The sequence below is a fragment of the Canis lupus genome, chromosome 18 (genome assembly GCF_003254725.2).
Source record: "Canis lupus dingo isolate Sandy chromosome 18, ASM325472v2, whole genome shotgun sequence".
NCBI classification, from domain to species: domain Eukaryota; kingdom Metazoa; phylum Chordata; class Mammalia; order Carnivora; family Canidae; genus Canis; species Canis lupus.
Window position 1 is genome coordinate 39,916,809 of NC_064260.1, and position 144,179 is coordinate 40,060,987.

General features: G+C 36.4%; 10 protein-coding genes across 17 annotated transcripts in view; 8 read left to right on the top strand and 2 right to left on the bottom strand.

Annotated features, from left to right (window-relative positions):
• Positions 1-6,102: 6,102 nt before the first annotated feature.
• Positions 6,103-7,077, bottom strand: LOC112663654 (olfactory receptor 10AG1-like). Its single transcript, XM_049096629.1, has one exon. It carries the CDS (start codon positions 7,075-7,077, stop codon positions 6,103-6,105), a length of 975 nt encoding a protein of 324 aa, XP_048952586.1.
• Positions 7,078-11,108: 4,031 nt separating this feature from the next.
• LOC112663656 (olfactory receptor 10AG1-like) lies at positions 11,109-21,130 on the top strand. Its single transcript, XM_025452727.3, has 2 exons — positions 11,109-11,127; positions 20,181-21,130. The coding sequence occupies exons 1-2, from the start codon at positions 11,109-11,111 to the stop codon at positions 21,128-21,130; spliced, it is 969 nt and encodes a 322-aa protein (XP_025308512.3).
• Positions 21,131-43,348: 22,218 nt separating this feature from the next.
• On the top strand, positions 43,349-48,452 carry LOC112663657 (olfactory receptor-like protein OLF1). The gene is given in 3 exon segments (XM_025452728.2): positions 43,349-43,481; positions 47,258-48,103; positions 48,106-48,452. Coding segments are annotated over 2 exon segments (942 nt in total). The 5' UTR covers positions 43,349-43,481; positions 47,258-47,295; the 3' UTR covers positions 48,240-48,452.
• On the top strand, positions 43,461-98,180 carry LOC112663350 (olfactory receptor-like protein OLF2). Of its 8 annotated transcripts, none has more exons than XR_007403589.1 (9): positions 51,841-52,009; positions 55,224-55,342; positions 56,974-57,127; positions 57,354-57,379; positions 65,986-66,095; positions 69,426-69,539; positions 74,233-74,340; positions 78,934-79,056; positions 79,161-79,293. XR_007403589.1 is itself a non-coding variant. In XM_049096628.1 (9 exons), the coding sequence occupies exon 9, from the start codon at positions 96,092-96,094 to the stop codon at positions 97,025-97,027; it is 936 nt and encodes a 311-aa protein (XP_048952585.1). In that variant the 5' UTR covers positions 51,937-52,009; positions 55,224-55,342; positions 56,974-57,127; positions 57,354-57,379; positions 65,986-66,095; positions 69,426-69,539; positions 74,233-74,366; positions 94,975-95,020; positions 96,003-96,091; the 3' UTR covers positions 97,028-98,180. The 8 variants fall into 8 exon arrangements, 6 of the variants coding, with proteins under 6 accessions (XP_048952584.1, XP_048952585.1, XP_048952580.1 ...); XR_007403588.1 differs by having other exon boundaries at positions 51,854-52,009; positions 79,214-79,351; XM_049096628.1 differs by lacking the exons at positions 78,934-79,056; positions 79,161-79,293 and adding exons at positions 94,975-95,020; positions 96,003-98,180 and having other exon boundaries at positions 51,937-52,009; positions 74,233-74,366.
• LOC112663652 (olfactory receptor 10AG1-like) lies at positions 58,812-59,852 on the top strand. The gene has a single exon (XM_025452724.3). The coding sequence runs from the start codon at positions 58,875-58,877 to the stop codon at positions 59,808-59,810; it is 936 nt and encodes a 311-aa protein (XP_025308509.3). The 5' UTR covers positions 58,812-58,874; the 3' UTR covers positions 59,811-59,852.
• LOC112663351 (olfactory receptor 5W2-like) lies at positions 86,351-87,502 on the top strand. The gene has a single exon (XM_025452205.3). The coding sequence runs from the start codon at positions 86,431-86,433 to the stop codon at positions 87,361-87,363; it is 933 nt and encodes a 310-aa protein (XP_025307990.3). The 5' UTR covers positions 86,351-86,430; the 3' UTR covers positions 87,364-87,502.
• Positions 98,181-107,740: 9,560 nt separating the features above from the next.
• Positions 107,741-108,676, top strand: LOC112663651 (olfactory receptor 5W2). The gene has a single exon (XM_025452721.3). The coding sequence runs from the start codon at positions 107,744-107,746 to the stop codon at positions 108,674-108,676; it is 933 nt and encodes a 310-aa protein (XP_025308506.3). The 5' UTR covers positions 107,741-107,743.
• Positions 108,677-116,896: 8,220 nt separating this feature from the next.
• Positions 116,897-117,904, top strand: LOC112663650 (olfactory receptor-like protein OLF2; the record flags this gene model as incomplete). The annotated part of the gene is made up of 1 exon (XM_025452720.2): positions 116,897-117,904. A coding segment is annotated over exon 1 (927 nt), but the record flags the coding sequence as incomplete, so codon positions are not given.
• Positions 117,905-138,233: 20,329 nt separating this feature from the next.
• On the top strand, positions 138,234-141,781 carry LOC112663649 (olfactory receptor 5W2-like). The gene is made up of 2 exons (XM_035701322.2): positions 138,234-139,183; positions 141,699-141,781. The coding sequence occupies exons 1-2, from the start codon at positions 138,268-138,270 to the stop codon at positions 141,779-141,781; spliced, it is 999 nt and encodes a 332-aa protein (XP_035557215.1). The 5' UTR covers positions 138,234-138,267.
• Positions 141,782-144,142: 2,361 nt separating this feature from the next.
• The window catches only part of LOC112663128 (olfactory receptor 5I1-like), a 933-nt gene continuing 896 nt past the window's right edge, over positions 144,143-144,179 (bottom strand). The window contains exon 1 of the mRNA XM_025451708.1: positions 144,143-144,179. This exon is cut by the window's right edge and continues 896 nt beyond it. Within this exon, the coding sequence (XP_025307493.1) occupies positions 144,143-144,179 (37 nt within the window).

Sequence of the window (144,179 nt, forward strand, 5' to 3'; positions counted from 1 at the left end):
CAGAATATTTGGCAAAATAGTGAGTCCATTAATTAATCAACAGTCTTCTCCATACATTTTGTTTACATACTGAAAATATACGTAAACATTAAGAAATTATTTCATATCCTAAGTCAAATAAAAGGAAATGAGATTTCAGGAAATCTGTGCTCTTTTTTTTTCAAGCGGGGCCACGTTTAGAATTCAAGTAAAATAATTTAACAACTGCCTGCTTTCTTTCAGAATGATAAGGAAAAATAATACATGACAATGGGAAACACATTAGACAAAAAAGAAATTAATTAATAGGAAAACATTTCTAGAAGTCTATACTCTGAAAATCAATTGACTGGAAGCAACAAGAGACATGACAAGAAAATAACATGATATGAAGAATTGATATAAATCTAAATGACATTCCATGTTTGCAAACAATTATAGATCATTGATGCCCAGGAACCCAAATCCTTTTTGTGTATAACTCGAGAAGCCAAATCAAACTAGATTTTTGTTTGTTTAAAAAGATACGGGAATTTTTTTAAATAAATTTATTTTTATTGGTGTTCAATTTGCCAACATACAGAATAACACCCAGTGCTTACCCTGTCAAGTGCTCCCCTCAGTGCCCGTCACCCATTCACCCCCACCCCCCACCCTCCTCCCCTTCCACCACCCCTAGTTCGTTTCCCAGAGTTAGGAGTCTTCATGTTCTGTCTCCCTTTCTGATATTTCCTACCAATTTCTTCTCCCTTCCCTTCCCTGAAAGGGAAATACCCTTTCACTATTATTTATATTCCCCAAATGAATGATAGAGGAAATTTGGAAGCTGTTGTAGAAGGATTTGCATTAACATTCTGGAAGTTAAAATAATTTCCATGTTTAAACTTTTAGCCTTTAAAAATACAATGTGTAGGGGTGCCTGGGTATCTGTTGGTTGAGAATCAGACTCTTGATTTCAGTTCAACCCTGTGTCAGGTTCTGTGCTGAGCATGGAACCTGCTTAAGATTCTCTCTCTCCTTCTCCCTCTACCTCTCCCCCCTTGCTCTCTCTTTCTCTCTCTCTCTCTCTCTCTCTATATATATATATATACCCTCCTCAGTGCCCGTCACCCAGTCCCCCCAACCCCCTGCCCACCTCCCCTTCCACCAACCCTTCCACCGCCCCTTGTTTGTTTCCCAAAGTTAGGTGTCTCTCATGTTTTGTCTCTCTCACTGATATTTTCACTCATTTTCTCTCCTTTCCCCTTTATTCCCTTTCACTATTTTTTATCTTCCCCAAATGAATGAGAACATATGTTTGTCCTTCTCCGATTGACTTATTTCATTCAGCATAATACCCTCCAGGTCCATCCACGTTAAAGCAAATAGTGGGTATTTGTCATTTCTAATGGCTGAAAATATTCCATTGTACACATAGACCACATCCTCTTTATCCATTCATCCCTCGATGGGCACCGAGGCTCCTTCCACAGTTTGGCTATTTTGAACATTACTGCTATAAACATCAGGGTGCAGGTGTCCCAGCGTTTCACTGCATCTGTATCTTTGGGGTAAATCCCCAACAGTGCAATTGCTGGGTCATAGGGTAGGTCTATTTTTAACTCTTTGAGGAACCTCCACACAGTTTTCCGGAGTCGCTGTACCAGTTCACATTCCCACCAACAATGCAGGAGGGTTCCCCTTTCTCCATATCCTCTCCAACATTTGTTGTTTCCTGTCTTGTTAATTTTCACCATTCTCACTGGTATGAGGTGGTATCTCATTGTGGTTTTGATTTGTATTTCCCTGATGGCCAGTGTTGCAGAGCATTTTCTCATATGCTTGTTGGCCATGTCTATGTCTTCCTCTGTGAAATTTCTATTCATGTCTTTTGCACATTTCATGATTGGGTTGTTTGTTTCTTGGGTGCTGAGTTTAATAAGTTCTTATAGATCTTGGAAACTAGCCCATTATCCGATACGTCATTTGCAAATATCTTCTCCCATTCTGTAGGTTGTCTTTGAGTTTTGTTGACTGTTTCTCTTGGTGTGCAGAAGCTTTTTATCTTGATTAAGTCCCAATAATTCATTTTTTGCTTTTGTTTCCCTTGCCTTCATGAATTTATCTTGCAAGAAGTTGCTGTGGCTGAGTTCAAAAAGGGTGTTGCCTGTGTTCTCCTCTAGGATTTTGATGGAATCTTGTCTCACATTTAGATCTTTCATCCAGTTTGAGTTTATCTTTGGTATGGTGTAAGACAGTGGTCTAGTTTCATTCTTCTGCCTGTGGATGTCCATTTGTCCCAGCACCATTTATTGAAGACTGTCTTTTTTCCAGTGGATAGTCTTTCCTGTTTTGTTGAATATTAGTTGACCATAGAGTTGAGGGTCCACTTCTGGAATCTCTGTTCTGTTCCATTGATCTATGTGTCTGTTTTTGTGCCAGTATCACACTGTCTTGATGACCACAGCTTTGTAGTACAACCTGAAATCTGGCATTGTGATGCCCCCAGCTATGGTTTTCTTTTTTAAAATTCCCCTGGCTATTGGGGGTCTTTTCTGATTCCACACAAATCTTAAGATGATTTGTTCTAACTCTCTGAAGAAAGTCTATGTTATTTTGATACGGATTGCATTAAATGTGTAAATTGCCCTGGGTAACATTGACATTTTCACAATATTAATTTTTCCAATCCATGAGCATGGAATATTTTTCCATCTCTTTGTGTCTTCCTCAATTTCTCTCATACGTGTTTTGTAGTTTTTTGGCTATATATCCTTTACCTCTTTGGTTAGGTTTATTCCTAGGTATCTTATGGTTTTGGGTGCAATTGTAAATAGGATTGACTCCTTAATTTCTCTTTCTTAAGTCTCATTGTTAGTGTATAGAACTGCCATTGATTTCTGGGCATTGATTTTGTATCCTGCCACACTGCCAAAGTGCTGTATGAGTTCTGGCAATCTTGGAGTGGAGGCTTTTGGGTTTTCTACATACATTATCATATCATCTGCGAAGAGTGATAGTTTGACTTCTTCTCTGCCAATTTGAATGCCTTTTATTTCTTTTTGTTGTCTGATTGCTGAGGCTAGGACACCTAGCACTATGTTGAATAACAGTGGTGAGAATAGACATCCCTGTCGTATTCCTGATCTTAGGTGTAGGGCTCCCAGTGTTTCCCCATTGAGAATTATATTTGCTGTGGGCTTTTCATAGATGGCTTTTAAGATGCTGAGGAATGTTCCCTCTATCCCTACACCCTGAAGAGTTTTGATCAGGAATGGATGCTGTATTTTGTCAAATTCTTTCTCTGCATCTGTTGAAAGTATCATATGGTTCTTGTTTTTTCTCTTGTTGATATGATATATCATATTGATTGCTTTATGAGTGTTGAACCAGTCTTGCATTCCAGGGATAAATCCTACTTGGTCATGGTGAATAATCTTCTTAATGTACTGTTGGATCCTATTGGCTAGTATCTTGTAGAGAATTTTTGCATCCATGTTCATCAGGGATATTGGTCTATAATTCTCCCTTCTGGTGGGGTCTTTCTCTGGTTTTGGAATTAAGGTGATGCTGGCCTCATAGAACGAATTTGGAAGTACTCCATCTCTTTCTATCTTTCTGAACAGCTTTAGGAGAATAGGTATGGTTTCTTCTTTAAACGTTTGATATAATTCCTCTGGGAAGCCATCTGGCCCTGGAATTCTGTGTCTTGGGAGGTTTTTGATGACTGCTTCAATTTCCTCCCTGGTTATCAGCCTGTTCAGGTTTTCTGTTTCTTCCTGTTCTAGTTTTGTTGGTTTGTGGTGTTCCAGAAATGCATCCATTTCTTCTAGATTGCCTAATTTATTGGCATATACCTGCTCATAATAAGTTTTTAAAATCGTTTGTATTTTTGTATTTCCTTGGTATTGGTTTTTCATTTTTTTTTTCATTTTTTCTTTTTTTTTCATTCATGATTTTATTTTATTAATTTGAGTCTTTTTTCTCTTCCTTTTAATTAGGCTGGCTAATAGTTTATCTATCTTTTTTAAAGGTTTTGTTTATTTATGAGAGAGAGAGAGAGAGAGAGAGAGAGAGACCAGCAGAGGGAGAAGCAGGCTCCATGCAGGGAGCCTGACATGGGATTTGATTCTGGGTCTCCAGGATCATACCCCGGGCTGAAGGCGGCACCACACCCCTGGGCCATTGGGGATGCCCTCTCTCTCTCTATCTCAAAAAAAAAAAAAAGTGTACCCTTAATTCTCTGGAAAACTAGATTTTGCCTTCTTCTCCAAAATTTTTGAATTTTTAACAAGACTTTTTGGATTCAAATATCATGTTTATATTTTCATAATATTGCTGTGAGATAGCAATATTAGACATTATCACTATTGTATAGACAGAATTTTACAAATAACAGTTGAGTTGCTCAAGAATGAACATTTAAGGTAATTTAGAAATAAAAATCAGCTATCTTGATTCCTGAACTAATGCTATTTCCATTATACTATAGCATGTGCTTAACAAAGAATAGATCAAAACAGCATTCTCACAAATATTGTCATTATCTTCAACACCCTATCATTATCACCATGGTGAATATATGCAATTCTTCATATGTGTAAGAAAATATATGAGGTAGGTTAAGATATTTACATCCATCCATACTTATAAAAACAAAGATGACATAGGGCATCATGTTGAGGTGGAAGGTTAAAATGCTAGTCCTTAGAAATGAAAATTCAAACTTATACATCCAATATTATAATTAAAATGCAGGCCTTTCAAGTAAGGTGATGAACACTGATGTTATAGCAACTGATAAATTATTGAACACTACATCTGAAACTAATGATGTACTATATATTGGCTAATTGAATTTAAATTAAGAAATAATTTTTTAAAAATGCAAGCCTTTATAAAGAGAAACTAATCCAAAGGGACAAATATCTACAAGGATAAGCAAACTTATAAAGTGACATAGTTGTTGGATAAATAATACAGTCTTCAAACATTAACAAAAAATGTTTAGAAATAATGACAGTATCCTCTGAGTTGCACACTCAACAGAGAAGTGGATTTTAAGTGCAATGTTGATAAATACCTTAAGTCTTCTTATCTGTAGGATACTTATGATTGATTAGTTCTTGATTTTATCTGTACTCTCTAGTAAAAAGAATCTTATCTTACATAAATGAAACAAGGATAAAAGGGGAAATAATAGTCACGTTACACTAATTTAAATATAACTTATAAGCAGACAGTGTTGGGCATTCAATGTGTATATATTACTATTTGTGATATTGAGTAATCGTATGTAAATGTTTTTTTCTTGCTTTCTCCCCTTTAAAGTTTCAAATGGGTTCTTTAAGTGTGAGAAAAGTTATACTTGAAATATATATTTTTTATTTTATTTAAAAGCAATTAATTAACATATAGTGTATCATTAGTTTCAGAGGTAGAATTTAGTGATTTATCAGTTGCATATAACACCCAGTGCTCATTCTATCAAGTGCCCTTCTTAATGCCCATCACCCTCTTTACCCCATTTCCTCATCCAATCATGAACTATATTTAAAACAGAATGACAGAGCCAAATCAGGTGTTTGACTTCCTCTGGTTACACATGGAAACATTTTCTGAATTCATACTGAGAAAGTGGATACAATTAAATAATTTCATTTTGTTTTTAATTTCTGTTTACAATTTCAGTATGATTTATAACTTGTCTTGTGTTCACTCCCTTAACACATATCTAGGTGTAAACCTATCAGGAAGAAATGAATGTGTCATAAATACCAGCATAGTATTAGTAAATATTTGACAAATGGGTAAGTCCAGGCCTACTTCTACACATTTTAAAAAATAGTTCTAGCAGTTAAAATCATCTGAAAATTTTTAAGGTAGGTAAATTTATAATATTCTGTGAAAAAAAATTAACTGTCTTAAAGAATAGAGGATTTTAAAATTAATTAATTGGCTTGTTAAAGATGCAGCTACAAGTGACTTTAGGCCAGAACTCTAAAACACACAATAATCGCCAATGATTACATAATAAATATGAGTGATTGATTGTGCCATCAGTAAACATAAGTAGAATGGAATTTAATTTTATTTTTGTGATAGCTATGAAACAAATGTATTAAAAAGTGATCTGTATGATGCTCACACTGTTTTCTTGAGTAATAATTTTTTCAGTGCTGTGATCACATCCTTGTTCCTAAGACTGTATATCAGAGGGTTAAACATAGGAGTCACAATGGTGTAGAAAAGAGAGAGCATCTTGTCAGTTCTTGCAGAATGATTGGATTTGGGCCTTAAGTAGGTGATGGTAGCCGATCCAAAGAATAAAAGCACAACAATGATATGGGAAGAACAGGTGGAGAAGGCTTTAGACCGGCCCCTGGCTGAGGATAACTTTAGGATGGTGGAAATGATTTTCACATAAGAGCCAAGTATAAATAGAAAAGGAATCATGACAAATAATATAGCAACTACAAAGACACACATCTCATTAAGTGAAGTGTCCCCACAAGCCAGCTTGATCAATGGGGGGATGTCACAGAAGAAGTGGTTAATTTGATTAGAACCACAGAAAGGCAGCGAGAACACCTGACATGTTTGTCCTATCTGGACTGGAATTCCACTAAGCCAGGCACCAACAGCCAGTTGGACGCACATCTTGTGGTTCACGATGAGAGGGTAGTGCAGAGGGTTACAAATGGCCACGTAGCGGTCATAGGCCATCACTGCCAAGAGGAAACATTCAGTGGCTCCCAGCATGAGGAAGAAGCACATTTGAGTGGCACAGCCCAACCAAGAAATGCTTCTGTCCTGAGTCCAAAGGTTCACCAGAATCCTGGGGAGGGTGACAGACACATAACAGATTTCCAAGGTGGAAAAATTTGCCAGGAAAAAATACATGGGTGTCTGGAGAACAGAGTCTACCCTTGTAATTATTATGATAAGACCATTTCCTATTAAGATGGACATGTAGATGAGAAAGAAAATTCCAAATAGAAATCCCTGGATGTTAGGAAGGTCAGAAAATCCCATGAGAACAAATGCCACAACTGAAGACAAATTGCCTTCTATAGTTTGGTCTCTGGGTAGCATCTGTGAAAATAAAGAATTCAACATGTGAGATCACTTTATCTGCCTGAGTTGTAGTTTGTTAGCCTATAAAATAAGTGTACTGCACTTTTAAAATGATAAAGTCACTAACAATGAGTCTTAGAGAAGCATCTGCATTTAATGTTAAGCCATAAGTTTTTAAAATGTCCATTCTGTCACTAAATATTATTGATCAGAAAATATTCCTTTCAGGAATTAGGTCTGCTGAAAACTGATATATTTTCTTGTTACTAATAATGAGATGATTGGGCAGCCTCGGTGGCCCAGTGGTTTGGCGCTGCCTTCGGCCCAGGATGTGATCCTGGAGACCCAGGATCAAGTCCCACATCAGGCTCCCTGCATGGAGTCTGCTTCTCCCTCTGCCTGTGTCTCTGCCTCTCTTTCTCTCTGTCATCAATAAATAAATAAAATCTTTAAAAATATAATGAGATGAGTAAGGCTGTGTTTTGTTATCAGCTTTGAGGATAGGAATATCAATGTCTAATTGGTTTCACATTAATAAAATTAATAAAAATATTCATTTTAGAGAAGCCATTTGACAATTTTGTTTAGAAGGGCACTTGATGGGATGAGGACTGGGTACTATACTATATGTTGGCAAACCGAACTTCCTCTTCATGTTATTCTTGTAAAATATTTATATACATTCACATTTGGATTTAAGCTGTCTCAAATATTTTTGTGTCATCATGCCATTATATATTAAGAAATAAGCTGAAGAAAGTGATTTTCCTGAGTGGTCTCTGTGATTTTTTTTTTTGTCTTGTAATGAATGGTTGTTATAGCCAGTTTATTTCAACTGAAAGTCATTCAAAACTGGCTATCAATGGGGAAAGAGATATTTATCAAATTGCAAATATCGCATTTGAGATTTAATTCCTGATATGAATAGCCATGTTTTCAATCAAGACTTAAGTCAAGGGATCCCTGGGTGGCACAGCGGTTTGGCGCCTGCCTTTGGCCCAGGGCGCGATCCTGGAGACCCGGGATCGAATCCCACGTCGGGCTCCCGGTGCATGGAGCCTGCTTCTCCCTCTGCCTGTGTCTTTGCCTCTCTCTCTCTCTCTCTCTGTGTGACTATCATAAATTTAAAAAAAAAAAAGAAAAAAAAGACTTAAGTCAAAGGGAGAAAAATCCCTTTTTAAAAGGATCCAAGAGGAAGGTTGCCCTTCCTACTCTGATCGTATGTTTACCTATTTTACTAAAATATTCTATAAGTAACACAAAACTCCCAGTTCATTTATCAGGCTCTCCTTTCTGAGCTCTATTGTCTCCCTACACATGTTCTTTCTTCCAACGAGCTCCTAAAGTACATCCTACAAATCTTTCTGTAGTGCCAACATCACCTTGTTAAGTTCTGTGTTTGATTCACCTAGTACTTGGAAAATGGAAAGTTCTGGTATGATGGTATCATTCCTATAGTACCGAGTAGAGGACATGCACATATTCCAGTATCTAAAGGAAGATTGCATTTAAGCATGTAACTTCCAAAGCAGGGATTCTACATTGTGGTAGGTATATTCACAGATGTTGTCTTAGTCAATCCTCATAATGGTGCTGGGAGGTAATTCTGTTACCATTCTATTTGTAAGATAACTTCAACATGAAAATGTTATATGAATCAACCAAGATCACAACAAATAAATGGCATTATTAAAGTTTGAATTCAGGCTTGTACAATTCAAAAGTCCAACTTACTTTTACTACAACAAGTAAAACGAAGAGAACATAAAATATCATATTTATATACTACATCCTTCCTGGGTATTTAATGTACATAAACCATTCAATATGCATTTGATTCATAAATGTATAATAATTCCCATTATTAACTGTCATGCACTATACTCTCCATCAGAGGTTGGTGTAGGATATGCTATTCTCATGCTGTGTTTGTATTTACTTCTTTCTCCTCTCACATGGTGGTCCTGTCTTTAGTCTTCTCTAGTATTCTAATAGGTGAGCATTTTGGAAAAACAGAACAAAGTAGAATTAATAAATAATTGGAAAATAAATTGGAAACTAACAATCTACAAGTTACTGAGTAACTAATTTGCTCAAATGGGGTTTGATGCAAGTTCTGAATAAGAAGTAATGATGAGTTTTTTTTTAATTTCACAAACATTATAAATATTATAAACATTATAAATATTAAATGAGCCATTGCACAATAAAGGCTCTAGAAATGAAGGAATTAGAATAATCAGTTTCTATCTAATTTCTAATTCCCTTCTTAGATATTATAATACCATAAAGATCTTTCCTTAATAATATGTACATTTTCTCTGTGAATTTGATAATTTTTCAGTCTATTCCAATAATGAGGATTTACTGTAATATTGGAAGTTATCATATATTGATCAGATATATGCAGGATTCACAAGTTAATCTTCAATTTTTTAATGACCCAGAAAATTGGAGAGAACTGAGTTATAAAGAATCAGTGCAGAGATCCAACAGTCTCTGACTGCAAACCTTATTCTAATTCCACTATATATTTCAGACTCTGTTTGACAGCTTCTACTTCCATGGTTTTATATTTAATATACATTTATATGAATGATTTTATACATTTAAGTGATTTTGTGTCTAATTTCCAAAAATTTCCAATGAAATTATAATGTTCTGCAATGCAAAGAGATTACCTACATCTCCCATAAAGCTGTGTACAATTTATTTTCTCAAATGACTCTTAAAGAATAAATGAATCAGGAACCAGATGAAACTCAAGCAACAGGAAGGAAGGAAGAAAGGAAGGCAGGCAGGAAGGGAGGAGGGATGGAGGAAGGTAGGAAGGAGGGGATGGAAATGACAACCTGAGATTTCTTCTAAGTATTTTCACAACTAAAATTTCACCTTAATAATTAGTAAAACATTAAAATATATAATAGTTTCTAATGTTTTAAATCCACTAAAACCATGCCTAGCATTGGAGATGAGATTGTATTATAAGCATAATTTGATTGCATGTATGTGTTCCTGCATTATGTATAGAGCAAAGAAGGTCATGCCACTACTCTGAAATTAACGCTATTCATTGTCAAAAGCCCTTCAAGCTGAAAGGTAAACAGAGAGTTTATTCTTTTGTACATTTAATAGACAGAACTTCATTGCAGTTGGACTTTTTTTTTCTCAGGGACACAGGAAAATTTCTCTGTTTTATCCAGCTAATTACCTCAGAGCACTAAATCCCCTTAGATAAGGACAACAAACAGGCAGTTATGTTTGCAGGGTCTGTAGTATCTCCTTAATCAAAAATCTAATATCAATAATTTTTCAATGCCCTAAAAGTTTCAGATTTCTTTTCAAGACAGCATTTCTTTAGAAATAATTATTTACTTCATTGATGGCAGGGTACAAACTTATGTTTAAAATATCCAGTTCCCACTTTACTAAGTTTTGCTACATTAGAATTTTTTGTCAAAACTGCCCCAAATATTTGAATGTTTTGTTTCATTATGACAAATGTTACCTTTCAAAGTAGGAAATTTCCAATGTTTTTATTGCTTAGCTCACTGATCTGCTCATAGAAAAACAAATAAAAGGATAGATGTGTCCTGAAATATAGTTTTAAGTTCATTAGATTATTCCCTTAATATTCTATAAATATTTAGACTTTCTGAATTTTGATACTGAAGATAATATCTCAGAAAGCCAACCTAAAATGTAAATAAGACCTTTGATGTAAAAGTTTACACTTACCTTTATGGATTCGAGTGAAACTATTTCTTTCTTTGATACAGAGTGTTTTAAATATCATTCTTCTTTTTTTTTCAATTAAATATCATTCTTCTGAAAATGTGGATCTAGTTAAATTCTATTGAAATTAAATTTTAAACTATTTAAATATTAGGAGTTGCAGATACCTTTCTAATCAATATTTTTCTTTCAAAGCAAATAGTGCTCTTTAAAAAATGTCTTTCTGTCTTGTGGGAATGTGTCCTTTCCCAAATCACCGTTTAATTGAATGAACTCATTATGTTTGCCATTCAAATATTTTGGGAAACAACCAAATATCTCTGGCCATAACATTTTTTATGTATGTCTTACTCTTCTGTTCTCTCAAGCATTTTGTCTTTCTTGTGCTTTGTTCTTTTTTTAAAAAATCTGTCTCTAGCAAATAATCAAACTTCTTTAACTAGTTAGGTATTCTTTAGAGCTTTTAAGAAATGTCTTTATTATACCATGGATACTCAGAGATTCTCCTGACCTTTGCAGTTTACTTTACCAGTGTTCTTCTGACCTCTATAATGATCCCTACTTTGTTATTTATACATGAAGTACTCATGTAGAGAGATTAAAGGTAGATCATAAGTGAAAGAATTGATAAAATCAGAAGTATTTGTGAAAGAAAATATCATAACTAAGATTTAAGGAATTTGTGTATCACATATGATACAAATAAAATATATACTGCATATATAATAGATATGCATATATAATAGATATATAGATATAGATAATGTACCCTGCTATTAACTTCAAAGGAAAGTATTAAATCCAATGGAAAACTGCAACAGGTGCATTGAAACAGAGCTACAGACCATTCAAGAATGAAGTTTTGGATCACCTCACCAAAGAAATAACCACCACCAACTGAAATGCTTTCTGAGGGCTAAGGGAATACGAATTTGGTGTTGAAAGAAGATGGTTATAAATAGTAGCGATGACCTATGATTAGTTTCAGAAACAAGGAATATAATTGTTATGAGTATCTCTTCCTCTTTTTGTTATGAATGTGTCAAAATATCAAGAACCAGAGTGAACATCACCCAAGGACTTTGCATCTTCTCTTTTCTGTCTGGCAAAAGAGTAAGCATGTTCGCGGTTGCAGGTTGAATACTTGTATCAGGTTAAGTGGAATTATGTATTTGTATTGCCTTTATTTGGAGACTAAATCTGGCTTAAGGAAATTTGTGCAGTTGCCAAGTTGACCAGCAATGACTGTGATGGGTAGTTCTTTATGTCAGCATCTCTAGGCTATAGTGCCTAGGGTTCAGTCAAACCATAATCTAGGCATTGTTCTAAAAGTATTTTGCAGATGTGGTTAACATTTAAAATAAACTTTTAAGTAAGATCGTACAGTTATGTATCATGCTTTTACACACCATGAATATTTATCATGTTAAAGTCTCCAAACTATGAGTATTTTGATAACCAAGAATACAATAGCCAAACTGTGGAAGGAGCCTCGGTGTCCATCCAAAGATGAATGGATAAAGAAGATGTGGTTTATGTATACAATGGAATACTATGCAGCCATTAGAAACGACAAATACCCACCATTTGCTTTGACGTGGATGGAACTGGAGGGTATTATGCTGAGTGAAGTAAGTCAACGTAGGACAAACATTATATGGTCTCATTCATTTGGGGAATATAAATAATAGTGAAAGGGAATAGGAGGGAAGGGAGAAGAAATGGGTAGGAAATATCAGAAAGGGAGATAGAACATGGAAGACTCCTAACTCTGGGAAATGAACTAGGGGTGGTGGAAGGGGAGGAGGGTGGGGGGGGTGGGGGTGACTGGGTGGCGTTCACTGAGGGGGGCACTTGACGGATGAGCACTGGGTGTTATTCTGTATGTTGGCAAATTGAACACCAATAAAAAATAAATTTATTATTTAAAAAATTTAAATAAACTGATTTGGGAGACACCTGGGTGGCTCAGTGGTGCAGAATCTGCTTTCAACTCGGGATGTGATCCTGGGGTCCTGGGTGAATAAATAAATGAAATAATAAATAAAAATTTAAAAAATGAAATAAACTGATTTTAAGAAGATCATGCTTGATAATGTAGGCTTCATCCAATCAGTTGGAAGGCCTCAAAAGCAAGACGAGGTTCCCCTGAGAAAGAAGAAATTCTTCCTCAAGACAGCTTCTTTCTGAGATTTTCAGGAGGCTACCTTGCCTTACACATTTTAGCTTTTCCAGCCCCAATAGTCTCATACCCAATTTCCTGAAATAAGTCTGTGTGTGTGTGTGTGTGTGTGTGTGGTGTGCACGCGCACATCCATGTGTCTAAGAGTGTCAGTGCTGGTCTCTGCCACTGACATTTGAACATAAAGTGGTGGCTCTAATCAGGTCATGCTTGGTGTGTGGAAATTCATGTTGCTGAGCATATGTATAACCTTCTCCCTCCCTCAAGTCCACTCTGTTCATGAAGACATCGTGCCATGACAGGTATAGTTGGCTAAAAGGCTAAATAGTAACCACAGAAAGGGTAACCCTGTCTGCCTGATTATTAAAATTCTCCTGTCTAAAGTGATTCATTGGTAAGCATTCAATGTAACACATAGATCTTCACTTTTTTTTTTTTTTTGCATGTTCAGAGAAGTCTATCCACACATATTATCTTCAGAACTTCTTGTATTGGGATGCCTGGGTGGCTCAGGGGTTGAACATCTCCCTTTGCTCAGAACATGATCCCAGGATCCGGAATCCAGTACCACACTGGGCTCCCTGCATGGAGCTTGCTTCTCCCTCTGCCTATGTCTCCGCCTCTCCCTGTATGTGTGTGTCTCTCATGAGTAAATAAATCTTTAAAAAAATAACAAAAACCTCCTTGTCATCAATTTTCAATTATATTCCTTCCAAGTCCTTGACCATTCAGTCAAACCATTGCCTTTAATCCAAGAATCAATACGGAATTTCATGTCTAGCCATTTTTCCTTTTTAAGACTCCATCTGTCAGATTTCCAAATGACTTTCCACATGAATAGTGGGATCAACTGGTCATTTCTGCAAAAATGCCATCCAAGACTTGGATTGAGATTATATACAGTCTAAAGGTCACATAGGGGATAATTACCAACATAATGATATTAAATATTCCCAGCTTTAATATTTAAAAATTTTAAAACTTAAAAAAATAATTTTGTGTAGTTGTCAGTATATTATTGTACTTCTCTTTTGAAATTGTTCCTAAGCATTTTTTCATACATGGTATTTAAAAGGAATTGCATATTTAATTTTACTTTGTATTGTTCATCAATAATTGCATTCATTATAATTGATTTTAATGTATGTACTGAAATATAATTCTCATACAAAAAACATACATTTAAATATACAGTTCAGTTCAATAAAATAAACAGTTCAATAATTTCAGTGCATTTATAGAATTATGCAACCACTTCTCATCTTGCCTACTCATACCCCCAGCCCTAGTCAACCACTAATCTACTTTTTCTCTATAGATTTGGCTATTACAGACTTTTCACATAAAGGTGATCATAAAGTGTTACTTTTTGTAACTTTTTCCTCACTTACCATAATTTTTTGGAGGTTTATTCACTTGTAGCATATGCATATACATTTGTTTATCTATCTATTTGCTTAATGGGCATTTGAGGCCTTTCTAAACATTTAAGGCTGTTATAAATAAAAATGCTATAGATATTCATGTTCAACTGTTTATGTAGATGTATCTTTGGGGAGGGGGTGGTTGGAGTATATACCTAGAAGTGGTATTGAAATGTCATTAAATAAATTTATGTACAACATTTTAAGGAGTATGCAAACTTTCCAAAATGGCTTCTTTTTACATCCAGATAAGGAATATGTAAGAATTCTAACCAATTCACATACTCATAAGAATTTGTTATTATTTTCATTTTTGGTTATAGTAATTCTGTCAGGCATGAAATATAATTACGTTGTGATTTTGATTTGCAATTCCCTCATTGCTAATAATATTGAGAATTTTCCATGTGCTTATTGTCTATCTGTATATCTTATTTAGAGAAACATCTATCTATTTAGACCTGTGTTCCATTGTAATTGAATCGTGTGTCTATTTACAATTGATATATGAGATGGTTTTATTTATTTATTTATTTATTTTTTATTGGAGTTCAATTTGCCAACATATAGTATAACACCCAGTGCTCATCCCGCCGAGTGACCTCCTCAGTGCCCATCACCCAGTCACCCCAACCCCCCGCCCACCTCCCTTTCCACTACCCCTTGTTTGTTTCCCAGAGTTAGGTGTCTCTCATGTTTTGTCACCCTCACTGATATTTTCACTCATTTTCCGATGGTTTTATGTATCTTTATTATATATTTATATTTTCTCTATTAGGTAATATATTTATTTATATTGTATATTTATTTGATAGTAAAAGTATAAAAGATTATGTCTTCTGAAAATATGTACCTATTTCCCTTCTTTTCTTTCTTCTCTTCTTTTCTTATCTGTATGTCTTTTATTTCTTATTCTGGTCTTGCTGCACTGTGTAGAATTTCCTGTACATTGTCAAATATAAATAGTTATTGTGGATCTCCTTGTCTTATTCTTGATTTAGGGGAAATCATTCTGTTTTCTATCAGTAAGAGTGATACTCGTTGTAGATTACTTCATAAAATAGCATAAATGAAGCTCAATTTATTGAGAGTTTTTGTCATGAATAGATATTACATTTGGTCAAGAGCTTTTTCTGCATCTGTTGAGATAATCATGTATTTTTGTCCAGTTCAGGTAAAATGGTGCATTATCTTGATTTCTAGATATTAAACCAAATATGCAGTCCTGGAATCAATTTCATTTGGACAATATGTATTATCTTTTTCAGTGGAAAACAAAAAGAATGTTCATTTTAACAAACAACACTGGAACAATTGAACATCTATCTAAAATATCTAAATTCTCTTATTTTATTATTATTACACCACAAGGAGCCACAGTTAACCTGAAAATATACTTGGCGAGGAACTGGGTGCCATAACTCCTTGGTATTTTTGTTTGGTCATTTGAGAGGAGTTGATGATAGTCATAGAGTCTTAGCTGGTTTCATGGCAGTACCTAGAGAAGTATTTTATAGTTTCTCTTCCAGCTTGGAGAGGGAGGGTCTTCTGGCTAAATTTGACATAGGGGATTATGCTTGAAAATTCTGCATGCTGTTTCTTCTAGTTTCCTTTTCATTCTAGAAAGGAATAAGTGAGTGTTCCCCTTCAACCCCCTCCTCCCTTTCTATCCTGTGGGAAATGATGAGACTGTCTGACTAACATGGACATGATGATGGCAGGTTCACACTGAAGGTGACATCACTGCCCCAACAGCCCTAGATTTCTTACCTCTGAATTTTTAATGACAGAGAAATAAACTTTAAGACACTACACACTTGAATCTTTATTAGAACATCTTAGTTTCTATTATAAATAATATGTAACCATAAATTTCTGATTTTACATTGCTTATATTTCTTAATGATCATTTAAAAAAAAAGTAAGAGACATAGAGAATTTAGAGAGAGTGGTATGGCCAGATGTGTTTTTCGTTATTGTACCAAACTCCTTGATTGGCAGACAGAATGGTTTAGTTTAATTAGAAAGTGACACAGGAAAGGAGCTGATCCCAAGGGTATAAGATATTTCCTTCTTAAAGAGCACTAGGTGTGAACATATTTTAGAATGGAATTAACTTCTGTTTCAAATAAAAGTAAATTACCTGTCAAAAATACAGTTCTCATTCTGTCTTCTTCGATCAATAAAGGCAAGCCTTGTATTTAACCTTGATCCAAATAGGTAAGCATGAATTTTTGTCTAATACCAAATTTAGCTTTACTAACAATCATGTTTTTGGTGATCAGCAAAGAACTGAACAAATTTTATTTACAGAAAATTTTAAAAGGGATCTTTTGTCAATATTGTTGCTCTGGTTTAACTTCAAAACACTGATTCAGACTGCCTTTTAATTTTTCTGACTTATTATTATAACATGAAAGAAAATATAAAGTACTTTGTGACATAATAGACCAATATATCAAAGATTACTGACATCTGTATTATCATCAAGATAATCATCACTGTCAACATCTTTGGTGCTAACATGCATAACTACTATGTGTTAAGTAGTTTGCAGTACTAAATCTGAAGATCATATCTCCGGAAAATTTAATTATGTATAACTAAGGAACAAGATAGTAAGTGGACCTTTTTGAAATGAGTTTCCATCCAGCTAATACCAAAGGTAATTTTTGCTTGTTAAGAGTTAGATTTCAAAAAAAAATAATAATAAGAATAATAAAATAAAATAAATTAAAAAAAGAGGTTCCATGATAAATGAGTTTAAAGATGCTAAAGAGATCTCAGCATGTTTTCATTTTTTATCTTTAGCAACTTCTAAAGGAAAAAGCCTTCTGAATTACATCCACCAAATTCTGATTTTTTATTTCTTAACTTCAATTTGATTTTATATACCTGTTTTGAATACAAGCATGTTATACATCAGATGTTAGATCCCATTGAAATCCCAATCTCCACATCAAAAAATTATTTCAGTGGAAGACCAGAGAAAACAAACAAAATATTTGAACAAAAGCAGAATTGACATTTACCTGCATGATATAGTATTTTGTGAGTTGTATAAGTAGAACATCTAAAGGTTTCCAGAAGTCAGAAAAACTAGGGCTATGCTGCAAGATTTGAGGATGCTTTTGTTGGTGAGGTTGTGTTCAGAATATAAGCACATGATTCAGTTAATATTTTAATATTTATTTTTAATCATTATTAAATATTAATTGTTAAATCCTTTTTTACTCTATAAATGGTTTTACACTGAGAATTCCATCAAATATTCATAAAATTTTGTTCCATTTTACAAATGAAAAGTGGAGGGCAAACAGAAAAGCTTCAGTAAATATAGAACATTATATATATAATATATATTTTTAATATTTTATTTGTTTGAGAGAGAGAGAATGCACAATTGGACTGAAGGGTAAAAAGAGTGGAAAAAGAAAATCTTCAGCATACTCCACTCTGAGCCTGATGCCGGGCTCAATCCCATGACCCTAAGGTCATGACCTGAATCAAAGTCAAGAATCAGATGCCACCCAAGCACCTCTAGAACATTATATTCTTGAGTGCAAGTTTTGATGCTGCTTCTCCTTGTTAATTGTTTGTTAGTTTCTTAGTTTCGATTTGCTTTTCAAACATACTAGTCCATTTGAACACTAAGAAAAAAATGTAAAGGAAACCAAATAATGAGGGAAGAGCTTACATGAAGAGCAGATCCAATAAAGAGAATAAATAGAATGGCAGTTTCTGAGAGCAATGGTTTATTGATCAAATATGGGTGCATGAGGCATGCTAGTGTAGAAAGATGCAGTGATTAATTCAACAAATAATTTGAGTAATTGTGCATATATTGGACACTATGTCAAATTAAATAGGTGAATAAAGCATAGTAAATGTGTGTAGGATGGTATAGCGAAAAACAGCCTTGGTTGTGTAGTCTTGTATAACACCTATCAGCTGCTAATTTCTGACCATCTTACACTCACTTATAGCATTTTTACATTCTCTGTAACCAAGTTTCCATTGAAAGAATTGTTTAATAGTGGGGTAAAATTTAAATATCTTTATTACTTTAATATATAGTTTGGAATATTGTAGACTGTAAAAGAAATTAGCATTAATTTTTCCTTTTCTAAGCCACAGAAAATCATTGGATGCTCAAGGTTTGCATGGACTGTTGTTCCTGCCCCTTTTGAGCTATGTTTTTTGTTTTTTTAAGATTTTATTTATTTATTCATGAGAGACACAGAGAGAGAGAGAGAGAGAGAGAGGCAGAGACACAGGCAGAGGGAGAAGCAGGCTCCATGCAAGGAGCCCGACGTGGGACTCGACCCAGGTCTCCAGGATCATGTCCTGGGCTGAAAGCAGTGCTAAACTGCTGAGCCACCAGGGCTTACCTGAGTCTATGTTTTTAGCTTAAATTTGACCATTGTCCATATAAAACACACTTAGAATATAGTTATAGACATATCTGCTCTTTGCAGTTAGTTTCTATTGGCTTCCAAAATAGCTAACTCATAAGATGCAAGTTATCTAGACATATTGAAAAAAATGAAGCAATTTGCTACTTCCACAAGAGTGAATGAAAAGAGTATAATTCAAACACATACACAAAACCACAGAAGGCATGCTCGATCTATAAGAGGGAGAGAAGCTGGGGACGTCTGCATTTTATAGGAACTCATGTTTACACTAAGGTATAAGCATCTAAGACTGTTCCAAAGAAACTACCAATTTGGCTCATTTGTAATTTATTCAAGAAGTGAGTAAATCACATTTTGAAAAAAAATATATATAATATGAATTGCGTAGAAAGATGTAGAAAATATCAAAAGAAGTTTATAATCGACTGATAGCAATGAGAAAAGTACATTCCTCCCGATACACTCACGCGCATAAACATAGACACATATGTGTGGAAGGAAAAGAGAGAAAGGATTAATGGGATCATCAGAATGATAACAGTTATTGAGGATCTGGGTAATTTAGGAAGGTCTCAAAGATGAGTTTTGGTTGATTTTTTTTTATAAGGTAAATTTGTGAGGGGTGTACATTGTAATTGGGATTGCTTTCTTGAACATAAATGTTAGATGAGCCTGCCTTCTACTGTTGGGTATTTCAGGACACATACACCATTTTAAACTTCATTTTCTTCCTTCTGCAAAACCTTAAAAAAAATGACTGCTGATTTCAGGGATCTTACACTAAAATACACAGTTTAAAGATAAAATAACACCTCATAATATTTAGTGTTCAGCTCATCGATTTTGTTTTACAGTAAAATAGTTAAGCATGCAGAATGTCAAAGCTCAAGACACTTAGAAATACCAAAAAAAACCCCACTACTTTAAAAATGAACTGTATTCAGCCCGAAAGCCAATTTAGGTGGCTTACAAAATATTTACTTGTGCAATGAGATTCATTTTGAATTGATAATACTGGAAAACAGAGTTGAGGGGTGGGGAGAAAACATAGGAGGTGAAAGAATGGAATCCTTGTCACAAGTGAACATAAATTCAGATTTTGTACTTTTGAGTATTCCTATGGATAGCAAAATGATAATCACATATCTTCAGAAGCAAAGCAATATGATAATTCATATCAGAAAAAAACATGGATTTTTTTTCTTACAAATATATTTAATAATAATGAAAGATACACTTCAACACACTTTACAATGCTGGTAATTACAGATTTGTTTTAACAGAGGATGGGAAAAATTGGTAGGCATGCCATCCTGTTTGTGTGCAAGAAGACAAGAACCAAAGAAATCAGAGTAACTTGGACTTCTGATTCAATCATTCCCACAGATGACGTTGAAGAGATGAGAGCAGAAGACAATGGTTCCACAATAACACAATTTGTACTCTTGGGATTTTCTGACCTTCCAAACCTCCAAGGGTTTCTATTTGGGGTGTTCTCCATCGTTTATGTTATTATCTTAATTGGAAATAGCATCATAATAATAATAACCAGTCTTGATGCTGCACTCCAGAAACCCATGTATTTTTTCCTGGCAAACTTTTCCTCCTTGGAAATCTGTTATGTGTCTGTCACCCTCCCCAGGATTCTGGTGAACCTTTGGACTCAGGACAGAAGCATTTCTTGGTTGGGCTGTGCCACTCAAATGTGCTTCTTCCTCATGCTGGGAGCCACTGAATGTTTCCTCTTGGCAGTGATGGCCTATGACCGCTACGTGGCCATTTGTAACCCTCTGCACTACCCTCTCATCGTGAACCACAAGATGTGCGTCCAACTGGCTGTTGGTGCCTGGCTTAGTGGAATTCCAGTCCAGATAGGACAAACATGTCAGGTGTTCTCGCTGCCTTTCTGTGGTTCTAATCAAATTAACCACTTCTTCTGTGACATCCCCCCATTGATCAAGCTGGCTTGTGGGGACACTTCACTTAATGAGATGTGTGTCTTTGTAGTTGCTATATTATTTGCAATGATTCCCTTTCTATTTATACTTGGCTCTTATGTGAAAATCATTTCCACCATCCTAAAGTTATCCTCAGCCAGGGGCCGGTCTAAAGCCTTCTCCACCTGTTCTTCCCATATCATTGTTGTGCTTTTATTCTTTGGATCGGCTACCATCACCTACTTAAGGCCCAAATCCATTCATTCTGCTGGAACTGACAAAATGTTGTCTCTTCTCTATACCATTGTGACTCCGATGTTTAATCCTATGATATACAGTCTTAGGAACAAGGATGTGATTGCAGCACTCAGAAGACTGTTACTTAAAAAAATAGTGTGATGAGTTTAATTGTAAATGCTTTAGCTCCTTGCCACACATTGATCAGAGGAGCATTTCTAATTTCTACATTCCCTTGTAAGAAGTTAGCTACTTCCAGCTTATGATGTACTTCTACTTACTTCTAAATACCAACCTATAATTTATTGTGCTTGGTTATGTATTGGGCAATTTAATCTGTCTTCAGTGGCCCAAGCCTAAAGAATAATCCTGCCTCATGAATAAAATACTAATATGCACCACACATTTCATATGAAATTTGAATAGAAATGAAATTTATATAAACTAGGGATGCTTGTGGCTCAGTGGTTGAGCATCTGTCTTTGGCTTGGAACATGGTTCCAGGATCCTGGCATTAAGTCCCACATCAGACATCCCACAGGGAGCCCACTTCTTCTTCTGCCTATGTCTCTGCCTCTCTTTCAGTGTCTCTCATGAATAAATAAATAAAATCTTTAAAAACATCATGTAAAACAGAACTCAAACTATTAAAATTTTTGGCTTGACTATACTAAAAAAATATATAAATTATTTACCTAAATGCTTTCCTAAATCTTCACACTTGTATTTGTTAACATTCTTTGATTCCTTGATTCTATAGCCAGAGATTGGAAATAGCAGCTAAACAATAAATGTTTTGTTGAGTGAATTTAATAATTTACCAAATAAATTAATGGATAAATGAATATTGTCATGACACATCACAGACTCCTGGCAAAATCAAGAGATTTCAGAGCATCAGTAAACATTGAAAGTGCAACCTACTATGCAGCCATGTGGAATTATTCTAATCATCACACCAAAAGAAAATCTTACATTCACTTAGCTCTTTTTCTAATAACATCCTTCTGTATTTAACTTAACAATTTTGGCCCCAAAGTAATTTGCTTTGAATTACTTAACTTCTTCTTTCATGCATTCCAAACAGCTACTCCTATGCCAATTCATATTTTGAAAATAAAATATCCATGAGTTGGAAAGTGAAGGAATGTGCTAGAAGTTATTTTCAGAACTACTCAAAGTCCACATAGCTGTAACAGGGGGCCTAAACTTTCATGCCTTTAACAATTTCTAAAGAGTCTGAAATTATTAAACCTCTGAACTGGTTTTATCAGGGAAAATGAACACCTGTCAACAGAACCACTAATGCCTATCCTCCCAGTTCCAAGTTCTCACATTAGTCACTGGCATGAAGACATGATTAGTGCATCTGTGCCTGAGAACATCTATCAGCAGTTCTTTGACAATTATTGCATTCTGCAGTTTTAGCTATAATTGTACATATGCTTATATGACAATGTTAGTTCCCGTTCTTTAGATGGTTATATTTTACTTCATCAAGCCATCTACATCCTCTACCACCTAACATAATGTACCTCATTTATTTATTTCTGTATTTTATCCTTGGAACTATACATGTTTATACCCTTCTCATTCAATGTTTTACATAAGAAATTTATGTATGCCTATGATAAAGACCATGATGGTGATGATGATGATGTTGAAGATGATGATGATGATGATGATGGTGGTGGTGATGATAATGATGATAAAGATGATGATTATGATAAAGATAGTAGTGGTGGTGTTTGTTGTTTCTGAAATTTAGTAAAGCAGGAATCATGATGTCACAGATACAGGGCTATCCCAGGAGTTCAGATAACTCAATTTAAATCTCTTTATCAACATCTTAAGCAGTTCATTAAGCACTTTCTTTCAGTACATTCTGTTAAGAACAGAAATCCAACTAAGTAAATATTAAAGATCTTATTGGATTTTCTTCAGCACTTCATGAATCAGGTAGCATCCAATCCAACAGGTAGAAAGGAACTCTGAAGAGCTACACAAGGCAAAGGGTTTTATAGGCAGAAAGGAGCAGGAACAAGGAAGTTATACTAGGCAAAAATATTGGTTATTGCAAAGTTATTTTCCTGACAGGGCATGGCAGGGAGGAATCAGGTATATTACATACCTAATGTTAACCAGGCAATTCTGGATTGCATGGTTTTAGATTCCATTCTTGGGAGACCCAGAACTGGAGCTAAGTTTTGGTTTGATGATGTGAGACTTAGAATAAGTGATTCTACTTTGAGCCTGTTGTATTGTCTGTAACAATTCACAATTAATAAAATGGTGAAAACATACTATTTTCGGGGATCACTGGGTGGCTCAGAGATTTAAGCACCTGCCTTCGACCCAGGGCATGATCCTGTAGTCCTGGGATGGAGTTCCACATCAGGCTTCCTGCACGGAGCCTGCCTCTCTCTCTGCCTGTGTCTCTGCTTCTCTCTTTCTGTGCCTCTCATGCATAAATAAATAAATCTTTAAAAAAAAAAGAAAACATACTATTTTCTGTGAACTTCTAGGATTATTATAAGGGTCAATCACTATCCACCTAGCATAGAGAAGCATTTGGGAAGGCTTAAAGCACCAAAAATGAAAGTGTTGGCTGTATTTCAGTATAATTCTTAGTGAAATCACTAGCTGCATTGTGTTTATACTCAAACTATCAATATAATATAATCAATATAGTGCTATTTTTGAGAAAAATGGACATCCCTTCATATGAACTACCTAGAGAAGAAAATCTACTTAAATACATTTAAGGAATGCATTCCTTTTACTTAAAAGGAACGATATTCCTTTACTTCATTTATGGTTAGTCTTTCAAAAATGTGCTACTTAACTCTTTGCTATTCTAAACAATGATTATGGAACAGAGCTAAATATTTCTTAGTATTCAAATAAAACATTAATGCATCTTTATATCACTATGAATTCAGTGCCAATTAACATCTATAGGATTATGGTTTCCTTTATATTTTTAAAAAAATTCCTTGAGACTTTTGTGATTTCTCTTTTTGTATCCCTATCCCTTGTCTTCCCAGTCTGTCAATTCACAATGAGGCGGAAATTATTTCTTGGATTCACTTGATTATATTTGCTATCCATTATTAGCTACTGTGATTGAGGCTGATTAAAAAGAAACTGTGAGCAATGCTTGGTTGACTCAGTTAAAGATAGTGAAAGGGAATAGAAGGGAAGGGAGAAGAAATGGATAGGAAATATCAGAAAGGGAGACAGAACATGAAGACTCCTAACTCTGGGAAACAAACTAGGGGTGGTAGAAGGGGAGGAGAGTGGGGGGTGGGGGTGAATGGGTGACGGGGCACTGAGGGGGGCACTTGACAGGATGAGCACTGGGTGTTATTCTGTATGTCGGCATATTGAACACCAATAAAAAATAAATTTATTATTAAAAAAAAAGATTGGCTTTTGGCTCAGTTCAAGGTCTTACGGGTTCCTAGAATCCAGCCCTGCATAAGGCTCCCTGGTCAGCTGGGAGTCTGCTTCTCCCTCTCTCTCTCTCTCTCCCTCCCCCCTACTTGCACTCTCTCTCTCTGTTATTCTCCCTCAAATATAATATAATATAGTATAATATAATATGATAAAATAATAAAAAGAAATCATGACATAGTTCATGAAAATGGGCATCTGAATTAACATCTGAACCAACTAACTAATGGGCAACATGAACTAACTAACATACACTTTAACTAGGCCATGATTGCTAGTGAGGGCTGCACACATTTTTTGAAGGAGAGACCAAGAAATCATTCTCATGCAAATTTCCTTTTCTTTTTTTTTTTTTCTGATTTTTATATCACACCAGTCTTCTAGATAGCATCATTTACCGACTTCTGGCCACCCAATTTATGCGGAATGCAATACATGGCTTGTACCAATTGCTGAGGATTTAGATTATCCATTATTTCAAAATAGGTGAGTCAGGGAACCTGGATGGCTTAGTGGTTGAGCTTCTGCCTTTGGCTCAGGGTATGATCTCAGGGTCCTGGGATTGAGTCCTGCATCAGGCTCCCCGCAGGGAGCCAGCTTCTCCCTCTCACTTTAGCTCTCCCTCTCTCTCTGTGTCTCTTATGAATAAATAAATTAAATCTTCAAACTCTTTAAAAAATAGCCTAGGCAATAAATACGTCATTGACAATATGTATTTAATGAGAAAGGAAACATACACATTCTTGTCTAAATTCATTTTGGATGAGGGTTGTTATATGTAAAAGATTCCCTCTTCCCGAGGCTATTTATACATTCTTTCCTCAACAAAAGAACAGCTTGGATATACTGTTCCTCTGAAGAAAACACTTAAAAAATTAAGAAACACAACTACCTATAAGAATGTAGTGATTATATTTTATAAAAACTACTTTTTAAAATGTTATTTTATCAAAGAATTATATATGACATATGAAAAGCATGTGTCTTTAGACCATATATAAAAGATTTGAACATAGTGACTTTAAGTCACAATGTGGTATGTGGCCTATTTTCTCTGGTGACCTCTAGAAGCTAAGAATGACATTTGGCTGATAGCCAGCAAAGGGACAGGGTGTTCTGTTCTGCAACCTCAGAGAACTGAACTCTGCCAATAACCTAATTGAGCAAGGAAATGGAATCTGCACTAGAGCTTGTAGAAGGAAGTGCAGCACAGCCCACACTTTGATTTTTGTTCACTGAGATCCATGTAGGATCTATGACCTACGGTGCCATAAAAGTTCTAGGAATTGTCCATTAATATTTTAAAATAAAGTGTTGTATGTTTCTCTAGGTACAGCTCTTATAAATATCATATGCCAGATATTTGATAATTTGCAAGTAGTTTCTTCACAAATATTTTATATTTAAAAAAATATTTCACTCTCTCATCAGCTTTGCTGCCATTCCTGTATCATTTTGGCATTGAAAAACATTGTTAAGGAGTACCTGGGTCGCTCAGTTGGTTAAGTGTCTGCTTTCTGCTCAGGTCATGATTCTGGGGTCCTAGAATGGATCCTCACCTTTGGTTCTCTACTCAGGGGGCAGCCAGCTTCTTCCTCTGCCTCTCCCCCTGCAAGTACATGCACTCTCTTTCAAATAAATTAATAAATCTTTTTTAAAGTATTATTATTAAATCTGTGACTTTGCAGATATACTTTATCACTTGGTTTACAAAGAATGTGACTTCTTTACCATTATTTGAAACAGTGTCCTGAAGTAGGGAAAACTAGGTGAAGAGCATATGATTAACAGTGTGATTCATGGTTATGGTTCAATCTGACTTTCCTTTGAACATCCATACGACCATAACGATAAGTTCCTGTAACTAATATTTCATCCTTAAGATAAAGTCTGCTAAGTAGTTACAAATGGTCTCACAAGGAATTATGATTCATCCTCTTGTCTTGACAAGCTTCTGTTTCTTGTCTTTAAAATAAAGGACTATTTTAGCCGTAGTGTGCAAATATTTTAGTGATATTTGTCACATAAACACCACACATATTCTGTTCTATCATCCATCTTTGTCTGTGAGTCTCCCCTTCTACAGGGTCTATTGACTGAGTACATAAGAAAGTCCATAATAAAAAAAACTCACCTCTGGGGAGCAAAGCAGACCTTCTTTCAGTATCTGAGATTATTTTTATATATGCAGGCTGATCTTGGAAGAGGGTTTCTTAAGGGAGTTGCCAAGAGATGTTGTTTGTCATGGTGAATGTTCTCATTCATTTGGGGAATATAAATAATAGTGAAAGGGAATAGAAGGGAAGGGAGAAGAAATGGGTAGGAAATATCAGAAAAGGAGACAGAACATAAAGACTCCTAACTCTGGGAAACGAACTAGGGGTGGTGGAAGGGGAGGAGGGCAGGAAGTGGGGGTGAATGGGTGACGGGCACTGAGGGGGGCACCTGACGGGATGAGCACTGGGTGTTATTCTGTATGTTGGTAAATTGAACACCAATAAAAAATAAATTTATTTAAAAGAGATGCTGTTTGTTTAATACGGATAAAATATATTCTTTAGAGGGTTTCGGGGAAATGGCATATGTAAAAAAATATGTAAAGTCTTAGTGAAGACTTTGTTAATTGGTAGCATTTTAAAGTTTATTTTTAATTTACATACAGTAAATGTTAAATTTACATACAAAACAATATTCTTTTCAGTGTAAGTTCCACAAGATTTCACATATTTGTGAAGTTGTATAATCATAAACACCATTAAGGCACAATTCCAGCCCTCTCCAAAATTCTAAGCTGTTGTTCTCAATGTGGAGGCTGAGATTATTGGGATTTCTTTTTTTCTTTTCAAATGTAAGATTTATGTAATTCTTTTGCTGTAACAGATAAATTTTTATTTCTCTTGCTTCTTTAAAAGAATATTATGGTAGAATGTATATGACAGTTTTCTGGCATTGTCAGGGAATGGGACTGCAGGCATAAGAAAGAGCAGATGTCTCCATCCCCTACTAATATTTTAAATTAAGAAAACTATAGATCATAATATGTAAGAAATAATACAAAGGGCTCCCTTTTATAATCTTCCCAGTTACTCCCAATAGCAACATTTTGCAGAATTATAAGTTAATGTCATAACCAGGATACTGCCATGAATCCAACCACTGGTCTTATTCCAAGTTTCCTGGTTTCACGTGTACTCAATTGACTCTGTGCACACACACACACACATGCACGCAAACACATGTTTTTGAAGTTTCTCTCTTATGTTTTTTCCTTCTTTCTGAAGAACCGCCTTAGTATATCTTCTAGAGCAGATTACTGGTGATAGATTCTAACACTATTCCCTCAACTAAGAACAGTGAGGATGTTTACAGCATGGAAATCATCAAATGCTACAAAAAAAAAAGGGTTTCCCTTTACTTTTCTTTTTCCTTTCTATGTATGTCTTTATGTCTATCTATCATTTATATGCCTATCATCTATCATCTTTCATCATCTCTGTATCATCATTTATCATATTGATTCTGCTGTGATGGAGACCCCTGATTACTATACCTCCAAAACTCTACATTTCCAAATACCACCATATTGGTGAGGGCTTCAGCATATACACTTTTAGGGGAGCATAATGTTTGTCCTAGTACCCACACAGTTAAAATAGTTCAAATAGCCCAGTGTACTATAAAACAAAGTCGCCAAGGATTTAAGCCCTTAAACAAGACATTTTTTTGAGAACTGGTGACAATCCACACCCCTTGTCCATCTTGAAACACAATTTGACCTGTGCTTTTATTTGGAAATATGGATGTCATGAGATTACCACAACTTTAATCCCATGGTCCCACTCATTAAAGCCTCCACAGGAAACATTATTGAAATTATTGACTCAGTCAATCAACAACTGTTAAATATTTTGTAGCCATAGATTTGGCTAATATGTTCTGTTCAGTGCTTATTTCAATAGTCTCTCAGAGCAGTGTGCCTTCAACTCTAAAGGGATATAATTCACTTTGTCTTCGCCATGCCTGGGGTATCTCAACAGCCCTGCCATCCTTTTTATTTTTTAAAGATTGCATTTATTTATTCAAGAGAGAGGGAGAGAGAGAAAGAGAAAGAGAGGCAGAGATATAGGCAGAGAAAAGCAGGCTCCATGAAGGGAACCTAATGTGGGACTCAATCCTGGAACTCCAGGATCACACCATGGGGCAAAAGCAGGCACTCAACCACTGAGCCACCCAGGTGTCCCTGCCATCCTACACATTTTTTCAGGCAAGATTTTAGTTGCATTCATCTCTCTCTACAAACATAGCTATGATACTGTATTTAATGTGTCCTCTTCTAGGAGATTCATTTGACAGACTCATTTCTACCATACAAACATTTATAAGGGAGCCCATAAAAAGAGGGTGGACCATTATCTCCCAAAATGTATAAGATCTCACCTCTGAAGATTATTTAGTAAACCAGTGCTTGAATTATCCCTACCACTATAAAGAAATACCTATTGATCATCTTAGCACCCACAATATTAAAAGAAAGGTAATATCTTATAGATTTTTGGGGACTCTAGAAGCAATATATCTTTGATTTTGCTTAAGCCAACTTATACTTTGACTCATTTGTCCCATTGTTAATGGGACTTCTTAAAAAGAGTTTCTTGAATCTGCCCAATTTATAATATAACTGGCTGTCCTGTTAGTGCCTCCCAGAGAGTCCTTCATTCTAGAAGCTTTGGCAACCTCATTAGTCTTAGAATCTTAGAATCTCTGGTTCTCTAAAGGTGGCCATTATTTTCCAAGAACTTCTAGTACAAGAAACTACCCTCCTCAGTTCCAGACTACCCATCATTGAGATAATAACTGCAGTGTATACTGCAGTCTCCTGAAAACAGGGGCTCTCACAAGTCCTAATCCCATGACACCCTATTAGCTGCCTACTGTGCCTTGTGTCAGGGAAGCAAAGCAGGACCCCCACAAGATTAGGGCAGTTATTGAGGCCTCCCTGCTACAACATAAAGCTTAACTTGAACCCATTCGTATATCCCTTTTGCAGGAGTATGTGGCCTCTCCTGTCTTCAGTTCCTTGCTAGAGACCATGGTGTTCAGTGAGTTCCTTCTCTCCTGGACCCTTTGGATAATCCTGGAGCAGTTGGAGTCAAGTGTGTACAGGAAAGGGAGTGTTTACACTTTAAAGACAACATCCCTACCATTGTACATGATAGAACTCTTCATAGCAGTTGCTTTTTGTCCCTTTTCAGGACATCTCTAATCACAGATGAGATCCAGAATGGGCACAATTTCTCAGACTACAAGCAGTCGTCTTAGTACTCTGGCCAATAATTATCTCCATCTTTGCCTTTTTATAGACTCTTGGACCATTGCCAATAGTTTGACCATCTAGTCAGCATAATGGCAGCAAAAATAATTCCTTATCTAAAGTTGTCACAGCTTCTGGCAAATAACCAACAAGGAAATGAGGCCTTATTCTTACAATGGCACAGAAGTTAACTTTGTCGACAACTTGAATCCTTCCCCAACCAAGCATTCAGATGATGTCCCAGCTCCAGCCAAGGCTTGATCACAGCTTTGTGGATCACCCAACTAAACCCTGCTCACATTTCACTCACAGAGATTATGATATGATAACTACCGACTTAATCTTCTAATATTTTGGTAGTTTGTTATGCAGCAATAGATAATTAATTAGATGATCCTTATAAGCTTGGGAAAGAACTCTTTTTCTTTTTTTAAAATATTTTATTTATTTATTCATGAGAGACACAGGGAGAGAGGCAGAGACACAGGCAGAGGGAAAAGCAGGCTCCATGCAGGAAGCCCGATGTGGGACTTGATCCCAGGTTTCCAGGATCCAGCATTGGGCTAAAGGCAGACGCTCAACCACAGAGCCACCCAGGCATCCCAGGCCTCTTTTTCTAATCCATCAGGATACTTTACTTGGTATATGTATTGAATGTGTCACATTGTTGTGGGTTTTTTCCTGCATTTATTGAGATAATTTGATAAAGGAGTTTTTCTCCTTTATTTTTTTCATATGGTTAAATAAATTGATTTTAAAATGTTCATCCACACTGAATTTCTGAAATAAGTCCTTCTTTGACATGTTACATTATCTACTTTTAGTAACATTGGATTTGATTTACTAATAGTTTATTAAGGGCATTTTTGCATCTATTACCATAAGTCAGACTATAATGTTCTCATTGTTCTCAGGTTCTTCTCAGTTTTGATTTTAAGATTAACTGGGTTTCATACAAAAAGAATAACAGTATGCTATATTTGACTATTTTCTTAACAATATTGCATACTTTGAAACTGTTTCTTGCTAAAATATTTAGAGTTCACCAGACAAGCCCTTTGGGCTGCTACAATTTTTGTAAGAAAATTCTGAGTGTCATGTATTTTCTGATTATAGAATTATAGATTGACTTTTTAAACTTCATCCTTCTAATGTTGTCATTCTAATGTCTTTTGAAATCCTTTATTTCTGAGGAGAAATCAATACTCATTTTTATATCTGTTTCATTTGATGGTTGTTTGGGCTGCTTTGTCTATGTATAGCTATTTTTGTTATTGTTTTGCTTAATTTTATTTTATTTAGCTATCCTAAACCTAGATGTAATTCACTTTGCATTCATTATAAGTTCACTGAGAGTTTAGATCTGAGTGTTGGTGTAATTTCTCTGTGTTCTTATAGAATTATTATTATTATTAGATGGCAGAAGAGTAGGGTCCCCAAGTCACCTGTCCCCACCAAAGTACCTAGATAACCTTCAAGTCATCCTGAAAATCTATGAATTCGGCCTGAGATTTAAAGAGAGAACAGCTGGAATGCTACAGTGAGAAGAGTTCGCGCTTCTATCAAGGTAGGAAGACGAGGAAAAAAGAAATAAAGAAACAAAAGGCCTCCAAGGGGGGAGGGACCCCGCGAGGAGCCGGGCTGAGGCCGGGGCGAGTGTCCCCAGGACAGGAGAGCCCCGTCCCGGAGAAGCAGGAGCTGCACCGACCTTCCCGGGCGGAAAGGGGCTCGCAGGGAGTTGGAGCAGGACCCAGGAGGGCGGGGATGCCCTCGGGCTCCCGGGGACACTAACAGACACCTGCGCCCCGGGAGAGTGCGCCGAGCTCCCTAAGGGCTGCAGCGCGCACGGCGGGACCCGGAGCAGCTCGGAGGGGCTCGGGCGGCGGCTCCGCGGAGGGGGCTGCGGGGCGGGAGCAGCTGGGGGGGCTCGGGCAGAGGAAGAGGCTCCATGCGTAGGGGGCTGCGGGGCGGGAGCAGCGGGGGAGGGGCTCGGGCGGCGGCTCCTCGGAGGGGGCTGCGGGGCGGGAGCACGAATCCAACAGCGCAGGCCCCGGAGCACAGGGCGCCGGGACACAGCCCAGGATCCGGCCTCCCCCGGGACAGGCAGAGGCCGGGAGGGCCCAGGACAGCAAGGACGCTCCTGCCCCAGCTGAGCAGATCAGCGGCCCTGCCCCGGAGCCTCCAGGCCCTGCACACGGAGAGATCTGGAGTTACTGCGGAAGCTGACTCCAGGGCTCCAGAGCTGGCCGCGCCACTGGGGTTGTTCCTCCTGGGGCCTCACGGGGTAAACAACCCCTACTGAGCCCTGCACCAGGCAGGGGCAGAGCAGCTCCCCCAAGTGCTGACACCTGAAAATCAGCACAACAGGCCCCTCCCCCAGAAGACCAGCTAGATGGACAACTTCCAGGGGAAGTCAAGGGGCTTAAAGTATACAGAATCAGAAGATACTCCCCCGTGTTTTTTTTTTTTTTGTTTTGTTTTGCTTTTTTTTTTTTTCTTTTTGCTTTTTGATTTCTGTTTGCTTCTCCCATCCTTTTTTCCCCTTTCTTTTTCTTTCTCTTTTTTCTTCTCTTTTTTTTCTTTTTTCTTCATTTTTTCTTTTTCTCTTTTCTTTCCTTCTTTCTCTCCTCTCTTTTTCTCCTTTTCCCAATACAACTTGTTTTTGTCCACTCTGCACTGAGCAAAATGACTAGAAGGAAAACCTCACCTCTAAAGAAAGAATCAGAAACAGTCCTCTCTCCCACAGAGTTACAAAATCTGGATTACAATTCAATGTCAGAAAGCCAATTCAGAAGCACTATTTTACAGCTACTGGTGGCTCTAGAAAAAAGCATAAAGGACTCAAGAGACTTCATGACTGCAGAATTTAAACTAATCAGGCAGAAATTAAAAATCATTTGAATGAGGTGTAATCCAAACTAGAAGTCCTAATGACGAGGGTTAACGAGGTGGAAGAACGAGTGAGTGACATAGAAGACAAGTTGATGTCAAAGAGGGAAACTGAGGAAAAAAGAGACAAACAATTAAAAGATCATGAGGATAGATTAAAGGAAATAAATGACAGCCTGAGGAAGAAAAACCTACCTTTAATTGGAGTTCCCGAGGGCGCCAAAAGGGACAGAGGTCCAGAATATGTATTTGAACAAATACTAGCTGAAAACTTTCCTAATCTGGGAAGGGAAACAGGCATTCAGATCCAGGAAATCGAGAGATTCCGCCCCCCCCCAAATCAATAAAAACCGTTCAACACCTCGACATTTAATAGTGAGACTTGAAAATTCCAAAGATGAAGAGAAGATACTTAAGGCAGCAAGAGACAAGAAATCCCTGACTTTTATGGGGAGGAGTATTAGGGTAACAGCAGACCTCTCCACAGAGACCTGGCAGGCCAGAAAGGGCTGGCAGGATATATTCAGGGTGCTCAATGAGAAGAACATGCAACCAAGAATACTTTATCCAGCAAGGCTCTCATTCAGAATGGAAGGAGAGATAAAGATCTTCCAAGACAGGCAGGAACTGAAAGAATATGTGACCTCCAAACCAGCTCTGCAAGAAATTTTAAGGGGGACTCTTAAAATTCCCCTTTAAGAAGAAGTCCAGTGGAACAATCCACAAAAGCAAAGACTGAATAGATATCATGATGACACTAAACTCATATCTGTGAATAGTAACTCTGAACGTGAACGGGCTTAATGACCCCATCAAAAGGCGCAGGGTTTCAGACTGGATAAAAAAGCAGGACCCATCTATTTGCTGTCTACAAGAGACTCATTTTAGACAGAAGGACACCTACAGCCTGAAAATAAAAGGTTGGAGAACCATTTACCATTCAAATGGTCCTCAAAAGAAAGCAGTGGTAGCCATCCTCATATCAGATAAACTAAAATTTACCCCAAAGACTGTAGTGAGAGGTGAAGAGGGACACTATATCATACTTAAAGGATCCATCCAACAAGAGGACTTAACAATCCCCAATATATATGCCCCAAATGTGGGAGCTGGCAAATATATCAATCAATTAATAACTAAAGTGAAGAAATACTTAAATAATAATACACTTATACTTGGAGACTTCAATCTAGCGCTTTCTACACTCGATAGGTCTTCTAAATACAACATCTCCAAAGAAACGAGAGCTTTAAATGATACACTGGACCAGATGGAATTCACAGATATCTACAGAACTTTACATCCAAACTCAACTGAATACACATTCTTCTCAAGCGCACATGGAACTTTCTCCAGAATAGACCACATACTGGGTCACAAATCGGGTCTGAACTGATACCAAAAGATTGGGATCGTCCCCTGCATATTCTCAGACCATAATGCCTTGAAATTAGAACTAAATCACAATCCTTCATTTGGAAGGACCTCAAACACCTGGAGGTTAAGGACCATCCTGCTAAAAGATGAAAGGGTCAACCAGGAAATTAAGGAAGAATTAAAAAGTTTCATGGAAACTAATGAGAATGAAGATACAACCATTCAAAATCTTTGGGATGCAGCAAATGCAGGCCTAAGGGGGAAATGCATCGCAATACAAGCATCCATTCAAAAACTGGAAAGAACTCAAATACAAAAGCTAACCTTACACCTAAAGGAGCTAGAAAAAAACAGCAAATAGATCCTACACCCAGCAGAAGAAGAGAGTTAATAAAGATTCAAACAGAAGTCAATGAAATTGAGACCAGAAGAACTGTGGAACAGATCAACAGAACCAGGAGTTGGTTCTTTGAAAGAATTAATAAGATAGATAACCCATTAGCCAGCCTTATTAAAAAGAAGAGAGAGAAGACTCAAATTAATAAAATCATGAATGAGAAAGGAGAGATCACTACCAACACCAAGGAAATACAAACGATTTTAAAAACATATTATGAACAGCTATACGCCAATAAATTAGGCAATCTAGAAGAAATGGACGCATTTCTGGAAAGCTACAAACTACCAAAACTGGAACAGGAAGAAATAGAAAACCTGAAGAGGCCAATAATCAGGAGGGAAATTGAAGCCGTCATCAAAAACCTCCCAAGACACAAGAGTCCAGGGCCAGACGGCTTCCCAGGGGAATTCTATCAAACGTTTAAAGAAGAAACCATACCTATTCTACTAAAGCTGTTTGGAAAGATAGAAAGAGATGGAGTACTTCCAAATTCGTTCTATGAGGCCAGCGTCACTTAATTCCAAAACCAGACAAAGACCCCACCAAAAAGGAGAATTATAGACCAATATCCCTGATGAACATGGATGTAAAAATTCTCAACAAGATACTAGCCATTAGGATCCAACAGTACATTAAGAAAATTATTCACCATGACCAAGTAGGATTTATTCCCGGGACACAAGACTTGTTCAACACTCATAAAACAATCAATGTGAATCATCATATCAGCAAGAAAAAAACCAAGAACCATATGATCCTCTCAATAGATGCAGAGAAAGCATTTGACAAAATACAGCATCCATTCCTGATCAAAACTCTTCAGAGTGTAGGGATAGAGGGAACATTCATCAACATCTTAAAAAACATCTACGAAAAGCCCACAGCAAATATCATTCTCAATGGGGAAGCACCGGAAGCCTTTCCCCTAAGATCAGGAACAAGACAGGGATGTCCACTCTCACCACTGCTATTCAACATAGTACTGGAAGTCCTAGCCTCAGCAATCAGACAACAAAAAGACATTAAAGGCATTCAAATTGACAAAGAAGAAGTCAAACTCTCCCTCTTTGCCGATGACATGATACTCTACATAGAAAACCCAAAAGCCTCCACCTCAAGATTGCTAGAACTCATCCAGCAATTTGGCAGTGTGGCAGGATACAAAATCAATGCCCAGAAATCAATGGCATTTCTATACACTAACAATGAGACTGAAGAAAGAGAAATTAAGGAGTCAATCCCATTTACAATTGCACCCAAAAGCATAAGATACCTAGGAATAAACCTAACCAAAGAGGTAAAGGATCTATACCCTAAAAACTATAGAACACTTCTGAAAGAAATTAAAGAAGACACAAATAGATGGAAAAATATTCCATGCTCATGGATTGGCAGAATTAATATTGTGAAAATATCAGTGTTACCCAGGACAATGTACATGTTTAATGCAATCCTTTCAAAATACCATGGACTTTCTTCAGAGAGCTGGAACAAATTATTTTAAGATTTGTGTGGAATCAGAAAATACCCCGAATATCCAGGGAAATTTTAAAAAAGAAAACCATATCTGAGAGTATCACAATGCCAGATTTCAGGTTGTACTACAAAGCTGTGGTCATCCAGACAGGGTGGTACTGGCACAAAAACAGACACATAGATCAATGGAACAGAATAGAGAATCCAGAAGTGGACCCTGAACTTTCTGGTCAACTAATATTCGATAAAGGAGGAAAGACTATCCACTGGAAGAAAGACAGTCTCTTCAATAAATGGTGCTGGGAAAATTGGACATCCACATGCAGAAGAATGAAACTAGACCACTCTCTTTCACCATACACAAAGATAAACTCAAAATGGATGAAAGATCTAAATGTGAGACAAGAGTCCATCAAAATCCTAGAGAAGAATACAGGCAACACCCTTTTTGAACTCAGCCACAGTAACTTCTTGCAAGATACATCCAGGAAGGCAAAAGAAACAAAAGCAAAAATGAACCATTGGGACTCATCAAAATAAGAAGCTTTTGCACAGCAAAGGAGACAGTTAAGAAAACTAAAAGACAACCTACAGAATGGGAGAAGATATTTGCAAATGACATATCAGATAAAGGGCTAGTTTCCAAGATCTATAAAGAACTTCTTAAACTCAACACCAAAGAAACAAACAATCCAATCATAAAACGGGCAAAGACATGAAGAGAAATCTCACAGAGGAAGACATAGACATGGCCAACATGCATATGAGAAAATGCTCTGCATCACTTGCCATCAGGGAAATACAAATAAAACGACAATGAGATACCACCTCACACCAGTGAGAATGGGGAAAATTAACAAGGCAGGAAACCACAAATGTTGGAGAGGATGTGGAGAAAAGGGAACCCTCTTACACTGTGGGTGGGAATGGGAACTGGTGCAGCCACTCTGGAAAACTGTGTGGAGGTTCCTCAAACAGTTAAAAATAGACCTGCCCTACGACCCAGCAATTGCACTGTTGGGGATTTACCCCAAAGATACAGATGCAATGAAACCCCGGGACACCTGCACCCCGATGTTTCTAGCAGCAATGTCCACAATAGCCAAACTGTGGAAGGAGCCTCGGTGTCCATCGAAAGATGAATGGATAAAGAAGATGTGGTCTATGTATACAATGGAATATTACTCAGCCATTAGAAAAGATAAATACCCACCATTTGCTTCAACGTGGATGGAACTGGAAGGTTTTATGCTGAGTGAAGTAAGTCAATCGGAGAAGGACAAACATTATATGTTCTCATTCATTTGGGGAATATAAATAATAGTGAAAGGGAATATAAGAGAAGGGAGAAAAAGTGTGTGGGAAATATCAGAAAGGAAGACAGAACATAAAGGCTCCTAACTCTGGGAAATGAACTAGGGGTGGTGGAAGGGGAGGAGGGCAGGGGGTGGGGGTGACTGGGTGGTGGGCACTGAGGGGGGGCACTTGACAGGATGAGTGCTGGGTGTTATTCTGTATGTTGGCAAATTGAACACCAATAAAAAATAAATTTATTATAAAAAATATAAAAAAAGAATTATTATTATTATCATCATTATTTTTAAGGATCACATCTTCCTGCCTCTTTATATGTCTCATGATTTTTTAGTTTATTTTACACTGGATATTTTGCATAAAAGAACAGTAGAGACTTAAGTAGATAATATTTTCCTTCAAAATTATGCGTGAATCCTCTCTGTAGCTGCTAGGACAAGCAGCTGAGTCAATCAAATTGGCATTTGAGTTTGGTCTGGAATTTGCTGCTGTTTAACTAGATTCATATCCCCATTGGCTCTAAATATCTCTATTATTTATACATAGTGAGATGATGAGGATTTTCTTGCTTTCATGCTCAGTTTGGTAAAGACATCATTTATTGTTCATCCTTTGATGCTTTGTGTAGATTTAAAATAGCTTTATTTATGATTTCTTCAGTAAAAGAGCTGGTCTGAATACCTTAGGCTGTCACAGTAACAGAAGTAGAGTCTCCTTGAAAGATATTTGTTCATTCAGAAAAACTAGCTTTTCCCATTGCTTTGACAGTTTCTGTGGGATGGATATGGATAAATTACCATTAATTTGGTAATTTTTTTTTTTATGATAGTCACAGAGAGAGAGAGAGAGAGGCAGAGACATAGGCAGAGGGAGAAGCAGGCTCCATGCACCGGGAGCCCGACGTGGGATTCGATCCCGGGTCTCCAGGATCGCGCCCTGGGCCTAAGGCAGGCGCCAAACCACTGCGCCACCCAGGGATCCCCTAATTTGGTAATTTGATACTTGTTTTAGACCATGGGTTCAATTTTCAAAATATTTTTAAAATTAAATTGTTTATTTATTTATTTTAGAAAAAGACAGCACAAGCAGGATGAGGGGCAGAGAGAAAGGGGCAGCAGAGTCCTCGATGGGATAGCCCAATGCAAGGCTTGATCCCTGGACCATGAGATCACCACCTAATCTTAAAGACAGACTTTAACTAGAGTCAAGCAGATAATCCCAAACATGAGTTCCATATTGAATAAACTCTCTTTTAGGCTATATCCCATAAAATTAATTCAACTTATTGAGTTTTTCATACAAGGGGTAGGAAAGAATAGAATCAGGGTTTGCTGTTTAATGATGCTTTATTGGGACTGAAAGTCAGAATATCGTGTGCAAAGAGAAGAGATATATCTTACCCAAGTAACAGAAGTGTTTCTTAAAATAAACCAACAAAATCTGAGAAATACACTTCAGGATGAGAAATCCAATTCCGTCCAGCCTAATGAAATAATAATCACACCAAACGTTATCTAAGAACACTGGAAGATTAGGTTTGGCTTCAGGACTTACTACTTAGGTGGTGACATAGTTGTCTCTGGTGCCACCCAGTGTGTAGAAGATGTAACAACTCTGTAGATTCTGAGGCAAAAGTGCTGAGTTCATTCCTTCCCAAGCATTCCCAGGGTGAAAGAGCCCTTGCTGGGAAAATCTGATTTCTTAAGAGCAGGTTCAAAGTGAGCATTCTAGATATTTGGGTGACAGAGCATATACTTCTCTGATGGCGTTCTGTACCACATTGGTTTCAGGTTCCAAGCAAAGATCCGAATATGAGCCCTCTGGTTCATCAATGTTCATTCATCCTCCTGTTTTCTAATATTCAATGCACCATTCATTAAGTTAAATTAATTCAGTAAGTTGCTTATTATAGATAGATTTTTAAATGAATTTAATTCTTTTCTGTAGCTTTCAATTCATCGGGGAATTTCTCTGCTTTTTTGTCATTTTTCTAATTTAAAAAAAATGTTTAAACATACTTTTACAATTATTTTAAAGTCCTTACTTGCGAACTCCAGTATAGGGCTCAATCTTCATTTGCTGTTGGCCTTTTTTCTCCTTGTCCATTGCTCATAAACTTTGCTCGCCCTGAGTAGTGATTCATTTGCTTATTACATGCCTTATATGATCACAAAGAAAAATGTTCCAGATGATTTCACCTACCAAAGAGGTTTCAATCATTCCTCCACTGAAGTTAAGGCTAATAATCTCAATTCAGTCAGAAACTGATCTGAGTTGAACCTTCCTTACAGTTTTGGCAAGAATCAGTGTACCTCCAGGTCACCCACCCCTATTTCTAGGGCATGGCAATCCAGGATTTTCACTTAAGAACACGGGCTCTCTTTGTCTCTTCAGCAAGAAGAGAATAAAACAATATCCTGTATTTGAGAGGTTTCTGGTTTACATCTTTAGTCTCCCACCCAGACCAAATTTAGAATCTGGCAAATGCCATGCAGGGAAGAGCGCTAGCATTTGAGCACACAAATTTCCAGTTTTGAATTATTCCTGTGTGTGCTATTACCAACAGTTCAGCAAGTTTGTTGTTTGTTTGTTTGTTTGTTTGTTTTTGTTTTTGTTTTTGCTGGTTTCTGATTTTGTTTGTTTGATCCAGCTGAAGTCTATTCCAGGGCCCAGACCCGTATTCTCAAGTTAGACTCTCAGGGAAATGTGGTTTCTGATTGTCAGGTCAAATCCCTCCAGGATTTTACACATTTTTATTCTCAGAATCCAAATTCATGGCACTCTTTTTATCCTAAGCACAAGAAATTGGGAGGAAGTCCACTTTGCTTTTCCTAAAGTTTTGGTGCTTTTTTGTCTACTATATGCTAAAGCTTTGAATTTAGAAAATGTCTTGAAGAGAAAATCTACCATTTGTTTGAGGTTCCTTACATCCTCCGTTTTGCTATTCCAGCCCAATGTAACTGCCAAAAGTTCTAGACAAGTCCATATTCTCAGGGTCTTGCCCATACTCACACTTGATAAATTCCTACAAGGACATCAGTAAGTTTTCAGCTCACCTCTACATAGGTATAACCTTCCTTGAGGTTCTCTAGTCCATAATGATGAGTCTACATATATGATGCAAAAGGTGATTTCCTCACATATCACCAAAATAAAGTTGGTAAGACAAAGGTGAGTTTACTGCTCGCATTCATAAGGGAGAACATCACCTCACAGAGCTTTCACAGTTTCCCTGGGGAAGGGGAAGCAAGGAATGAATTTATTGAGACTTGGGAGTTTGGTTTAAGGTAGGTTGTTCAAAGCAAGGATTTGATAGGATTGGCTAGAGGTCAAGAGACAATAGATCAAGTTGGTGGAAACAAAAAGAGGATTTTGTGGCAAGAGATCCAAAGAATTTGAGGAGTAAATTGTTGATGTTTTCCATTGAAGAGTCTATGGGTTGTGTACATTGTTGTAATGGACAATCGAAATATTAGCCTGGGCAAACCCTCTTAGATAAATATAGTCATGATAATAAAAACAGAGGAAGAGCTAAGTCATCTTTTTTTTAAGACTTTTTTTTTTATTTATTCATGAGAGACACAGAGAAAGAGGCAGAGACGTAAGCAGAGGAGAAGCAGGCTTCCCTGGGAAACCCACTGTGGGACTCGATCCCAGGACCCCAGGATCACAACCTGAGCCAAAGGCAGATGCTCAACCACTGAGCTCACTCAGATGCCCCTATAGCTAAGTCATCTAAATGTAAATATTAAGTTAGTTCCTTGTTTCCAGGTTAAATGATGTTAGACAGTTTCTGTTCCATATGTTACTTTTAATTTACTTTTTTCTCCCCCCAAAAAATATCAGTGAAAGTAAAAAACTATAAATGATCACATCCTACCTCATATGGAAGGCTGTTTTTTTGAAATTTTTATGAAAATAATGAAGAATATTGAGTTATTTAAATACTATATCCCTTACTCCTCTCAGTAATTCCTACATGGGAGAGATCTGATCCATTGCTTACAAAGTCCTGTGTAATTTTCTGGTATCAAATAGTATAAAATCAGATGCAGCAAAGCAGCATCACCTGCAGTGCCTTCTTTGTAAACAAAGATCTAAAATTAACAGCCAATATCAAACTTGCTCTATACTAGCAGATCTTATATTAAAAAGTTAAATTTCAACTGTATTTATTTATCTAACAACTGTGTTTTCCTAGAGCACTTCAAAAGTGAGTACAATTAATTTACCATTATAAGATTCCCTTCATTCCACGTTGCCTTCTACTCTCCTGTATACTATGGCAGGAACATTTCAAATCATCATAAAAAATGTTGTAAAGGGATGCCTGGGTGGCTCAATGGTTGGGCGCCTGCCTTCAGCTAGGGTTGTCATCCTGGGATCTGAGTTCGAGTCTCACATTGGCCTCCCTGCAAGGAGCCTGCTTCTACTTTGGCAGGCTCTCTGTCTCTCTCCCTCTCAGTCTGTGTCTTTCATGAATAAATAAATAAATAGCTAGATTGATAGATAGATAAATAAATAAATAAATAAATAAATAAATAAATAAATATTTTTTTTAATGTTGTGAAATCCCAGGACTTACACCAAGATTCCAAATGTTTACTACAGAAGCAAGGCTGCTGGTGCATTTTACAAAACTTAAAGACTTGGACCTCTGCCTGTGGGTCAAATAGATCATTCAATTCGTGTTAGTTATTACTCTCCTCTTTGAAGAGTAAGAATAGGGAAAAGAGATAGGTATTTTTATCTTTTAATGGATAAAATTCTAAATAATTACATTTTTAAAATGTAAGTATGTATAGAAACAATTATCAATAATTAGTTTTAATAAAACTATTAAAATTTTAAAACATTTCTTAATTTTTTCTATACCATCATTATCATCATGGTAGAATTTTTTTATTTTTGTGGTTTTTTTTATTTTTTATTTATTTATTTATGATAGTCACAGAGAGAGAGAGAGAGAGGCAGAGACACAGGAAGAGGGAGAAGCAGGCTCCATGCACCGGGAGCCCGATGTGGGACTCGATCCCGGGTCTCCAGGATCGCGCCCTGGGCCAAAGGCAGGCACCAAACCACTGCGCCACCCAGGGATCCCTATTTTTGTGTTTTTATACAGTCGATTTTTTTTAATTGTAAAAATCCATAATGGCTATGTTACGCTAAAAGAACTTTAATTTTTGCTTAAATTATTAACTTACAGTTCATCAACCCAATCATTAAACAAAATGATTTCAATATGGCTTGCATATAGATGAGAAGATCACACTACAAATAAGGAAGAAAAATAAATTCAGATCAGCATTCACCATAATGGAGAATTTTTCAATGGTTAGAACACCCACAGTAAATTGAAGTTGTGAAACTCTTGCCCTTAGAAACAATTAAATTGAAACTGGCTGGCCATTTTACCATCCTGAATTAGAAGTAGACCTTTACATTGGCTATAGGTTTTAACAGGATTCCCTCTAAGATTCTTAAATATGAGTCATTAATAAACCCATGTTATGAAAAAAAAAAAAAAAAAACCCATGTTATGCTGTGAAAAAAATTTAGAGTTGCGCTAATTACCCTTAGCCCTTAAATACCGTTGTTGTAGTAAAACTGTCAGATACTGTATATATAAGACTAATTAGCTGAAGAGAGCTTGTCCTTACTAACTGGAATGGTTCTGCCATTTATGCTTTCTGGCAAAATATACTCATCTGTAAATCCTTCCATCTTCTCAGAAAGCATATGCCAGTATCAGCTTCTACAGTAAACCTCCCCTGTGCTCAGCTTTTGAGGACATGAGAATGAATTATCAATTTTCCAGATCTGATAATAAAAATAAGTAACGATTTTTGACCTTCCATGGGGTTTTTGTTTTTGTTTTTGTTTTTTTGTTTGTTTGTTTGTTTGTTTTCTCCATGGGGTTTTTGAAAAAACTTAAATGGTGATTAAATCAAAATTTCAAGTATTTGAACTATTCCAAAGAATCTCCACCAAAAAGGGGATCCTGCAGGATTCCAGGTGTCATTACAAACAACCACAACATTACTATAATGGAAACTGCCTATTCAGATTTACACTACCAGAATTTCTATTATAATTGCCAATTCTTTTTTTAGAAAAATAATTCGTAATAGCAATAACCTGTTAATTGTTCTCTAGGTGCCCCTTGGAAATGAGCATGTTTGGAATCCTTCATTTATTTGGTCCCCAAAGACATGAGAATGCATGTAAAGGCTTGTGGTTCTGCTGGTGAAATTATTCATGTGGGTAATTGGAAAACAACTCCTTCCTTGGTAAGTGGCTTCTGTGGTTACTAGATTGGCTTTCATGGTACAAAAACAGGCTTTTGTGGATTTGAGAGCAAGAACCACTGAATTGTGTCTAAATGGTTCAGAAACCACACTCATCAGTTAGTATTGCACCCATGTAATCTATCTTGGGTCATTCTTTTTTACATAGCTTCTACAAGGGTCTAAAAAATTTCTGTTTTAAATATGCTTTTTTTCCTTACAAAGAAAACTGCAGCATGACTGGCTACCTGATAGAATTAATTTGTTTTCTATATTAAGATTGTTTTGTTATAGCTTTCGGAAGAATGTAATGAATTATAGAGTCATTCAAATTTTTCATTAAATTTTAGTTAGTTAACATACAGTGCAACCCTGGTTTCATGAGTAGAATTCATGATTCATCACTTACGTACAATACCCCGTGCTCATCAAAACAAGTGCCCTCCATAAGACCCATTTCCTATTTAACCCATCCTTCCACAAACTTCCCCCTCCAGTAATCCTTAATTTGTTCTCTGTAGTTAAGAGTCTCTTACTCTTTATTTCCTCTCTCTTTTTCTCTTTCCCCCCTTCCCACATGTTCATCTGTTTTGTTTCTTAAATTCTACATATTTGTTTTTCTCTGAACAACTTATTTCACTTAACATAATACCCTCTAGCTCTACACATGCCTTTGCAAATGGCAAGATTGCATTCTTTTGGATGGCTAGTACTCCATCATGCACATGTGTATATATGTCTTCTTTATCCATTCATCAGTCATCAGTCAATAGACATCTGAGCGCTCTCCCAAGTTCGGCTATTAGGGATAATGCTGCTATACACATCAGGGTGCATGTACTCTTTCAAATCTGTGTTTTTGTATCCTTTGGGTAAATAGCTGTTATAGCAACTGTTGAATTGTAGGGGAGTACTATCTTTAACTTTTTGAGGAATCTCCATACTATTTTCCAGTTTGCATTGCCACCAAAAATTGAATTATATTATTTTGATTTAATCATTTTGTTCATTACTTTTTGAAGCAAGAATCTAAAATTCTAAGACTCTGTCTTCTACCTTGACCATCATGCCTCTCTCATCTCTCTAAATGGAAAAGGTGACCAATCAGAAATTCTCACGGACACATACCCTGCTTTTCTGTAAACATTTAAGTATTTTTTCCACCTTTCAGCACCTGTCTACACCTCAGACTGTCTCACCTTGGCCACCCCTTCTTAATATTCCAACAACTTTCATGGTAGCTCTCATGAGCTTAGTTCTAGGATACACACCTGGACTTAAATTGCATCTATCAATGAGTAGTTGAATGACATGGCATATTGCTCTCAAAGTTCATATCTAAAATGTGAAATTAATCATAGGAATGCAGCTTTAAGAGACCCAGTGTATCACAAGGTTTTGAGGTCAGGAGCTTGGGTTTCAATCTTATTTCTTTCACATCTTACCTCTCAAACTCTGTGTGTTAGTTTCCTCATCCGTAATAGAAAGAGCACAGAGAGGGTAACTGCATTGTAATTTTGTTATAGTGTGTGTGTGTGTGTGTGTGTGTGTGTGTCTGCCCGTGTGTGTGTGTGTGTGACAAATTATATAAAATGTGCTTAGAATATTGCATTGCATGTAGTAACCATTATATAAACGATAGCCGTTACTTATACAGCCTTGCCACCTAGCGCTGCTCGTAAGCTAAGGAAGGAAGAGAGCAATTGAAATTAATATTTGCTGTTTACCTCTCATGTGTCAGTCTCTGTAAAGTGTGACCACACAGAAGCATAGATACCTAGATGGATGGATGGATGGAGAGAGAGAGAGACAATCAGATAAATTTTTCTAACCCATGCAGCAACCGTATGAGATACTTGTCATTTTTACAGTACAGATGAAGATGTGTATATTAAATTGCACTAGGTCACATGGCTCACATGTGGCCAAGGTAAGATTTTAACCAAATTCTTAATAACTCTAAAGTAAAATCCTATCTTTTTCAAATATCTTGATGACTTTGAAACAGACAAAAGAATAAATGAACCACTGTCCCACTGTAGTACATTCTGATATGGGGCTTTCAAGGGGATTGAGCTCTGTTCTCATTCTAATATGGGGCTTTCTGCCACTGGTTTGGGCTCTGTTCTCATGCTAATATGGGGCTTTCTAGGAGTTAAGCTGTAAGCTGTTTTTGTTTTGTTTTGTTTTGTTTTTGTTTTTGTTTTTTGTTTTGTTTTTTTCCTGTAACTGAAGTAATGTAAATTTCAGCTCTGGGATGGCTGTACTTGTGCTAACTCTGAACTTAAAGTGGAATGGCCTTAATTTTCTCGGCCTCCACATTTCCCTCTCTCAGAGGAACCTAAGGAAGGGCCCAATCATGGGTCCAGGTTGCTCTCAGAGTGAGCCAGAGGGAATGATTAAACCAGGATTTGAACCAACCTTGTTGCTGTTCTTGCTCCCGTTTACATCCCAGGGAAGAAGCAACATCCTACGTTTAAGGCAGCACATAACCCTGCCCCCCCCTTTGTTGTAAGAAGACTAAGTCTAATCCCCTTCTATTTTGAAGGACAACCTCAGACTAGGGAGTCTTGGAGTTGGGAAGTAAGTGAGAACAGCGCAGTCTTAGCTTTAGGGGAACCAGAGGAATTAATATGCTGTCATGTTATTGCCTCAGAGTGTGAATGAGATGTTGGACTACAATGTAGGTTTCTCTGTGCCTGCCCCACAGGGTGTTTGAATGGTTAGCTGGCATAAACAAATGAAGTTCGCATCACAATCACTGACAGGATATGCTTTACATAAATGAGAGAACAACCAAAAACATTTTGTTCCCTTGCTGGCAATATTAACACAGCTCATTGAATACTTTACTTGTATGCTTTAAATATTTCCAAGCATATCTTTTAAGATTAGGAGAAAAGTTTTTGCACTTCAAGCTTGGGTTTGATTTTTTTCCACTTCTGGAAAAATGTGGGTTTCAGCTTAGTTTTATGGACTGGTCTAGGGGACCTCCAGAAGGGGTGGAGGAATTTCTCAAGTTCTGTTTACATTCTGATATGGGGCTTTCAAGGGGATTCAGCTCTGTTCTCATTCTAATATGGGGCTTTCTAGGACATTAAGCTGTAAGCTGTTTTGTTTTTTTGTTTGTTTTGTTTTGTTTTGTTTCTTCCTGTAACTGAAGTAATGAAAATCTCAGCTCTTATTCACAGGGGACTTGGATGGCTGTACTTGTGCTAACGCTGAACTTAAAGTGGAATGGCCTTAATTTTCTTGGCCTCCATACTTTACATTAAAAAATAACCAGAATGTTTCATTATACCACATCATCTGCTCTGCCAAGAGTACAGCATACCACTGTCTATTGAATCTGGACAGAAAGAGCAAACTCATCTCTAGCCATCATTCTAAGGCAGACTCTAAAGTCAATTTCTGTTTAATAATAGCTGTATTCTTCTTCTCTTTATATCATCGTCAGTACATCCATTGATCCATCAATTCTTTAATCCTCTGAACCAGCTATTGTGAAATATTTAGGTACAAAAAAGTAAGCAAATTCAGATCCCTACATGTAGAATCCAACTCTCCAATGGAAGACAGAGTCATTCAAACAAGTAAGATAAAACCATCAGCCATGGGACCTGATAGCTACTAAATTCTGAAATACATCTCTCAGGTTTATATTTGAAAGGGAGTTTGGGCTTGGAGTCTTTATTTGCTTACTTGTTTGCTTGTTCACTAACAATAAAATACCGTGTAATTATATCTGTTTTCCTCTTTCCTTCAATAAACCATTTTAGGATGTTTGAATTCTCATAGAAAGAAAACAACACAGAATATGGAATTGATGGATGGAAACTACACCTTGGTGACTGAGTTTATTCTTTTAGGGTTTCCGACCCGCCCTGAACTGCAGATTGTCCTATTCCTCGTGTTTCTGACATTGTATGGTATAATTTTAACAGGGAATATTGGATTGATGATGTTAATCAGGACCGACCCTCACCTTCAAACCCCTATGTATTTTTTCCTTAGCAACCTCTCCTTTGCAGACCTTTGTTTCTCCTCAGCCATTGTTCCCAAGATGTTGGTCAATTTCCTCTCAGAAAATAAATCTATCTCCCTTTATGGCTGTGCCCTACAGTTTTATTTTTCCTGTGCTTTTGCTGATACAGAATCCTTTATCCTGGCTGCCATGGCATACAATCGCTATGTTGCCATCTGTAATCCTTTACTGTATACAGTTGTGATGTCTCGGGGCATCTGTGTATGGTTGATTGTCTTGTCCTACATTGGAGGTAACATGAGTTCCCTGGTTCACACGTCCTTTGCCTTTATTCTGAAATACTGCGATAAAAATGTCATTAATCATTTTTTCTGCGACCTCCCTCCCCTGCTTAAGCTATCCTGCACAGACACCTCAGTTAATGAGTGGCTTCTCTCCACATATGGCAGCTCAGTGGAAATTTTCTGCTTCATCGTCATTGTCATCTCCTACTATTTCATTCTGCGCTCAGTCTTGAGGATCCGCTCTTCCAGTGGCAGAAAGAAAACCTTCTCCACGTGTGCCTCTCACCTGACTTCTGTGGCCATCTATCAGGGGACTCTTCTCTTCATTTACTCACGGCCCACCTATCTGTATACTCCAACACTGATAAAATTATCTCCGTGTTCTACACCATTATTATCCCAGTGCTGAATCCGTTGATTTATAGTTTGAGAAATAAAGATGTAAAAGATGCCGCTAAGAGAGCTGTAAGGTTAAAAGTGGATTCCTCATGAGCTATAAGGTTCTGGGATTCATCTAAATCCCCAGTTACAAACTCTAAATGGAATCTGTGACATGACTACCAGCAGATACACAATGGATGTTATCAAACACTCGTTTTTCATACAGCCGAAACTCAAGTTGTAAAATGAGGCAATAAAGCATTTAAAAGTTTCAAAATTGCTGCTAAATAATAAGACTACTATTGAAAGATTATTTGCTTGAAGTTAATGCTAAAATGTGCTTTATCCTGTTGTTTTAAGGGATATAGTAAAGAATGCATGTATTTGTTCATGTGTAATATACAACAATATACAACAATATTCACATGGTAGATTAATGGATGATGAAGGAGGCTAGATTCTCTTGGTTCATATGCCAGCTGCATACTCAGCTAATGAGTGACTTTTTGAACAAGTTACTTCATTTTTCATGCTTCAGTTAACTTCTTGTAAAATGAGGAGAATATGGTACACATATCATTGGCTGTTGGATGGTTAACTGAGCAGATGCTGTAAACAGTACCTGCACCATTTTCAGCCCTTGATAGATGTTTATATATATATTTGTATAATAGCTCACCTTAATTAAAATGTATATTTACAATGAGATAATGAGAGGCAAGTATGTTATCGAAGCAATAATACAAAATAAATCTATTTTCTTAACTTCAGTTCAGTAATATGATGCTAACCTTCTCTACCCAATCTACTCCTAAGTAATTTGGAAATTTTGTCTAAGTAGCGCCTTGAAGAATATAGATTAATTTCAAGGAAGGCCATTTGCCTTCCTGTCTTCTTTCTTTTATAAACCAAAGTTTTACTAGAGGGATGAAACATCTTTCTCTGGCATCTCAGAAACAGAATCAGCCCTGCGATATATCACCTGTATCCTCAAGCAGAGATCAACCCACATGACCTGGTGGAACTTCGAAGACTGAAATGAGAGGCATGAATCTGCAAAGTGTATTTTCATAATTAAAAATGTCTACTGTGCTTTATTTTTATTATTATATTATTTCTTCTCTATGATAATAAATATTTATAATCTTTGACCTGGAAATATCAATGTTTACAAAGTATGTTTAAAGCCAGGTACTCTTTGTTGCAAAAATCCCCAAAAGACACAGCCTGAATCACTGTCAGTTTTAAATTCCCTAGGAATCTTCTCTTTGGATTTCTGACCAATAGTGTTTCTCCTGAGCATTTTGATTGTTTCATGTGGTAAGTCACTCACAGCTGCACACTCACCAAAGTACTCTAATATTTTTATTTTTACTTAGCCAAGATTACTTGTCTGAGATTATAGAGAATCACGCAAAGCAATATCAGATGAGTAATTATCTATAGCTTTTCATGTTTGCTAAGTTCTGAAATTCCATAAGCGTCTATTAGGAGGAGTGTATATGGTGCAATATTACATACCCAGCTGCCTATGAAACCCTTAGTTTTGCGACAGCACTGCCTTTTGATGCTGAATAATTATGGCACCAAATATTACACCACTAAAAAAAAAAAATAGCCATTTCCAAGTGAAGAAATACCTGAAATTAAGGGGTATTGGTATTTTTTTCGAGGTCTGCAGGGCTGTTGTTATTTGGTGAGTTTTCATGATGGTCCACACTGCTTTTCCCCCAGGGAGAATCCTATATTTCCTCCGGGGGTACAGGCACCTATCAAATTCTCAAGACTCTGTGGTAGCCAGCAAAGCCCAAATTTATTTTTTAGCCCTATCATAGTCAGAATTTCCTGGGGCCACCCACTTAGCTATGCCCTCTTCTTTGGTCTGTGCTGAAGCCTCTGTGGTCCCCGTATTATTGAAGCTGCTTAATTCATAACTTTGGTAATAAAAGCAGAACCACTATAAACATTAAGGAAAGAGGCTATTTATGCCCAAACCTCATGCAAATTTCTCTTTTTAATAATGCTATCTTGAAACCTGGCTGAGAAGATTTGGGAAATGCAGCTCCCAGCCACAACCACCTTGGCAGCAGGATCCCAAATAATCCACCCCCTTTTCAACATGCCATTCAGAGGCATGTCTTTTACTCACAATCCACTTTCAAATAAGACAACAGCAAAAGTATGCTTATTTTTAACAGATGCATACATGCAATGGAAAGAAAAGGAGTGACACAAAGTTTCATATGCCAATTTATCCTTATGCGGTGGTCCAGGGTCTTTGAGGCTGTCACACAGCTTTCATATCCCATAACATGCAAAAACCTTGAAGTAAAAGTTTAAGCCTTCTCAATGTATCTTATGTTAGGAATCAGAGGAAATAGGAGAGACAGAAATACCAGTCAATATATTTATATCACAACAAAGGAAAAACAACATTGTAACTCCTACAGTCTTGTTTTCCCCATGGGACACATGATCATAGCTGGTACCATAGCATTTCCTTTTTTCCACAGCCTCTACCATAACCCCTTTAATTTCAATTAGCATCCCAGTTGTCTTGTTTCCTTGTCTTGTGAAGTGGCCCAAAGCTTGATCCCTCAATATAGGTATCACTTCTAGTTCTTTTTATCTGGGTCTGTTACAGTTTTCCATTCACTTTTTAATATTGGACATGTGAGTTCTCAGAGGTGCCCCCAGAGGCTCTCTTACGTTCCAGAAACACACCTCATTACCCTATCTCTATAGTAAAGATCACCTGTTCCCCTTATATTCAGGAACAACCACCCTCAACTGGTAGAGAAACCCTTGTTTCCTGTTGACTAAGTAGCATGAGGTCAGTGACCAGATGCAGTCTTGGTATTAGTTCAAGAGAACCACTTTGTGTTCCCTGATGTAAAAATTATTTTTTTATTATTAAACAAAGACCAACAGCCCCTAAAATTATGAGGATAATGAGCAAATTGTTCATTAGTGGACCATTAGTAATAATAAGACAGGGGCTACCTCTTTTTCTCTGCTTTTTTAGAATTATCTGCATCTAGATGAACTTCTTTAAATGCATTATTTTTGCACATATGAATTCTATTAATAGATAAATCCCCAAATACATTGTATTATTATTCTTCGCATATCACCTTTCATTTTAAATAGCTAAGAAGATTCAGCAATGAATATTTAGAAAGCAGTTACTTTTGCAAATCATGTACTGGGGAGCTTAGAGAATATAAATATAAACATTGGTCTTATTCCTGAAATCTCAAATGTAGTATATTTTATATATTTATATATATATATATATATATTTTATGAACAAAGGGAACATAATTCAGTAAAGGATACACTAAGTATAGAAAAGGTGATGGAGTCCTAATGTCAATGAAATGGTGGATGATGTGTGGTGGGGGGTGGGAGAAGATATGCTCCTTCATGAGCAGGTTGCTAAGACCTGGGTCACCATAAGGGCCTCCTCCTTTGCTTTTAAATCAGCTAGCTGGTTTCCCCTGGCTACTGGCGTGTCTGCCTTTTGGTGCCCCGGACAGTGGATGATGGCTAGGGCCTTGGGCAGCCAGAGGGCCCTCAGGAGTTCAAGAATCTTTGTTTTGTTTTTAACAGTCTTTCCGTCTGCTGTCAGGAGCTCTCTCTTCCTGTAAAGGGCTCCGTGGATGTGAGCGGTGGCAAAGGTGTACCTGCTGTCACTGTAGATGTTTACTCGTTTACCTTCCCCCATGGTCAGCGCCTTGGCCAGTGCCATCAGTTCTGCCCATTGAGCTGACGTTCTGGCTGCCAGTGGCTCCGCCCAGATGGTCTCCGTTTCCGTGGTTACGGCTGCCCCCGCACATCTGACTCCTTCTCGCACAAAACTGCTGCCGTCCGTGTACCAGGTGACGTCCGCATTCGGCAGTGGCTGGTCCTGGAGATCAGCTCTGATGCCGTGCACCTGTGCAAAAATTTCTTGACAGTCATGCAGAGGGGGGGACCCAGTCTGGGTTAGGGAGTAGCGTTGTGGGATTCAGGGTTGTTGGTGGCTTAAATAAAATTCTGGTGGGGTTTAGCAGCAGGCTCTGATAATGGGTCAGATGGGCATTGCTGATCCAGCGGTCTGGGGACTGTTTGAGTACCCCTTCAATAGCATGTGGGGTGGTAACATGCAGTTCTTGCCCCATGGCCAGTTTGTCTGCATCCTTGACCATAGTGACCACCACAGCAATAATTTTTAAGCATGGGGACCATCCAGCAGCCACCGTGTCCAGCTTTTTTGGAGAGATAGGCTGTGTCTCTTCCAGGGACCTAAGTACTGGACAAGGACCCCTTTTGCCACCCCGTCTTTCTCATCCACATACAGGTAGAAGGCTTGGCTAGATCGGACAACCCAAGAGCCGGGGCAGACAGTAAGGCCTGTTTAAAGGTCATTAAAGGCTCTGTTCGTGGCCTCTGTCCATTCAAAATTTTGCTGGTGCCTGGTGGCCTAATAGAGGGGTCTGGCCATCTCAGCAAAATCGGGAATCCATAAGCGACAGAACCCTGCTGACCCCAGGAATTCACGTACCTGGTGGACAGTTTGCGGCTGTGGGATTCTTAAGACAGTTTCCTTCCGTGCATCCGTCAAGCATCTTTGTCTATCCTTTAATTGTACCCAAGGTAGCTCACCTCTGCTCTGTAGATCTGGGCTTTTTTAGCTGAGGCGCAGTATCCTAGGGCCGCTATGGTCTGGAGCAAGTCCCTGGTACCTCGCAAGCATGTGTCCTGGTCCTCTGCCGCCAACAGGATATCATCTACATATTGTAATAAAGTCAAATGAAGGTGCTTGGAATGCAACTCACCCAAGTCTTCGTGTAAGGCCTCATTGAAGATGGTCAGTGAATTTTTGAATCCTTGTGGTAGTCGAGTCCAGGTGAGCTGACCATTGATGCCTTTCTCAGGGTCCGTCCATTCAAAGGCGAAGAGGTCTTGGCTCTTGGGCGCTAAAGGTAGGCTGAAAAAGGCATCTTTTAAATCTAATACCGTATACCAAGTTTTGTCTGGAGGCAGGGTGGAGAGGAAGGTGTATGGGTTTGGGACCGTAGGGTGCATATCCTCTACTCTTCGGTTGACTTCCCTCAAGTCTTGGACTGGCCTGTAATCGTTAGAGTGCGGTTTCTGAACCGGAAGCAAGGGAGTGTTCCATGCTGATTGGCAGGGCCTTAATATGCCCGAGTCCAGTAGTCGCTGTATGTGGGGTGTGATTCCCTTTCGTGCTACTAGAGGCATGGGGTATTGGCGTACCCTGACAGGGTCTGCCCCCAGCTTTAGTTCTATGTATATGGTCGGTCTATGCTGGGCCAGCCCGATTCCCCCAGTTTCTGCCCACGCTTGGGGAAATTCCCACAGCCAACGGTCAATGTCAGTCATTGGGGCTGAGGGCATTTGGTGGAGATGATATTCATCTTCTAAACTCAGGACAAGCACCTGAATCAGGTGCCCCTTCTTGTTTAGGACTTTTGCCCCTTTGGGGTGGAAGCAAATTTGTGCCCCCATCTTGGTGAGAAAATCCCGACCTAACAATGGGTAGGGACACTCAGGGATGACCATGAAGGAGTGGGATACCCAGCCCGTGCCGAGATCCACAGTTCTTCGGGTAGTCCATGAGTATTGTTTCGTGCCTATGGCCCCTTGCACCCATGAAGTCTTGTTTGCCAATTTCCTTTGGGGTTGTAATAAAACTGAATGTTGTGTCCCAGTGTCCACTAGGAATTCAATAGGTTGCCCCTCCACTTTAAGAGTTATCCTTGGCTTGGGGAAGGGTGCCCAACACTGACTCCCCTAATTGTCTAGGTCCTCCATTTCCAAGATCTTGGCAGGGGCCTTAGATCTTTTGTTAGGGCAGCTTTTTACCCAGTGGCCCTCTTCTTTGCAATAAGCACATTGGTTTTTGTTCAGCTTAGGGCGCTCCCGATGGGGACCAGGGCCATCCTCCTTACCTGTCCCTGAAGCCAGTTTCTTGAGGTGCCTCCGTCTTTCCTGCGGGTCATTCATGGTTGTGGCCAGCAGGATCTTGGCCAGGTTTCAGGTCTGCCGGTCACTTAGTTTGGTTTGTTGTTCTTCCGAATCTTATTATTGTAGACTCATTCTGCTACTATCGCTAAGTCCTGCAAGCTCTTCTCTCTCAGTCTCTCTACTCTTTGCAATTTCTTTTTAATGTCCGGAGCAGCCTGGTTAACAAAAGCCATGATAATTGCGGCCTTTGTTTCCGGGGCCTCTGGGTTCATAGGGGTGTACTGCCTAAAAGCCTCTAAAACTCTCTCTAAGAAGGCTGCTGGACTCTCATCCTTACCCTGCCTCACATCATAGACCTTGGCCAGATTGGTAGGCTTGCGCGCGGCAGCCTGGAGACCTGCCCCTAGAGTCTGGCGGTGGACCTGGGGTCTCTCCTTACCTTCAGCTGAGTTGTGCACTTTGAGGGGTGTAAAAAGGGTTTTAGCCAAGGAAGGGAATTTTTCGGTCATGTCCTGCCAGGCCAGGATGTTGGGCACCTGGTCAGGGTGGCCGTCTGGTTTGTCCCTGAAGATCACGGCCTTAACCTGTAAGATAATAGGTAGGTGGGAAGTTCCTTCTCGGGGCCATCCCACGTCAAAGGTTGGCCATTCTGATATGCAATAAATTTGGAATCTCTCTCTCTGTATGTCTATGCTCAGAATACGAGCTCTTTCCCTAACATCCAAGAAGTGGGAGAGCATAAGAGACAGGGGAGTGGTTTCTGTCTCCCCCATTATGTCCCCAATCCACACCAAGACACAGACAGTAAAGACAATTAACAAGGACCCAACAACACAGACAAATGCAAAAAAAGTTAACAAGGACATAATAACACAGACCAACGTTCCTATGCAATCGCAGAGACAAAACAGAAAGTAACCCGAAGGGCTGGCAGCTGGCCCTCCTCACAGATGAGGTCCCCTGTCCTCCTCACAGATGAGGACCCCCGTCCTCCTACAGATGAGGACCTCCGTCCTCTTTACAGATGAGGACCCCGTCCTCCATACAGATGAGGACCTCTGTCCCCCTTACAGACGAGGACCCCCGTCCTCCTATAAATGAGGACCTCCGTCCTCCTTACAGATGAGGACCCCATCCTCCAGGCGGGGGCAAGGGACGTCTCCTCAAGACCCCCGGTCGACAGCCTGCCAGCGCGTCTGCCTAAGCCAATGTTGACCCAATACAGATCGGAATTCCTACAGGTACAGTACAGTTTAAAGCTCTCAGAAAATATGCGCACAAAAGGTGGAAAAAGTTGAGTGCACTCACCATGCGTGAAACCTTCTGGATGGGGTCCTGGGGGTTCTCGGATCCCGGATGAGCCCCCAAATGTTGTGCCCAAGATCACAAATCCGAGAAACCACCGAGGACCCGACACTGATGCAAACACACGAGGGTTTATTTACAAGCTCGGGCTTGGGTCCAAGTGCACCCCACACAGCGGAGCAGGGACTTGGACCCTGAGACTAAGAGGCGTAGCAGCTTTATAGGGGCCAGTGGCCCATGGGATATGCAGAAAGTTGCACAGTCATGTCGATCCACACGCAGGTGGCCAATTGAATTACATCTTACCCTATAGTATCCATTTGAGCTGGCCTATTACTTTGGTCAGAATTGGTGCGCAGTTTTGTCGGGCACAAAGCAGGGTTACTTTGTTATGAGCTGATTTCTGATTAGGGTGGGCCCAGCGGCTTGACTAGGGTGGGGCAGCGCCTTAAGCAATAAGCAGGTTATGTGGGGGTCATACAGGAGGTGGCAGGTGTAGCACAAAATGGAGTTAGTCCTGCTCTGCTTGTCCAGGCGTAGGGGATTTTTGTTAAATTTCCTGGGTCCCACAGTGTGCAGATTAGAAAGTTGGTTATTGGTCCCTGGGAGCTGGAAGGGGGCAAGGAGTGTGGCACCTAACAGGAATGGGTTTCTCACAGTTCCAGGATTAGACTATAGTGATGGTTTAACAATCTTGAAAATATGTTAAAAACCAAAAAACTATATACTCTGAAAGGGTGAATTTTACACCAATCAATGACACTTCAATAAAAAAAGAAAATACCTTGAAATTGTAGTAACATACGTAAACTGATTATGAAAGAGAATGTTTCAAATGCAGAAGAAACAAAATGAACAATCAAAAGGAGCTAGAAATGATTAGGGGGGGGGTCAACTTCATTTTCATTAGATTTTTCTCTTTGACTAGAGGAGAATGATATAAATTCAGAGAAGCTGAAGAATACAGAACATGAAAGACTCCTAACTCTGGGAAATGAACAAGGGGTGGTGGAAAGGGAGGTGGGTGGGGGGTGGGGGTGACTGGGTGACAAGCACTGAGGGGGGCACTTGATGGGAAGAGGACTAGGTGTTATTATATATGTTGGCAAATTGAACACCAATAAAAATAAATAACAATAATTTTGGGAGCACTTGGGTGGCTTTGTAGTTTAAGCATTTGCCTTTGGCTCAGGTCATGATCCTAGGGTCCTTGGATCCTCTCTGCTCAGCAGGGGACTTGCTTTTCCCTCTCCAGTTCCCCCTGCCTGTGCTCTTTCTCTCTCTCTCTTTCTCTCTCTCTGAAAAATAAACAAATAACATGGTTAATGGGTCCTGGGACTGAGTCCCCCATTGGGCTCCCTGCAGGGAGCCTGCTTCTCCTTCTTTCTGTGTCTCTGCCTCTCTCTACGTGTCTCTCATGAATAAAAAATTAAAACTTTAAAATAAATATTAAATAAATAAAATCTTTAAAAAAATAATAGTAATTTGGAGTTTTCTTTCTGGCATAGATTAACTTGATGACAGTGAAACATTAAAGCTCAGTCTTTGCCTGTTTCTGAATTCACAGGGAGCTACACAGAACCAGAAGTATAATTACCGACATGTTTGTGTAACATCAAAGCCCAAGGGTAATAGCTTCAGAGATTTAAGTCCCAAAAGCATCTGCTAAAATAAAATACCAGCTCCCTATTGTTTGGCCAATAAAGACCTGCTCATTTCAGGTAGGCTTTGAGGTTCTAATTTAAAGAATATAGGGGGGGGAAAAACTAACCTTTTAGGAAAAAAAAAAAAAGAGATTTTTAATGATCTTTTCCCCGCTCACTCAATTAAATAAACTCCACAATTTAATGACCAAAAGTATTTTCTTTTCAAAGCTGAAAGAATCTATCTGAACTTAGTATTCACAATATAACTTTTTAATTATTTTATTTTGATGTTGGTTTACAGAAAGCTTCTATTCCTTCCATCCCTGGGTAAGTATATCTATGAATTTAAGTGTTTCTTGTTTTGTTTTGTTAATTTAAAATATGACATAGGCAGCACTTTACAATTAGCAATAATCACAAATGTGTCTTCATGTGTACCACATGCCATATTTACCTCTGTCTAAAGAACAATTTCATTGTCCACTTTCTATTCTCAGGTACAACAGAAACATACATACATGTAAAAGTGTGACACACACATACATACACACACACAAAGAAAGGAATCCTGGATCTCTCAGAAAAATTTATTGTTCCTCATCTTATTTCCTTTTCTTTCTTTTTCTTTTTTCTTTTTTCTTTTTTCTTTTTCTTTTTCTTTTTTAAGAGATATATAGAAAGAGCAGGGTTGAGGGGAGCCAGCAGAGGGAGAGAGAGAATCTGTTTCTGTTTCTGAGATGCCAAGGAGAGATTTTCCATAGCTCTCATAAGACTTTGGCGTATTAAAGTTAAGATAGACAGGAAGCCAAATAGTCTGCTTGCAATTAACCTATATTCTTTCAAGCTGCTACTTAGAAAATGCTTCCAAGTTACTTTGGAGTAGATTGGGTGTAGAAGGTTAGTATCATGTTATTGAACTTAAAAATATGGATTTGTGGGATGCCTAGGTATCTCAGCAGGGTGTGATCCTGGAGTCCCAGGATAGAGTCTCACATAGGGTTCCCTGCATGTAGCTGCTTCTCCAGAACTCTGCTTATGTCTCTGCCTCTCTCTCTGTGTCTCTCATGAATAAATAAATAAAGTCTTAAAAAATGAATTAATTAATAAAAATTTAGAAAGAGAAATAAAATGCATTTGACTTCCTTTTCTCCACTCTGCAAAATCTGAAAAAAAAAAATGCTGATTTCAGGGATCTTACACTGAAATACACAGTTTAAAGATAAAATAACACCCCATGATATTTAGTGTTTGGTTCATCAATTTTGTTTTACAGAAAAATAGTCTAAGCATGCAGAATGTCAAAGCTCAAAGAGATTTAGAAATACCCCCAAAAAACCCACTACTTTAAAAATGAACTGTATTCAGCCCTAATGCCAATTTAGGTGGCTTAAAATATTTACTTGTGCAATGAGATTCATTTTGAATTGATAATAGTGGAAAACAGAGTTGAGGGGTGGGGAGAAAACATAGGAGGTGAAAGAATGGAATCCTTGTCACAAGTGAACATAAATTCAGATTTTGTACTCTTGAGTGTTACAATGGATAGGGATATGATAATTACATATCTTATCTTCAGAAGCAAAGCAATATAATTCATATCAGAAAAAAAAAGGCCATGGGGACTTTTTTTCTTACAAATACATTTAATAATAATGAAAATTACACTTCACCACACTTCTAGAGTGCTGGCAATTACAGATTTGTTTTAACAGAGGATGGGAAAAATTGGCAGGCATGCCATGTGTGCAAGAAGACAAGAACCAAAGAAATCAGAGTAACTTGGACTTCTGATTCAATCATTCCCACAGATGACGTTGAAGAGATGAGAGCAGAAGACAATGGTTCCACAATAACACAATTTGTACTCTTGGGATTTTCTGACCTTCCAAACCTCCAAGGGTTACTATTTGGGGTGTTCTCCATCATTTATGTTATTATCTTAATTGGAAATAGCCTCATAATAATAATAACCAGACTTGATGCTGCACTCCAGAAGCCCATGTATTTTTTCCTGGCAAATTTTTCCTCCTTGGAAATCTGTTATGTGTCTGTCACCCTCCCCAGGATTCTGGTGAACCTTTGGACTCAGGACAGAAGCATTTCTTGGTTGGGCTGTGCCACTCAAATGTGCTTTTTCCTTATGCTGGGAGCCACTGAATGTTTCCTCCTGGCTGTAATGGCCTATGACCGCTACGTGGCCATTTGTAACCCTCTGCACTACCCTCTCATCATGAACCACAAGATGTGCATCCAACTGGCTGTTGGGTCCTGGATTGGTGGAGTCCCAGGCCAAATAGGACAAACATGGCAGATTTTCTCTCTACATTTCTGTAATTCTAACCAAATCAACCACTTCTTCTGTGACATACCTCCCATCCTCAAGCTAGCCTGTGGGGACACTGTTGTGCATGAGATAGCAGTCTATGTACTAGCTGTGTTGTTTGTTGCAGTTCCTTTTCTGTTAATACTTGCCTCTTACAGCAAAATCATTTCCACCATTCTGAGGTTGCCAACAGCCAGAGGACGGGCCAAGGCTTTCTCCACCTGTTCTTCCCATCTCATTGTTGTGCTTTTATTCTTTGGATCGGCTACCATCACCTACTTAAGGCCCAAATCCAATCATTCTGCAGGAACTGACAAGATGTTCTCTCTTTTCTATACCATTGTGACCCCGATGTTTAATCCTATGATATACAGCCTTAGGAACAAGGATGTGATTGCAGCACTCAGAAGACTGTTACTTAAAAAAATAGTGTGATGAGTTTAATTGTAAATGCTTTAGCTGCTTGCCACACATTGATCAGAGGAACATTTATAATCTCTACATTCCCTTGTAAGAAGGTAGCCACTTCCAGTTTATGATGTATTTCTACATACTTCTAGTTGCCAACCTACAATTTACTGTGCTTGGATACATACCAGGCAATTAATCTGACTTCAGTGCTCCAAGCCTAAATAATAAACCGCCCTCATGAATAAAATAGTAATGTGTACTATTCATTTCATATGAAATTCAAATATAAATAAAATTTATATTAAATAAAATTCAATCTGCTAAGATTTTTGGATTGATTATCCTAAAAATATATAAGATTATTTACATAAATAATCTCCTAAAACTTCACACTTCTATTTGTTATCATTCCTTGATTCTATACCCTGAGATTGAAAATAGCAGCTAAATAGTAAATGTTCTAAGATGCCTGGGTGGCTTAGCAGTTGAGCATCTGCCTTCGGCTCAGGATGTGATCCCAGGATCTGGTATCAAGTCCCATATCAGGCTCCCTGCAAGGAGCCTGCTTTTCCCTCTGCCTATGTCACTGCCTCTCTCTGTGTGTCTCTCATGAATAAGTAAATAAATCTTTATAAATACATACATACATACATACATAAAGTTCTCTTGAATGAGTGATTAAATAAATTAATGGGTAAATGAATATTGCTAGGACACACCTCAGACATCTGGCAAAATCGAGAGATTTCAGAGCATCAATAAACATTGAAAGTGCATTTATCTGGGATGCCTGGGTGGCTCAGCAGTTTACGCCTGCCATTGGCCCAGGGAGTGATTGTAGAGTCCCAGGATCCAGTCCTATATCAGACTCCTGCATCAAGCTTGCTTCTCCCTCTGCCTATATCTCTGCCTCTGTGTGTGTGTGTGTGTGTGTGTGTGTGTCTCATGAATAAATAAATAAAATCTTTAGAAAAAAAGAAAGAAAGTGCACTTATTTAACATACTACACAGCCATGTGGAATTACACTAAACATAACACCAAAAGAAAACCTTACATTCACTTAGCTCTTTTTCTAATAACATCCTTCTGTATTTAACTTAACTGTTTTGGTCCCAAAGTAATTTGCTTTGAATTACTTCACCTCTTCTTTCATGGCACTCCAAACAGCTACTCCACCAATTCATATTTTGAAAATAAAATATCCATGAGTTGGAAAGTGAAGGAATGTGTTAGAAATTTTTTGCAGAACTACTCAAAGTCCGCATAGATGGGTGCCTAAACTTTCATGCTTTTAACCCTTTCTAAAGAGTCTGAAATTAGGGCAGCCTGGCTGGCTCAGTTTAGGGCCGTCTTCAGCTCAGGGCATGATCCTAGAGACCCAGAATTGAGTCCCACATCAGGCTCCCGGATTGGAGCCTGCTTCTCCTTCTACCTCTCTCTCTCTCTCTCTCTCTCTCTCTCTCTCTCTGTCTTGAATAAATAAATATTTTTTTTAAATCTGAAATTATTAAACCTCTGAACTGTTTTTTTTATTGGTGTTCAATTTACCAACATACAGAATAACCCCCAGTGCCCATCACCCAATCACTCCCACCCCCCGCCCTCCTCCCCTTCTACCACCCCTAGTTCATTTCCCAGAGTTAGCAGTCTTTACGTTCTGTCTCCCTTTCTGATATTTCCCACACATTTCTTCTCCCTTCCCTTATATTCCCTTTCACTATTATTTATATTCCCCAAATGAATGAGAACATATAATGTTTGTCCTTCTCCGACCGACTTACTTCACTCAGCATAATACCCTCCAGTTCCATCCACGTTGAAGCAAATGGTGGGTATTTGTCATTTCTAATAGCAGAGTAATATTCCATTGTATACTTAAACCACATCTTCTTTATCCACTCATCTTTCGATGGACACCGAGGCTCCTTCCACAGCTTGGCTATTGTGGCCATTGCTGCTATAAATATCGGGGTGCAGGTGTCCCTGCGTTTCATTGCATCTGTATCTTTGGGGTAAATCCCCAACAGTGCAATTGCTGGGTCGTAGGGCAGGTCTATTTTTAACTCTTTGAGGAACCTCCACACAGTTTTCCAGAGTGGCTGCACCAGTTCCCATTCCCACCAACAGTGTAAGAGGGTTCCCTTTTCTCCACATCCTCTCCAACATTTGTTGTTTCCTGCCTTGTTAATTTTCCCCATTCTCATTGGTGTGAGGTGATATCTCATTGTGGTTTTGATTTGTATTTCCCTGATGGCAAGTGATGCAGAGCATTTCTCATGTGCACGTTGGCCATGTCTATGTCTTTCTCTGTGAGATTTCTCTTCATGTCTTTTGCCCATTTCATGATTGGATTGTTTGTTTCTTTGGTGTTGAGTTTAAGAAGTTCTTTATAGATCTTAGAAACTAGCCCTTTATCTGATATGTCATTTGCAAATATCATCTCCCATTCTGTAGGTTGTCTTTTAGTTTTGTTGACTGTATCCTTTGCTGTGCAAAAGCTTCTTATCTTGATGAAGTCCCAATAGTTCATTTTTGCTTTTGTTTCTTTTGCCTTCGCGGATGTATCTTGCAAGAAGTTACTGTGGCCGAGTTCAAAAAGGGTTTTGCCTGTGTTCTTCTCTAGGATTTTGATGGAATCTTGTCTCACATTTAGATCTTTCATCCATTTTGAGTTTATCTTTGTGTATGGTGAAAGAGAGTGGTCTAGTTTCATTCTTCTGCATGTGGATGTCCAATTTTCCCAGCACCATTTATTGAAGAGACTGTCTTTCTTCCGATGGATAGTCTTTCCTCCTTTATCGAATATTAGTTGACCAGAAAGTTCAGGGTCCACTTCTGGGTTCTCTATTCTGTTCCATTGATAACAGGCCAATAACCAGGGAGGAAATTGATGCAGTCATCAAAAACCTCCCAAGACACAAGAGTCCAGGGCCAGATGGCTTCCCAGGGGAATTTTATCAAACGTTTAAAGAAGAAACCATACCTATTCTCCTAAAGCTGTTTGGAAAGATAGAAAGAGATGGAGTAATTCCAAATTTGTTCTATGAGGCCAGCATCACCTTAATTCCAAAACCAGACAAAGACCCCACCAAAAAGGAGAATTACAGACCAATATCCCTGATGAACATGGATGCAAAAATTCTCAGCAAGATACTGGCCAATAGGATCCAACAATACATTAAGAAAATTATTCACCATGACCAAGTAGGATTTATTCCCGGGACACAAGACTGGTTCAACACCCGTAAAACAATCAATGTGATTCATCATATCAGCAAGAGAAAAACCAAGAACCATATGATCCTCTCATTAGATGCAGAGAAAGCATTTGACAAAATACAGCATCCATTTCTGATCAAAACTCTTCAGAGTGTAGGGATAGAGGGAACATTCCTCAACATCTTAAAAGCCATCTACGAAAAGCCCACAGCAAATATCATTCTCAATGGGGAAGCACTGGGAACCTTTCCCCTAAGATCAGGAACAAGACAGGGATGTCCACTCTCACCACTGGTATTCAACATAGTACTGGAAGTCCTAGCCTCAGCAATCAGACAACAAAAAGACATTAAAGGCATTCAAATTGGCAAAGAAGAAGTCAAACTCTCCCTCTTCACTGATGACATGATACTCTACATAGAAAACCCAAAAGTCTCCACCCCAAGATTGCTAGAACTCATACAGCAATTTGGTAGCATGCCAGGATACAAAATCAATGCCCAGAAGTCAATGGCAGTTCTATACACTAACAATGAGACTGAAGAAAGAAAAATTAAGGAGTCAATCCCATTTACAATTGCACCCAAAAGCATAAGATACCTAGGAATAAACCTAACCAAAGATGTAAAGGATCTATACCCTAAAAACTATAGAACACTTCTGAAAGAAATTAAAGAAGACACAAAGAGATGGAAAAATATTCCATGCTCATGGATTGGCAGAATTAATATTGTGAAAATGTCAATGTTACCCAGGGCAATTTACACGTTTAATGCAATCCCTATCAAAATACCATGGACTTTCTTCAGAGAGTTAGAACAAATTATTCTATGATTTGTGTGGAATCAGAAAAGACCCCAAATAGCCAGGGGAATTTTAAAAAAGAAAACCATATCTGGGGGCATCACAATGCCAGATTTCAGGTTGTACTGCAAAGCCATGGTCTGAACTGGTTTTTTCAAGGAAAGTGAGCCCCTGTCAACAGAACCACTAATGCCTATCCTCCCAGTTCCAGGTTCTCATATTAGTCACTGGCATGAAGACATGATTAGTTCATCTGTCCCTGAGAACATCTATTAACAGTTCTTTGACAATTATGACATTCTGCAGTTTTAGCTATAATCGTACATATGCCTGTATGACAATGTTAGTTCCCGTTCTTTATTTGGTTATATTTTACTTTATCAAGCCAACTACATCCTCTACCACCTAACATAATGTACCACATTCATTTATTTCTGTATTTTATCCTTGGAACTAAACATGTTTATACCCTTCTCATTCAATGTTTTACATAAGAAATTTATGTATGCCTATGATAAAGACCATGATGGTGATGATGATGATGATGAAGATGATGATGATTGTGGTGGTGGTGATGATAATGATGATAAAGATGATGATTATGATAAAGATAGTAGTGGTGGTGTTTGCTGTTTCTGAAATTTAGTAAAGCAGGAATCATGATGTCACAGATACAGTGCTATCTTAGGAGTTCAGATAACTCGATTTAAATCTTTTTACCAATATCTTGAGAAGTTCATTAAGCACTTTCTTTCAGTATATTCTGTTAAGAACAGAAATCCAACTAAGTAAATCTTAAAGATCTTATTGGCTTTTTTCAGCACTTCATGAAAAAGGTAGCATCCAATCCAACAAGTAGAAAGGAGCTCTAAAGAGCTACAAAGGCAAGGGGTTTTATAGGAAGAAAGGAGCAGGAACAAGGAACAAAAAAATTGAATTGGTTATTGCAAAGTTACTTTTCTTATAGGGCATGGCAGGGAGGAATCAGGTATATTACCTAGCTTATGTTAACCAGGTAATTCCTGATTGTGTGGTCTTAGATTCCATTCTTGGGAGAGCCAAAACTGGAACTAAGTTTTGGTTAGGTGATGTGGGACTTAGAATGGCTCCATTTTGAGCCTGTTGTCTTGTCTTTAACAATTCACAATTAATAAAATGGTAAAAACATACTATTTTCTATGAAATTCCAGGACCATTATAAAGATCGATCACTAGCCACCTAGCATGGAGAAGCATTTGGGATGGTTTAAAGCACCAAAAATGGAAGTATTGGCTGTATTTCAGTATAATTCTTAGTGAAATCACTAGTGTTTTGTTTTATACTCATATTCATAGAGGTAAACAATTTGATGCTATTTTTTGAGAAAAATGGACATTCCACAATATTAATTACCTTTGGAAGAAAATCTATTTAAAGACACCTTAGAATTATTTTCTTTTTACTTTCTTAATGGTTAGTCTTTCAAAAATGTGCTACTCAACTCTTTGGTATTCTAAACAACAATTATGGAACAAAACTAAATATTCCTTAGTATTCAAATAAAATATTAACAGACATTTGTAGGATTATTATTTCTTTTATACTTTTAAAAATTCCTTGAGACTTTTGTATTTTCTCTTTTTGTATCTCTATCCCATCTTCCCAGTTTGTCAATTCACAATGAAGTAGCTTCTAGGAATTACTCCCTGGATTCACTTGATTATATATGCTATCCATTATTAGCTACAGTGCTTGAGGATGATTAAAAAAAAAACTGTGAGGGGCCACTAGGTAACTCAGTCAGTTAAGGGTGACTCAGACCAAGGTCTTAGGGTCCTAGAATCCAGCCTTTCGTAGTGCTCCCTGGTCAGCAGGGAGTCTGCTTCATCTTCTCTCTCTACCCCTCCCCCTACTTGCACTCTCTCTCTCTCTGTTATTCTCCCTCAAATATAATAATTAATATAATATAATATAATATAATATAATATAATATAACAATATAATATAATATAATGAAATAATAAAAAGAAATTTTGACATAGTTTATGAAAAATGGGCATTCGAACTAACATACACTTTAACTAAGCCATGATTGCTAGTGAGGGCTGCACACATTTTTTGAAGGAGAGAACAAGAAATTATTCTCATGCAGCTTTCCTTTTTTTTTTTTTTTTCTGATTTTTATATTGCACCAGTCTTCTAGATAGCATCATTTACTGACTTCTGGCCACCCAGTATATGCAGACTGCAATACATGGCTTGTACCAGTTGCTGAGGATTTAGATTCTCCATTATTTCAAAATAGGTGAGTCAGGGAACCTGGGTGGCTCAGTGGTTGAGCTTCTGCCTTTGGCTCAGGGCATGATCCCGGGGTCCTGGGATGGAGTCCTGCATCAGGCTCCCTGCAGGGAGACAGCTTCTCCCTCTCACTTTATCTCTCCCTCTCTCTCTGTGTCTCTCATGAATAAATAAATAAAATCTTCAAACTCTTTTAAAAAATAGCCTAGGCAATAAATCCGTCATTGACAATATGTATTTAATGAGAAAGGAAACGCACACACTCTTGTCTAAATTCATTTTGGATGAGGGTTGTTATATGTAAAAGATTCCCTCTTCCCAAGGCTATTTATACATTCTTTCTTTAACAAAATAACAACTTGGATATAATGTTCCTCTGAAGAAAACATTTATAAAATTAAGAAACACAACTACCTATAAGAATGTAGTGATTATATTTTATAAAAACTACTTTTTAAAAGGTTATTTTATCAAAGAATTGTATATGACATATACATGTATCTTTAGAGCATATATAAAAGGTTTGAACATAGTGACTTTAAGTCACAAAGTGGTATGTGGCCTATTTTCTCTGGTGACCTCTAGAAGCTAAGAATGACATTTGGCTGATAACCAGCAAAGGGACAGGGTGTTCTGTTCTGCAACCTCAGAGAACTGAACTCTGCCAATAATCTAATTGAGCAAGGAAATGGAATCTGCACTAGAGCTTGTAGAAGGAAGTGCAGCACAGCCCACACTTTGATTTTTGTTCACTGAGATCCATGTAGGATCTATGACCTACGGTGCCATGAGATAATAAATGTGTATTATTATGACTCAATCTATTTGTGGCAATTTATTACAACAGAAATAGGAAACTAATACACAGATTCATGCAAAATGATGTCGGAGATGTTGTAGATGGGCTTAGAACATAGTGACCTCCATCTTCTATCTTATAACCAATTTAACTATACATTTGAGGATTTGAAATACCAACTTTCCAGCCCCCCTTCTAGCTAAATATGAGCAGATGACTCAATGCTGGATGACGGGATGAATGTAGATATGCTCTTTTACTTCCATTTTCTCTCATTCTTGGCAGATTGGAGAGGTCAAATTTAGAATCAAAAATCAGGAAGATGAGAGAAATGTAGCCCTCTGAGGTAAAAAGCCCTAGATTATTTACCCCATTCCCTAGAAAATTTGGCATGTGATGCAAATAAATGTTTCATTGTATACGACTGCATGCCATTCTAAAGGAGAAAATATCTACAATATAAATATTTCACAAAGTTTGGTGATGGATAGTACTTCTTAGGTAATTTTCGGCTGGTGTGAAAATCCTTTTGTGGTAAGAAATGTTTCTCAGGAAGGCAGGTCCTGGTATTTTTCTATGATCAAACACTTCAGGTGTTTAAGGATGCTTTTCTTCACTTTGCATGTATTTAACACACCTTCACCTGATATATGAACTTCTGAGGATATAGAAAGTTGTGAACACAAACACCTTTTAGTAGTATTTTACAAGAATTCAATATACTCCAAGTAGCAATGGGGAAGTAGCAAGAAAGTTCTAGGAATCATCCATTAATATTTTAAAACAAAGGGTTGTTTCTCTAGGCACAGCTCTTATAATGATATCATATGCCAGATATTTGATCATTTGCAAGTAGTTTCTTCACAAATATTTTTATATTTAAAAAAATATTTCACTCTCATCAGCTTTGCTGCCATTCCTGTATCATTTTGGCATTGAAAAACATTGTTAAAGGGTACCTGGGTCACTCAGTTGGTTAAGTGTCTGCTTTCTGCTCAGGTCATGATTCTGGGGTCCTAGAATGGATCCTCACCTTTGGTTCTCTACTCAGGGGGCAGCCAGCTTCTTCCTCTGCCTCTCCCCCCTGCAAGTGCATGCACTCTCTTTCAAATAAGTTAATAAAAATTTATTTTTTATTTCAATCTAACTTTCCTTTGAACATCCATACGACCATAACGATAAGTTCCTGTAACTAATATTTCGTCCTTAAGATAAAGTCTGCTAAGTAGTTACAAATGGTCTCACAAGGAATTATGATTCATCTTCTTGTCCCTTTGTAGCATTTGCTGATTCCCATGCTGTAAACATCCTTACTGTTCTTAGATTAAGGAATAGTATTAGAATCTATCACCAGTGCATCTACTTTATTAGGAGATATACTAAGGCGGTTCTCCAAACAAAGGAAAAGATATCAGAGGGAAATTATGAAAACATGTCTGTGCATTCATGTGTGTGTGTGTGTGTGTGTGTGCACAGAGTCAATTGAGTACACGTGAATTAATGAAATAAGTCCTTTGACATGTTACATTATCTACTTTAAGTAACATTGGATTTGATTTACTAATATTTTATTAAGGGCATTTTTGCATCTATTTCCATAAGTCAGACTATAATGTTTTCATTGTTCTCAGGTTCTTCTCAGCTTTGATTTTAAGCTTATTTGGGTTTCATACAAAAAGAATAACAGTATGCTATATTTGTCTATCCTCCTAACAATTTTGCATACTTTGAAACTGTTTCTTGCTAAAATATTTAGAGTTCACCAGACAAGCCCTTTGGGCTGCTACAATTTTTGTAAGAAAATTTTGCATAAAAAAACAGTAGAGACTTAAGTAGATAATATTTCCCTTCAAAATTATGAATGAATCCTCTTTGTAACTGTTAGGTTGAGGGGCTGAGTCCATCAAATTGTCAGTTGAGCTTGGTCTGGAATTTGCTGCAATTTAACTAGATTCATGTCCCCATTGGCTCTAAATATCTATTATTCATACATAGTGAGGTGATGAAGATTTTCTTGCTTTCGTACTCAGTCTAGTAAAGATATACAGTTACTTGTTCATCCTTTGATGCTTTTGTGTAGATTTAAAATAGCTTTATTCATGATTTTCTTTTCAGTAAGATAGCTGGTCTGAATACCTTAGGCTTGGGATCCCTGGGTGGCTCAGCAGTTTAGCGCCTGCCTTCAGCCCACTGCAGGAATCCAGTCCTGCAGTGGGGTACCTGCATGAGGCCTGCTTCTCCCTCAGCCTGTGTCTCTGCCTCTCTCTCTCTTTCTCTCTCTTTGTGTCTCTCATGAATAAATAAATAAAATCTTTAAAAAAAAATGAATACTATAGGCTGTCACAGTAACAAAAGTAGTCTCCTTGCAAGATATTTGTTCATTCAGAAAAACTAGCTTTTCCCATTGCTTTGACGGTTTCTGTGGGACATATTTATGGTTAAATTACCACTAATTTTGCTAATTTGATACTTGTTTTAAACCATGGGTTCAATTTTTAAAATATTTTTTAAGTTAAATTGTTTATTTATTTATTTTAGAAAGAGAGAGCACAAGCAGGATGAGGGGCAGAGAGAGAGAGACAAGCAGAGGCCTCCATGATGGGGTAGACCAATGCAGGGCTTGATTCCTGGACCATGAGATCACCGCCTAAGGTAAAGACAGAGGTTAACACACTGAGACACCCAGGTGCCCCAAACATGACTTTAATATTAAATCTATTGTATTTTATCCAGTTTGCCATAAAATTATTTCAACCTATAGAACTGTTGACACCACAGGGTGGGAAAGTGTAGAATCAGGATTTACTGTTTAATGATGCTTTATTGGGGCTGAAAATCAGAATGTCATGGGCAGAGAGAAGAGATATATTTTACCCAAGTAACAGAAGTGTCTTTTAAAATAAGATAACAAAATCTGAAAAACACCCCTTCAGGATAAGAAATCCAATTCTGTCCAGCCTAACGAAATAATAATCACGCCAAACGTTATCTAAGAACACTGGAAGATTAGGTTTGGCTTCAGGACTGACTTACTCCTTAGGTGGTGACATAGTTGTCTCTGGTGCCATCCAGTGTGTAGAAGATGTAACAACTGTAGATTCTGGGGCAAAAAGGAAAGTGCTGAGTTTATTCCTTCCCAAGCATTCCCAGGGTGAAAGAGCCCTTGCTGGGAAAATCTGATTTCTTAAGAGTAGGTTCAAGGTGTGCATTCTAGATATTTGGGTGACAGAGCATATACTTCTCTGATGGCGTTCTGTACCACATTGGTTTCAGGTTCCAAGCAAAGATCCGAATATGAGCCCTCTGGTCCATCAACGTTCATTCATTCCCCTGTTTTCTAATATTCAATGCACCATTCACTAAGTTAAATTAGTTCAGTAAGTTGCCCATCATAGATTTTTCAGTGTAAATTCTTTTCTTTAGATTCCAATTTCTCAGTGATTTCTCTCTTTTGTCATTTTTCAAATTAAATTTTTTAAACATATATTTGCAATTATTTTAAAGTTCTTACTTGCCAACTCCAGTATAGGGCTCAATCTTCATTTGCTGTTAGCCTTTTTTCTCCTTGTCCGTTGCTCATAAATCTTGCCCACCCTCTCTGTAGTAATTTATTTTTTATCACATACATTACAATGACAACAAAGAAAAATGTTCCAGATGGCTTCACCTACCAAAGAGGGTTAAATTATTCCTCTACTGAAGTTAAGGCTAATAATCTCAATTCAATCAGAAACTAATCTGAGTTGAATCTTCCTTACAGTTTTGGCAAGATTCAGTGTACCTCCAGGTCACCCCTATTTCTAGGGCATGGCAATCCAGGATATTCACTTAAGAACCCAGGCTTTCTTTGTCTCTTCAGCAAGAAGAGAATGAAAGAATCTCCTGTATTTCGGAGGTTTCTGGCTTACATCTTTAATCTCCCACCCAGACCAAATTTAGAATCTGGCAAATGCCATGCAGGGAAGAGCGCTAGCATTTGAGAACACACAAATTTCCAGTTTTGAATTATTCCTGTGTGTGCTATCACCAACAGTTCAGCAAGTTTTTGGGGGGTTTTGGTTTTTGTGGTTTTTTTTTTTTTTTTTTTGATTTTTTTTGCTTTTGCTGGTTTCTGATTTTGTTTGTTTGTTTGATCCAGCTAAAGTCTATTCCAGGGCCCAGACCCGTATTCTCAGGTTAGATTCTCAAGGAAATGTGGTTTCTGACTGTTAGGTCAAATCCCTCCAGGGTTGTACACATTTTTATTCTCAGAATCCAAATTCATAGCACTTTATATCCTAAGCACAAGAAATTAGGAGGAAGTCCACTTTGCTTTTCCAAAAGTTTTGGTGCTTTTTTGTCTACTACATGCCAAAGCTTTGAATTTAGAAAATGTCTTGAAGAAAAAATCTACCATTTGTTTGAGGTTCCTTACATCCTCCGTTTTGCTATTCTAGCCCAATGTAACTGCCAAAAGTGCTAGACAAGTCCATATTCTCAGGGTCTTGCCCATACTCATACCTGATAAATTCCTACAGGGTCATCGGTAAGTTTTCAGCTCACCTCTACATAGGTATAACCTTTCTTGAGGTTCTCTAGTCCATAATGATGAGTCTACATATATGATGCAAAAGGTGATTTCTTCGAATATCACCAAAGTAAACAGTTGATAAGACAAAGGTGAGTTTACCGCTCACCTTCATAAGGGAGAAAATCACCTCACAGAGCTTTCACAGTTTCCATGGGGAAGGGGAATCAAGAATGAATTTATTAAGACTTGGAAGTTTGGTTTAAGGTAGGTCGTTCAAAGCAAGGATTTGATAGAATTAGCTGGAGGTCAAGAGACAATCCATCAGTTTTGTGGAAACAAAAAGAGGATTTTGTGGCAAGAGATCCAAAGAATTTGAGGAGCAAACTGTTGATGTTTTCCATTGAAGAGTCTATGGGTTGTATAAATTATTGTAACAGACAATCAAAATATTAGCCCGGGCAAACCCTCTTAGATAAATATAGTCATGATAATAAAAACAGAGGAAGAGCTAAGTAAACTTTTTTTAAGGTTTTATTTATTCATTCAGGAGAGACACAGAGAGAGATTCAGAGACATTGGCAGAGGAGAAGCAGGCTTCCTTGGGGAGCCTGATATGGGACTTAATCCCAGAATCCAGGATCACAACCTGAGCCAAAGGCAGATGCTCAACCACTGAGCCCACCCAGATGCCCCAATAGCTAAGTCATTTTAATGTAGATGTTAAGGTAGTTCTCTGTTTCAGATTAAGTATGATGGTAGACAGTTTCTGTTCCATATGTTATTTTTAATTTACCTTCCTCTCCCCCCCAAAAATTATCAATGAAACCAAAAGCTACTATGGTTGATCACATCCTACCTCAAATGAAAAGCTGTTTTCTTTTTAATTTTTATGAAAATAATGGAGAATATTGAGTTATGTAAATACTGTATCTCTTTCTCCTCACTTGATCTTAACCAAAAGGCCAAGAAGCGATTATCTCATTCTCCTCTCAATAATTCCTACATGAGAGAGATCTGATCAGTTGCTTACAAAGTCCTGTGTAATTCTGGTATCAGATAGTGTACAATTAGATGTAGCAAAGCAATATCACCTGTAGGGCCTTCTTTGCAAACTAAGATCTAAAATTAACAGCCAATAGTATTCTTGGTATATACCAGTAGATCTTATGTTAAAAAGTAAAATTTCAACTGTATCCATTTGTGAAACATCTGTGTTTTTCTAGAACACTCCAAAAATGAGTATAATTAATTTATCGTTATAAGAAAGATTCCCTTTGCTCCACCTTGCCTTCTAGCTCTCCTGAATATTATGGTAGGGACATTTCAAATTATCACGAAAAATGTAAAATCCCAGGACTTATACCAAGATTCCAAATGTTTACTACAGAAGCATTGTTACTAGTGCATTTTACAACAGTCTTAAATACTTGGACCTCCACCTGTGGGTCAAATAGATCACTCAATTGGTGTTAGGTTATTACTCTCCTCTTTGAAAGGTAGGAATAGGGAAAGGGAATGGGTATTTTTATCTTTTAATGGATGAAATTCTAAATAATTGCATTTTTAAAATGTAAATTTGTATGGAAAGTTTATATGAAATCATTTTTATTAAAATTATTTATTTTAAAACATTTCCTAATTTTTTTCATTACCATCATTATTATCACAGTAAAATTTTTTTTATTTTTGTTTTTTTACAATAAATTTTTTTAATTGTTAAAATCCATAACAGCCATGTATGCTAAAAGAACTTTCATTTTTGCTTAAATTATTAGCTTATAGTCCTTCAACCTAATCACTAAAGAAAATAATTTCAATACGGCTTGCATATAGATGAGAAGATACACTGCAAATAAAGTAGAAAAATAAATTCAATTGCAGTTCACTCTAATGGAGAATTTTTCAAAGATTAGAAAACCCACAATAAATTGAAGTTGTGAAACTCTTGCCCTTAGAAACAATTAAACTGAAGTTGGCTGGCCATTTTACAATCCTGAATTAGAAGTAGACCTTTACATTGGCTATAAGTTTTAGCAGGATTCCCTCTAAGATTCTTAAATATGAGTCATTAATAAACCCATGTTATGCTGTGAAAAAATTCGGAGTTCTGCTAATTACCACTAGCCTTTAAATACCGTTGTTGTAGTAAAACTGTCAGATAATGTGTATATAAGACTAATTAGGGCAGCCCAGGTGGCTCAGGAGTTTAGCGCCCCCTTCAGCCCAGGGCCTGATCATGGAGACCCGGGATCGAGTCCCACATCTGCCTCCCTGCATGGAGCCTGCTTCTCCCTCTGCCTGTGTCTCTGCCTCTCTCTCTCTCTCTGTGTGTCTCTCATGAATAAATAAATAAAATCTTTAAAAAAAAAGAGAGAGAGAGACTAATTAGCTGAGGAGAGCTTGTCCTTACTAACTGGGATGATTCTGCCATTTATGTTTTCTGGCAAAACATACTCATCTGTAAATCCTCCCATCTTCTCAGAAAGCACCTGCTGTTATCAGGTTTGAGGACACAAGAAAAAATGACCAATTTTCGGTACTGGTAATAATAATAATAATAATAATAATAATAATAATTAACAATTTTTGAGCTTCCATTAGGTTTTTGGGAAAAAATTAAATAGTGATCTATTTTCAAATATTTGAACTATTCCAAAGAATCTCTACTATAATGGGGTTCCTGCAGGATTCTAGGTGTCATTACAAACAACCATAATATTACTATAATGAAAATTGTCTATTCAAATTAATACTGAAATAATTTCTACTATAATTACAAACCCCTTTTTTAGAAAAGTAATTCACAATAACAATAATCTGTTAATTGTTCTCTAGGTGCCCCTTGGAAATGAGCATGTTTGGAATCCTTCATTTATTAGGTCCCCAAGGACATGAGAATGCATGTAAAGGCCTGTGGTTCTTCTGGTGAAATTATTCACACAGGTAATTGGAAAACAACTCCTTCCTTGGTAAGTGGCTTCTGTGGTTACTAGATTAGCTTTAATGGCACAGAAACAAGCTTTTGTGGATTTGAGAGCAAGAACCACCGAATTGTGTCTAAATGGTTCAGAAATCACACGCATCAGTTAGTATTATACCCACAGCATAATCTATCTTGGGTCATTCTTTTTTACATAGCTTCTACAGGGGTCTAAAATACTTCTGTTTTAAATAAGCTTTTTTCTTACAGATAAGAAAACTGAAGCATGACTAGCTGATAGTTTGAATTAATTTATTTTCTATAGGGATGCCTGAGTGACTCAGTGGTTGAGTGTCTGCCTTTGGCTCATGTAGTGTGATCCTGGAGTCTTGGGATCAAGTCCTGCATCAGGGTCCCCTCATGGAGCCTGCTTCTTTCTGTCTCTGCCTATGTCTCTGCCTCTTTCTCTGTGTCTCTCATGAATAAATAAATAAAATCTTTAAAAAATTATTTTCTACACTAAGATTATTTTGCTATAGCTTTGGGAAGAATTTAGAATTATAGTTTTTTTTAATTTTTCTTTAAATTTTAGTTAACAAAAAAATAAATTTTAGTTAACATACAGTGCAATACTGGTTTCTGGATTAGAATTCAGTGATTCATCACTGACATACAACTCCCAGTGCTCATCACAAGTGCCCTCTGTAATACCCATCTCCTACTGAACCCATCTTTCCACACACCTCCCCGCTCCAGTACCCTCAGTTTCTATTCCACAATTAAGACTCTTTTATTTTTTTTAATTAATTAATTTATTTATTTATGATAGTCACAGAGAGAGAGAGAGAGAGAGGCAGAGACACAGGCAGAGGGAGAAGCAGGCTCCATGCACCGGGAGCCCGACATGGGATTCGATCCCGGGTCTCCAGGATTGCACCCTGGGCCAAAGGCAGGCACCAAATCGCTGCGCCACCCAGGGATCCCTAAGACTCTTTTATAATTTGCTTTCCTCTCTCACTCTCTTTTTTTCTTTTTCCCCTCTCACTCTCTTTTTTTTTCTCTTTCCCTCCTTCCCATATGTTCATGTTTTGTTTCTTAAATTCTACAAATAAGTGAAATACTATAATATTTGTCTTTCTCTGACATTTTTTGCTTAGCATAATATACTCTAGCTCTAAGTATGTCTTTGCAAATGGCAAGATTGCATTCTTTTGGATGGCTGAGTAATACTCCATCATATATATATATATATATATATATATATATATACACACATATATATGCCTATATTATATATGAATATAATGAATATAACTTATTCATATTATATACATATATGAATGCCACTTCTTTATCCATTCATCAGTCATCAGTCAATAGACATTTGAGTGTTCTCCATAGTTCGGCTATTACTGATAATGCTGCTGTAATCATCAGGGTGCATGTACCCCTTCAAATCTGTATTTTGTATCCTTTGGGTAAATACCTACTAGTGCAATTGCTGGATTGTAGGGTAGTTCTATTTTTAACTCCATACTGTTTTCCAGTTTGCATTCCCACCAACAATTGAATCGTAATATTTTGATTTAATCTCTTTCATTGTTTTTTGAAGCAAGAATCTAAGATTCATTATCTTCTCTTACCTTGACCCACATGCCTCCCTCATCTCTCTAAATGGAAAAGGTGACCAATCAGAAGTTCTCATGAACACGTCCCCTGCTTTTCTATAAACATATAGGCATTTCTTCCCCCTTTCAGGACCTATCTGCAGCTCAGCCTGTCTCACCATAGCCACCCCTCCTTAAAATTCCAACCACCACATGGTCACTCTCATGAGCTTTGGCAGGGAACACACTTGGATTTGAATTACACCTATCAATGAGTAGTTGAATGATGTGGCATATTACTCATAATGTTTATATCTAAAATATTAAATTAATAATAAAAATGCAGCTTTAAGAGACCCAGTGTATCACAACTTTTTGAGGTCAGGAGCTTGGGTTTCAATCTCATTTCTTTCACATCTTACCTATCAAACTCTCTGTACCTTAGTTTCCTCATCTGAAAAAGAAAGAGGACAATGAGTGTAAGCCAAGAATTCTAATAAATGCCAAAGATAGAGAACTGATTAATCATTTTGGTTTAGTGTCTTGAGAGAATTTGTGGAGTCACCCTGAAATTCCTGTCAAAAATATACTCACAGCTGATGTTTGCTGGCATTTGTTTTCACACGTTACTATCACTTTTACTTTGTTATTGTGTGTGTGTGTGTCTGACAAATTCTATATAATGTGTTTAGAATATTGCATTGAATGTGATAACCATTATATAAGAGATAGCCATTAGTAATAAAGCCTTGCCACTTAGGGCTGCTCATAAGCTAAGGAAGGAAGAGAGCAGGGGAACAATTGAAATTAATACTTGCTGTTTACCTCCCATGTGTCAGTCTCTGTAAAATTTTGACCACAAAAAAGCATAGATACAGGGGATCCCTGGGTGGCACAGCAGTTTGGCGCCTGCCTTTGGCCCAGGGCGCGATCCTGGAGACCCGGGATAGAATCCCACATCGGGCTCCTGGTGCGTGGAGCCTGCTTCTCCCTCTGCCTGTGTCTCTGCCTCTCTCTCTTTCTCTCTGTGTGACTATCATAAATAAATAAAAATTTAAAAAAAAAGAAGCATAGTTACATAGATGGGTAGATGGATGGATGGATAGATAGGGACAGACAGACAGACAGATAAATTTTTCTAAACCATGCAGCAACCTTGTGAGATACTTGTCATTTTTACAGTACAGATGAAGATTTATATGTTAAATTGCACTAGGACGCATGGCTCACTTGTGGCCAAGATGAGACTCTAACCAAATTCTTATTAATTCTAGAGTAAAATCCTGTCTTTTTAGAATATTTTGATGACTTTGAAAACATACAAAAGAATAAATGAACCACTGAAAACATACAAAAGAATAAATGAACCACTGTCCCACTGTAGTCCATTGTAGTCCAACATCTCATTCACACTCCGAGGCAATAACATGACAGCATATTAATCCTTCTGGTTCCCTTAGGTTTCTCTGTGCCTGCCCCACAGGGTGTTTGAATGGTTAGCTGGCATAAACAAATGAAGTTCACATCACAATCACTGACAGGATATGCTTTACATAAATGAGAGAACAACCAAAAACATTTTGTTCCCTTGCTGGCAATATTAACAAGGCTCATTGAATACTTTACTTGTTTGCTTTAAATATTTCCAAGCATATCTTTTAAGATTAGGAGAAAAGTTTTTGCATTTCAAGCTTGAGTTCAATTTTTTTCCACTCCTGGAAAAATTCAGAGACCCCAGAAGCAAGCATTGGCAGAATTTTTAGACTCAACATCCTGAATTATACTAGCATGAAAGTAAATGGCAGCTAACTATTTTTGTTTGCACAGAACATATAATCAGTGAGGAGGCCAATAAAGTAATATTTTTTAATTAGAAGACAACTTATGACTAATTTTTTGCCCACTTTCCTCAATCAGCCAACTAATATTCATCAGGCACTCACTAGAAGCCAAGAATTTTAGTAAATGCCAAAGATGGAGAAATGATTAATTTAATCATTTTGGTTTAGTGTCTTGAGAGGATTTGTGGAGTCACCCTAAACTCCTTCCAATCAAAAAATATATTCACAGATGATGTTTCCTGGCATTTGTTTTCACTTCATCATTATCACTTATACTTTAAATTAAAAAATAACCAGAATGTTTCATTATACCACACCATCTGCTCTGCCAAGAGTACAGCATACCACTGTCTATTGAATCTGGACAGAAAGAGCAAACTCATCTCTAGCCATCATTCTAAGGCAGACTCTAAAGTCAATTTCTGTTTAATAATAGCTATATTCTTCTTCTCTTTATATCATCGTCAGTACATCCATTGATCCATCAATTCTTTAATCCTCTGAACCAGCTATTGTGAAATATTTAGGTACAAAAAAGTAAGCAAATTCAGATCCCTACATGCAGAAGCCAACTCTCCAATGGAAGACAGAGTCATTCAAACCAGTAAGATAAAACCATCAGCCATGGGACCTGATAGCTACTAAATTCTGAAATACATCTCTCAGGTTTATATTTGAAAGGGAGTTTGGGCTTGGAGTCTTTTATTGCTTGCTTGTTTGTTTGTTCACCGCAAAAATAAAATACCCATATTATTATATCTTCTCTTCTGTTTCCCTCAATATACCGTTTTAGGATGTTTGAATTCTCATAGAAAGAAAACAACACAGAATATGGAATTGATGGATGGAAACTACACCTTGGTGACTGAGTTTATTCTTTTAGGGTTTCCGACCCGCCCTGAACTGCAGATTGTCCTATTCCTCATGTTTCTGACATTGTATGGTATGATTTTAACAGGGAATATTGGACTGATGATGTTAATCAGGACAGACCCTCACCTTCAAACCCCTATGTATTTTTTCCTTAGCAACCTCTCCTTTGCAGATCTTTGTTACTCATCAGTCATTGTTCCCAAAATGCTGGTCAATTTCCTCTCAGAAAATAAATCTATCTCCTATTATGGCTGTGCCCTACAGTTTTATTTTTTCTGTGCTTTTGCTGATACAGAATCCTTTATCCTGGCTGCCATGGCATACGATCGCTATGTTGCCATCTGTAATCCTTTACTGTATACAGTTGTGATGTCTCGGGGCATCTGTGTATGGTTGATTGTCTTGTCCTACATTGGAGGTAACATGAGTTCCCTGGTTCACACGTCCTTTGCCTTTATTTTGAAATACTGCGATAAAAATGTCATTAATCATTTTTTCTGCGACCTCCCTCCCCTGCTTAAGCTATCCTGCACAGACACCTCAGTTAATGAGTGGCTTCTCTCCACATATGGCAGCTCAGTGGAAATTATCTGCTTCATCGTCATTGTCATCTCCTACTATTTCATTCTGCGCTCAGTCTTGAGGATCCGCTCTTCCAGTGGCAGAAAGAAAACCTTCTCCACGTGTGCCTCTCACCTGACTTCTGTGGCCATCTATCAGGGGACTCTTCTCTTCATTTACTCACGGCCCAGCTATCTGTATTCTCCCAACACTGATAAAATTATCTCCGTGTTCTACACCATTATTATCCCAGTGCTGAATCCATTGATTTATAGTTTGAGAAATAAAGATGTAAAAGATGCCGCTAAGAGAGCTGTAAGGTTAAAAGTGGATTCCTCATGAGCTATAAGGTTCTGGGATTCATCTAAATCCCCAGTTACAAACTCTAAATGGAATTTGTGACATGCCCACCAGCAGATACACAATGGATGTTATCAAACACTCATTTTTCATACAGCCAAATTCACAATGTAAGAAAGCATTTAAAAGTTTCAAAATTGCTGCTAAATAATAAGATTACTATTGAAAGATTATTTGCTTGAAGTTAATGCTAAAATGTGTTTTTTCATGTTGTCCTAAGGGATATAGTTAATACCTCAGAAAAGTGTGTAGCGGTGTGCATGTGTCTGTTCCTGTGTAGTGTATCTCATTCACATGGTAGATTTACAGATGAGAACGTGAATAGTACTATGCTGTAAATAATACCTGCACCATTTTAAGTCCTTGATAGATGTTAAGTACATATATTTGTGTAATAGCTCACATTAATTGAAATGTACATTGTACAATTAGATGGTTATGGAATGTCATGGAATGTCTTGGAAGCAATAATACAAAATAAATCCATTTTCTTAACCTCAGTTTAATAATATGATGCTAACCTTCTCTACCCAATCTACTCCAAAGTAATTTGGAAGCTTTGTCTAAGTAGCACCTTGAAGAATATAGATCAATTTCAAGGAAGACTATTTGCCTTCCTGTCTATATTTTTATCTTAAGTACCAAAGTATTACTAGAGGGATGGAACATCTTTCTCTGGCATCTCAGACACAGAATCAGCCCCACAATATATCACCTGTATCCTCAAGCAGAGATCAACCCACATGACCTGGTGGCACATTTGAGGACTGAAATGAGAGGCATGTACCTGCAAAGTGTATTTCCATAATTAAAATTTTCTACTGTACATTATTTTTATTACTATATTATTTTTTCTCTATGATAATAAATATTTATAAGCTTTGACCTGGAAATATCAACGTTTACAAAGTATGTTTAAATCTGTGTACTCTTTGTTGCAAAAATCCACAAAAGACACAGTGTGAATCACTGTCAGTTTTAAATTCCTGCAGGAATCTTGTCTTTGGATTTCAGACCAATAGTGTTTCTCCTGAGCATTTTGATTATTTCATTTGCTAAGAAGGGAAGAGTCACTCACAGCTACACACTCACCAAAGTACTCCAATATTAAGTTTATATTTCTTAGCAAGATTTACTTGTCTGAGATTATAGAAAATCACACAAAGCCGTATCAGATGAGTAATTATCTACAGCTTTTCATGCTTGCTAAGCTCTAAAATTACACAAGTATCTATTAGGCGGAGTGTATATGGTGCAATATTACATATCCAGCTGCTTATGAAACTCTTAGTTTTGCAACAGCACTGCCTTTGATGCTCAATAATCATGGCACCAAATATTACACTATTTATGAGAAAATATAGCCATTTCCAAGTGAAGACACATATAAAATTATAGGGTATTGTAATTTTTTCAAGGTCCACAGGGCTGCTATTACTTGCAAAGCTTTCTAGATGGCCCACACTGCTTTTCCCACCGGGAACATCCTATATTTCATCCCTGGAGAGTACAGGCACCTGCTAAATTCCCAAGACTGTATGGTTGCCTCCACGGCCTGAATTTTTATTTTAGCTCCAGCATGGTCAGAACTTTCCGAAGCCACCCACTTAACTGGGCCTTCCTCTGTGGTTTGTGTTGAAGCAGTGTGGCCTGTATTATTGAAGCTGCATTTTGATAATAGAAGCAAAAACACTATAAACATTAAGGAAGGAGGCTATTTATGCCCAAACCTCATGCAAATTTCTCTTTTTAATAATGCTAAATCGAAACCAAGCTGGGAAGATTTGGGAAATGCAGCTCTCAGCCACAACCACATTGGCAGCAGGTTCTCAAATAATCCACCCCTTTTTTCAACATGCCATTCAGAGGCATCTTGAAAACAAAATCAACTTTCAAATAAGACAACAGCAAAAGAATGCTTACTTTTGCTAACAGATGCATGCATACAATGTAAAGAAAAAAGATGCAATGGAAAGTATTTATGCCAATTTATCCTTGTGCAGTGGTCTAGGGTCCTTCAGGCTAAGTCACACATCTTTGATACTCTGTAACTTGCAAAAAGTTGAGATAAAAGTTTAAACCTTCTCACTGTATCTTATGTTAGGAATCAGGGGAACAGAAAGGGAGAGAAAGAAATATTAGTCAATATATTTATATCACAACAAAGGAAAAGCAACATTTTAACTTCTACAGTCTTGTTTTCCCCACAGGCCACATGATCATAGCTGGTACATAGAATTCCCTTTCCTCCACAGCCTCTGCTGTATCCCCTTTAATTTTAAGAAGCATCCCAGTTGTCTTTTTTTTTTTTTTTTGTCTTGTGAAGTGGCCCAAAGCTTTATCCCTCAATATAGGTATCATTTCTAGATCATTTTATCTGGGTCTCTTTAAGTTTTCCATCCTCTTTTTATTTTTTTTAAGATTTTATTTATTTATTCATGAGAGACAGAAAGAGAGAGAGAGAGAAAGGAGCCCAATATGGGACTCGATCCTGGATCCTGGGATCCCGCCCTGAGCTGAAGGCAGATGCTGAACCGCTGAGCCACCCAGGCATCCTTCCATCCTCTTTTTAATACCAGGCATGGGACTTCTCAGAGGTACCCTCAGAGGCTCTCTTACACTCCAGAAACACACCTCATTACCCTAACTCTATAGTAATAATCACCTGTTCCCCTTATTTTAAGAACAATCACCCTCAAATGGTAGAGAAACTACTGTTTGGCTGTTGACTAAGTAGCATAAGGTCCAAGTGACCAGATGCAGTCTTGGTGTTAGTTCATTGGAATCACTTTCTGTTCCCTGTTTAAGATTTTTTTTTTTTAAGATTTATTTATTTATTTATTTATTTATTTAGTATTTATATCTATTTATTTATTTATTTGAGACACACAGAGAGAGGCAGAGAGATAGACAGAGGGAGAAGCAGGATCCTCACAGGGAGGCAGATGAAAGACTTGATCCCAGGATTGGGTTCATGCCCTGAGCTAAAGTCTCAACCACTGAGCCAGGTAGGCATCTCTACTTTTTTTTTTTTTTTTAAATAAAGGCCAACAGCCCCTAAAATTGTGAGGATAGGAAGCAAATTTTTTCATTAGGAATAATAAGACGGGGGCTACCTCTTTTTCTCTGCCTTTTTAGAATTACCAGCATCTAGGTAGATATATGAGTTATATTAATAGAAAAATCCCCAAATCCAATATATTACTATTCTTTGCATATCATCTTTCATTTTAAATAGCTAAAAAGACTCAGTAATGAATATTTAGTGCAGTTACTTTTTAAAGATTTATTTATTTATTCATGAGAGAAACAGACTGAGAGAGAGAGGCAGAGATATAGGCAGAGGGAGAAGCAGGTCCTCACAGGGAGCCTGATGCAGAACTCAATCCCAGATCCCGGGATCACGACCCAAGCCAAAGGCAGGCGCCCAACCGCTGAGCCACCGAGGCATCCCAGAGCAGTTACTTTTGCAAATCTTGTACTAGGAAGCTTAGAGAACACAAAATATAAAAGTTGGTCTTATTCCTGAAGTGTCTCAAATGTAGTAGATTTTATATATTCTTATATATTTTTTATATGAACAAAGGGAACATAATTCAGTAAAGGATATACTAGGTATAGAAAAGGTGATGGAATCTTAAAGTCAATGAAATGCTGGATGATGTGTGATGGGGGGTGGGAAGAAGATATGCTCCCTCATGAGCAGCAGCCTGGCAAGCAAGGCATAATTGACAAGAATGCTTTTAGCACGTTTGTTCACATAGCCAAAAGGCAGAAACAACCCAAATGTTCATGCAACTGAAGAATGAATCAGCCAAAAGTATTATATCCAGAAACTGAAATATTATTCAGCCGTAAAATGAAACAGAATTCTGGCACAAAGGCAGCCTGGGTGGCTCAGCAGTTTAGCGCCACCTTCAGCCCAGGGCATGATCCTGGAGACCCAGGATCAAGTCCCACATCCGGCTCCCTGCATGGAGCCTGCTTCTCCTTCTGCCTGTGTTTTTGCCTCTCTCTCTCTCTCTCTCAGTCTTTTGCGCTCTCTCTCTCTCTCTGTGTTTGTGTGTGTCTGTCTCATGAATAAATAAATAAAATATTTAAAAAAAAGAATTCTGATGCAAGCATAATCATGGATGAACTTTATAATCATTGGGCTGGAGGAAAGAAGTTTCACCCCACTTAACAAATGCCATATAATGCTGTTTCTATGGGATGTGCAGAGCAGGCAGTGTGCAGATCAGAAAATTGGTTATTGGTCCCTGGGATTAGACTGTAGTAATGGCTCAACAACCTTGAAAATATGTTAAAAACCAAAAAACAAAACAAAACAAAACAAAACAAATCTATATACTCTGAAAGAGTAAGTTTTACAGCACTCAATGACACTTTAATAAAAAAATAAAGTATTAGGGAATTGTAGTAACATACCTAAATCGGCTGTGAAGGAGAATGTTTCAAATACAGAAGAAACTAAATGTACAATCCAAAGGTGTTAGAAATGATTAAGGAGGGGTCGACTTGGGTTTCATCAGATTTTCTCTTTGACTAGAGGAGAATGATATAAATATGGAGAAGCTGAAGCATACTATAAAAATAATTTGGGGGTGCGGTGCTTGTGTGGCTTAGTCGGTTAAGCATTTGCCTTTGGCTCAGGGTGCTGGGTTCCTCCCTGCTCAGCTGGGCCTGATTTTCCCTCTCCAGTTCCCCTTGCCTGTGCTCTCTCTCTCTCTCTCCCTCTCTTTCTCTGTCAAATAAATAAATAAAATATTTGAAAATAATAATAATAATTTGAAGTTTTCTTTCTGGCATAGATCGATTTGGTGACAGTAGTGAAATGTTAAAGCTCAGCCCTTGCTAAAGTTGTTTCTGAATTCACAGAGGTTACACAGAACCAGAAATATAATTAATGACATGTTTGTGTAACATCAAAGCCTAAGGGCAGTAGCTTCAGAGATTTAAGTCCCCAAAGCATCTGCTAAAATAAAATGCCAGCTGCCTATTGTATAGCCACCAAAGACCTACTCATCTCAGGTAGGCTTCAAGGTTCCAACTTATAGAATATAAGGAAAAATCCTTACTGTGTAGGGGGAAAAAAGGTTTGTGTTTTTCTAAAAGCATCTTTTTCCTGCTTACTCAATTAAAGAAACTCCACAATTTAATGACCAAATATATTTTCTTTTCAAAACTGAAAAGATCTATCTGAACTTAGTATTCGCAATATAATCTTTTGGTTATTTTACTTTGATGTTGATTTACAGGAACCAACCAGGCTTCTATTCCTTTCATCACTGGGTAATTATATACGTGAATCTAAGTGGGTTTTTTTTTTTGTTGTTGTTGTTTGTTTGTTTTGTTTTGTTTTGCTTTCTTTAAAAAATAATGTAGGTACAACCTTACAAATAGCAATATACACAAATGCATTTTCATGTGAACCACATGCCATATTCACTTCAGTCTAAAGAACAAGTCCATTGTCCATTTTCTATTCTCAGGTACAGCAGAGACATATACACATGAAAATATATGTCACATTCATACATACACAAACCGTTATCATTCAGAAGCATTTGATGTACTTCATCTTAATTCCTTTTCCCTTTTGTTTTTTGGTTTTTTGGGTTTTTTTTTTGTTGTTGTTGTTTTGTTTTTTGTTTTTTCGAGAGACAGAGAACAGGGTTGGTGTGGAGGGACAGACGAGGACAGAGGGAGAGACTCTGAAGTGGACTCCATGCTGAGCATGGAGACCTATGTGGGACTGCAACGACCCTGAGATCATGACCTCAGACAAAGTCAAGAGTCAAACACTTAGCTGACTCAGCCATTATCTTATTTCCATTTTATATTATAGAGGTCCATTCAAAATCCAGGAGATGCAAATGTGTGTGTTACATTCTGTTGTTTTCACTTTTTTGTTTGTTTGTTTTGTTTTTTGTTTTTTTGGGTTTTTTTAGCACATTTCTTTGGTGAAAAGACTCCTTCTTCAGCACCAGACCACTCCACAAATAGGTCGTGAGTACCGTGGCAAAGCAATAATACATTTCCAGAGAAAGGTCAATAATGCTTATTTCATGTCTCAGCAAAAGCTAAAGTCAACTCAGACCAGAATCAGTAACATAATTATTTTCATTATTATTAGTGTGTAATATGGTCATTGTTTCTAAAACTAAAAGAAAAAAAATCTTTTAAACAAATCATGCTATTGAAAGGATATAATAATTACTCTTTTTTTGTGTGTTCATGGAACATTTTCAAGTGTACAAAATGCTTAGTCCTACATCTTGCATCGTGCTCTAACATTGGTGTTTCTTCCATATAATTTTGAAGCTGTAATGATCTATTAGCTCATCCAAATATCTTCCTTGACATAAGGAAGATAATGGCCAGGGAAATCAAAGAGCTTATAGAAAGTCACAGACCTCATAAATGACACCTAGATTTTTTTTAAATTTTTATTTATGATAGTCACAGAGAGAGAGAGAGAGAGAGAGAGAGAGGCAGAGACATAGGCAGAGGGAGAAGCAGGCTCCATGCACCGGGAGCCCGATGTGGGACTCGATCCCGGGTCTCCAGGATCACGCCCTGGGCCAAAGGCAGGCGCCAAACCACTGCGCCACCCAGGGATCCCGACAGCTAGATTTAGATCAAAGTTCCTCAACCACCTACCATAGATATTTTCTGTTATTGCCACATTAGATAGTAGTGCTTCTTTAAAGAGTAACTATTGACCTAGTAATTTTATGAGTATAAAAGACAATCTCAAAAAGAAATTGTGTTCTGCTTTACAGATATTTTGTGGTGGTCAGAAGAGTTATATGTGCATCTATCACTTTCTTGATCATTTTCTCAAAATTTGAGACAAGAATATACAAGAATGGATAAAGGAAATTGCTCATCCTTGACAGAATTCATTTTCTTGGGAATTACCAATAACCCTGGAATGAAAGTGACCCTATTTGCAACGTTTCTTGTTGTTTATCTCATTAATCTGTTTGCAAATCTTGGAATGATTATTTTAATTATAATAGATTCCCAGCTTCACACACCAATGTACTTTTTCCTTAGTCAACTCTCTTTCTGTGACCTCTGCTATTCTACAGCGGTTGGGCCCAAAATGTTGGTAGACCTTTTAGCTAAAAACAAATCAATCCCCTTCTTTGGGTGTGCCCTTCAATTCTTGATCTTCTGTATGTTTGCTGATTCTGAGTGTCTACTGCTGGCAGTGATGGCCTTTGATCGGTACAAGGCCATTGGCAACCCGTTGCTCTACACAGTCAACATGTCCAACAGAGTGTGCTCCCTGCTCATGGCTGGAGTTTACTTGCTGGGAATGGCAGATGCTCTGATACATACAACATTAACATTCCGCTTATGCTTTTGTGGATCAAATGAGATTAATCATTTCTTCTGTGATTTACCTCCACTCTACCTCCTTTCATGCTCAGATACAGAGATCAATGAGTTGGCATTATTCACCTTTTTTGGCTTCATTGAACTGAGTACCATTTCTGGAGTTCTTATCTCTTATTGTTATATAACCCTATCAGTCTTGAAGATCCGCTCTGCTGAGGGGAGGTTCAAAGCTTTCTCCACCTGCACCTCCCACTTAACTGCTGTTGCAATTTTCCAGGGAACTATGCTCTTCATGTATTTTCGGCCAAGCTCTTCCTACTCCCTTGATCAAGATAAAATGACCTCATTGTTTTACACCCTTGTGATTCCCACATTAAACCCACTGATTTATAGCCTACGGAACAAGGATGTGAAAGAAGCGCTGAAAAAACTGAAAATTAAAAAGTGGTTTTAAATATTTATACCACACACACAGGCATCATGGTTGTTGTTTTGTAAAATTATACTGCATCGCACAAGAGAAAGAAAGTTGTCTCAAAACCTTAATTTAACAAAATGAGTTTGTTTTAATGCTCTGTCACAAAAATTTTACAGTTCCCTAAATATAACATACTTTATTAGGTGTCTAGAGTTTATATATGGTACTCCATCTTTGTGTAAAACTCTTCTGACCTTTCTAATTTTGCCAGATTTTTATGTGTTCATTTGTTCATTCAAACATTAATTTATTTTATTTTATTTTATTTATTTATTCATGATACACACACACACACACACACACACTCACAGAGGCAGAGACATAGACAGAGGGAAAAGCAGGCTCCCGGCAGGGAGCCCAATGAGGGACTTCATCCCAGGACCCTGGGATTACCACCTGAGCTGAAGGCAGATGCTCAACCACTGGTCCCCCAGGCATCCCTCAAACATGAATTTATTACATTTAGATGTACTGTGTGCTTACTAAGTGAACTTGGGTATTTAAGTGCTTTAAATTTCATAGTACACCTAGTAGTGTTCATATTAATGAATCTTATAATCTATTCAAAGTAACCAACAATACTTAACAAGGCACCAAATAATTCACAAATCTCAAACTCAATATGAAGTAAAGACAGGGGGCTTTATCCAAAGAAAATATCTAAATCTAGTGTAAAAGAAAAGCTTCATTGGCTAGAGATACTGAGTCTCAGATCTTAAACATCTCCTTTAAAAACAGTTTTAATATAATTCTATTTATTAACTCACTGCTTCTTATATGAAATTGGGAGCATTGTATTTCAAGGATAGAGCATTACAGTCCCATTATCCAAAGTACCTGTATATACTCTAGGACACAAAATGGAAAAACAAATAAATAAGAAATTTAAAACACCAGATAACATTTTTGGGTGTTTATTAGAACTTATTAACACAATTATATGACTATATGGTATGTGGCCAGTATATATATATATATATATATATATATATATATATATACACACACACACACACACACACACATTATATATACATTATAGTGTATATATAATACATTATATATACATTATAGTGTATATATAATACATTATATATGTTACATGTATGTATATTATGTATCATAATGCATTATATAGTCATATATATTATAACTTTTAAGAAAGTACATAAAATGGTTGTGGATACTAAGGTAATGGATCAATAAAGACCTACATATTAATTAAACTAGAGGTAAAGAGTATTCATGTGTGTATGTTCTTGAAATTTGTCTATTTCATCTCTCTCTGCTCTAGTTTCTAATGATTGAAGCAAAAGGCAAGTTGTTGAAATAACATGGAAATATTCTTAGGTTTGAAAAATCATATCAGACCCAAGGACACTCTTAATTACCCATTACAATTGTAGAAGCTAAAAGCCACTGAATTTCTTAGATTTTGTAGCTGCTGTTTTTAATTATTTTTGGGCAGAAACCTTTCAGAGTGGAAGAAACAGCTCCTCTGCTCCTTAAGACAGCATTTGTTGAAGAGTGTGACCTGTCACTAGGAATCATGCTGGGAAAAAAAAAAAAAACTGTAAAGAAATTTACTTTTTTTTTAAATAAAATGCTTTAAAGGTTTCTATGTGTACATTTTTTTTCTCAAGGAACATATACATTTTTGAAATTGTTTCTTATGATCAGCAGCATGGAAGAAAACATTGCCTTAAATATAAAAGTCCAAGAAAAATAGAAAGGTTGTGGATTGCTGTTAAAACTTAGAGGATTTTAGGGGCACCTGGGTGTCTCAGTCAGTATCTGCCTTTGGCTCAGGTCATGATCCCAGTGTCCTGAGGTAGGTCCTGCATAGGACTTCCACCTCAGTGGGGAGTCTGCTTCTGCCTCTCCCTCTGCCTCCCCCTTGCTCATGCTTCTCCATGCTTCTCTCTCAAATAATTAAATAAAATCATTAAAAACAAACAAACAAACAACTTAGAGAATTTTAATATGTAATTCGATTAACCAACCTTTTTCCCTTATGGCAGCCATATTTTACAGCATCTAAAGACTAATTTGATCCACATACTGTATAGTTTATCAGATCTAGTGAGCTTGAAATAAGAAATAGAACTTTTAAACCCTAGAAATGGAATTCTAAAAAATAGAATGAACTGATTCGATTGATTGTGGGCTTCCTCTTCCTAAAATTAAAGCCTGGTAATGTATATTTCAGAAGGTCACATATTTGTAAATATGACCCATTTTAGTGGACAATTATGCAAATTCAAAATTTCGTAGAAACTTCTAAAATGGATATCCAACTTTCTTGATATTCAAGGAATAAAAATGAATACTTAAATGTAGTATATTATGACTCCCCTCCAGATTATAAAAAATGCAGACAATTGAAACTTAGTGTACTTTATTACCAGCATCATGTCAGGAACACTCTGTCATGATACTCAATGTTTCAGGGACAGATAACTACTTTGAAAGAATATGATCTTCTGGGTGGATGGTCACCTACTTGGTATTGCTTTAGTATCACCATGGTTATCCACAAACCTGTAGTTAGAGATAATTTTTCCTCACTTGCTTTTAACTGATGTATAGAATTTATCCTAAAAACATTATTTTTTCAATTATTTATAACTTTATTCTTAATGAAAATTGACATCCATTGAGAATTAAATTAGGTTTTCTAACTTGCAGTAATAATGTTGTCACATAAGCTCAGGTGTAAATCATGGGAAGAAGTAGACTGAATGGTCTTGAGGAGAAAGCCCTGCTTGAGAGGCTAAACTTAGGTTCTGGTTGAACAAAATGGAACCTGAGGAATTTTCACACCCCTCTAGACAGGGAAATCCCCTGAGGGAACAATTAATTTGAAAGGAATCAGACGAAAGGACCAAGGACAATTCCACATCCTCCAAATATGGATCAAAGAAGTAAACAATGATAGAAAATGTCTTGAGGAACACAAATGCATCAGTTTCTTGAGTTTAACAGGTGAACAATTAGTAGCAATTGGTTGCATGATTCCGCCTTGCCTCCACAAAATCTCCCACAGGAATACTTTTGGTATCTTAGTATTGAGACCATCACACAAAGAATGACAAAGAAATATATGAAGGCATCAAAAACTGTCACTAAGAACCACTTTTCCCAAACTTAAAAATGTATTAATTTTGTTGAGGATTGTTCCAGCTTTATAGAAAGCAAAGGACAAAAGCAACACAGTAATAAAAGAGAAAAAAAAAAAAAAAAAAAAGAAAGAAACCCTGTGCCTCTGCTAACCTCCAGGTGAAGTTTCTGAATAAACAGGAAAGTGCCCGGAGTACTCAAGAACAGAAACTAGTCTATGCCTAACACAACTTACTTTCTTCCCTCCTCAAATTTTGTATTTACCGGTTTAGTAGCAATAAAATTAACTACAGTAAGACTCAGAAAATACAGGGGATGTACATGATTATTATATATTATCGGGAAATATCTATCAACAGTAGATCATCAATGAATATAGAACAATCTGTGATGCCAGGCGTATTGTCTTGATTGGCATATTGTAAGTGTCACTCAGAACATGGCCAGTACAGAGAGTTTCTCCTGGGGTTGCAATGGTGCACAATTTCAGGGGCCACCGATTGTCTTATTTTCTATTTAGTCTCTGGAATTGTGCAGTGCTGCCACTTTCCACATTACTTTCTCTTCACACTAATGTCGGTGAGGTTCAAGAGTTCAATTATAATATATAACATAGACCATGGCTCCATCTGGTGACCCTCCGTCTAGGCTGCCCTCTCATTCATTCATCACACAGACTGAAATCTTGCTGCATTAGAGAGCATACTTAGAGGAGTTCCCAGATGCTGAGAATCCTGAAAACCTGTCCTCCCTGGTTTTATTTATTTAGTTTTTTTTATTTCTCTTTTTTTGTATTTTTTTTATTGGAGTTTGATTTGCCAACATATAGTATAACACCCAGTGACCATCCCGTCCAGTGCCCCCCTCGGTGCTTGTCACCCAGTCACACCATCCCCGGCCCACCTCACCTTCCACTACCCCCTATTCTTTTCCCAGAGTTAGGAGGTTTTATTCATTTTCAAATGAAACTTAATGGTAAACACACTTTAGCCTTTTATAAGATTAGCCAAAAGAATTATTTGCTAAAAGGAACTTATTTCATGATGCTGTCATCAGGAGTCTATTAAGAGCAAGGGCTTTGCAGCCAGAAAAACCTAGTGTCTTTGAGATTCCATATGCAATGTCTGCATCTGTACGAGGAGGTTGTTAATAACCAGTTGGAATATATGAGCTAACATAGAAATATGTGATAGTTTAAAGAAATGAAAGAAATGATATATGAAAACTACTACCTAGATTTTCCAGGTGCTATTGCAAAATGCCTTTGTGTGAAAACATTTCAAAATGGATGTAAAGTCCAAGAAGAGTCTCTGGTTTTAAAAGGAGCATTTGTGGGATACTCTGATTTTTCACGAGGTACCACGCTGGAAAAACCTATGAAGAATTTCATCATTATTATTATTATTATTATTATTATTATTATTATTATTACAAAAGGCTGTTAGGGTTTTCACCTGTATGATCTTTTTCCAATTAATACCTACTCTTTTGAAGGTATTATCAGCGTCAGCATGGTAGAAAACATTGTTTGAAATATATTGTCCAAGAAGATGGGATGTCAGTGGATTACTACTAATTAAGACCGTGTAAACCTGTAATAAGATTAACTCATCTCTCTGCCTTAGGACAGCTATATATCATGGCATCTAAAAATTGATTGATTTATGCATTGGCTGTTTTATCAGATCCAGTGGTTTTTAAACTAAAAATATGGGAATTTTTAAGCCCTACCAAAGAAATTACAAAAGTAGAATTTACTGATTCAATTAATCATGGGCCTCCTCTCTCTGAATTTGTGAAATTGAATAACACATTATGGAAAATATTTTTTAGGGAATCGTGACTCAAACAGAAGCTGGGGCAGATGGCCTATAATGACTATCTCAGTACTTTACATAAATAAGGGACACCACATCAAAAGGCTTTCTGTATTCTTGCTTGTCTACTTCAATCCTCATCATTCTCTTCCCTTCTGAGTCATTCTACACCATATCCTTCTCACATATCCCCAGGGACTGATAGAAATTAGCTGTTTCCAAAGGCAGTATTACCAGGGCCAAGGGAAAGTCTTTAAATATGGCAACATAGGAGACTCCAATACCTCTCTTTCCACGAACACACCAAATGAGTAGCTCACATGGCAAAATTCCTTCTGAAAGAGATCAAGAAATTAGTTGAGTGACTCCTACACATCAGGAAGTTAGCAAAAGCAAGTATAAATGTAGATCTTCTGTAAAAATGTAGTGTAACACACACTTTCAAAAAGCGGAAGAAACCTGTACAATGTGACATGTCAATTGTATCTCAGTAAAACTAGGAAATAATATCCTCAAGGAAATACATAAATGAAAAGACATGCACACAAAACACACACATACATACACATATAATTTTTTAAAGTTTTTAAATTTTATTTTCTTAGTAGATGATCTTTCCCCTCACTACTCTATTCCACACATTCATCTCTAGTATGCTACATCTTTTTTTTTCTAATGTACAGCTCAAAAATCCCATGACCCATGATAACAGCTTATTCTTTATCTTTTCTTAGTTTTTCATTGTGCTCATTCATTAGTTAATATATGATCATCACTTGCTTTTCAGGAAATAGTGTATATATAATTCATTGCATGTTAAATATCCCAATTAACTGTAATCTTTTGCAAATCTTTCTCCACCTATATAAAAGACTCTCATATATTCCTTTTAATGATTATATCATGTTCCATTTAATGGAGCTATCTTAATCCATTTATTTATGACCCTATTCATGAGCATCTCCTCATTTCTAGTTTTGATCACTACTAACTTTGTTAAAATAATTATGTTTGTAAAGAGTATATACCTCTTGAAAACTAATCCCAGAAAGGTAAGTATTTTTTCCATACTGTATTCATCCAAGCAGTCAAAGGCCAGCTCAATGTAACCTGGGGGGGGGGGGGGGGGAGGAAGACATTGTATGTCCATGGGAGATATGTCAGAATTTTAAATCATCTTTAATTAGACACAGTTACCATCAGTTAGTAGTAGAACCTTGAAAATTTTCATTTTCCCATTCTTTTGTCATTAGCTTTTCATATATTCAAATTAAATACATAAGTACGTGTGAATGAATTTTTTCTTATTCCTTACAAGCATACACGGAACAAAATGCACTGGTTGAAAATATACTTGAATTTCACATTACAGAAAGGAAAGGTAAATGGAAGTTTGTATCAGTCAGGCTGGTGTGAATGATTGATTAGCTTTGGTTACTGCTGATGGATATCAGTGGTGCCAGGGACCAAGAGGTCAGGAAAAGGTTCAGGGATCATTGAGCATTACATCATAACTGTTGGAAGGGATTTGGAAAAAAACACAAAATTACACTCCAATACTTCTAAACTTTGTAAAAATTTCAATAAGTAAAGTAAAAACAAAACTTTTAAGAAACAAATAGAACCTTGTTTTTTCTTAAACACTTTTCTATACACACATGTATATATGATCTATATTAGTTGAAACCGTTTGCAACTAAAAACCTCTTTATTTCAACTATTTGTCTGTCACCTACAACCTATCTACCTAAAATAAGAACAAAGATTCAATTATTTGTACCAGTGCTGGTGCTAGGGCTGCAGGATATACAGAAATTTCTCATGCAGCTATTCTTACTAAAGAGCTTACAATGTAGACACATATCTGAATAAAATAAAGATAATGCAAGAAAAAGTATGCTATGCACAAATGGCTGTGATAGTCATAAAATAATTGAAATCCAATCAGGTGACATGGTTGGAGAAATGGAATCACACATAATGAAAAAATGTATTTAATATAACCATTGAAAAATTTTTCTATTTGTAAATGGGAAGGTGAAGGAGTTTGCTCAGAAATAAAAGAAACAGGATAAAAATAAGAAAAAGAAATAATTAACAGGAAAATAATCATTTTATTTCATAAACTTATTAATGTAATACATTTAACAGAATAGAGAATAATTAACAGATAATGTAACTGAGTAGAAGATCTATTAGAGTTTCTTTGAAGCTCTGATCTGACTGGAGGAAGATGGTATAGACTCAGTGTAGCAAAGAATCATACTATAAAGATCATTTTATAGTCCCAAAGATGGTCCATTCTGTGCAAGTGCAAAAAATTAAATTCATTCTTTGCTGAAATTGTTGCAACATTCATGGGGGAAAACACAGAACTAGAAATCTAATTAATAACATTTGTATATATAGAAGTGTGAGGGCAGAGGCTTGAGAGATTTCAGTCCCAAATGACATGGAGTAAAAATAAAATGCATGTGTCTGTATTGTTCAGCTGCTAGGGGCAAGCACAGAATGATTTGCCCTTCCCAGGTAGGTTTCTGAGGCACTAAATTTAAAGAATCAAGAAAAAAATGCTTATATTTGGAAAAATGAGGAGTTGAATATTTACAAAATTAAAAATGATTTTTTACTTATTTTCATTGGTTCATAGTCTGCAATCTGATGGCAGAAAAGAAGGTGTTTCCCATTTAAGCAGGGTGAGTCAAATTCATTTTGATTAGCAAATGAACTGTTTTTACTTACTTCTATCCTAATCAAAATTAAAAAGAAAAACACTGACTTTATTTTTATTTTTTCCCAGTAATGGTTGAGGTATCACAACACAAACACTAATTTGTGTAAATTCAACCCATACAAACCACAAATCATATTTATTTAAATCTAAAAAAAATCAGATCATCACCCATATGCCAGTTTTCACATATCAACAGAAAGGTGCATGCATACACACTTGGAAGCCTATAAAAGATATATTTATTACTCTTGTTCCTGTCTTCATTTTTAATAAACAAGTCAGGTCTAAAATCCAAAGAGATGGAAATGTATGTGTTCAATATTGTTTTCCACTTGGTTTTAGTATTCTTTTTTTACTGGTCAAAAGAAACACTCTTTGGCACCAGATCACTCCTGCATGTTAAGTAATAAAAACATAGCAAAGTAGTAACATACTACTAGAGACAAGTTTATTAAAATATATCTAATGTCTCAATAAATACAAAAAACAATGTGAATGGGAACAATCACAAACATATTCATTATTCTTAAATCAAAGATATATTCATTGTTCCCAAATTTAATACAGAGGCTTAAACAAATCATGATTCTTGAAGAAGTCAGTGAACATAAACATTTTATGCTCAATTTTATATTTATTTTTAAAATATAAGAATGCAATTTCCAATTTTGTGTTTAATGTAAGTGTTGCTTTAATATTATATCTGACCTGTAATAAGCTTTCATTCATGATCGACCATTGAAATAAAAGCACTGCAGGTGAACACAGATCATATACCTTAAGGACGTCTCCAAATTCGGAATCAAACTTCCTCTAAATTCTATACCAAATACTTTTTTTAACTTTTGTCAGCAACATAACAATGAAATTTGTCTTGACTACTGTCTGAAAATTAAGAATATAAAGAATAGAATATGCTGATATAAATTCTTTTTGATTTACAGATGATGCTTTCCTGAGTGTCGAGAAGAGTTAAAACCTTGATATACCATTTCTTGATCATTTCTGTAGCATTTTAGAAAAATCAAGAAGAATGGATGGAAAAAATTGCTCTTCCGTGAATGAATTCCTTCTCGTGGGAATTAGCAATAAGCCTGGAGTTAAAGTGACTCTATTTATCACATTTCTAATTGTCTATCTCATCATTCTTGTTGCAAACCTCGGGATGATCATTTTAATTAGGATGGACTCCCAGCTTCACACACCCATGTATTTCTTCCTGAGCCATCTCTCCTTCAGTGACGTCTGCTATTCTACAGCAGTCGGACCCAGGATGCTGGTAGGCTTCATTGCCAAGAACAAGTCAATTCCCTTCTACAGCTGTGCTATGCAATGGTTGGTGTTCTGTACCTTTGTAGATTCTGAGTGTCTACTGCTGGCAGTGATGGCCTTTGATCGGTACAAAGCCATTAGCCACCCCTTGCTCTATACAGTCAGCATGTCCAGCAGAATGTGCTCCCTGCTGATGGCTGGGGTTTACTTGGTGGGAATTATGGATGCTTCAGTAAATACAATATTAACATTCCGGTTATGTTTCTGTGAGTCGAATGTGATTAACCATTTCTTCTGTGATGTCCCACCTCTCCTCTTGTTATCTTGCTCAGACACACAAGTTAATGAGTTAGTGATATTCACCATTTTTGGCTTCATCGAACTGATTACTCTTTCAGGGCTTTTTGTGTCTTACTGCTATATTATCCTAGCGGTGAGAAAGATCAACTCTGCTGAGGGGAGGTTCAAAGCTTTCTCCACCTGCACCTCCCACTTAACTGCTGTTGCAATTTTCCAGGGAACTCTGCTCTTTATATATTTCCGGCCAAGCTCTTCCTACTCCCTTGATCAAGACAAAATTATTTCATTGTTTTACTCCCTTGTGATTCCCATGCTAAACCCTCTGATTTATAGCCTACGGAACAAGGATGTGAAAGAGGCCCTGAAAAAACTTAAAAATAAAAAGTGGTTTCATTGAAAACATGTATGTATGTATTTTTTCTCCCAATCTTACACTATAATTCATGGAAATCAAAATTGTTTTGAATACTATGGTGTGATTCAACAAGTATTTATACCGTGTCCCAGCCATGCCAAAATGTGTCATTCCCTAAATACTCCATGGTTCATTTTATGTCTTGAATTTATATGTGGTACTCTCTATTTGTGGAAAATTTCTAGACTCCTAGTTTGCCAAATTTTTGTTTCTTCAATTTTTCATTTGTGCATGAATTGACTTTTCTAAGTGTTATTAAGTTTTTCTAAGTACCTTTATGAGCTTTGAATTTCATGGTGACTCTGGCAATTTATTTACTAATATATCTTATCACCTAATGCAAATTATAATTTTAATTAAGTAATACTGAATTACTTATAATGAACTATAATTACTCATATGTAAAACAAACAAAACTAGACACTATGACCCCAAAGTACACTGTTCAAATATAGTGAAGGAAATTGTTGTTTGAGATGACTTCAAATTGACTTGTTTATGAGAAAATAATTTTGTCTGTAAGAGTAGAGCTGGGGGCCCCTGGGTGGCTTGGTTGGTTAGACTTCTCACTCTTGGCTTTGGTTCAGGTCATGATCTTAGGTTGGTGAAATTGAGCCCCACATTGGGCTCCATGCTCCACAGGGTATCTGTTTGCATTTCTCTCCCTCTGACCTTCTCCCTAAGCATGCTGTCTCTTTTTCTAAAATAAATAAATAAAATCTTTAAAAAAATAAAGAGTAATGTGTTTTGATGGAAGAATGAAATAAGTTGTTTTTGTTGTTGTTGTTTTGTTTGTTTTAATTAGCTCTCCAATGATTTTGGAACAAGTAGCTACTGCCTGGTAAAGGTGACTCTTCTAGGGGCAGTGGTGATAACAGATAGCCAGGTAGCAGCCTATGAAGATCATCCTGCTCATCAACACTTAATCTGTCATTCTCCAGTAATTCTTTCTAGCAATAAGGGACTTTTACTTTTGCACTGGCAGCTGGACATATTGGCAAAGCTGTCTTTCCTGAGCATCAACTCTTATAAAGTTCCACTTCAACTAAATTTGGACTTCATTCCTTTCATCTCCCCCTACCTGGAGCAATAATGTGATTCATCTATTATTGATTGGAGTATGTTATTCCTTTATTGGTTTGTGAAGAGACCTTATTGTGTGTGCTATAGGCTAGTGACATTTCTACAGTGAACTTCTGTTACATAAATTGCTAGCAAAGACAAACTCAGTCTCTGAGCATTTATTTGCCTCCCCCACACTCCCCCAAAAAACACAGAAGTTAAAAAATACTTCTTACAAATGCAGACAATTAATCTGGAATCTAAGATAAAATAAGGACTAGCTGAGAGATTTAGGTAGATTGAAAAAGCATTCTATGCAAATGGTTCAGCAATTAGAGAGTGCTGAGGGAGACAGGTCCTAGTAATCTGCGGAATTTAAAGGTAACCAGTGTGGCTGGATTCTATCACTGAAATTCAAGATTCATTCACTTCCCCCAGAGGCTTTTCTTCCCTCCAGGATTTGTTAAACTTGGTTCACACTCCATGGTGTGCTTGGGAACATTGTTGAACCCATGACTGTTTCCTAAATCATTCCCTTCATTGTATGCTAATGAACACTCTAAGTTTAATCATTTTTATCTCTTTACTCAAGCACCATCATAGCATCTGGGTAAAGAAAAAAATATTTTCTAAAAAGTTAATTTTTATTGAATGTTTATTCATGGGGGCAAAAAAAAAAAAATCACTGAGTTCCGGTATGTGCCTTAAATACATTTTTGTATCATTTATGTAAGCACATAAAATAATTGTGAATGCTAAGAGTTAAGGGAAAGTTAAAGACATAAAAATTATTTGCAAAATAATGAAACCAAAGAGCCCTTATCTGGGTATTTACAAGATATTTGACAACTTAACTTGGCTCTGCTCTAGTTTGCTGATGGTGAAATTGAGACAGGAAAACTGAAAGGACCTCATAAGAGAAAAAGCTGTTTTTTTTTCCCTTTACTTCTTTTCTGGCTTCTATTCTTGCTAGCACCTACACCCCACCCCACTCTACACATGCCTTGGAATGCAAATAACACATGTCCTCCTTGTAAAGGACAAAGATGTAATGATAGCATTGTAGTTCTCCTGCACAGTAGATGATATATAAGGAATGTTGGAGCCGAGTCATGTGACTAGGCCAGACCACTGGCATTATCTCAAGGTCAAGATCCCTGGTGACACCTGGATGGCTCAGCGGTTTAGCACCTGCCTTCGGCCCAGAGTGTGATCCTGGAGTCCTGAGATTGAGTCCCACATGGGGGTCCCCTCATAGAGCCTACCTCTCTCTCTCTCTCTCTCTCTCTCTGTGTGTGTGTCTCATGAATAAATAAATAAAATCTTAAAAAAAAAAATCCCTGACTTCAAGGAATGAGTGACTTCTGAAAAACACCTAACCCCATCCTTCTTCCGACCAGTTCTTGGATGCCTGAGAAAACACATGCACCAGACCACAATCACCAATAAAAATTTCAAACCCAAACAAAGAAAAGACTCCCTCTATCCTTTTCCAAATCTTCCAGATGATCCATCTGTATCCCTCCCTCTCTCTCTCTCTCTCTCTCTCTCTCTATATATATATATATATATATATATATATATATATATATATTCAATAAACTCTGCTTTTATCTCCTGCTGGCTCAGGTTTGATTTCTATCCTGCATGAAGCCAAAGACTTTTTTGGCTGATCCTGCAGGACCTCCTTCTGTGTCCCTGGATGCAGCCTGCCTGCATCAAAATCACTAAAGTGTCTTGTTTAGTAAACAGAGACAAGGACTTGCATTTGAAGGATCATACAGGAATAAGGAGCATCCTTGGAAGCCTGGGTGGCTCAGTCACTTAAGTGTCTGATTCTTGGTTTCAGATCAGATCGTGATCTCATGGGTCATGGGATTGAGCCCCATATTGGGCTCCAAACTCAGCACAGCATATGCTTGGGATTCTCTCTCTCCCTCTCCCTCAGCCTCTACTCCCTTCCTCCCCCCACTCACTCACTCTCTCTCAAATGGATAAATAAATCTTAAAAATAAAAAAAAAAAAGCACAAGGGGCAATCTTCATTGTTTGCTACAATTACACAGGCTAAAGGCCATTCAATGTCTAAGGTTACCTAGATGTCATTGTTAGCTTTGGTGAAAATCTTTCAGATTACCAGTAAAGCCCAAGTAAGATAATGAGAGTCCTCTGTTGTCCAGGGTGAAATTCTTTTGGAGATTCTTTTGGGGGTGGTATAGAAGTAAAAAACAAACAAACAAATAAATGGAGGATGTTTCCTTTAGTCACAATATCTTCTTAATTAGTCAATGCTATTTGGACATTTTACCTATAAATCAGGTATTCTTATGAAGAACAGCATGGCAGGAGTGTAATTTAATCAGACTAAAACCCAAGCACAGATGGGTGTCAATCTTAGAATCTTAAAGATGCCACCTGCTACCACATTACTTTTCTCTAAGACAACTGGAGTGGGCTTAAGCTCAGATTTGATCTGTATCTTGGCTCCTATAAGCAAATCTAAGTCGAATGTGTGAACTAAAAAGAAGGAAACGTGAAGTGTATTAAATGAGGCATTTTAAGCTCAATAAAAAAGTGTTCAAAAATGGAACTGACTGATCTATAAAATTTGTGAAATCCTTGTGCCTAAATTTGTGAGAGTGGAAGATGAGTGACCATTTCATGAAAAACTAGGGAATTTAAGACCAAGATAGGAGGTTGGGATTAAGACCTACAAAAGGTCAGTAGAGAAATCTCTCTTGATTTTCCACAGAAATTCAGACAATGTTTTATCAAAATAATTTATGTTAACTTATCTAACCCAATCCTTATCATTCCCTTTACTGTCTATATCTGTAACTCATATGCTTCTCATAATGTACCCACTACTTACTGGTGGCAAATATAACTGTCCCAGGAGGACATTATCAATGTCTGCATGTGATGTGTCAATCATATAGGTCCATGTCCTCATTAGAGAGAGAGAGAGAGACTAAGGGAGGGGTCGAGGGAGTGAATCTTAGGCAGATGCTCCACTGAATGCAGAGCTTGAGGTGGGGCTCAATCTCAGGATGCTGATATCATGACCCGGAGACCATGACCTGAGCCAAAATCAAGAGTCTGTCACTTAACTGACTAGCCACCCAGGCACTCCATGTATGGCTCTTTCTTAAGAGAGGCAGAGAATTTAACCTAGTTTGATATCCTCCCTAGAAACATGCTATGCATTGCAGAAGCAGCAACAAAAGTTGCATCTGAATCTGTTTGCAACTCACTATAACAGTGACCTTTAACAAATCACTTTTCCTTTTGGGGTCTCAGTACCACGCTGTCAAAAGAGGGATCTTAACTAGATAATCTTTATCATACGTTCCAGGTACCACGTTCTGTATCTGAATTGATTAGATTCTATCAATGAATAATGTAGAAGCCTTCTTCTATCTGTGGGAAGATTAAAAAATAAAAACAGATATGGGGGGATATATTCCTACTGAAGGACCACATTACATCACTAGTCCAATTTGACCCAAAATAAAGGGTGGTAATAATGACAGATACCATAGGTTATAGGAACCTCAATACCATTAAACTAGACTCATTTTTCTGTCTTCTTGCTCTGCATTTTAACTTTAAGAGACACTTAATAAAAGTGGATACCCAACTTTATTAGTCCTTGGGAAATCACATATTCTACATAATAGCTAAAATTAAAATGACAGACATCATTAAGTGTTGACAAGGATGTGGAAGAGCCAGAGGGATTACACACTGAAAGTGGGATACTGGGAACATGGATTGGCATGTTTCTTTAGAAAGCTATGTAAAGATATTTATTAAATCTAAATTTTATGGGACACCTGGGTGGCTCAGCAGTTTGGCTCCTGCCTTCAGCCCAGGACATGATCCTGGAGACTCAGGATCGAGTCCCACATCAGGCTCCCTGCATGGAGCCTGCTTCTCTCTCTGCCTGTGTCTCTGCCTCTCTCTTTGTATCTCTCATGAATAAATAAATAAAATCTTTAAAAAATATATTTTAAAAAATAAATAAAATAAATCTAAATTTTATACATACATGTGTATGCACATGTTTCCAGCTTCTGGTTTTACATGCAAGATAAGTGAATGCATACTTCCACCAAAGTACGAAAATGTTCAAACTAACATTACTGGTATTAGAAAAAAATAAAATAACTCAATTGTCTATTAACATTAAAGTTAGGTAAATAATGATATTTTTCTATGATGGATACTATTCAATAATGAGAGTTACATGGACTGTAACTGAGAAAATAACACGAATGGATTGCCCAAGTATGTTTTAGAATGAAGCAGCACATACTGTAGGCATCCACTAAAGTGTGAGTAAAAAAAAAAAAAATCCTAAAATTCTATCATGATAAAAGTCAAGAAATTATTTACTCCTCAGGACTAAACAATTAATGACTTAAGAAAGAACATGTAGAAGTCTTTGTTGATTCTGATAATGTTCCTGTTCTAGGTCTGGTATTTAAAAATACCACCTGGATATAGGGGTATTTTTTTAAAAATTATCTAGCAGTATACTTATCATTTAAGTTCTCTCTCTTTCTCTCTCTCCTCCCCCTCTCTCTCACTCTATATATATATATGAATATAATACATATTATGTTATGTCATATATTTATAGATGTTATATATATTATGTGTGTAAAAATATATATATAAAGTATTCTCCATATTTATATTATACATCAGAAAGACTTTCCAAAAGCAAGGGCTATTCATCTTTAGATTATAAGAAACTTCAGAATGTTATTATTATAACATTTTATACCTAGAAATGTTTTATACACAATAAATCCAGCATATTTTTGTGAAATAAATGGGGCAACTTTCATATTTCTCTGAATAATTATATCTTTTACTGTTAATGTAAAGAAAAAGGCAAAATTGTCTTACTCAAACCATAAGCACTCTTCATCCTCTTTAAAGCAACAAGGAGATTTAGTGACCTGCTTTTCCTTGGCACCATTATCATGCACTAAACTTCCTCACAGTGGCCTATGACACACTTGCCCATGTCTCAACGCCCTACAACTATTTTGCAAAGAGAGGAGTTTATAAGTAAGCACTTGCCTATATAGGATTACATATACAAGCACCATGGTGTCAGGGAAGTCATGCAGGCAAAGATTTTTTTGTCTCACTTGTTTGACCCTCATGTCTTAAATTCTAACTGACAATTTTTCATAATGTAAGAAAGTCAACTGAATTAAAAACAAAGCCTTTTAAGATAGTAATTTTCCAATTTTTAATAATAATGTAGTTGCTGAAGCTCAGATTTTAATGGAAAGGTATGAAGGGAAGTTAGATGAAATTGCCTATAGGGGCAGTTAAGTTTAAGAAGGAAAATTTAAGTTCTATCTAAACAGAATGCAACCTGAAGAGAATTTGCATTTCTCATCTGATGAGAAAATGAATTTGGAAAATAAAGTTCCTAGGTAGCACATGTTTATTTTTGGAACACATAGATTTGGTATTTACTTGACTTTTTTAAAGAAATACATTAACTGCAGTAACACAAAATATAGAGCAAGAATATATTATTTACATTATAATCAAGGGTGGATTTTTAACAACATACAAACATCTGTACTTGTTAGCATCCTGCAATGATTCATATATTCTAAAATGTCACTCAGAACACAGTCAACACAGAGTGTCCCCCAAGACTGCCAAATTGCACAACCTGAAAGGCACCATTTTACTTATTTTCTTGGCCTCCTGGATTTATGAAATACAGTGTTTATTGGATACATTTATATATTGGAATATGATTACCATCATAGCATTAGCTAATATCTGCATTCCATCATGTAATTATGTTATTTTTTGTAGTGAGAACTTTTACGATCTAGTCTCCTAGCAACTTTGAAGTATCTCACGCAGTATTATATTGTAACTATAATCATAATGCTGTACAGTAGATCTTCAGAATTTATTCATCCTATAACCACAAGTCTGTACCCTTTGACCAACATCTCCCAATTCCCTCACTCAATTCTTGTCCCTGGTAACCACCATTGTACATTCTAAAGTTTTTGTTAGTTTGGCTTTTTTTAGATTTTATATATATATATATATATATATATATATATATATATATATGTCATATCACACAGTGTCTTTCTTTTTCTGTCTAACTTAGCTCACTTAGCATAATGAGCTGCAATTCATCACACTGTAGTCAGGAAACTATTAAGGGCAAGCTCTTTGATTCTTAAGAACATAATGCTATGAAACCCCAGAAGTTTACTGATTTTATCTGGCTCTCATTTTCAGAGTCTGTATAATGAAGTTATTAAGGACAGCTCAGAAAATACAAGATAATAGTAAAAACATGTGATGATATATATGGATAAATTAAATAATATATGAAAACCACAAAGAATTTGGTAAGATCTCCATACTTTTTGTATCACAAATCTAGTGTTGAATAAAGAGATGCTGAAAGGTATGGTTACAGGATAGAGAATAGAGACATTTTATAGGGCAGAATAATGCCCTATATGTGTGTGTCTCTCATGAACAAATAAATAAAATCTTTAAAAAAATAAAAAAAATAATAGCACACAAAACTTTTTTTTAACAAACAAAAGTTGGTTTTGTTTTAAAAGCATATTCCAATACATTTTTTAAATATTTTTATTTATTTATTCATGAGAGACACAGAGAGAGAGAGGCAGAAACACAGGCAGAGGGAGAAGCAGGCTCCATGCAGGGAGCCCAATGTGGGACTCCATCCTGGGTCTCTAGGATCACGCCCTGGGCTGAAGGCGGCGCTAAACCGCTGAGCCACCCGGGCTGCCCTCCAATACATTTTTTTTTAAGATTTTATTTATTTATTCATGAGAGACAGAGAGAGAGAGAGAAAGAGGCAGAGACACAGGCAGAGGGAGAAGCAGGCTCAAAGCAGGCTCTATGCAGGGAGCCCGACGTGGGATTCGATTCCAGGTCTCCAGGATCAGGCCCTGGGCTGAAAGTGGCGCAAAACCGCTGAGCCACCTGGGCTGCCCCTCCAATACATTTTTAATAAAAGTTTATCCCATAGGGTACCTGAGTACCTCAGTCAGTTAAATGTCTGACATTTGTTCATGTCATGATCTCTGATTCCTAAGATTGAGCCCCATGTCCTGGTTCCTGCTCAGTAGGGAGTCTTCTTATCCCTTTCCCTCTGCCTCTCCTCCCCCCACTTATGCTCCCTCTCTCTCTCAAATAAATAAATAAAATCTTTTTAAAAATTAAAAAAAGAATAAAAGTTCATCCTCACACACGTGAACTATATAAGTAGAAACATTTACTTCTCCTCTTTGTTGAATATCTACCAGCCTAACAACAGGAAAATATTTAATACCACACATTTACTGAGTCATTACTTATGCATAGTCTATATTAAGGATTGTAGGAGTGTAAAAAGACACAAATAGGCAAAACAAATGATTCAGTAAGGGATGTTAGGTATAGTAAATGTTATACAGTTGAAGGAGAGCAGGATAGGCTTCTGAAAGCAGGAAATTAATCTCCCTGTACCAGGTGGTACAGTGATATCCTTATTACCAGAGAGGGAATTTAGGCCCAAGAAGGCTGTAAAAACAAACAAAACCTTAATTCCTCACTAATATACTACCCTGAGGCCAAACCTCTGCCTTATCAATTCTTCACAGATTTATCAATTTCTTGACTAAAGGTACAAAGGCTGCCTGATTTGGTTACTTCTTTAAAGCTTATATTTTATATGGGGCTTTCATATGTATGAAATTAAATTTGTTTTCTCCTGTTAATCTGCCTTATGCCAATTTAATTACTAGGCCACTGAAAGAACCTAGAAGAAGGAAAAAGTTTTGCACCTCTACACAATCAAAAATATAGGTGGTTGAGATGTAGTTGAGAGAAAGGAAACAAACAATGACTACTTAAAAAAGCAGTATGTAAGATTATCATACTTCCAAATGGGAGATGAAGCAGAAATGGAAGAAACAGGGTGAACAATGAAAAGGAACTGAAAATTATTAAGTAGAAAGTCTATTTGAATTTAATTAGACATTCGTTTTCACTGGAGGAGGCTGTAGATTCATGGCCATGAGCATAGCATTGGAATAAATTCTAGTAAATTTCTGACGATCAATTTGGTAATGAGCAAAGAATTGAAAGTCTAGCTTTTGAAGTAACATTCATGAGGGAAAATACAGAAGCAGAAATCTAATTAATCATGTTCATATAACCCAGAAGACTGAAGGCAGTCTTTAGAGATTAAAGTCCCCAAAGTCACCAGGTAGAAATAAAATGCCATCTGCTTTCTGTTCATGTGCCAGAAATAAGAACAGAAATATGATCATTTCGGGTAAGTTCCTAAACAACTAAATTTTAAAAATATAGGATGCAGAGTACCTTACTAATTTTGGAAAAATTAGGAATTGAGTATTAAGGAATTTATAAATTAATCATTTTATACCTGCGTAACTAAGTTAAACAAATTCTGCAACCTATCATCCAAACAATGATATTTCTTTATGAGATCTGTGTGGATTTGACCTTGTTTGTCATTTGTGTAAGGTTAGTAAAGATAACCAAGTTCAATAGGTACACTATCACTGTTTATCACCATGCAAGTGATATTGTACATGTAAACTTGAAATTTGCTCTAGTTTTATCAAAAAATAATTAAGATAACACATTACAAATAAATCCAAGTATATATAGACTACATATCTTAGTATTTAAATCTAGAAAAATAAAAATGAGACCACCACCCACATTACAATTTCTGTATATTAACAGACACACACATACAGAATGTGTATATAAACACAAGACAAGAGGTTATATATCTCAGAAACATTTGTTTTTCTTCTTTCTTTTTTTATTTTGATGGAAAAGACAACTTAAAACCCAAAGATATGCAAATTTATACATGATAGTCTGTTATTTCCTCTTCTGTTTATCAACAGACTTTGTCTTTCAGGGGATTTGTCCTATAGCAAAGGTCAGTCTTTTAAATGCATTCTAAATGCTGTGGCAAACCAGTGAGGAGGAGTGATAGAATAATTGTATAGAACATATTCATATTTCAGTAAACGCTAAAGTCAGCATACACCCATATACTAAACACTATACCATAATAATTTTCATGTATTATATGCAATATCATTTTCAGTGATAAACTCAATTATTTTTCTGTAATAAAGCAGCACATGCAATTATTATTATTTTTTATTTAAATTATTATTGTCTAACATTGTCCAGTATCTTCTGGAGTTTTCTCAACAATTTGTAGTTTCTTTTATACTATTAGGGATCTAGAGCAAACTTTCAGTTTATTCAGATCTAGTACTTGACACTGGACAACAGAAGCCTAAACAAGTAACATATCTCAGGAAAGACATATGTAGTTAGAACCCACAGTTATCAACTTTCTATCCCAACCATGTTCAGTTTTTTCATAACACAATGATGTTTCTTTGAATGTGACACTCATTGGGCTCTTTCCTGAGGGTTAAGAAGATAATATAAAATCATATTTTGTCTTACAGATAGTGTATTGTGTATTCAGTAAAGTCGAATTTTGATCTATCACTTGCTTGATCATTTTTTAAACAGTTCAGAAGAAGCAGAAAGAAGGATGGACAAAGGAAATTGCTCTTCCTTGACTGAATTCTTTTTCTTGGGAATTACCAATAATCCTGAGATGAAAGTGACCCTATTCACCATCATTCTGATTATTTATCTCATTAATCTCCTGGCAAATCTTGGAATGATTATTCTAATTAGAATGGATTTTCAGCTGAATACACCAATGTACTTTTTCCTCAGCCATCTCTCTTTCTGTGACCTCTGTTATTCCACAGCAATTGGGCCCAAGATGCTGGTGGATCTATTTGCCAAAAACAAATCAATTCCTATCATAGGCTGTGCTCTGCAATTCTTGATCTTCTGTACTTTTGTAGATTCTGAGTGTCTACTGCTGGCAGTGATGGCATTTGATCGGTACAAGGCCATTAGCAACCCGTTACTCTACACAGTCAACATGTCCAACAGAGTGTGCTCCCTGCTGATGGCTGGAGTTTACTTGCTGGGAACGGCAGATGCTTTGATACACACAACATTAACATTCAGTTTATGTTTCTGTGGATCAAATGAGATTAATCATTTCTTCTGTGATGTACCTCCTCTCCTATTGCTCTCATGCTCAGATACACAGGTGAATGAGTTAGTGATATTCACCATTTTCGGCTTCATTGAACTGAGTACCATCACAGGAGTCCTTGTCTCTTATTGTTATATAATCTTATCAGTCTTAAAGATCCGCTCTGCTGAAGGGAGGTTCAGAGCTTTCTCCACCTGCACCTCCCACTTAACTGCTGTTGCAATTTTCCAGGGAACTATGCTCTTTATGTATTTCCGGCCAAGCTCTTCCTACTCCCTTGATCAAGACAAAATTACTTCATTGTTTTACACCCTTGTGATTCCCATGTTAAACCCACTGATTTATAGCCTACGGAACAAAGATGTGAAAGGGGCCCTAGAAAAATTGAAAAATAAAATATGTCTTTAAATATTTATATATCACACATGCACACATAGTGATTGTTATTTTCATAAAATTATATGGTATGATCTATGAAAAACATAATTTTCTCAAATACTTAAATAAATGAGTATCTGCACTAAAATTCATCCATAGGAAAATGCTGTAGTTCCTCAAACCTATCTTGCTTCACTATGGTCTTCAATTTACTTATGAAACTACTTTATGGAAAACATCCTGACTCTTCTAATTTTGCCGTATATCTACTCATATATTTTTCATTTAAGCATTATTACAAGTATACTCTGATTTACTGTTGAGTAGTCACTATGTACTTTTTGTATATTTACATGCTTTGCATTTCATCACAAATCCAGTAGTTCTAAACTAATGAATTCTATAATCTAGAGGAATAAACAAATGTTAATTAGCTAAGCACTCAAATAGTTCATAATAAGCCTTAAAACTCTCATGAAGTAAAATATTAGGAGTTAATAATCTAGATAAAATGAAAAATATCTAAAAATAAATGGAAAAATTCTAGAATGTCAAAAGCTAGTGTGCAGAAGAAAGACTTCCCTGGGTGATGATATTCAATCTCATATCTTAAGAAAAAAACTGCAAGTTGGAAAGTAAAAGATTCCAGGCAGAGAGTCTGACAGTTACAGAAGTCTTGAGGTGAATAGTTCTATACCTTATCCCTTTTTGGTATTTTTGGAATTCACGAAGTCCAACATGTATAGGTTATAAAGAGTGATGTAAAGTACCTTGGTAAATTACACCATTGCGCTGAAATTATTAAGAAGTCCATCACGTCTTCAGGAAAAGTTTCCTTACAATCTTTCCCCTTCTTAGCTCTGGTTAAATGTCCCTTTTTATAATTCATAGGCAACCATCTCTTTTAAGTATTGTTTTAATATTTTTTGGTTTATTAAATCACTACCTCCAGTATAAGATAGTAAGCATTCTTTGTTCAAGGATTGAGCATTCTATACCTGTTATCCTAAGCACCCGTGTGTTGTCAAAGACAAGAAATGGCAAAACAAACATACATCAAATGAAATATTAAGTAACATTTTAAGAGCTTATTAGACATCAACAACACAATTAACTGAGGGTATGAGATATGGTTTGAATAAACATATACACATATATTTTATATTTCTTCAGAACATACATACATACACACCATACATGGTGTGGATACTAAAGTAATGGATCTATAAAGAACTACATATTAATTACACTAGAAATAGAGTGTCTTTCCATGTACTTGCTCGATATATGCCATTTCATCTGTCTGTACTCTACTTTCTGATGGTTAAAGCACTGCATTCGCTTGGTGAGACAACATGGGCATGGCATATATTTGCAGGATCATATAAGATGCAAGGACACCCTTAATTATTAATTATAATTATAAAAATTAAAAGCTACTGAATATAGGGGCACCTGGGTGGCCCAGTTGGTTGGGCATCTGACTCTTGGTTTTTGGCTCAGGTCATAATTTCGTGGTTTATGTGATTGAGCCCCATTTTGGGCTTGGAGCTCAGCAGGGAGTCTGCTTAAAGATTCTCTCCCTCTGTCCCTCTCCCACCTGTGCATTCTCTCTCTCTCAAATAAATAAATCTTTTTTTAAAAAAGCCATTGAATATCTTAGATTTTCTAGTTGCTATTTTGAAATGCCTTCATATAAAAACATATTAAAAAAAGACATAAACCCAAGAAGGTTCTCCAGTTTTCAAAGGAGCATTTGTGAGACCCCTCACCTGTCATACAGTATCATGTTGGGGGAAAAAAAATCTATGGAGTATATTTTTTTAATACAAAAGGCTTTAAGTGTTTGTATCTGAACCGTATGTTCTCAGTTAACACATATTCTTTTGAAATTGCTACTTATGAGCTGGAGCATAGTAGAAAATACTGTTTGAAATACATTGTACAAAAAAAAGTAAGGTGTAAGTAGATTGCTGGTAATTTAGGGAATGTGATATGTTATTTAGTTAACCCATCTCTCTCCCTTTCAACAGCTATATATTAACAACATCTAAAGACATCAGTCTTTAGACTGATTTGATCTATATATTGGCAGTTTTATCAGATCTAGTGAGTCTGAGCTAGAGGGAAGGAGATTTTTTATTTTATTTTATTATTATTTTATTTTATTTTATTTTAATTTTATATTTAATAATAAATTTATTTTTTATTGGCATTCAATTTGCCAACATACAGAATAACACCCAGTGCTCATCCTGTCAAGTGCCCCCCTCAGTGCCCATCACCCACTCATCCCCACTCCCCACCCTCCTCCCCTTCCACCACCCCTAGTTCGTTTCCCAGAGTTAGGAGTCTTCATGTTCTGTCTCTCTTTCTGATATTTCCTACCCATTTTTTCTCCCTTCCCTTATATTCCTTTTCACTATTATTTATATTCCCCAAATGAATGAGACCATATAATGTTTGTCCTTCTCCAATTGACTTATTTCACTCAGCATAATACCCTCCAGTTCCATCCATGTTGAAGCAAATGGTGGGTATTTGTCATTTCTAATGCCTGAGTAATATTCCATCGTTATACATAAACCACATCTTCTTTATACATTCATCTTTCGAGGGAAGGAGATTTTAAAGAGAAAGAAATTCTAAGCCCAATAAATGTAATTTCAAATGTAGAATTGACTAATTTAATTAATTATGAGCTTCCTTTCCCTGAATTTTGAGAGGTTTAGTAACACATTATGGGGAACAATTTTTAGGGGATTTGTGCCTCATATAGAAGCTTGAGTATATGGCTTACCATAACTCTTCTATCTTGTTATTTTACCTAAATAAGGAACCTCACATCAAAAGGCTTTGATATATTCTAGCCTACTTCAATTCTCATCATTCCCTTCCCTCCATAATCTCTGTATCACATATACCAAATGACTGATAGCAAATATTATAGTCCAAATGCAGCTTTTTGGAGTAAAGGAGAGGTCTTTAAAGATGATGTTTTAAGAGACCTCAAATTCTCCTCCTCCCATGGGTACCCCAAATTAAGAGCTACAGACAGTGCAACTCCCTCTAAAAGAAAACAAGAAACTGAGTAACTTTTACCCAATGCACAAATGAGAAAATATCCACATTAAATCAGAAGAAAAACTAAGACACAACTTTGCTATAAACCCCACCCTGGGCACAGGGACATATAGTTGGGAGGGATCCCCTGGCTCCCAGCCTCTCCATGAGAAGTGAAAGCTTTATATCCCACATCCAATGTCCCAACATTTAATAGTCCCACTTAAGGGGCTGACTTCCAAATCCTCCCCCTCCAAAAGCCAATTAGTCTTAAATCACAAGATTCATAAGACTATAGCAAATAAAATAAGAGCTCCAGCTATCACACCAGAGCTCAGAGCAAAGATAACAGAAAAGCCCATCTCTCAGTCTTGTCTTTTGTACAATTTAGAAACCTAAGTGTCAGGCTTCTGATTTTGCATGCTTCTAGGAGCTGACTGGGATCCTCCATGTACACCAGAGAAGCCTATGGATATGTCCCCAACTCTTTCCCTCCCGTTGACCCCAAATCACCAATATCTCCCGGGAAAGAGTTTGTACAAATGCTTGCACCCCAGTTTTTGCAACTGTATTCTTAGGAATGTATTCCCACATCATCTGATTCTGATAGCCAACAGTGTTTCCATTCAGCAATACCATAGGATTTTAAAATCATTTCAAGCATATTTTCCAACTATAATGGTATGAATCTAGAACTCATAAAGAAGACAAAAACTTCACAAATTTGTGGACATTAAACAACATGTCCTTGAACAACAGTAGGTTAAAGATGAAACTCAGAAATACCTCAAAAAATATCTTGATAGAAAAATGGAAACAATGTATCAAAAGTTAAGGAATACAGCAAAAACAATTCTAAGTAAGAAATTATAGTGATAAATGTTACCATTAAGAAAAAAAAGAAATGAAATAAACAGCTTAACTTTACACCTCAAGGAACCTGAAAAGAAAAACAAACTAAGCCCAAATTTGGTGGTAGGAAGGAATTAACAAAGATTAGAGCTGAAATAAGTGAAAGAGACACTAAAAAGAAAATAAATAAGATCAATCAAACTAAAACCCGGTTTTCTGGGAAGATAAAAGACAAATCTTTAGCTAGACTTACCAATACAAAAACAGAGAAGACTTAAATAAATAATATTACAACTGAAAGAAGATACATTTCACTTGATATTACATAAATATATAGAATCATAAGAGGCTACTACGAACAATTATATGCCAACAATTTGGACATCCTAGAAGTAAAAAGTAAGTTTCTAGGACACAACTAATCATGACTGAATCACAAATAAATAGAAAATCAGAATAGACTAATTGCTATCAAGGAGATTAAATCAGTAATCTAAAACCTCCTCAAGGGAGACCTGAGTGGCTCAGTGGTAGAGCATCTTTTTGGCTCAAGTTGTGATCCTGGTGTTCTGGAATCAAATCCTGTATCAGGCTTCCCACAGAGAGCCTGCTTCTCCCTCTGTGTATGTCTCTGCCTCTCTGTGTCTCTCATGAATAAGTAAATAAAATATTTGAAAAAATAAATAAAAAATTAAACCTCCTCAAAAGGAATATTCAGGACCAGATATCTTCATTGGTGAATTCTACCAAATATTTTAAGATGTAATAGAAAGATCTTCTCAAACTCTGCCAAAAATTAGAAAAAGAAGCAATCCAAACTCATTTTATGAGACTAGCATTACCCTGATACGAGAACCAAAGAAGGACACTACAAGAAAATTAAAGGCCAATATCCCTGATGGACATAGATACAAAAAGCTTCCACAATATATTCACAAGCCAAATTCGACAGTGAGTAGAAAGAATCAAGCAATAATCAAGAATCCAGAGATACAGGAAGCTCCAACATCCCTAAATTTATCAATGTGTTTACTTCATTAACAAAACAAGAGATTAAAAAATTATATGATCATCTCAATAAATGCAACAAGCTTTTATGATAAAACTATCAGCAGACTTGGTAAAGAGGGAAATTACCTCAACATAAATAAAGATAATATATAAAAAGCCCACAGCTAACATAACACTCAACAGTGCAAAGGTGAAACTTTCCCTCTCACATAAAGAGTAAGACAAGGACATCCACCCTTGCCACTTCTATTGAAAACAATACTGAAAATACTGAAAATCCTAACCATAGCAATTAAGAATGAAAAGAAATAAAATCCTCCAAATTGAAAAGGAAGAAATCCAATTGTCTCTATTTGCAGATGACATGATATAATATATATAGGACCCTAAAGACCACCAAAAAACTGGAACTAATAATATATATTATATATTATAATAAATATGTATTAGATATTATATATTATAGTAAATAATATATTATATATCAGTAAAGTTACTGGATATAAAATCAATATACAAAAAATTAGTTGTTTTTTTATGCATTAACAATGACTTGTTAGAGAAATTTAAAAATAAAATGCCACTTACGTTAACGTAAAAAATAAAATACTTAGGCATAAATTTAATCAAGGATGTGAAAGAACTGTACACTAAAAACTAGAAGTTATTGATAAAAGAAATTGAAGAAGACACAAATAAATGGAAAGATATTTTATGCTTATATATTGGAAGAATTACTGTTCAGTTGAAAATCAGGAAGTGTGATGTTTCCAGTTTTGTTCTGGTTTCTCAAGATTGCTTTGGCTTTTTAAGCTTGTTTTTTGTTTCATACTAACTTTAATATGGTTTTTCCTATTTCTGTGATAATGACCATTGGAATTTTGATAGGGATTGCATTGAATATGTAGATAACTGTAGGTAATATGATGGCTATTTTAAAAAATATTTGGAGAGGACACAAAATTATATCTCAATACTTCTTAACTTCGTAAAAGTTGCAATGAATGAAAGAAAACTATTAAAAAAAAAAAAACAGAAACAAATAGAGCCCTGGTGTTCCCTAAAACTTCTTTTTAAAAAGATTTTATTTATTTACTCATGAGAGACAGAAAGAGACCTACAGAGACACAGGCAGAGGGAGAAGCAGGCACCCTAACTTTATCAGCAATATAACGATGATATTTGAACCTGATTTGGGACTTGATCCCAGGACCCCTGGACCACGATCTGAGCCAAAGGCAGATGTTCAACTGCTGAGCCACCCAGGCATCCCAAGCCTCTTCTCTGTATAAATGTATGTATGACTTCTATAAGTTGAAGTAGTTTGTAAAACCTCTTTATCTACTCTTCTTTCTGTCACCAATTCATCTAATCACTTAAAATATTTACTGACTAGCAGTAAATTAGACATTGCTTGTGCAAGTCCTGGTGCTAGGGCTATAGGATATACAGAAATTAGCCAAGGCCAGCTATTATTTCTAAGGAATTTACAGTATAGTAAAAGACACACATCTGAATGAAATAAAAATAATTCAAGAAAAAGTGTGCTAGGTAAATGGATGTTATTATCATAAAATAATTGAAATCCTGTTGGATAACATGTAGTTGAAAGAATGGCATCAAATGTGATTCATGATAAAAAAGTATTAAATATAACAGTTGAAGAATGGTTATACTTCTAAATGGGAAGGGAAAAGAGATTGTTTCTGAAGTGAAAAAAAAACACTATAAAAGTAATTAGTAATACATAATGCTTAACAAATAAATAGTAATTTTATTTAATAAATTAAACATAATGAATAGTAATTGAGATAAAATAATTACATAATAGTCTATTTAAATTTCATTAGAAGTCTGGAGGAAGATGGTACAGACTCAGGGTAGAATGAATCACACTATAAAAATCATTTTACGGTCCTAAAGATGATCCATCTGGTTCAAGTGCAAAGAATTTAAATTCAGCCTTTGCTAAAACTGTTGCAACATTCAAGGGGGAAAACACAGAACTAGAAATCTAATTAATCACATGTTTGTATAATAAAGAAGTGTAAGGGCAGAGGCTTGAGAGACTTCAGTCCCAAATGACACTAAATAAAAACAAAATACAATCTGTATTCAGCTAACAGGGGCAAGCTCAGAAGGACTTGCTCATCACAGGTAGGTCCCAAGTCACTAAATTTAAAGAATGAAGAATAAAAAATGTTACATTTGAAAAAATGAGTAATCAAATATTAAGAAAATTGTAAATGAATATTTTTTTTTTTTTACTTTTCTTCCTTTGGATAATAATCATCAATCTAGTGGCAAAAATATATTTTTCTTATAAAGTAGGATGTTTTGGAGTAATTTTCATTAGCAAATGTGTAGTTTTACTTATACCTAAACCAAAGTAAAGAAAAACATTTTTAAACATGTGAAAGGGTATATGCAAATTAATTTTGTTCTAGTTTTAAACCAATAATAATTAAGATATCACAATACAAATAAAATTTGCAAAATATCAAAAATATATACATTTTGTTCCCATTTCTAATTTTTTGAGATTATTTATTTTAGAGAGAGAGAGCGTGAAAGTAGAGGGCGGAGCAATAGGAGAGGGAAGAGAATCTTAAATAGACTCTACCCTGAGTGTGGAGCCTGACTTGGGGCTCAATCCCACCACTCTGAGATCATGACCTGAACCGAAACCAAGAGGCATATGCCTAACCAATTACACTACCCTGGTGTCACTCCCTTGTCTTATTTTTTATGAAGAAGTCAAGTTAAATAACCAAAAGATTGGAACTGTATATATTAAGTTCTCTTACTTTCATTTGTTTTTAGCATTTCTCCTTTGCTGGTCAAGGGACATGACTTCTAGCACCAGACTACTCCTGAGTGTAAGTAATAAAAATGTGGCAAAGCAGTAAAAATGTTGTATTCTTTATTATTTTTAAATTGGATATCTGTTTACTGTGATCAAATTTAATACATTCTTAAAGAAATCCTAATTCTTGAACTTGGTAAGTGTAATTACTTTCATACTCAACCAGATATCTGTTTTTCAGATACAAGGATGTATATTCAGCTTTGTCTTTAATTTAGATGTGACTTTCAAATTATATTTGACCTGTGTTGAGACTTCATTCTTGATTGGCTACTGAGATAAAGCAGGGAAAGTGCACACAAGCCATATACTTTGTAGGTGATCTCCAAATTTAGAATCAAACTTTCCCTAAATACTATGTCAAACAATTTTAACTTTTAACTTTATCAGCAATATAACAATGATATATGTCCAGGTTTTTTTCTGAAATAAATCCTTTCTGACACATAGATTCTATTTTTCTGAGTGTCAAGAAGAGTTAAAACCTTGATATACCATTTCTTGATCATTTCTGTAGCATTTTAGAAAAATCAAGAAGAATGGATGGAAAAAATTGCTCTTCCGTGAATGAATTCCTTCTCGTGGGAATTAGCAATAAGCCTGGAGTTAAAGTGACTCTGTTTATCACATTTCTAATTATCTATCTCATCATTCTTGTTGCAAACCTCGGGATGATCATTTTAATCAGGATGGACTCCCAGCTTCACACACCCATGTATTTCTTCCTGAGCCATCTCTCCTTCAGTGACGTCTGCTATTCTACAGCAGTCGGACCCAGGATGCTGGTAGGCTTCATTGCCAAGAACAAGTCAATTTCCTTCTACAGCTGTGCTATGCAATTCTTGATCTTCTGTATTTTTGCAGATTCTGAGTGTCTACTGCTGGCAGTGATGGCCTTTGATCGGTACAAAGCCATTAGCCACCCCTTGCTCTATACAGTCAGCATGTCCAGCAGAGTGTGCTCCCTGCTGATGGCTGGGGTTTACATGGTGGGAATTATGGATGCTTCAGTAAATACAATATTAACATTCCGGTTATGTTTCTGTGAGTCGAATGTGATTAACCATTTCTTCTGTGATGTCCCACCTCTCCTCTTGTTATCTTGCTCAGACACACAAGTTAATGAGTTAGTGATATTCACCATTTTTGGCTTCATTGAACTGATTACTCTTTCAGGGCTTTTTGTGTCTTACTGCTATATTATCCTAGCGGTGAGAAAGATCAACTCTGCTGAGGGGAGGTTCAAAGCTTTCTCCACCTGCACCTCCCACTTAACTGCTGTTGCAATTTTCCAGGGAACTCTGCTCTTTATGTATTTCCGGCCAAGCTCTTCCTACTCCCTTGATCAAGACAAAATTACTTCATTGTTTTACTCCCTTGTGATTCCCATGCTAAACCCTCTGATTTATAGCCTACGGAACAAGGATGTGAAAGAGGCCCTGAAGAAACTTAAAAAAAACTTAAACTTAAAAAAATAAACTAAAAAAAAAACTAAAAAAAATTTTAAAAACTTAAAAATAAATAAAAAATAAGTGGTTTCATTGAAAACTTGCATGTGCATATTTTTCTCCCAGTCTTACTTATTCAAGAAAATCAAAATTGTTTTGACTAATATGGTATGATCTAAAAACTATCTGTAATACGTTTCTGCCGTACCCAAATGTGTCATTCCCTAAATACTCCATGGTTCATTTTATGTCTTGAGTTTGTATTTGGTAGTCTTTATTTGAAAATTTCTAGACTCCTAGTTTGCCAAATTTTTGTTTCCTCAATCTTTCATTTGTGCATAAATTGAATTTTCTAAATGTTATTGAGCATTTCATAGGTACTTATTCCATTTCTATGTGTTTTGCATTTTATAGCAAATCCAGTAGTTTTCACGCTGATGAATCTTGTCTTCTAATGGAAATGGCAAATATTAATTAAATATTTTTCAAATTTTTTATGATAAACTGTAATTATGCCATAAGTAAAAAGACTGAGCCCTATGCACAACGTTCAAATATAGTGAAGAATGTTGAAAAGTGCTTTCTGGTAATGGAGACAATCTGGGATCTAAATGAATAGTAAGCATCAAAGGAGAGAGACATGTAAGTAGAGAAACCATTCTATGAAGATGGATCAGCAACTAGAAGGTTGTCAGTGGCACAAGACCTTAATAGTTTCTGTGGAATTCAAAGAAAACCAGTGGATTCTAGTGCCACATTTCACAAATCAGTCACTTCCTCCAGGGACTTTCCTTCTTCCAGCATTTGTTAATCTTGGTTCACACACCACCCTGTGTCTGGGAACATTGTTGAATCTATGAGTGCTTCCTAAATCATTCCCTCCAATATTGGGTAATGAACACTCAGAGTTTAAGGACTATGCATTTTTCTCTCTTTACCTGAGCACCACCATAGCATCTGGGTAAAGAAAGGAAGAAACATACAAAAAAAAAAAGTTAATTTTTATTGAATATTTATTTATGGGCAGCAAGAAAAAAATCACTGAGTTCAAGTATGTGTCTTAAATACATTTTTTTGTATCATATATGTAGGCACATAAAATGGTTGTGGATGCTAAACATAAGGAAAAGTTAAGGAAGTACAAATCATTTGGAAGATAATTAGAGCAAAGTTATTTGGAAAATAATTAAACCAAAGAGCTTCAGGCATTTACAAGATATTTGTGACTAACCTTGGCTCTGCTCTAGTTTGATGATGATCAAATCACTGCGGTGACTTGTTTGGTAAGCAGGGACAACGACATATATTTGAAGGTCCATACAAGAATCAGGGGCACTCTTAAATGTTTTCTACAATTACACAAGCTAAAGTTATTTAATGTTTAATGCTACCTAGGTGCCATTATAAAAGGCTTTGGTGAAAACCTTTCAGATTGCCAATAAAACCCATGTAGAATAATGAGGATCCTTCTGTTGTCCAGGATGATATTTTTTCCTGGGATTCTGAGACATGGAAGAAGGAGGTGTAAAAGTAAAACAAACAGATAAACAAAACAAACAGGGGATGCTTCTTTTAGTTACAATCTCTCCTCAATGATTCTGGGTTTTTTTTGTTTTTGGTTTTTTTCAAAAATTTACCTATGAATTAGGCATTGTCTTGAAGATCAGGACAACAGAAGATTTGAATCAGACTAAATCCCAAGCACAGAGGGGTGTCTTTAGAGTCATAAAGATGCCATCAACTAACACACTACTCTCCCATAAGACTATTGTAATGTATTTGATCTGAATCTTGGTTTCTATAAGCAAATCTAAGTCTAATGCGTGAATTAGAGAAAAAAAAATTAAGTCTATTAAATGAGGCATTTTAAGTTCAATAAAAGGGTGTCCAAAAAGGGAGTTGATTGAGTTGGAAAATCTGTGAGATGCCTATGCCTAAACTTGTAATACTAGAGGATAAATAATCACTTAGGGAACTAATGAATGAAGTAGGGGCTTGGGCTAATGACTATGGAAGACTTATATCTTTATTTTCCATAGAAAATCAGGGAATGTTAGTAACAAAATATTTTAATTCATTTTATCTAATTCAATCCTAACTATTTCTTAGACTCCATATCCATAAATTATATGTTTCTCATAATATACCCACCACCAATTGGCAGCAATTATAGCTCATTTATCAATGCTTCTATGTAATGAGTCAATATTATAGGTCTTTCTTTTTAAAAATTTCTTATTCTGACCAGGGACTGGCATCCCTAAACATTAATGTTACTGTGGTAAAAGATTAGGAAATGTGTATAATGATTCAAGCAATCAGCTCTATACTGAGGAAGAGCTGGTTAGGAAAATTTGTTAAATCAAAACAGTAATAATTCTCACAAACTGGTAATTGTGTAGTTCTTCAGAGAAAGCAAATTTTGCTTGAACTCTGCAAACACGCTGTGTATTGGAGAAGCAATGACAGCAAAATTGGATGTGACTCTCTACTATCAAGTCACAGTAATTGTGACCTTCACCAAATCATTCTTCTCTTTTGGGCCACAGTTTTCACTCTATCGAAAGGGTTTTTAAACTGAATAATCCTTATTGTGCATTCCAGATACCACATTTTGTACCCGTACTGATATGATTCTCTAAATGCATAATGCATAAACCCACTTCTATCTTTGGGGAGATTTGGAATATAACAGATGGGTGAGACTATATTATAATCCCAGGCCAATTTGACCTGAAATGGAATTGGCAATAATGACAGACAGATAGCATTGACTGTAGGAGCTCCCATACCAAGAAGGTGGACCCATTCAACTGACTTTCTATTCTTCATTTTGACTTTAAGACACAATTCATAAAAGTGGATATCCAACTTGGAATCATGTACTCCACAAAATAGCCAAAATTAAAATAGCAGACAACATTACCTACTAGTGAGGATGTGGATCACACACAGGATTCACTCACTGAGAGTGATAGCAGAAGTGTAGATTGGTATACTGCTTGGGAAAACTGTATGCTAACACTAGGTAAATCTAAATTTTACACATACACATGCGCATGTGAACACACATTTCCTATTCCTGGTTTCATACACAAAATAAATAAGTGTATATCTCTATCAGAATGCATATATGAGAATGTCCATTCAACAATATTAGGAATAGAAAAAGGGAAATTAACTTGACTACCCATCTGAAATTTCCTATAATCAAAGTAGATAAATCAATTTGCCACCCATTCAACTGAAGACACCAATGTGTTTATAGTACCCTAGAACTTTACTACCATTATTTACATCTCTGGTTCATATTAAAGGAATGGGATTTAACCTTAGTCACTTTATATGATTCCTTTCCAAACTCGTGTTCACATCAATGAGAAAATAAATCAATAATGCTATATCTGTATATACAGCAATAAGAAGGAATGAACTGGGTTACACAAGTATGTTGTTGAATAACACAGTATACAAGGCAGGAATTTACTTATATATGACTCAAAAAATATGAAACTAATCTATTGTGATAAGAGGTAAGAAAGTAAATATTCCTTGGGGATAAAAGTCTAGTAATTTGGAAAGTAACAAGTGGAAGGCTTTGGTCATTCTGGTCATGTTTTATTTCTTGGGCAGTGTCTTGGTTACAGGTATTTTGTTTTGTTTTGTTTTGTTTTGCTTTCATTTATCTAGGGGTATACTTATCATCTACTTATTTTTATATGTATTTTAAATATCAAATAACTTTCCAAAACATAGTGTATTCACCATTATATTGTAGGAAACTTCAGAATTTTATTATTATAAATTTTTATCTCTAGTAAGGCCATGTAGACAACAAAGTTCAATATGTATTTTATAAAATAAATGGTGCAAATTTCATAGAATATTTCAACCATGACTTTTGTTATTAAAAATTGCTATCCTTTTATAAAGCAAATATGTCTTATTTAACCTGTAAGCCCTTTATTGTTATTTTCAGCAACAAGGAGACTTAGTAAACCTTGTTTTCCTTGATATCATTATCATGCACTAAGCTTATTCACAAAGGCTTATGACTCAGCTGTGCAACTGCTTTCTGAGGGATGGATTTTATAAGTAGATAGTTGCCTACATCCATCAAAGTGGCACCAAAGAAGCCATTTAGATACTCTTTTCTTCCTTACTTGTTTGTCTCTGGTGTTTTACATTGCAACAAAGTCATTATCTTTCATTATTTAAGAAAGCCATCTTCAATTAAATACAAATCCTTTGAGATGTTAATTATCCAATTTTTAATAATAATACAGTCACTAAGGCTCAGATTTTAATGGAAAAGTTTAAAGGGAAATGAAACTAGATGATCTAAGGAGCAGTCAAGCTTAGGGAGGTAAATTTACTTTCTATCTAAACAGAGCATACATAACCTGAAGAGGTTTGTCATTCCTAGACACAGAGAAACACTTGATGCAAAAATGAATTTAGAAAGGAATCATATAAAGTGACCTAGAATAAATATAATTCCTTTAAAATGAACCAGAGAAGTAAATAATGGTAGTACGGTTCTAGGGTACCACACTCCTGCATTTATGACTTCAGGTGAATGGGTGGCAAATTATTGCAATTACTTGGTTTGAGTTTGGCCTTACATACAATAGTATCTCTGAGGGAGGAGATTATGTTTGTATAGTAATAAATAAAAAGGCCGTTGAAATGTATCACTCAAAGCCATTTTTCCCACATCAAGAATACTTTATTTTAATGATTTTAACCTATGATGTGATCTAGATTTCTAGATTTGTAAGAACCATCATAAAAGACTATGCCCCTGTCTAGTCCCTACTGAGGACTCAGATGAAGAAAAATCACCTGGAATATTTGTGCCCATACACTGGTTGTGCTTATTACTTCATAAATTATTTTTTGAATACACAAATCTGGCATTACTTGGTTTGGTTTAAAGAAATAAATTAACTTCAATAGGATAACATATAGAGCAGAAATGCATCACTATACACTGGAGTAAACAGTAGACTTTAATGACACATATACATCTGTGCTTGTTAGTGGAGGAAAGGAATTTCCTTCTACCCTTGGAGGTTTTCTAGGTGAATTAGGAATGAAATTGACATGAAACAGCTTAGCAGGCATTAAAAAAAAAAAAAAACAAAAAAAAAACCATAAGATTTTATTACATGCTCACAGTGGCCCAGTAATGAAATTGAGATCTAAAGAAATGACCAAGGCAGGCAGTTTTTATATATTACGTTTACAAAAGGATAATAAATCTGTAAGAGATTGGCAGAACAAAGAGAACTGAACTCTCAAGTTTTAATTAAGAAATTTCAAACAGGGTCAGCCATGGAGGCTCAACGGTTTAGCGCCGCCTTCAGCCCAGGACGTGATCCCACGTTGGGCTCCCTGCATGGAGGCTGCTTCTCCGTCTGCCTGTGTCTCTGCCTCTCTCTCTCTCTCGTTCTCTCTCTCTTTCTATCTCTCTCATGAATAAATAAATAAAATCTTAAAAAAAAAAGAAATTTCAAACAGAATTTGGCCCATGGTAGCAAATTATAAAATGTAATAAGAGTTGTTTATACAGCCTTCTAGGCTCTAGACATCTGGTGTCTCTACCTCTCTACCTCCTGGTACCTTTCACATGGGAGATTTCATTCCTGTTTTCAGGGGGACATAGGAGGATCAGAGTGTCCTCCCTGCACAGGCTGTCTCTTAAAAAATTTCTATTTTAAATAATCAATATGCCTAGGTGGCACATTTCAAGTGGCCTGCCATGGCCCCTACATTTGCATCCTGCAATGATTCACTTACTATAAAGTATCACACAGAACGTGGCCAAGTGAGTACTCCCCAAGATTCCCATATTGCAAGATTTTAGGGCCACTAGATTACTTATATATTTTTAATATAGTTGACACATGATGCTACATTAGTTTCAAGTGTACAACATAGTGATTTAACAAGTCCATACTTTAATGTTATACTCACCATAAGTGTAGCTACATCTGTCACCCTACAATGCTATTGCAGTACCATTGGTTATATTCCCTGTGCTTTACTTTTCATGTCTGTGACTTATTCATCCCATAATTGGAAGTCTACATTTCTCACTCTCTTTCATACATTTTGCCCTCCTCTCCTCTGGCAGCCATCAGTTAAATGTGGAATCTAAAAAAAAAAAAAAAAAAAAAGCAGAAAGACAAAAAGCAGAATCAGACCTATAAATATAGAGAATAAGTTAATTGTTACATTATTTATTTCCTATATGCTCCCTGGATTTGCACAACATAGTAGTAGCCCATTGAACAACAATAATAATAAAGTGTCAAGCTAAGGTAAAAAAAAATAAAATGAAAGATTCTTTTCTCAATCTGCAACCCCTTCCTATTGTTCTCATCTGCCCTTCCTTACCTGTTGAATCTTCTCTTGGTTTAGAAGTAGGACTGGCATGGTCTCAGTTTTTTACAAATCTAAGAATCCATGGATTGCTGTTTTTGTAAGTTTAAATAAGCACACTAGAACATTTCATGACAATAGTCAACAGAGTTATTTGTTTGGGAAAGAGGGATTTTTTTTTAATTACTCTGTAGTTGGGAACTTATTAAGAGGAAGTTATTGGATCAAACAAACATAATGGCTAGGGAACTCCAGTTTACTGATTACTTCTGTACCATACTTTCAGTATTTGTATAATGAGGTTGTTAGAGACAGTTCAGAAAACACAAGATATTATTTGAAATATATGATGATAAATATGAGATAAGCTAATTAAGTTATATATGAAAAACATGAAGCATTTGCTAAGAACTCCACAATAAACTATATTAAGTTCACACCTTTTGCTTTCAGGAATCCAGTGTCAAATAAAAAAATGCTTAAAAGACATTTATTAAAATGATGATAGAGGTGATTTTATGGTCAGAAAAATGGGACTGTAGGATTTGTCTCTCTGTCCCAATGAAAGAGTCCAAAGGGAACAGCAAAATGGTTGATCAAGATTCAGGGAAGGTAGAGCATTACATTGATAGCTGTGGGGGAGGAATCTGGATAGACTCAAAATTCACACTTCTAATACTTCCCAATTTTCAAATTACTACCCTAAATTATAGCATGCAAAGATTATTTTTGGAAATAAACAGAACTTGGTTTTGTTGTTGTTTTTATTAAAGCATCATCCCAACACATTTTTAAAATAATTGTTCTTGTACAAATGAAGTATATTGGTAGAAAGAGCTCTCAAAACTTCTTTACTTTTACTCTTTGTTGAGTATCCACCAGCTTTACAATGCAAAAATATTAAACACATGTTTCCTGAGTCATTACTAGTGCACTTATATGTGCCAGGGATTATGGGAATGTAGAAATACACATATATGAATAGACAAAAGTCATATTCAATAAAGAGTGTATTAGGAGTAATGAATGTTATACAGTCATAAAATCGTTGAAATGGGTATTATGGTATGTAATTGAGGGGAAAGAACCAGGAAATGATTAATGAAAAAAGCAGTATGTAAGATTACAATATTTATAAATAGAAGGTGAAGGAGATATTTCAGAAAAGGAAGAAACAGGATGAATAATGAGACAAAGACAAGAATTATTAAGTAGATCTATTTGAAATTCATTAGACATCTGGTTTTACTAAAGGAGGGTGTACATTCATGGTGGCCATGAGAATAACATTAAAATAAATTCTGTTAATTTCTGTCAATGATCAGTTTGGTAATAGTAGAAAATTTGACCATTATTAAATTTGGTGCACCACTCACCAAGGAAAATACAGAATCACAAATCTAATCAACTATATTAACATAACATAGATGAGTGAAGGCAGTGGCTTTAGATTGAAGTCTTAATAATCACTAGATAGAAAATAGATACAGTCTGCTATTGTGTATTCTGTAAGAACAGAAACACCCATTTCAAGTAGGGTTCTAAATTACTAAATTCAAAGAATACCAGAAAGAAAGTATTTTTTTTTTTTTTGTAAAAATGAGGAATCAAAGAAGCACGAAGAAATGTGTAAAATAATCATTTTATACCTGTTTATTCAGTTGAATTAACTCTGCTATCTAATAGCCAAACAATTATATTTCTTTGTTAGCTGTCTGTATTCATTTGACTAATCTGTTGTTTGTGTGAAACATGAAATAAAATTGGGTCACCTGTGCCAAGCGTTTTTTTAATTATTATTTTTTAAGATTTTATTTATATATTTACTTATTTGAGAGACAGAGAGAGAGAGAGTGAGCGAGAGAGAGAGCAGGGGCAGCAGATGGAGAGGGAGAGGCAGAGAATCTCAGGCAGACTCCAGGTGAGTATGGAGTCTGAGATGGGCTGGATCTCAGGACCCTGAGCTCATGACTTGAGCCAAAGCCAAGAGTCTGATGTTTAGCTTACTGAGCTACCCACATGCCCCTTTCAAGGGATTTTTAAATAGAATTGGGAGACTATAAAGAAATAGGCCTTATGCATATCCTCACTGGTAGAAGCGTAAACTTTTGAAGTGGGCCAAACCAGAAATATTTCAGTGACTCAGCCTGAACACCTGCAACTTGCTACAGGAAGAGACTTTTCTCAGTAGCAGTGTTAACAATCAATTATATTCAGTCAAGATTTGGCTTTCTGTTGCCAACACTAATCAAAAATTATTGTGAAGAATGCATATAAACATTTCCTTTTGGCTTTAAACACTTTTGTTCCCTAGTGTGATACTATTTACATTGCTACCCAAATCTACATACCCTGAATTGTGATTCTTTGATCCCAAACAAATACTCTTACTTAATATTGCCTCCTGACAGTTTTAGGTTGACATTTTTATAATGATAGTAAAGATTTTAATTACTCATACTATAATAGAGATAGATAAGGAAACCATCACTTTTTTATTACTGTATAAGTGATATTGCTGTACATGTGAATTTAAAATTTGTTCTAGAGATAACATATTGCAAATACTAATATATATAAATCCAAGTCCTTATGGACTATAATATATAAGTCTAGAAAATATAAAAATCAAACCATTATCCATATTACAATATTCATTTATCAACAGAGATACACATACATAATTGTTATACAAATACAAGAGAGAAAAACCCCTATGCTTCAGGAACATTTGTTTTCCCTCTTCTCATTTTCATTTTAATAAAGAAAGTCAACTTAAAATCCAAAATATGCAACTTTACGCATCATAATCTTTCCCTCTTCTCTTTATCGTTTTTCTTTGGCTTATCAAAGAATTTGTCCTATGGGTAAGATCAGTCACGCAAATGGTTCTAAATGTTGTGACAAACCAGTGAGGAAAAGAATGGTGAAATAGTTCTATAAAACAGTGCTTCATGCTTCCATAAACACTAAAGATAGCACATGCCAAAATCTGTAGTATAATTTCATTTATTAATTTATATGCAGTATCATTCTCAGTGATAGAATCAATTATGTTTCCCTAATAATGCAATAAATGTGTTTCTTTTTGTCAAGCATATATTAGTATTGTACCTTCTAGTCTTATCTCTAATTTTATTGTCTCTTTAATGTTATTTTGAATCTAGGAAGAGCTTTCAGTTCATTTAAATGAAGTACCTGGTACTGGGCTTCAGAAACCAAGACAAGTCACATATGTCAGCAATAATATACAGGTTCAGAATTAAAGCTTATCAACTTCCAATCCCAGAAAATTTGTTTTTTTCACAAGACAAAAATGCTGTTTGAAAAGTGACACTTAGTGGGCTATTTTCTGAGGTTAAAAAGGACAATTTATGAAAAACAAAAAACAAATCACATTCTGGGTTCCCCACAGAGAGCCTGCTTCTTCCTCTGCCTATGTCTCTGCCTCTTTCTCTCTGTGTCTCCCACGAAGAAATATTTTTTTAAAATCACATTCTGTCTTAGAAATAATAATTTTTGGATTTATCCCAAAGAGTCAAATTCTGAACTATAATTTTCTTGATTATTTTTGTAAGAGTTTACAGCAAAAATAAAAGAAGATGGGCAAGATAAATTCTTTCTCTTGGGAATTACCAATAATCGGACATCAAAGGGAACCCATGTACCATATCTTTAGTTATTTATTAATCTCCTGGCAAATCTTGGAATGTTCATTATAATTCGAATGGATTTCCAACTTCACACACCAATACTTTTTTCTCAGCCACCTCTCCTGTGACCTTTGCTACTGCACATCAATTGGACCCAAGATGTTGCTGGATCCATTTGCCAACATCAAAACAATTTCCATCACTGGCTTCCATCACTCTTGAGCTTCTGCACCTGCAGAATGAATGTCTATTGCTATTGGTGACAATCTCTGATTGATACAAAGCTATTGGCAACCCCTGTGCTTCCTGCTCATGGCCAGGATTTCATGAGGGATGTCAAATGCTTTGATACTCCTGACATTAACATTCCACTGTCTGTCTGTAGGTCATGTGATATATCATTTCTTCTGTGATATCTCTCTCTCTCAATGATTTCATTATTTTTAACATTTTTGTCTTCACTGAACTGAGTACCATTTTAGCTTGACTCTTACTATCCTATTCATCTTGAAGAACCACTCTTCTGAAAGGAAGTTCAAAGTTTTCTCCACCTTCACCTCCCACTTAGGAGCTGTTGCAATCTTCTGGGGAACTATGCTTTTCAGATATTCTGGGCCAAATTCTTTTTTTCTCCTTAGATTAAGACAAAATGAACTCTTTGTTCTACACTCATGTAATTCCTATGTTAAATTCTCTGATTTACAGCCTATGGAAAAGAATGTGAAAGAAATGGTGGAAAAATTTGAAAAATAAAATTTGATTTTAAGTAGTCATATAGTGTGAATAAATATGTATTCATACACATATACACACAAACATACTCTTCTGTTTTCAAATCTTCTATTAACAACTATATTATACTATACTATTCAGTTGTCTTAAATATCTTAATTAATACAGTAAGTATTTTACTATGCTACTATGATACCAATATTTGGAGTTTCCTAAATATGCTATATTTTATTGTATGTGTCCATTCTAAGGAAGGCACACTTAATATTTGGAAAACTTTCCAGTCTTCATCTTAGTGCAAACCTCCCAGTCTTGCATTAGTTGTTTATTTTATGCATTAATTTAATTATTCTAGGAACTACAAGTATTTAGTATACACTTTTTTGCATTATAGGTATCTTGAATTTCATGGTGACTCCACTAGTTTGTATTCCAACTAATTCAATAACATAATAAAAATAAGTAAAATTAATTAATCTTACAAATTATTCATGATAAACTCTAAATCTCTCTTAAGTGAAAAGGCAGGATACTCCAAGTTCAAACAAAATATCTACTTCTGGAGTATAGAGAAGAAAAGCTTCCTTGAAATTCTATTCAGGTCTAAATGGTGAAGAGGGATACAGTGGGGATAGAGAGAAGAATCCAGGCAGAGAGGGTGGAATTACAGATCCTGAGGTGGACAAGACAATGTCTTCTTAGAGGTTATATAGTTGTATGGGAACAAAACTTTCTCTTTCTACCTTTCCTGGTTCTTTGGTTGATCTAATAATTTAATTGATATAAGATAAATTAACAGGAGAAAAATAATTCAACTTTATATGTACAGCATCTCATAAAAATATGAAACTCAAAGAAGTGACCAAAGAAGGTATTTGATATATTTTGTAGACAAAAAACAATGTACTTGTGAAGAATTGACATGCCAATACAGTTTCGACTTGGGGTAGTAAAAAAGTAAAGTGACAGAGTTTGTTTAAACAACCTTTTCAGCCCTAATTTCCCTCTTTGGTGATGAAGAGGTCTCTCCTTCTCCTGGTACAGGGAGAGTACCCTTCAGATGGGAAATTTATTTCCTGCTTTCAGAAAGACAAAGGAGGGCCAGAGTGTCCTTCTTGCACCTTCTGTTTCCTAAATAACTTTAACTTAAAATAATCAATAACCAAAGTGGTTTATTTTGGTGTGGTATAGTCTGCTCCTCCTCAAAGTCCAACATGGGAAGGATAAAAGTGCATGGTAGGGGGTCCTTGTAAAGTACATCCTTGTACTGAAATTCAAATCAGTCACTTCCACTTGGCACTTCTTCCCCTCTTCCAACTTCTCAGTCCTGGTTAAATGCTCTTCTTTGTGGTTTATAAATAAAACTCCACTCAAGGCATCGTTGTACCTATGGCTCAATTGATCTGAGCACTGTCTCCAATATAAGACCATGAACATTGTTTGCTGAAGGTTGAGTATCATTCTTATCAACCCAGCTCCTTTATCATATCTGGAACACAAAATGGAAGAACAAATAAATAATAAAAAGCATATACTTGGGGCACTTGGGTGTCTCAAAGGTTGAGAGACTGACTTTGGTTCAGGTCGTGATCCTAGGGTCCTGGGATCCAGTTCTTCATCAGGCTCCTGTGGGCAGCCTGCTTCTCCCTCTGCCTGTGTCTCTACCTCTCTCTCTGCATCTCTCATAAATAAATAGGTAAAATCTTAAACACACACGTGCGCGCACACACACACGATAACATTTTTGAATGTTTATGAGATATTTGTTGAAACCTAATTAAATAAGGGTATAATGTGTGCTATATATATATATATTTAACAGCCTTTAAGAAAATACATAAAAATGGTTGTGGATACTAAAGTAATAAACCTATAAAGATACTTATATTAATTACATGGGAATAAGAAGAAAATCATAAGAAGTACACAGACCTGTGTACTTTCTGGATGTGCTCTCTTCATCTGCCTCTACTCAACTTTTCTGATGCCGACCACTGGAAGCAGCTTGTTGAGAAAACATGGATATGGCTATGTGTTTGTAGGACCATGTAAGACCCAATGACATTCTTAAGCAACTATTAGAATTGTACCCCTTAAGTAATTATAATTGTTCTTGGTGAAAGAATTTCAGAAAGGAAACAAACCTCAAAAGGCTCCTCTGATTTTGATGGTGGCATTTGTGGGAAACTATGACAGATTGTGGGGAAAGTGTGGTGGTAGAAAAATAAATCTATAAGGAAGGCTTCTTTTGGGGAGAAAGTTATAAGGTTTTCCACTTGTGCCATATTTTCCCAATTTATAAATACTTAAAAAAAAAGATTTCATTGACTTATTCATGACAGATAAAGACAGAGGGAGGGAAAAAAAAAAAAAGACAGAGGGAGAAACAGGCTCCACAAGGAGCCCAATATAGGACTCGATCCCAGGACCCTGGGATCACAACCTGAGCCAAAGGCAGATGCTTAACCAACTGAGTCACCCAGGTGCGCCAAAATTTATCAATATTTTTTTTTTTGTTAATCTTTCTTAGGAGAAACAACAAAGCAAAAGCCATTTTTTTGAAATGTATTAAAGTCTAAACAAAGAGTCTCAGTGGATGAGAGGCTTCTAATTCAGAAGTTATAAATATGCCATCGTCCTTCCATATGACATATGACAGTAATATCATGTAAAGATTGATTTGATCTGCATGTTGGCCTCTTCAATCACATATAATGAATGTGAACTGACAAGAAGAAAATCATAAACCAATTAAATGAGATGTTTTTAGCTCAACAAATGTATGTCTAAAAATGGAAGAGATCAATTTAATTAATTGTAGGCTTTCATCTCCCTGAATTTATGTAATTAGTAAAAAAATCACTTACTGGGAATGTTGACTACTAGACTCATGACTTAAATAGGAACTTGGGACAGATGGCCTGGACTAACCCTTCCATGTGGGATTCTACAGAAATAGGGAAAAACATCAAAAGGTTTTGCTCTATTCTGGTTCATTTACCTCCTTCCTCACCTGTTCCCTTCCACTCTCTGCATGGCTACATCACAGGGTTCTCACATATCCACCATGGGCTGATGAAAGAATCATTATCCAGTATTATATGATAAATGACTATTGATATAATAGGCTAGTTTCTATATCTGGACTCCTTTCCTTTAGCCTTCCATTGAAATCCCATGGATAAAAATGACATAGTGATGATAGATTTAGGCATTCGTGTAACACAGTGAGCAGATAGACGCATACTAGTGGTAGTCTGTCTAGCACCATGTGTTAGAATTCAACAGTGGTAAAGCTCAATAACCCAGTAAGTGGGTGCTCCTGTGTAAATGTCAGAGGCAGCAACTTTAAACCTCTTTGGTCATTCCTCCCCAGAAATATGCTGCGAATCTGGCAGCAAATGCAACTTGAAATCACTGTGGTGTTTAACAACTCGCTCTTCCTCCTCACTAGACCTCATCCCCACCACTCTATAAAAGAGGACCTCTCACTAGATTCTCTCTAAGGCCCTTTCGAGTTGCTATAATTCATCTTCCTATTCCTGTGGTTCTGCGGCTGTGTAAACCTGTGCTCACTATTGGAAATATTTAAAAAGATAAGCCAACAAACCAAACAAGTGACTTCCTCTTTATACAAAAGAATGGCATTATGTCTCTAGGCTGATTTGACCTGAGTGGTAATGATAACTACTAGAGAGTATGAGTGGTGGAAGGCCAAATACTTATAAATAGAGGTTCTTTCCTGGTCTTCTATTCTGTTTACAGAATCCAATGGACACCACAGAAATGGTTATACAACAGTATTAGTATTCAGGTAAATAAAAATTAAAACCTCAGTGCTATACCTTGACCACCTAAAGAATGGCCATAATGAAAATGATTCACAATGTTAACATCCAGCACTTGTGTGGATATGGGGCAATTATAGCTTTCATACATTGACAGCAGAGATCAGAATTGATGCGCAACGTTGGACAGCTGTGTGGCAGGATCTACTATAACTGGCCTCCAAATTCTATCCCTACCTCTATATCCAATACAAATGAGTGACTATGTACATCCAAAGCTTGTACAAAAAATTATCATAGTAGCATTATTTGGAAATTGACAATAGCATAGGGTATTTGTTCATTTGGGATACCTCTCAGCAAAGAGAGTGAAAAAACTATCACCACGTGCAACAGCATAAGGGAATCATATATATAACAATGAGTGTAAGAATCCAGATATACAAGGTTACAAACCACATAATTTCATCTCCATATACTTTTAAAAAAAATACTAAGCTATCCATATTTTATATCAATTTGTGTTGGGGCTTATAGTCCCCGAAATGCTGTTATGTTCGTGCTTTGGTCTAAGTTATGTGTGCAGAGATGTTTCATTTTTTCTGAAAAGTCACTAGTTGTTTTTTTAAGTAGTAAATACACACATTATAATTGCAAAATTAATTTTATTGTTTTGTTTTGTTTTCAAAATTAATTTTAAAAGGAAAGATATTTACTATCAGATTGTAGACAACTACCGAATTTCATATTAATTTTTAAAATCTCTAGCAGTTTTTTCATGATGTTTTCAAGATACCTATATAAAACTAATAAAGCCTGCAACTTTTTGAAAATATCTCACTAAATAATTATCTTATATGCCACTAAAAATGGATTGTTTGCTTATAGAATAGAGATGTTAGCAATCTACAACTCCTGATTTTCATGCTTCCTGAAACAGGAAGACTTAGTGAACTTGATACCAGTATCACACATGGAACTTATTCATAAAGGCTCTTAACTTGGGGCCAGACACTACTATCTGAAGGAACTTTTTTTCGGATTTTTTTTTTTTTTTTTGAGAGAGAGAGATCACACTGTGGGCGGCAGAGGCGTAGAGGGGGAAGGAGAAAGGAGAGAGAGAATCTTTAGCAGGCTCCACACTCAGCATGGAGCTCTAAGCAGGGCTCAATCTCACAACCCTGAGATCATGACATGAGATCATGACCTGAGCGGAAATCAAAAGTTCAACGGTCAACTGACTGAGCTGCCCAGGTACCCCTGAAGGAAGGAGTTCCTAGGTAGTGTTATATATATTTTATTCATGAGACACACACACACACACACACAGAGGCAGAGACACAGGCAGAGGGAGAAGCAGGCTCCATGCAGGGAGTCCAACATGGGACTCGATCTGGAGTCTCCAGGATCATGCCCTGGGCCTAAGGCGGCGCTAAACTGCTAAGCCACCCAGGTTGCCCGATAGTGCTATATTTAAGGGCACCCATGTCACCAAGGGAGTTCTTGAATTGTAGATTTTTTTTTCTCACTTGTCTGTTTCTGACATCTTAAATTTAACCTTTAGTCTTGCCTCTCCCCCACCTTATAATTAAAGAAAGCTACTGTCCATTAACAAATTCCTTTGGGAATTAATTTAGATTATCCAATTTTGTGCAATGTATTTCCACACCCACTCCAGATCTAATGGGGACTAGGATTAGACTACTTAGTCGAGGGGAGGGGTGGCTAGGGGACCATATTTAAGTTCGAGTCTGGCTCCCATATGAACAGAGTGTAGCCTGGGGAAATTTGACCGCCCTGCAGACAGAAAAACATCTGCAGGGAAAATGGGTATGGAAAGGAATCAGAGGAAGGTGACTGAAGATGCCTAAAAAGAGAGAAGCAGTAGGAAAGCACTGAGGTAGCACAAATACATCATTTTCTTGAGTTCATCTGATGGCAAGGTATTGACAATTACTTAGGAGCTTTGGGGGTTGTCTCAACAATATCTCCCAGAGGAGTACATTTGGTATTTTGGTATTGTGATCATCACGCAAAAACAACAATACATGTAGGAAAATGCATTAACAATTGCCACGAATATCACTTTTCCAAAAATTAAAAATATATTTATTTCATTGACTTTTGCTTGAAGGATGATCTAATTTTATAGCGAGTAAGGGGCAATTCTATGACAAAAAAGACAAACAAGTGGGGGAAAAAAGTACAAAACCTATGTTTCTATTTGCTTCAGGTGACGTGTCAGGAGAAACAGGAAAGTACCTGAGGCATTGGGATGCAGGACTGGTAGGTGCCTGTGCATCCTACTATTTTGCTATTTGTTTATACAGATTTTGCATTTATAAGTTTGTGGCCATTAAATTACCTGCCTCAAAATCTAATGTATGTTATTTTTAAAAAATCTTTGTAACATTAGTCAAGAGTAGATATTTAAAGAATACATAGCAACCTATGCTTGTAAGTGGATAGCAATGATTCACACACGATTCACCCACATGATATACTATGACTCAGAAAACAGGCAATACGGAGATGATTTCTCTAAATTGCCAGATTGCACAAGTTCAAAGAAATACAATTTCTTTCTTTTCTATTTGATTCTTGGAATTGTGCAATGCAGGTTCTTTTCAAATCACTTTTTCTTCATGCCAACATTAATAATGTGCAAGTACCCAGCTAATATAAATAAATTGTATTACCTCTCATGTGACAACACTTCTGCCTTCCATTATTGTTGGGATGCTACTTTGGTGGAGAAGTGGGACAAGACAGCTTCTCAGTTCTGTCAGGAATCTAAGGATCTTTGGGAAGTCGAATGTCACTTTAACACAAACACACTATCACATTCTATCAGAGGATTTAGAGTGCTGTTTTTTTTAGAACAAAATTTGTTTCACTGAACTATTTTCAAGAATCTCTTGTGAATAATTTCTATAGATTCAATGAAACTTAGTATCAGTGAGACTCTAGAGCTTTACTTATTACCTCTCAGTTTCAATTTCTGTATCATATTATGAAGTGGGAAGAGACAAGTCAGGACATGGGATACTTATGAAATATGTCATAATATGTGCTTATAATTAGATAACATGAAATATCTGACTATGGTGAAAGGCCAAAATTGCCTTTATTTAAAGTCAATCTTCGTGCTCTTAAAAGACATTTAAAATTCATTTTTTAAAATATATAGATATGATAAATTATATATACATATATAATTTTAGTCACATAAAAGTTTTTGTGATATGTAGAATTGTATATAAATTAAGTGGTCACTTAGCAGAGGATAAATAAAACAAATTAATGTACATTAATACAATGGAATGCATGGCCTGTATTAATCATACTTATTTATATACATAAAGTATGTTTATCATGATGTCACTTATTTAAAAATTAAAAATTCAGTGATTTGAACAACAATATATAGTTATTGATAGACAATGTGATTTTGGTCAGTTTTTTTCTGTTTCTACAAAATTTTTACATTGTGATGAATTGTCTTGAATAGGTATGTATTTGTTTTATAAATTATTAAATTATCACAAAAATAAATTTTATAAGAGTGTAGGAATTGGGAAACTAGAAATAAGGAATGCTTGTTGAATGGGGTCATTTTGCTACTGCTGAAATAGGAATAATTTTAGGTGGTAAGGTAGAGAGGTACAACATTTTTTTTTAATGGTCTGTATTTCTTGTTCAAACACCTTACCCCTGTGAAATAACAGAAAATAAACCATCACAGTATAATATATCTTGCTTATTCCTGGGAGACCAAGAAACCAGGGACCAGACACAGAGATAATTATGTATAAATCCAGGTCAGTCAGGAGACAATGTTGAACCCTTTTGCAGACAGAAATGCATGGAACAAAGAGGTCAGTAATTCTGGGGAAGACACTAACATTTTTTGCTATTTTTCTGATTTATACTTTAAATTTTAGGGTTTTTTTATCCTTTTTTAACTGAAAACATGATATAAAACCAAAGAAGTGTGTGATATGCTATAGAAACTTTTATTTCAATTACTTTTATAAATCTGCTTGTTTAAAATAAATATACACATAGAAAGTAGGGAGGAAAAAAAGCAAGTATGGACTGCAGAGATATCACCTATTTTTTTTTAATCTCTTACTTGTATTTTTATATATTCTTTTAAAAAGCTTATTCTCAATCCTTCTAAGGAAGCATTTTTTTTTTAATGTGTCTACAGGGACTGTTATTTAAATGAGTTTAAGCCAAGGGTTTGGAGACCTACACATTGATCACTAGATCATTATTTAGGTATTTTTTGAAATCTCTTCTTCATCTAATTTCATCTCCTATATTCTGATGAATAGAGGAGGACTTGTATGATATTACATACAATATAGTTGGTTTAAAATAAGACAGTGGGGCAATATAATTTAACTGACCCTCAACCACCATTTTTTTTTAAACAAGAGGAGGCAGATTTCAGAGATATTTAAAGACAAAGTGATAAAATAAAACAATAATTAAAAGTCTAGGAAAGGGAAGCCTGGGTGGCTCAGTGGTTGAGCATCTGCCTTCCACTCAGGATGTGATCCTGGAGTTCCAGGATGGAGTCCAACATTGGGCTTCCCTCCAGGAGCCTGCTTCTCCCCCTGCCTACATTTCTGCCTGTCTCTCTGTCTCTCATGAATAAATAATAAAATCTTTTTAAAAAGCCTAGGGAAGTGGGAAAAAGGTATAGGTCAGGCTTGAATCTCTCTGGGGTGTGGGACTGTGGGCATCAGTATTTTTAACATGCCTCTTACAGATCTGAACAGTTGGTGAATAGACTATGAGGGTTCTAATGAACTGGGGCAGGGAGACTCAGTACACCACATTCCCTCATTTAACGCTCCATCACCCATTACCAGAATCCCTCCAGAATCCCTATGATTAGAGCCCAAATGTTCTCCATAATCTCCCCTGAGCAACAGCAACTGTCAGAAAGCAACATGATTAGCCTTGACATTTTGTGGTCTCTCATTCTAGAGTATTGAACATGGAGACCCTCCCACCCTGTTCTTCAGCAACCACACCCTCCCTGCTTTAGTGGGTCCTGAATCACAGACTATCTCTAACCCTTGTTTACTGAGTCTGGATAGGACCTGGGGTGAGTGGGGAAGTGGAAGCATATTGCATGAAGGATTTTTTCTTATGGCCCTCTATTTTGGAATTTTTGGGGGGAAAACAAAGGAATATATTCATTACTTGTGCCTCTCAGTTAAGCTTCTCTATTACAGAATATATCAATATTTCTACTAGATCTAAAAAGAAAATCTTGTAGAATACATGGTTATCTGGCCAAATAATTATAAGAACCATCGCCTCAAACTATGAAGACATTAATGTCTTTATATAAGAAAGAAGTAACAAAATCTATCATACATACAGTGTATGTTGGTATGAAAATAGTATGCTTTAATTTGAATGAAAGTGTGCTATGAATTCTGTATAGTGCTGTTCAAATGTAGGCAATGTTAATATCACTATCACTATACCAATGTATTGATTTGGATATATTTCCAGGAAAGTCTGCTTCACCTTAGCAGTCTTGACATTGCCTCTTTTCCTAAATACAAAAGAAAGAAAGAAGAAAGAAAGAAAGAAAGAAAGAAAGAAAGAAAGAAAGAAAGAAAGAAAGAAAGAAAGAAAAAGAAAGAAAGAAAGAAAGAGAAAGAAAGAAAGAAAGAAAGAAAGAAAGAAAGAAAGAAAGAAAGAAAGAAAGAAGACCAGCAGTTTAGCTACTAAAATGATGTTAATCCTGGTACCATTTCTTTCTTTCACAAGCAGGGGTTCCCAGATCTGAGTGATGGCTGTTGAGAACTGCACTGTGATTACTGATTTCATACTCCTAGGACTTTCTGGCAGAAAAGATGTGCAGCAGGGGCTCTTTGTGCTCTTTCTGCTAGTTTACAGCACAACCATGATTGCCAATCTAGGGATGATCCTGCTGATCAAGCTGGACTCCAGGCTCCACACGCCCATGTATTATTTCCTGAGCAACCTGTCTCTCTGTGACGTCTGCTACTCCTCCACTGTCTCTCCCAAGATGCTGGCTGACTTCTTGTCTGAGCAAAAGAGAATTCCATATGATTTATGTGCAATTCAGATGTATTTTTTTGGGGTCTTTGCAGATGTGGAGTGTCTCATGTTGGCTGTCATGGCTTATGACCGGTATGTAGCCATTTGTAATCCACTTCTTTATACAATCGCCATGTCCAGGCAAATCTGCATCCAGCTTGTGTCCCTTGCCTACATCGTCGGTTTTGTGGATTCAGCAATCCACACCTGCTGCACATTTCGATTGTCGTTCTGCGATTCCAATATCATCAATCACTTTTTCTGTGACATCCCACCCTTGCTAGCCCTTTCCTCTTCAGATACATCCATCAATGAGATAGTGATGTTCACTTTCATTGGTTGTGTAGTGGGCTGCAGCATCATCACTGTTCTCCTCTCCTACAGCTATATCCTAACTACCATCCTTAGAATGAACTCAGCTGAAGGGAGACGCAAAGCCTTCTCTACATGTGCCTCCCACTTGACCGCAGTGGCTATATTTCACGGCACACTTCTGTTCATGTATTTCCGACCGAGCTCCAGTTACTCAATGGACACAGACAAAATGTCTTCTGTCTTCTACACTGTGGTCATCCCTATGTTAAACCCACTCATCTACAGCTTAAGGAATAAGGATGTGAAAGGTGCCCTGAAAAAAGCAATCAGCACTAAATTATGTTCTGGGTGAAGTTGTGTTTTTCACCCAAAAGTATTTATTTAAAGATTCTGAGAGCTGAAATATGGTCCTTTGACATCAATTCCTGTAGTCTCATCAATACAAGCTTCTAGATGTTTCCTACTATTTATCATTGTACCTAACCTGAATGTGGGGAGAGTCATTATTGATCTTATTTTTCTGTTTAAACTAAGAAAGAGTAGGACTAGGTTTGGTTGCTGATTTGCAAAAAAAGATCTTTTTATACCTGCCTTCTCTGTTCATAGAGATGGCTCAGTGAGATCACATGGGAATAGCAACTACTCTCCTCACATCAGTTAAACTTTTGCACTTAAACTTATGATATTTTTGAAGCCATGAATTCAATAAACTTGCCCAGCCAGAAGGTAGTATTAATGAGTTAAGCTGAGTTTGTTTGTATCCTTTCTAGGGACGGGTATCACCCTATAAACGTTCCATCATAGCACTTAGATGTATATCAGTAGTAAGTAAATACATAAGAATAAATAAAAAAATACTGTGCCCTAATTCAAAGTTCCATAAATGCAATGCCCTTTCCAGGATTGTTTACCAATATTTCTACTTTATTATTTACAAAGCTGAGCTCCTGATGTCATTTAAAACATTTATTAAATAAATGCATCTGTGTCTCCTGCAAAACTGATGCAAAGGAGCCTTTGCAAATTCACACACACCCACACTCACACACAAACATGCCAATACATACTCATACACTCACACAAACACACCCACACACAAACCTGACTTTTAAATATTATTCTAGTACGTTTGTCTTAGATTAAATCTTCCTGCACATCTTTTATTTTGGCCTACGCTGAAATAACTATCAGGGACAGATAACACTTGCAGTAAAAATCTTTTTGGACCATGTATTCCTCATCATTCTGGCCCAGTAGACATCTGAAGGAACAATTGCTCTTAATTTATGCTGCACCTCATTTGCACATTAGCCTGTGAATTTCCCTTCTTGCTCTTACTCTGGGGAGCAGATATGACGCTGTTGACAACTATACAGAAACTGTACAAAAGAAAATTGAGGGTCTTTACCTTGTCCAAATGCCACTGGAAAGATGACTCAGTCTCCCTTGATGTGTTCACAGCATTATACTAACAAAATAATAAAAAAAAAACTAAAATTCCTAATTAATACAATTTAAGTGGAAAGGAAAATGTATTAATATTATGTTTAATGAAATAAAGACAAAGTAATATTTACATAGAATTCTATTTGTAATAATAGGATCCCTGTGCATCTATGAAATAAACACAATTTTAATTACTGAGTAGCTGATGTTAAGTAATCTTGTATCATTTCTATAAACTCAATTGCATATGTTATATGCACTGTCATCAAATAAGAATTAATTCACTTCTGAAAAACATAACAAGAGGTTCTCAAGAGTATTCATTTTATTTTAGGTCATTGTCAAGAAGAGAATATAGGAGCATTTTTTTTTTCTGGTTCCATGAGGAGAAAATAATGGCAGTACAAAGTTTTCCATTTAAATCTTCTTAAATATTTTTATAAGTTCCTTTAGTATTTAAAATGGGCTAAGTGTACTTCAAAATGCCATAGAATTAAATAACACATTTAAAAGTTGCAATTTTCAGCAAGTTACTAGTATTTCATTATCTATTGAGTAATTTAATTTACAACCTTAAATAATTTGTTGTTCATAGAATGTATCATATAACAGGACCTCTCCATCACTGTTGAAATCCCTTCCCATCACAATGTACTTTATTGAAATTGTATTAAATATATTCCTATCTGTAAAGATTAAACCTATCCATATTATACAAAATTGGATTCACTGGTCAGCTTTCATATATATATATGTAAGAATAAAAGATATTCCCTTTTCTTCTTTATATTTTCTTTTAAAAACCCTAATATTATATATATATATATATATAATATGAGTTTGATTTGCCAACATATAGCATAACACCTAGAGCTCATCCTGTCAAGTGCCCCCCTCAGTGTCGGTCACCCAGTCACCCCATCCTCCTGCCCACCTCCCCCTTCCACTACCCCTTGTTCGTTTCCCAGAGTTAGGAGTCTCTCATGTTTTGTTACCCTGTCTAATTTTTCACAGGAATTTTCTCTCCTTTCTCCTATAATCCCTTTCACTATTTTTTATATTCCCCATATGAATGAATAGCCTTTATACATGGTCAGGAAAACAGGATTTTTTTTTTGTTTTTGTTTATGCTTTATTTTCATTTTATTTTATTTTTTTAAGATTTTATTTATTTATTCATGAGAGACAGAGACAGAGAGAGAGGCAAAGACATAGGCAGAGGGAGAAGCAGGCTCCATGCAGGAAGCCCAATGTGGAATTCGATCCCAAGATTCTGGGGTCACACCCTGAGCCAAAGGCAAATGCTCAACTGCTGGGCCACCCAGGCATCCCCTTTATTTTCATTTTAAAGAATAGTAAAGATGAGAGAAATTTTAAGATAAGAACTGGAATTCAGAGAGAGACAGACCTGGTTCACATCTATATACTATCATTTACTTGTTAGCTGTGGGACTGTAGATTACTTGTTCTGTGAACACTAAGTGTCCTCATAGACATAGTTATTTTTATAACCAGGTATATATCTATTTATCTGAGGATGATAATGGAGTTTCTAAGATCACTCAGAGCCAACTAAGTCTCTCTCAAGAACTAAACCCTCAGGCTGCAAGAAAACATGGTATAATCCTTGGTGTCCTGTCATGAAATCGTATCTCCAAGATCCATTTTTATCTACTTGAGAGTCTGCTCACCCAGTTATTCAGATTCCAGTTGTACATCATGGCGCTCCCTGCCCAGATACCTTGGGACTTGTTTTTCCTGATACTACCTTCATTCCTCATTAGAGCTGAGCAAAGATTTCTTCACTACTACCCATGCTGGACACATCATTTCCATGTCCAGGCTAGATGCCTGAATCTGTACTTCTGAAATAAGTCTCAGACTTATTTGTCTCAGACGTATTGCCAAAAAACGATTTGTCTCAGACTTATTGCCAAAAAATGAGTTTAAATAACTAATCCCAGAATACCTATTTTATGTTATTTGTGCAGCTCTATCCCAAGAGCCACAGCTGAAATAGGATGTTGTTGGAGAAGGTCATGGAGAGGAGGTGATTACTGGTTGATCTGTTAGCTGGACTCAAGGAATCAAATGATCCTCACCCCTCCTCTGTCCTTGGAATGTACATTCTGCCTACAATTCCCACAGTTTGAATTGTTCCAAGGACATATCCTTGAGAGATCAATGTGTTGTTGACACCACCTGGACACTTTATATGACCAAGCTCAATTAAGGCCTCTGTATAAATTTTTAAGATTCTGGAGGGCAGGAGTGGAGATCTACTCATCTTTTGGCTACCCAAAATAAGCCCTCATACATAAGTTCATTGCACCTGCCACCTACCAATCTGGAGTTGTCTGTTTCTTTCTTCTGTCTCTCCCTACTTTCCATAGGGTTAGGGAGAGAGAGGAGAGGTTAATGAACCAGCATACACTTAACAACAAAGGAATCAATACCCATATGTTGTGATGAACCCATACACTGTGGTGAACATTTTCTACTAAGTGTTTAGGATGAAACACTTGCTTTTCATTGGCACTAGCTGACATTCCACTCTTCCCTATTGATAGCCCACACTGACCAGAGCTTTACCTCACCACTGAGCTATATGAACAAAAACCTACTTTTAAAGCCTGGAGCTGAGAATGGAACTGTGATGTTGGTTTATACCCCAACATGCATTTTCACTGTCATACGACTTTCTTGTCTAATTTGCCTTCTCTCCCATTATTCAACCTCTCCTTTGGTTCAGCACTTTCTTTAGGCTTTCAGCTATGATGTCTATTGGTCATGTCCCAACAGCCTACATAACTTTGATCCCACCATTTCTTGGCTTCTGATCCCATATTTGGTTGTCAGAGGATAGCCTCCTTCAGGAAGTTCAGCTGTTTGCTTAACAATCAAGAGATTTCAGACTGAAATAGTTTATGAGCCAGACTTTAATTTTGTTGATATTTGCAAATTGTTTTTTAATAAGTCACTATACTTGACAATATCATGCAATTGTCACATGTGTATACAGTACTCCTCCAGAGAAGGAAACAAACAAACAAACAAAAAACTGCAAGAGAAATAGTTTCTGCCTGTTATAAGTGTATAATCCAAATTAAAAACAACAAATAGCAAATATATTTATTTCATTAAAACTTACTCAATAACTGCACTGGAGAAAATGTGATAAAGAGGTAAGGCATCAAATAAGGGACAATAGTTAATGATGAGTCTAGTAGAGGGATAAACACAAACTACAAGATTAGACAGAAAATTCTAAGAGTTTTAAAAGAAGTACCCTTAAGGTTCTAGTGAGGTTTAGGATGTTACTTACCATCTCTAATTGAAAGGGTATTAGAAAAAAATCATATAGAAGTTAAAATTTGAGGAAAATTTTTTTAGAGAGAATATAATTAGCTTAGCTGCAATGCACACATATTTACATGGAAATAAAAATTAATTGAAAAAGTCTTAGTTAATTGCATTTATTTTCTTCCGCAAAAGAAAGTTGTGATATTTTAATGGCTTATTCAATACTGAGAATAATTATGATAAAGTTTAGGATGGGAGAGAAAAGGAATAAGACTATGGACTATAGGACATTATGCAAAAGGTAAATCTACTCTGGAATATGTATTAAAAATGTCAAATTTAAAATAATAGAGAGAGAGATGTAATACAACGATATGATGGGATCTGGCTCTGATGTTAGGCCTGGGCAGTATTCTGTAGTTGAGACCTCATTACCTACAAATTTGGGAAACATTCATATTAAACTGACTTTCCCAACAGAACCAAAGTTCAAAGAACAGACATTATTGAAAAATTGTCAGGCTCAGTTTCATTCTTCCTTAAGAAAGCAATTTTCTGCCTATTACTTTCCTAAAG

What these genes read in the sequence shown, in the direction of transcription:
- LOC112663654 (XM_049096629.1), bottom strand. Translation starts at nt 7,077, where the DNA reads ATGTTGAATTCTTTATTTTCACAGATGCTACCCAGAGACCAAACTATA.
- LOC112663652 (XM_025452724.3), top strand. Translation starts at nt 58,875, where the DNA reads ATGAGAGCAGAAGACAATGGTTCCACAATAACACAATTTGTACTCTTG.
- LOC112663350 (XM_049096623.1), top strand. Translation starts at nt 74,289, where the DNA reads ATGAGAATGCATGTAAAGGCCTGTGGTTCTTCTGGTGAAATTATTCAC. An exon ending in TGGTGAAATTATTCACACAG is followed by an intron (nt 74,341 to 78,558) that starts GTAATTGGAAAA and finishes ATACCGTTTTAG; the next exon opens with GATGTTTGAATTCTCATAGA.
- LOC112663351 (XM_025452205.3), top strand. Translation starts at nt 86,431, where the DNA reads ATGGATAAAGGAAATTGCTCATCCTTGACAGAATTCATTTTCTTGGGA.
- LOC112663651 (XM_025452721.3), top strand. Translation starts at nt 107,744, where the DNA reads ATGGACAAAGGAAATTGCTCTTCCTTGACTGAATTCTTTTTCTTGGGA.
- LOC112663649 (XM_035701322.2), top strand. Translation starts at nt 138,268, where the DNA reads ATGGCTGTTGAGAACTGCACTGTGATTACTGATTTCATACTCCTAGGA. An exon ending in TGCCCTGAAAAAAGCAATCA is followed by an intron (nt 139,184 to 141,698) that starts GCACTAAATTAT and finishes TGGAATTCAGAG; the next exon opens with AGAGACAGACCTGGTTCACA.